Raw genomic sequence first — 144179 nt, 5'->3', positions numbered from 1 at the left:
ATACCATATTCTTGTATTTGAACATTTGCCTTAAACATTTAAAGTAACATCATCAGAATAATCATACAAATTTCATAGAAAAGCAGCATTCAAAATATGACATGCAGATACAAGTATACTAAGAACCATTATGAACCCCCCACCCCCCCCCCCCAAAAAAAAAAGAGAGAAGAAACTGCCATAATTTAATACTTGTGATTTCAAATAGACAAAGTAAGAAATACATGATAGTATGTAGTTTGTTAACTCTGGTCTGTCCACTCTGTAATAATTGAGTATTGTACAAGTCTGCATTTGTGTTCTGATAATCACTCAAATCAAAGGCATTTTCAAGTAAGGGTGTGTTCAATGTAAGTTTCCAAATTTAAATGGCAACATGAATCATGATTGAAAACATTTAAAAATGCAGATAAAATGAGAAACAAAGGGTATGTTCAATGTCTTCTTTTCCTGGTCATATAAGTAAACCCCTTTCAAATCATGATTCAGAGAAAAATTCAAACGTTGAAAAAAATGCATTTGTACATGCAATTAGTTTAGATTTAACGACCTTCAGCATCACAAATGCGACACTGAACACGATTGAGTTTTGAAACGTCTTTAAAATTGTTCTCGCACTGGGATCCCACACAAGCAGATGCCAGAATTGACCTTTCTAGTGATGGGTCAAACTGCGCACGAAAGCTGCGCTAACGAAAGCTGGAAATTTAAAGACAACAATTAATCAGCTTTGTATTTTCAACAGTGAACAGTGCACCACTGATCATGCACATATTGAACACACCCTAATGTAATGCATTGCACGTGCCATTTACCTCTCTTAACCCTCACCATATCAGGCTATTTTGGTAGATCATACATAATTACTATAGATCAATATGGACGGGAGCCTGAGGGAGGGGGGGCTTAGCAATCTTGGCAGGAGATTGTGTAAGATTCACTAAGAAAAAAAAATCAGCAATGTTGCTCTTAGCATAATATCACTTTAAGGCAAAACTTGACTTGGGCAGATTGAAATGTGTTCGTCTTTTCAACAACAACAAAATTAATCATTTGATTTTATTGATAATACTAATTTATACATAAAATTTATCTACCCCTGGTGGAAATATCCTGATAGCATTCAAAAGTGAATGAGAAATCAGTTTGTCAAATGGGAATGGTAAAAATTATCTAAATCACATATGATGCATCAAATGTGAAAAGAATCATACAATTCATATGATTACTAGTAATTTTCTTTATTTTTGTCTTCGATTACTAGTAAATAAAAAAAAAAACCTCTGTATTTATCATCAAGTGGCCTCTTTATTATAAAATATAAATGTAGACCTATGGAATTATATCTCTCTAGTAATAAGACTACCTTAAACCTGTTATCAACAAACTACAATAAGTGTAGTTCAATGTCGAGCAAGCAATTTACAAGTTGTCAAGAGCAATGACTGTATTAAAATAACAATTTTAATAAATTGTTGTTTGCTTTGACACAGTTCTGTGGTAATATGATATTCAACATGGTCTGTGTACAGAGTGACAAAGGGACACATAAAACCTGGAATATGACTTGCTAATACTTGACAAAAGGATGTAATCATGGAAGAAATTTAACCACATACAGGATATATTTTCATTTTCCCATTGACTTCCTTGCTTTGTGTGAATATGGCAATTTTGCATAGTGATCATATGACATTAGAAACATATTTCTGAGAATTTTTATTTACTGAAAATGTTTCTCGTAAGATGAGGCATTAAAATGATTATCGGAGAGTCCCCAAACTACCATTAATTTAGGCTAAAATCAGGGAACCCTTCATAGATGTAGCATACCTTACACAGAAGCTTCATTGGTCACTAACAATCAGCCAGTCACAGGTAGATAAATAGTACTGTAATCTTCATTGTGTCTTCAACCACAAACATCACTACATCAGAAACAAATAGCACTCCATAGTATCACAGTCTCCCGCTTCATGAAATTGCACCTTACATGTTGTACATGATCCATTCATTATAATGCTTTGTGCCAAGTAGAATGTTGCTTTACTCATCCATTTTACATGTCATGCTGTATACATAAATTGAGTGAGTTAATCATACCCGACAAACTTGCTTCTTACGCAGAAAAGGCAAAACCCTTGATCTGTTATAGATACTTTCAAAAGAAGTTGAACATTCAATTTTCAGTTCATTTTTTCTTGTAATACTTGGCAACAAAGCTCATTGTCAACATGATCACATTATGCATCTTCCTAAATAAGAGAAACAACAAAATCATTGAAAATATACCATGATTTGAATATTATTTATCAATGACTATGGCTTGATATTGAAGATGGAAGCAATGTCCAAACACCTTCCTTTATTTCAAAACTAAATGTAATTGTTACAAATTAAGTTTCTTTGCAAAACTAAAAAAAATCTATATAGTAATACCATTTGTGGTTCATTATTAGCATTCAACCTTGAATGTGCATTGTTTTCCATAATCCCCAAATGGGCACACTTTGGTATTCAAATGACAAGTCTACCTTTCAAATATCTTTAAAAATTTGCTGTGATTTTTGTTCCAAGTTTTGTATAAAAAGTACATATCCCCATCTTAATATATAAATATATATATGAACTTGTTTGAAATACATACAGTATATACAAATGTAGGCCTATTGTGAGATTTTTAATGTCTCCATTTGAGAAGACAAAGCCATATACCTTGGAAATGGTATAAAAAAAACATGTACATTAAAACCAAGAGGAAAAATGAATTTTTTTTCTTCTTTCAATTCCATTAGATTATCATTGCTGTAAAAAAATATATGAAAACAGCAAACACACATTGCAAGAATTAAATGATGCCCGACAATCGATAGCAGATAAAGTATTTTGATGTTCGTAGCTCTTATTGACCTAAATGCACTATTTTTTTGTGCAGATTTCATCCTTGATAACACATATTTCAGCTTATATATATAGAGAGAGAAAAGAGTATAACAATGATTGTTCCCTCCTGCATACAGGGCAATAAACTAATGCTTGATACAGAATTGTAACTGTATTAATTAGCCAACTCTTTATATAGAACAGTTAACTCGTTAATATGTAACTTTAGTAAGAATTTTCCATCTTGTAGATGTACAGTGCCTAATAACAGGCAGTATGATGTTGGAGCTCTGAATTATGAGTAGGATATTTATTGACTTGGAAGGACAATTTTCACTCTTCACTTACATCATCCATCTTGTTGAGCTACATACATGTAGAGCTAGCTATCCTTGACTGGAGCTGTACAATAAATTTGACTGCTCTGTCATCTTTTGACACCTTACTTCATGTCTATTTTAATGTTTTTGCGCTTTCTTTTCAAATGAAGTTACTCATAAAAAATGCATCCTTTCACCACCACCACCACCACATTTTATTTCATCTTTTCCTTTTGATACACATTATCACACTCTATATTGAGTTGCTGTATAGTTATGTTACTATTTCAAGTTTAATGTTTTCAATCAGTTTTGTACATTCTGAATATCTTTTGTACGCCTGTAAATTGTGGATGATTTAGCCTGTTGGCTGCAAAGTCAAATAATAATGAAATCTTTTTTCATCAATCTTAAGAAGAGCCAATTTTGCATGCTGCTATAAAAGCACATATTCCCTTGGTTTTTGGATGTTCTCTCTATATTCATGCTGAATTGAGCATAATCAATGCAAGAAATCTCCACAAACAAAACCACAGATATAATAGCACCTCTGCGCATTCCGGCCATTAAATTTGGAACACCAGTGAATCTGAATAAATACCTTATAACTTTCCTTGATTGCACTAAGGGCTTCAATTCCAAAATAAATAAGGGGTTAATTTAATCAAATTTCCTTTTGACATTAAAAGATAAATCATGTGATGTGCTCTTGAAGAATAGCAAATCATGTTTACATATCCACAAAGTGAAATCTGGAATGAAAAGTAGGAAACATGTCATTGGATCAGATGCATGAAAAGTAGCTATTGCTTTTGCTAGTCTTTTGCTTGACTTTTGATTGATTCTGTACACATAAAAATTAGTAATCGCCTGCGAGCATTTAGCAAACATTTTTCTTCAACGTTTAAACATTTGCTTCAGTTTATCCAAGCTCCTTCACAGCAGCTTGAGTGTTTGCTTGATCAAGAAGATAACATATTATAATAATGTTTATGCATGCGAGAAGGTCACATGACATTTGCTCCAGCGACAATTGCTCTGGGCTTTATTTTGTCAAAGATATAGGGTTAGGATAGGGTACAGTGTTAAATCGAAGTTGAAGTCTGGTCATTCCATTCATGTGTGGAATTTACAGCAGAGCAATTGTCGCCAGAGCAAACTTCATGGAAAAAGTGAGAGAACCCCAAGGTGTAGGTCTAGGCCTACATGTTTTTTTTCCTCTAAGTGCAAACCGAATGCCGACCATAAAAATTACTAAAAAGGGAACCCCAAGCTGAAAACAATGTGGTTTGAACAGATGAAGAAACAAGCGGAATGCAGTCTTGCCTGCATAACATAATTCAATATAGCAGCAGTGCTGACTCTGAAAACAAATATTGAATAATTATTCCTAAAAAACACCATTCATATAATAATATAATACAATGTTTATTGACCCTAAATGACCTTTATCCCTGATCATGTGACCTAAGAATCGTGCGAGACAATCAGTGAGACCTGATTACCCTAATATCCACATTTCATGAAAGAGATCCCTAAACTTTTAAAGTTATGATGGCAATTCAATTTTAGTCTACTAATCATACACAATTATTTTCAGCCCAGAGTACCACTTTAATTATAAAATATTTAAAAATAAAATTATAGCATTGCTGGACATCATGTCTAAGAGAAAAAATGTTACATGAGAGAAACTGTATATTTTTGCACTGGCATGTCAGGAAACCCTTTGGAAAGGAGCCCCACCTTTGTTATGTGAGTTGTGTTTGAACCAGCATGATGTCACTATTGTTCAAATCGCTAGTAATTGCTTTCGAAACACAAGAAGAGGTTTAAAGCCTTTTTATGCATCTGATCCAGTCCTTTCATCTTATGATGTCATTCCCACAGGTGAATGACATAGTTATACTTGATCATGTATCTTTCCCAGGTGTAATATGAATGCCATAGCTACTGTATGTGACTGCTTTGAAGTACTTGAAAATCTGTGAAAATACAGAAATGAGAAAAATGATTACTGGTAGACTGGTAATTAGCTAAAATGTAATGGAAATATGACTTCTCTTGATAACAGTTGAGACTTGTTACCTAATTATGTTCTTAATGCCATCATTTACTGTGATTTTTGTTTTCTGTTTACATCCCTTGTAAGATCCTGCAAAATTGGAAGACCATTGTAGAGAGCAGTAGAATGATGTAAATGATCACCTTTAATATCTGAACTGAAGCAAAATAACCTAACAGGGGGCCGCAGAACGGTTTTCGATGTGGGGGGGGGAAGGCTGACCATGCAAAAAATCACAATTATATGGCAATTTTTATGTTTTTGTACATGGGTTTGGACCCTCCCCCCCTACCGCGGCCCCTGTCTAAAACCTTGTAACTTTAAAAAATTTGGAACAAATCAAAGCAACATTTTCCAGTGTTCAAAACATAGTAAGACACAAAAAAATCACACTACTTATGCTTGTGAACCTGTGCATTATTTGCTTGAAGTCTAAAAAAAAGAGACATAAAGTCTTAATTTGCATATAAAACTAATAATCTGTTTGTTTGGGCAGGGGTAGATTTCAATACCAGAGCCCTGATTTGCAACTCCAACATGGCATGTTGTTATCATGATGCCTTATATCCAGGGTTCCTAGCCTTTCAAGAAAACAAATTTCCCTGATTTTTCCCTGATGAAGTTTACAAATTCCCTGATAATTATTTAAACCCAATCCCAGTTTCACATGTAAATTACATGTAAACTTACATGTAAAAAAAAAACACTAAAAAAACCACCATGACCACTCATTCAATGGATGTTGCTTTGATATGCAACAAAATATAACAAGAGTCTGACTTATACAACATGCTTTCGACTTTTGGGCCAACCGAAATTCCCTGATTTTTCTCTCATTTGTGGCATTTTTCCTTGATTTGAGGTATTTTTATCAAATTCCCTGATTTTTCCCTGACTGGAAAAGAATAAAATAATTTTCCCTGATGGGCTGGGAACCCTGATATCCCTCTGACTCATGAACAAAATGTTGCTAAGCTTTATCTCACGTTATTAGAATACTGACTGACCTTAATATCTTTATCTTCCGATCCTGTAAAGAGTAGACCATTACGTAGAGCAATAGCATTGATACTACCCTGATGACGGGACAGAACCTGTAAACTCAGGAAATTCTCCAAATTGAAGATCTAGTAGAAAAACAACACATTGCAAAACCATTCATTAGTTATCATGCATGGAAAACTTCTCATACCTTAAGTATAATTTAAAATTAGCATGCCACAAAACATTTAAATTGGTTTGAAAAAAAAACACATTCAACATGCAAAACAATCATCTTTAAAAGAAAAAAAAAACACAGAAGTGACTGAATTACAGTTTACTATATGGACTGCTGATATGCGCACATTTATTTTTTTTCTTTTTTTAAGTTGATGAATAGAATACATTATTCATTTCATAAAACCGATACTCATTTTCTGAAATACTGGAATAGTATAACTATATTTTGTATTTGCTGCGATTTACACTCCCATTCTAATTGTGTAGTGATTCTTCTTAGTTTTTTTTTTCTAGACCAATAAAAAAACATCAAATGGCATAAATTTCATACATCACATGTAGCTTGTGAACATAAATTTATTTTTTAATCACTTGAAGGAACTGATAATGTACCATGGCTGTGTTGTCATATGATCCTGAGATAAGAAACTGTCCACCAGGGCTAGTCACCATGCAATTGATGATACCAATTTGTCCTGCCAGAGCCCTGATATATGCATACGTCTCAACATCATATATCTGCACATTCTGACTGTGGGTACCTGTTTTGAGGAGGGAGTGTGCTCAGTGAACCAACTTTCCACTATAAGTATACATTCAACATATAGCCATTAGTACCTTGTATTTCTTCCCTCCCTGTGTTAATGAATTGCCTGATACATGTAGTTATTTGGCAAAGCACGAGAATTTCTACAATATCTGACTGCAATTCAAACAATTTTATTAAAATACATTCATCTGTTAATGAGAAAAGCCAGCTTTAATTTATTATCATTCTTTTAATCAGTGGTCTTAATCATCATGGGGATTGTGGAAGAAACACAAGTTACCATAGCAACCACACATAGATGAAGACTGTTTGAAAAGTAGCAAATGAAGGACAAAGAACCAATTGAATAATGTGTTAGTACCACAATGACGTGCCAATATAATATTTTGAGTACAATGGTATAGATGGTATAAATCATATATTCAGATGGGAGAAAAGTAGGTTCAATTTCACAAGTTACAGATTGTAACATTTTTTTGGCATACATATAATGTTGTTAGAGAATTGAAGCTTGAGAAGCTAATAAATGAAAGAATTCTGCAACCAATAGCATACAGTTTTGAATATAATAATAACTTAGAGTTCAACTTCTGGATTGCCTTTTTTCCCTGGTTTATTGCAATGTCTTTGGTGCTAGTTTTGTATATAATGTCCACTCTGTGCTCATAGTGATCATCTTGGTTTCAGTGAGGTTTGAGAGGATAATACACCATCAAAGAAAAAAAGGTAGCAGTGAAAAATGAAATTGTGTCTCAAGCTAAATAATTGTGCTTATAGTGCTTTATACATTGCGAAAATGTCTCTTAACATTAATTTGCTTTGTTTTGTTTTATCATTGGATTCTTTGTCATCAGATTCTTGCTTGCATGCATATTGATGAATAAATTCATACTATCAAAATAGTAAATGCTGAATTAAAAAAACATATTTTTATTTTCCAGTACTGGTAGACTGAAATGGAAATATGGTTCTGGACATATTTTGGTCAGTTTTGTACTCCATTCCTTCCTCTATTCTTTTTTTTTTAAGTACATCATTTTGAGTGGCTCTTAATATCTGCTCAAATGCTCTTTTCATACAGTCTTCTCTATCCTAACTGGATTCTTTACCCTTGTCTTTCCATCATAGCAGCTTGTTATAGCAAATCCGCCATCTGGACTGGACTGTATGGCACTAACGGTCCCTATATGACCACTCAATGATGACTTGAGAGTGAATGTACCAACTTCAATAACCTTAACATTTTGGTTGTAAGTACCTGTGTTGTAACATGATGGATGGATATTGAAATCATGATTATTGGAATGAAATACATGAAGAAAAAAGAAGCTAGAAAACAGAAGTGGTAGTTACAGTTTGTAGTGATGCATCATTGATATGATTTAAAGAAAGACAACTATTCAACATTAATATGCTAATTAGTTATCCTGCATCTTAGTTAGTAGCACAATCCAAAATCACATTTTCAAGGTTGCAAATCTGCCAACAACTAGCCATTGGACATTATCATGACCATTCAAGACATAGAGGGTACAGCAAGAGAAAAGTTTATTATAAATAGTTGACCTAAAAGCATGCACCTTATGTATACATGTATATACAAGAGACAAACAAATGCATTAAAAAAATCATTTGGGATGAAAGAATAATAAGAAAATAAATTATTGAGTATACTTTATGTAGAAGCTAGTTACCACAATACATGAAAAGACATGTGAGTCAACCGATAAATGCTTTTTAGATGTGTTAAATGTGAATAAAACTTGTTCATGATTTGCGATACATTCATGGAAAGTAATGAAGTGCAGTAGATTACAGTGATAACAAATGTATACAGAAAACATTAATTCAAATAAACAAATATTATACAGATAGTGCCTACCAAGAGATTGAATATAACATTTCATTTCCATGACAGAGTTATATTTTAATTTGGTGTATATAACAATGGAGTGCAAAATTAAATAAAATCAAATCATAGAGCTTTCCATTCCTATTTTTAAGTGAATATATACACAAGTGCCTTTGATGGGAACATGTGATGCTGCCAATTTCATGGGAAAACTGAAATGTGATGTGTTGACAATAGATAATTGGGAATATTTCCTTTTTCATTTATCATAAAACATGGATATTAAATACATGACAAAATAAATATCATATCAAAGCCCTACTGCATCATGAAATTGAACAAAATATTGTATGATAACAATTTAATACAAAATGTAAAAACTTCTGAATTTTACGTATTTTGAATGAATATTTTACATAACTTTATTTTGTTATAATATAATTATTTCTGATATTATGTGTCACGGTTGTGGCCACATGCAGCCGGTTAAGTACTAGTAATTTCAAATCATATTTCCAGAAATATTGCAATAATCACTCTTGCTTTCCCCTATTAAAGTAAATATGTGTCTGCCCACAATTTCTAACCAGAGGCAGAGAATATAATTATCATTACAAAAACAAATTTAATTATTCAGGGTTCCTAGCTTTTCAAGAAAACAAAATTCCCTGATTTTTCCCTGATGAAGTTTAAAAATTCCCTGATAATCGTTTAAACCCACTCCCACTTTTGCATGTTTTTCTAAGTTGTTGCAGTGGATTACATGTATTTTCATTACAAAAACAATAATGCAAAACTAATTAGTACTATTACACAGGCATGTAATGGCCTCCCTTCTCCCCATACAGCCATCCACCACACCCCATAACCACCATAACCTGTCATTTCATGGATGCTCTTTTGATATGCAACAAAATACAACCGTCTAACTGACTACTGTGTGCGCTTCTGACTGTTGGGCTGATCAAAATTCCCAGATTTTTCCCTCATTGGAAGCATTTTTCCCTGATTTGAGGTAGTTCTTTTTTTAATTCTCTGATTTTTTCCCTGACTGGAAAAAAGGAAAATAATTTTCCCTGGTTTCCCTGATGTGATGGGAACCCTGTAATATTGTAACTGGCCAGTAAGTCTGCATTTAGGCTGAAATCTTTGGTCTAGAATCTGCAAGAATAATTCAATAAATATATGCCTGACATCCCTGCAGCATCAAACATGGATTGAAAATACATGATTTAGATGCTACTCCATCCTTTTTACCTCCATGATTTGACCTAGAATTAATTTGTCCTACATATAAAACCAAAATGAGAAACCCAATTTCTAATTGATTGACAACATTTGGATTAAAACAGAATATCAAAAAGAATCCAGACCAGAAAAATGAATACTTGAGAGTAGAACTGTTTGATCCCTTTGCCATGTAGCCTTAGGGGAGTGAAACCTTTGGAACAAATAGGCTTGTGTAGAAACAGAAAAATCAAAGAATAAGAATAAAGAAAGTTTGAGAAAAATCTGACAAATAATGAGAAAGTTATGAGCATTTGAATATTGCAATCACTAATGCTATGGAGATCCTCCCATTGGCAATGCGACAAGGATGTGTGATGTCACTGATGAACAACTTTCCCTTTGGTGGACTACCGTATAAAATACCCTGAAAATGTCTCTTTTTGCTTTTTCTTATGATGATACAAACTCTTTATCCATGATGTATTCTTAAAAAAATATGTATTACACGCCCTCATGTAGTAAGAACACATGATCTATGGATAGATGTGATAAAAGAGGCAATTCAAGTGAAATATATACTAAAGTAATGGGGAGAGTTGTTCACGAGTGACATCACACATCTTTGTCGCATTGCCAATTTGCTATCTCCATAGCATTAGTGATCGCAATATTCAAATGCTCATTATTTGTCTGATTTTTCTCAAACTTTTTTGATCTGTTTCTTTGATTTTTCAGTTTTCACACAAGCTATCTTGTTCCAAAGGTTTCATTCTCCTTTAAGGTATGACTTACCAAGGAGGATGTACTGATGTGTGATTGCTATGGAGTATATGGATCCATAGGTATGATCTAACTTTCTCTTCAAAGCAAATGGTGGCTTGGTGTCCCAGACACTCAAAGAATTGTGCGACCCACTATATAGTCTCTCCTGTAAAAAAAATAGAAATTCATGTAAAATTTATTTCATCTCAACTAAACAACCTCAAAGCAAATTGTTACATAGTAAACTAGATGACCAACTAAGAAGTTCAACTGTACAAAACAATATAATAATATAATTAGAAGTGCTTTAATGATATTCCAGATGTTGAACACTGATAAATGATAATTCTTATTTCTTAAGCATTGAACATTTTGTTCATGTTTATTTTCTTCAAAATTTTACAGAAAATTGTCCACTACAAAGGTTTCACTCCAAATGCATTGGCCAATAAACTTTTAAGTCGAGTTCCACCTAAATCAAATGGATTGCTGCGTTTCCAGATTTGTCCTAGGCAGAGTTACCTGTACATTCTATCAACATTTTTTTCCTACTACTCATTGATTTCAGTACCTCCCAATTGTATGTCTCATATTCTGTAATTGGGTCAATTCAAACCTTGGTCTAAAGTTGTGCATTAACAAAGGATAACCAATTGTCACACAAATATGTAGTAGCACAAGATAAGTTCATCAGCTCAATCAACATACACCAGCCTTTAAACAATGCTGTGTGTATGTTCTGATATATCAAATGCCTACTGACTGAAAAAAAGACTAATTGCGAAAGGCCGGGTGAATGCGAGAATTGAGATCTCTTTCACTTGGCCTTTAGAACCTGATTTGGATTTCTTATGTTAATCCTTGTTCCCAACTTGTGATCACTAGTGGCCACTCAGCAAGCATATCGTTCAAATGAGCCTGAGGCTGCCTAATAGTCATAATCTAACAGTTAGTGAATGCAAAGCTGTATCTGGCATTTTGGGTATGATAATGCCTTCGTGTCAAGATATTATCAAGTTAGGCATACATATCTATGTTGTCCAGGGTTATTGATGGGTCTGCATTACATTTTGGAATTTTCATGCATCCGGTAAATAAATCATGCGTCCGGTAAAAAAAAACATGCGTCCGATAAATTTTTTCATGTGTCCGGTAAATTGAATTTACCGTACGCATGAAATTATCATGCATCCGGTAAATCATTAAATTTTGTGATTTATTCAATAAATTTTTTCCATTCTATAAAACGGATGATGCATGGGTTTCTTTCGTGGGTCAGTGGAACTGTGTGCATGCGGTAACTTTGGCATTCTGGTCTAAACCATGCCAAAGTTACCTTGTGCACACAGTTCCTACTGACCCACTCTAACCCATGCATCATTTGTATACTGGACGAGCAATATAGCCAAGTCAAAAGACTAAATTGACACTCAAAACATTCATAACTTCTTGGGGATAATAACTAAGAAATAACATAAAATTTTCTTCAGTAAATGCACAAGAAAAGAGCATAACAAACATAAGAAACATACGATGTACTGGGAAACAAGCTGTTTTTTTATTTTTTCTGCTATTTACACTGTTAGCAGAGTTAGACCATGGCCCATGAATTCAAATTCCTTACCATTTTAGAATCGACAGCCAGTGCTCTAACCCAATGATGTAGTCCTGAGATGGTATGAATTAGATCCAAAGACTCAGATGTCCATACCTAATAAACATGAACAAATGTTAAGACCATTACAATGGGTATAGAATGAAAGACAAAGAGAGGATGATGGATGAAGTACCCAATACTATCTAATATGTTTTAGAAGCAATCTTTGTATGAATAAATATTTTATCTTGACCATGCCAATTAATAGAGCCCCCCCCCCCCTCCACTAATCCCTTTACTGATGAAATATTCATGTTATAAAATCAAGGTGTGCAGACTTTCAAACCCATGTAACTGGATAATAGGGATGACTTTGCTGAAAAGAGGGGGAAATTATGTAAGATATCAAGAAAAAATAGGAAAATCAGGTCAGAATGGTTAAAATAGTCATATTCTTTTCTCTAAATTCAGAATGGTTGAGATGCCGGAGTATCTTGTTAAAGAAATCAATCCACACAGAGTCAAACCATGAATGCCAAGGTTGCTAGATGATTCATGATGACAAGCAACACTGTTCAATTGCTGAGGTTTAGAGATTTTAACCAAATATGGCACCACATGACAGACTGTCAAGGCTGCCCTAACCATAGTTCTACATGTATGCATTATACACATACAGATCATAAGTGCAAAGTATGGTAGCACTGCCAATTGCTTTTATCATTAATAAGTAGTTTAAACCTTTTTTTTCAATGAGCCATCTCTTTATCCAAGTCAAATGTATTCCTCTATTTCATCACTTGTTATTCTTTAATACTTTGAAGTCATACAAGTTAAGTTGAAGTCTAAGTCATGTCATTAGTTATAGCAGATTTGCATTTGATTCAAGCAAGTTGGACTATACTCTCATCACTCCATACTAATTTCTAAGATTATTGCAACACACTTTCAAACAATTGCAGTCAAATTTAGCTACAACATCAACCAAAGGTCCATATCTATTGCAAGATTACTTTTGCAATATCAAATATGATTTATTTGCTATGCTTGAAAGCGTTCTTTCATTTGCAAATGTCCAACTGATATTTGCAGTCGAATACAAATAGGTTTCTTGCAATATGCCTTAAGAGTAACATTACATTTAAGTTTTTTCTAAATATGATATCCCATTCTGTGGACTAAAAGTGGTTTCATGTTACATCTACATTGTAGTTTTAAGATGTTTGTTTGTATTGTTTGATTCAATTCTATCCTGTGTTCTCCCCAAAATACACAACGCAACAATTACAAAGTATATTACATATCAAAAACAGTTAAAATGCTTGAAAGTATCTGAAATAAACTTTCAATTTTATTTCATAAAAATCTAATTATGTATAATTGATCAAATTCATGTTTTTGATTACCGTAAAACTTGAATGGGGAATATTGAAAACACTGTAAATTTATCAATAAATGCAGAAATTTCTGCCCCTAGAGAAATCATGACCAACATATTTACCTTGATAGATGAATGTGAAGATGTGAAGATATGAACTCCAACCTTTATCATAGCACTAATAGACTTGGCATGAGCATCCTGGAAAAGTATTAATGAAGAAAGATAGCATAGACAGTTAGAATTGTGGTACATTAAAAAGCATTTACCCATCCACCCCCCCCCCCCCCCCAAAAAAAAAAACATTACTAAAATAAAATGCAAATAAATCAATAATTAAATAAATGAATAAAACTAAAAATTGAATATGAAAAATAACTAAATAAACAAGGTACAAATTCCAATAATGAAATACAAATAAACAAAAACATAAGGGAAGAATTATTTCATTGTAAAATATATCTTACTCCACAACTTCTTGTGTTTTTATCATACATAGAGCTGATAAAAGTTATCCTGTTTCAAGATTTATATCACTAACCGACTAGCAGCAGAATAGTAAAGATTAGAAATAGAACAAAATATTAAAATAAGGAACAATAAATTTCAAATCATAATAATCTACATCGTTTTGGGAGAAACAGCTGTCAGTGTCAACAGATTCACTCTTAATATACATCGTGCCATCAGCATTTCATTCCTATAAAGCACCCGAATGCATTGACAATATCTAAACTGCCATTTATGTATAAGCATTTCCTATTTCCATTCCTAGTACAAACAAGAGACATACACTTCGACATTTGTATTCTGTGCCTGCTGTGTCGTATCTCCACATCCGAATAGATCTATCATCTCCAGCACTATAGAGGAAGTCAGAAGAAGCTACCAATACTTGTACCTTAGAAAGAGACATTATATTCACATTACTAATGGTCTTCAGAATTCAATTGACATTAAGGTATACTTGGCTAACATAATGTAAGTTTTATAGCTAAATAGAAATAACTGTAAAAGCAGCAGCCTTATGGAGCTGTTGGTAAATTATGAATGACTTGAAGGTTAAGCCCACCCCATCAATAAGTTTATTTGAATAACGTAAAGAGATAAAAATCAAACAGGCATAACAATGAATATTTAAAATGAGAAATTTCACAAAACAATTATATTCACATCCTGGTCGGTATGCAAGTCGAAGAGGACTGATGACATCATCCACTTACTATATCTTCTGTATTTTATTATTTGAATATATAAAATATTTAAGTTTGTCATCATTGTCATGTGAAAAAAAATTATTCCACCCTGAACACATGTAATAACCATTGTTTAAACATTTAGTGGTTTAATCAAGGTCTTTATTATCATAATCAAATCTCTAAAAATTGAAATATTACATGATTCAATCAACAAAAAAACAAAAGAAATAGTGATATAAGTGACTTTCTCATTTGCATGTCACTGAGTTGTGCATAACTGTTTTGTGAAAAATAGGAGAAAGTTTAAATGGTCACTGCTTTCTTATTAAATCCAATATTGATGAAATTTTCAGAGTTATGATTGTTTGATTTTCTCTAATATATTGATTCAAATCAACTTTTTCCTTGGATGGACTTGACCTTTAAGCATGACTGGTCATCTGTTCTTAGGTGATGAATTAGATTCAGTTCAATTCCCATTAGCTTACACTGAAATCCACTCTTTTATATAAAAAAATTCCTGTTGTTATAACAAGCATTTGAATGCAGTTCTATCATTTGTCAAAATTTGATTAGAGTAAATTATGAATTTCACACCCACTTAATTAGCCAGTAAAGATTTGGTTATCACATTAAACATAATAACACTTCACTAATCATGCCTTAAGTCATATCCCGGGGGGGCCAGTTACATTGACGAGTGGATACCATGCGCGACCAAAAAAACACGTAAAAAGGATGTCCTTTTCACGATAGGGCACGTTACGTACGTAACGTGATAAGGGTGTCAAAAACACCAAAATAATGAAAAAAGGGTATCTATTTCGCTAGGAAAATTACGTGTTTAGGGTCGAATTTGCGGGGATGATAAAACAAAATTAAAATGTTTTATAAAGGATGTCCTTTTTGCCCCAACACTAAGTGTTTAGAGTCCTATTTGCGCGAGGGGTAGACGGTTGGGTCGTACTAAACCAAATAAGGCAAAGCCGACTACCGAAGGACCCGTAACAATAAAACATTCCTGTACTTGTTTAGGGGTTCATTTCAGGGAATATTTGCCAAGAGTATCGTTTTGTTTCCAATACTTATTAAGGGTAAAGGTTTTCACACGCCAATACTTGTTAAGGGGTGCATTTTCATTATGGAAATTACGTGTTTAGGGTGCTTTTCGAGACCCCATGGTCGCGCATGGTATCCACTCGTGAATGGAAGTGGCCCCCCGGGAGTCATATTTAACTGAGTATGAACAAATTTACAAAACTCTGTCTGGCCCTGTATGAGTCTAGCACCGTGCTCAACTCATAATTGAATTGTGTCATCATTTGTTGCTTGGAGCAGTACCTAATTGGTTTCATATGCCTATAGCAACGGGGTGAAATACGCATGATTAATGTCTGAAACAAGATTTATTCTCATATTAACATGTTTGGGGCTATCTTCTATTTGAGTGCAACTTGATTTATATTTCCCATTGAAAATATAATTCTCTCATAGCTGTGATCAGCCACTTCCCAAGACAAATGTAAAGTAAAGTATATTACATACTGTGTCTGTATGTCCCTGCATTGTTTGGATGCATCCTTTGCTAAGCTTTTCAATATTCCACACTTTAATGTGAAAGTCACCTCCACTACTGTACACCTTATGACCATGGATTGCAATGCAGTTTATAGCATTACTATGGCCCCTGAAAAATAAAATGAAATGGAAACAAATAATTAAACAGTTAAGAAAGGTATCCCTGTCCCATCACAAATAGATAACTTCATAGATAGATCTAGGTAAATTATGAATTCTCTTGACTATTTTAATCACAAACAATTTCAATACCATGCTGCACCTTTATCAAATCCCCACTCCCTCGCCTCATCATTATTTTGTGCAATATCAAAGAAAAGTAACTCCAAGCATAATTTGACTACAAGAAATGTTATGTTTGGACTGACCAAGTTTGAAAAAAAAAAATCTTCATTATATTCAATATGTAAAACATTTCCAAATAGTAGAGAAATTGCTGAAAGACACTATAAATTAGATAAACACCAGAAGAAATTCGCCAAAAATGGGATGTAACCATTTTTGTGGTCCCAAATTATGGAATAGTTTACCAATTCCCCTTCGATCATGTACTTCTGTTGAATCATATAAAGACATTTGAAAACATACTAATTTTTGTTGTAGTGTAATTGTAATATTGGAGAGCAATTTGTATAAAGCACATAGAGAAATTTTAATTGATTATGCGCTATATAAGTACCAATTTATTATCATTATTATTAAGTATTCCCTGAAATACAGTCCCCAGTTATGTCTGTGCACACCCTATCTGCGCATACTTTACGCCATACACATTGACATCACAAAATGTGAACAGGTGAGTTATCAGCTACAGGTATCAGCTGATTTTTCCAAGCACCTGCACTCAATAACAACAAATCTTGATGTGTTCTTTTATGAAGATTTTAGCTGAAAATATACATGGACCAACTTTTTAGTTGCCTCTACCTCTTCAGGATACTTTACTCTGCAGTCCTGCAAAATATGACCTTGAGTTTGATTAGATGGGATAGTGGTGTAGAATTTTTCCTTATGAAGGTGCAAGCCTTTTGACATGTTTTTAGTGTTTTTGAAAGCACATTTGTTCCAACAAAAGTGCTGATATTTTGAAAACAAAACACATGAACCCCCAATTTTTAATGTGTACACCTCTTTAGTATACCTTTCTCCACAACCATGCAAAATTTTGTGAAAATGACATGGGTTTTAAATAAAGTGCAGCATTTATTGTACTTTTCAAATTTTTTATATTTAATTCAATTATTTTCAGATATGTTTTTATCGCCTTTGACACCTTATTTAAAGAGCAAACAAATAGCAATATGAGTAGATTCTTTATCAAGTATATAATTCTGAACTATTATGTACAATTTTGTGAAATTTAGATGGACTTTGACTGATTAATATAGGTTTACACTCAAATTGTGGTCTTTGTGGGGTTTAAAAATGCTAAATTATTTTTATTGCGTATTTCTCGAGACCTTGCAAATGGTTGAACTTCAAAGCTCAATACCAAGAAATCAAGCACATGAACCCATTAATTTTGGCATATTTGGAATAGTTAGGTGCTAAAGATTTCTGTGCAAAATTTGGTGAAAATGACATGGACATCATTTTAACTGTGGAACGTCCTTAATTTGGCCCCCTTAACAAGTATAGCGATATTTTAATTATGTCTCGGATGTTGGCTTTACTTACATTGGGTTTAGTACCACCCCGACTCCCACATCTCGCTAAAATCAGACTCTAAACATGTACGCTCGAATTCACCAAGGTGGTTTTTAAAAACCATTGGTTGAACCCATTGTTCATGCAGATTTTCTGTATAAATTATGCTTATGTACCACATATATTGAAAAATGTCCAAAGCTGAAGCGCGCTGTTTTCACAGTGCACCGAATTGACACCTGTTGTCAAGGTTAAGTACGCTATTTCATTAATGAGTCAACCGTTTTGAATTATTAATCCACTCTTCAAATTAGGATTAGTCTGTTGTGCAAACCCTTTACTGGAGAAAAGTGGTCTGAATATGCAGCCAAAGGCCCCTGCCAATGACATGTTAACAGAAGGTGGACCGCTCTCGTTGAACAGGAAGTATTTGTACTAGTCTTGTGCAAAGACCCACTTGTGGATCATAGTTTCAGTAAGGGTCTGTGACCCAAGACTAAATGTAGGGGGCAATGTTCTAATAACAGATTTTGCAGAAGTCAGTTCTAACATGTAAAACCCTTGACAAATAATTGATATGCATCATTCTGTACATTATGTCCCATCATGAGTGCACTTTAATACAGAAAAGAACACATACTGTATGTTGTGTAAAACACAGTTTGATGAATATTTTATACCCTGGGTAATATAAAGAATGAAGATTAGTTTTATACCAATGGAAAGTATAATATTTGAGGATATCAATAGAACTTTGTTTCTAAAAACACATTTAATAAGTTTTTGTGAAAAAATGAAAATTCCTGAAAGAGTTTGCTGCCCTACCCCCAACCTCTTTCCACAGGGACAAACATCATAATTGAAACATTATATTCCTTATTCTACTACAATGACTTTCTGTAAACACAAGAAGGACATATAAACACACCTTACATATAAAATATAAACAAAAAATGATTAGTAAAGAAGGTATTATAGTAGAACAAATATATGACTGAAATGCAGATACAACTATGTAAGAATTTGATCAACTCAGCAAGAAGGGAAAATTAGGACTTACATTAGAGTTCCGATACATTTGAACTCAAATGGAATCTGCCAAGAGTCTGACCGAGCACTAGGGGGGAATATAAGTTCCATAGAGTTTCGAAGACCTTGAAAGAGAACAAGATGTCAATAAGTAAATTAATGTTTCGAAAAATTGATCTGAATAATCACTTAAAATGATTCTATGGAAAAATAAGAAACTTATGGGGGCAAATTTCATTAAAATATGAACAAGTAAGAACTAAGAACAGATATCTTTTAATGATAAGCGAACAATAATGCATTTCATATCTGTTGGGCTTGCATAAAAACACAATATCATGAAATTCAAGAATTAAAATTCTAACAACTTATTTCATCTTTGATGGATTTTCCTTAAGCCTTCACTAATATTTTTATCATTTTTCACGCTACTTTTACAATTAGTTTTTGTCAGTGTGAACTTCCCCTTTTAAGCCCAAGAGGGGCTCAAACCAGTGCCCCATCTTACAAAGAGTTGCGATTGATCCAATCAACCACAACTATGGATGGCCAGCAACATCAACATCTGAAAATGCAAGTTTGTTCAAATTTTTTCTAGATATATGCATAAATTCATCATCCTCTTGGGAAGTAAGTGTGATTCTCTTTATTTACTAAGGAGATTGTGCAAATTCCTGTAAAAAAATATGGTATGGATAGATTTCCATACAGTTAAGACTGATTGGATCATTTGTAACTCTTTGTAAAGAAATCCAAAAGTCTAGTGACATATCCAAGAGACCATTATAATATCTCTTGTATTTCCATCAACTTACTTGATATGCTTCCAGTACTGCCACTCCTACTAACTCTTAATGTTTTCTGAGATGGAGTCCTGGATGGAGGGAAACTATCATACCCAAATGGTTGAGAGGATTTCAAACCATTGCTATCATTCAGCTTCTCATTTACTGATTGCATCTGACTGACAAATAGAATTAAAAAAGACAAATAGAATTTGGTATCAAAATACAAATGTGCATGAATCATGGCTATTTTTTATATGAATATAAAAACAGACATAACAATGAAGATGTAATACACAGGATTATGACTCGAAGTTCACCCTCTAAAATTCCATCAATAATGCATTTATTTACAATTTTAAATGAATCAACACTTCTGCTACGTATTCATAAGTCAGTATTAGATTAGAAAGTTCAAGTTTCAACTTTTTTTTTCATCTCAAGATCATTTAATATCTAGACTATCTTAACAAGAGTGTTGGGTGTGATAAAATCTCTTCAAAATGTGACATTTACCTGCCTATTCATTTAATCAAGTCAGACTTCTTATGGCTGTCTACAGTGGGAGGGGCAAATGGGCAGCTTCCAACACCCCCCCCCCCCCACCTCATTTTTTTCACCCATTTTTTACATAGCACATTAAATAAAAAATGCTTGAAAACTATGCACCATATCCTCATTTTCAACTCTAAAATACAAAAGCAGGCTAAATCCTTGTTGTCCCCCCCCCACCCCCCCAAAAAAAAACTGCATGCAGCCATTACCCAATATATTTTTAAACTCTGATATTCTCTCTTTCTGTTTTGATGATGATTATATTTTGATTTCTTAAATCCATGATTCACTCACATTTCAAGTTTCTTTATATGGGTCAAGAGGCTCTCGTGTGACTGTTCTACGACTGCAAGCTTATGGTTTAAAGCCTCTACTTGTGTCTTCAGCTCAATATTCTCCTTTTGTAACTCTAAAACCTACATAAGAGAGTGGGGAGAGAAAATGAGAGGGAGAGTGTAGGGTCAGAGGCCACGATACACAAGCATCAGGTTTGAACTATGAAGCCGCCTTGGACGACGGCCATAAGGTTTAGGCCCGTTTTGAAAGTCCATTTTTGATGCACGTGTACACGGCGTGTTTTTCGGTCGTGTACACGTTGTAAACACTGTGAGAGCGAGTTCTGTTTTCATGTCGACACGGACCCGCATCAATATGTCATAAAAAGGGGTCTATATAGCCTAAGTCACGGTTTTAAAGCTTACCTGAGAAGTTTGAAGTATCAATCCTTAAAAATTGGTGCAAATTAAAAGTTTACTCGGCTTAGCAGCGCATTAACTTAATAAAGAATGCAAAAGAAAATCAGTGCAGGGCCCTAGCTATCGCCGACGCTCGGTGGATGCGCATTTTGTATACTGTACCGTACATGCATGCACAGATCGCTGCAGAATAAATGTAACTGAAGTTATCGATTAATTTTCATTATTATGTTGCCAATTTGAAGAGCGTTTGTTTGTAGGCTTGTGTGCGAGCGTATAACACGTAAGTTGTAGCGATGATCGCTATCGCAATTGGTGATTCTCAAATTGACTCTGAGTGTGATTGAGCAACGCTTTCGAGCTTTTGAAACCGGAGCAGACCCATTTCGTGGTACAAAAACGTGAGTCTCCAGAAAGAATGTGGATTAAATTGGCGATTTTGGAAGTGAACTCTCTCTGGATTAATTGAAATATGTTGACATATTAGTAATTAAAACATGTGCAGTGTCTGAGAACTAAGATTTAATGTGAGGCTGTGAGCTTGTTTATGCAGATGCTACCGTGTACACGGTGATGGAATTTAGTACACGTGCACTGACTTGACCGTGCGTGTACACGTGTACCCGAAACGGGCCTAGTAAGGTTGCACTTTGGTGCATATACACATACACCAAAAGTAGACTGAAACTGCTTTGAGATTCTTTATCCATGACGATTATTCAAGTGACACGTGTCTGTCTTTTCACATCAATATTTTCTATTGTTTGTTCTAAAGCAATAACTACATGTATTGTTCACTATTATACCTATTTCTTCTTCAGTGGTCAAGCCTTTTTTAGGTGTACTCAGCCCTGTCCAGCAATAAATAAAAAATGAGCACACATACGTTGAGTTGCCTTCGGGCCGGCGTCAGTCCATTTTTCGATGTATGTGTATCTTGGCCCATAGATTCAAAGTAGACTAATACGAAGACAATGAGAGTTGCCTGTAGTGAATTCATTATCTCAGGTAGAGTAGTCACATTCTCAACAAAACTTGACATTTTTGTTAGCTGATTTTTTTTAATTTCTTTCTTAATAAATCAATTTAAAGAGGAAAAAAGAAAAATTATGATGATGTACATGCATGTGCATGAAATGAATTTATCATATATTATTTGACTCTGCTAAAAAAAATGACTGAGAAGATCTGCATACTTTTTCTGAGATACACTGTACCAATTATATCCTATACTAGTATGTGATAGCTGGCCATAAACATAAGGTAGACTTGGAGAGAATTTAAAAAAAAATAAATTTAATGACTTTACATAAAAATTTATTTTGATTGGGCACCTTGAAAGTGATTCTCACTCATGTACATGTAATTGGATGAAGATTTCTGAATTTAACCTTTGTTTGAGCTTTTTCATTCCCAATGAATAGAATTTGCAACATTTCTGCTAAAATGCCCTTTATAAAGGAAAGTAAAACATTACCTACAAATAGTAAATCTGTTCACAAAGGATTAATGGCTGAAAAGGAATTTAACAGCCACTACACTTTTGTAATATAGGTAAGTTTGATGATACCAGAGTATGAATCATATTTACCAAAGCTTCAGTAATTAATGCCTGTTATTTAAAACTTATTACATTTTAGTCTATATAGGAGAATATGCTAAGCACAAACTTTTTCATTCAATGACAGACACAAACATCATGAGAAAAGAAAATACCATACAAGAAAAATCAGCCACATGGACCCTTAGCCTCAAGAAAAAATCTTTGGCCCCTTGGATCTGCCTCTAAATTTCTATTTAAAAAAATGTATTCTCTAATCTCTTTCAGAATGTTCTGACATTTACATTCCATTGCTATTCCTTTTCAATCTGATGCTTCAAAACAGTTTATATACCAGGGTAAGAATTTTTAATAGTACTATACTTACAATAGATGGAATGCTTTCACTTGTCAACCGACAGGTGCATGATATAATATGATCTTGAACTGCCTCTTTAGTTCCTTTGAATGTACATCCTGTATCAAACATGAAAATGTATTTAATGTTCAAACTAAACATATTCTCATAATTCCTTTAATTACCTAAGTATCTAAAACAAACCTACAAAAAACTAACTTTGGACTTACCACCTTTTCACACAATCACACGGTAAAAAAAAATCACAATTTGAATGATTCCAGTAAAAAAAAGTCTAATGATGAATATTCAGCATGTGTGAAACCAAACTAGAACATGATTAGAATCACGAACGCTAATCACAGTGAGGATTATTTAGCAATGATCATTACAATTATGATTCAAGATTCATATGTTGAAAGGCCCATGATTAGGTGAAGGAACAAAAAATATCATTGATAGTAAGAACTTATATAACTAACAAATCATGCAATAAAGGATCTACTTCAATCTCATGATAAAGAATTACTTTCGAGCCAAAATGAAACAACATCCATGGTTGATGGAACAGGGCCTGCATGGTAATCTGCACTTTTTCCAAAATAAAATTTACCTCTTTCTTGGAAATCACAAGAGAAGTTTGGACACTCTTGGAGGTGAGCCTGGAGCTCCTTCCTAGGAATTTTTCCACAGAGAGTGCTGTTTGGACAGACCACTTTGACAAAGATACATTCCTCTTCATGGCTGGTTTGAGATGCTAGGGGAATGATTTCAGGGCATCCTGTCTCATCTTCTATCACATCATTCCTGGAATTCAATCTCTTTATGCCACATTTGCAGAAGATCTGGAGTTCATCAATTTGGGATTCAATGGATCTTAAATGAATGGGATAAAAGTACAATACTGATTTTAATGAATGGAATAAATCATTTGATCTAACAGTAGACCTAATATAATGTCATAAAAATCAGATCTTAAGATTATTTCCATGAACTATACACATTCATATTTTGCTTTAAGTAAATTAATGAGCTGCTACTATCATAAACTCGCTTCTCTGATTTTCCAAATTCATAATGTGAAAATCAAAATTATTTTCCTTTTTATTCATACTCAATTAATTTATTGAAATACAAAGTAACAACTTACGTACAAGGCCAATATGATGATGAAATATTGAAATGTACCTGGGGCATTACAAAAACTAAAAATGCTAATTTGTATGAATAATCACTAATCATTACCAAAGCCATAACCACAGACCAACATGATTCAAGACTGAATTTATCTACTAACATGTGTGTCTCTTTGTGGAATGAAATAAGCATGCAATTATCAATGCTATAAAATAGCTATTGAATACAGTTAACACCAAGAGTTAAGAATGAAATGAGGCCAAAAAAAAACAACAACAACAAACAGGGCAGAGTACTTATCCACTAAAAATGGGTCTCACATATTCCTGACCACATACCAGTACATAGGGGAGACCGGGATTAGTTGGAAACGCAGGGTAACTTGAAACATTGTAAATTTCTTTAAAACCTGTGAAATAAATTTATGCAATACTACCCTCAATTTATTAACACAGCAATAAATTGAGCGCAGTATTACAAATATTTTTTTTACAGGTGTTAAAAAAAATTTACAATGTTTCAACTTACCCCGAGTTCCAACTAAACCTCATCTCCCCTATTATGCACATTTGAGTAACACTAACATGGCTTTATATATTTTTAATATTAAGTAGACCTAGGGCTATGTTATAACATAGCACTAGGTGCATTGCTGGGACAATGATCAGGTATGAAGAATTACTAATTATATACTTAGAATAAACTGACTGACTCAAATGGGGAATAAGTCGTCATCATGAAACCACATTCAACTTCCAAGGGAGCTATTCTGATATTTTTCCCAACTTCTAGATTACATGTTCTTGTAACTCAGCAAGGTGGTAACTTTTTAATGAATTCTTGTTTAAAAATCAAATCAATATCGTAGAAATGTCGGAAATGAAGTTGTATCCCATTTACATGATTTAGGGCTAGATCTTTAAGAAGGAAAGTAGAAATCTTGGGGGTGAAAGTTTTGATTTTTTTTGCAGGCACACAATCCCTGGCTCCCTGGAGAGTAAGCATACGTTAGTAAATTAATTTTATTCTCTAGGAGCTTCCTGGCTACTTAGACAGTGAAGTTACTAACATTACAATACAAGAAAAGTTACATAGAGCACAGGGCCAGGCCTAGTCCTACTCCTAGGCACTCATTCATTGAACAAGGTTATGATCATGATGATATGATCCTACATGTAGGCTAGATAAAATAATTTTTTAAATACAAATTTCAATGTAACTGTGAAAGTATGATAGTATGAAAACACATGATTATTTTTCTTAAGACAATTTTGAAGAATATGGCCCCAGGTACATCAAGCATCCACACTGCGGTCATATGTCAACAGCAACAGCAATTCTCCCAGCCAAGCATACATTATTACATACAAAGCCACAAATTAACCTACTTATTTGGCACTGAGCGGGTTCCTTTCAGCGGTTTCGAGTCCACGGGACACTCCCCGAGACTTGCGATTCCTTCCCCGTTGTCTTTAATCTGAAGGCAAGCTTTGCAAAACGTATGACCACATTCCACACTAATCATCGGCTCCATAAACAGATTCTTACAAACTGGGCACAACAGGTGCGAGGAGGGTTCCTCTACAAATACAACACTGCTTGTCATTTTATCAGAATAATTTGATGTTTATCGCAATTCCTATTTAATTTAATTACTATTTAAAATTGATCTTATTTCCAGATCGAGTGGTCGCGACACTTCCTGGTATACACGGGCCGGGGCTGACATATATATGTGACGTACTAGTACGTATAGCGTATCCGAAATCCGGGGTTTCCCCTACAACAGAAGAGAGAGAGAGAGAGAGGGGGGGGTAGAGCTGAATCCGGGCACCTGACGGACTTCATGGCCCGAATTCACATGTTCACATTCAAATCTCTATTCACCTTCAGTTCATCCCATTTCTGTACTTCTGTAAACTTATCTAGTTATCTTGCTTGACTTTGATGCCAGGCGACTTTCTTTCTCAGTCTATGCAACCCGTAATAAATTTCTGTATTTTGATGAACTAGAGTATAGCAGACGAATAAAAATGGCATATTTTATAAACAAAATAACAGAATAAACACATATATCTATTAGAATTTTCAGGTAATAATAAAAATATATCCTTCCACTTCATAGTTCTTAATGATACTAAACAAAAACGATTAATACAAAATTACCAAAGAGGTTTAACATTTTTCCAACATGTTTTTTATTAAGGATTTTATTTAAATAAAGTCAATATAAATACAAACAAAATTAACAAATCCTTATTTCAAATATTTAACCAAAAAATGAAGCAAGTAATGATGTACTTTTTTTCATTGTACGTACACAAGCTTAATTTAAGCTTCTACATACAATTAAAAAAAGTACAGTGACATATACACCCATTAACCCATGCCCACACATCCTCACACCATGGGCGGAAATTCGAGGGGGGGGGACGCGTCCCCTACCCCAAAACAGTAGGGGGACACAATATCAAATACCCCCTACCAGTGGCGTAACTACGGGGGGGCACGTGCCCCCCCCCCATCGGCTGGCAAAAAAACGGGGAAAAGTAGAAAAGAGGGATAAAGGAATAGAAATGTAGTGGGAAAGAAGAAATTATTGTTCATTATAATGCTATATCATATCGTAATTATGTTCTGTTATATTACATAAGAAATTACATAAGAAATAATTGATATAAAACAATGCAATTCTATACAAATGTCCAAAAAACGACTTAAATTATTTCTCCTGAATTATTACTAAATATTTAATTCATCAATTTCAAATTAAGCCTTCAGCGTTAAGTGGGAAACCTTTAATAATTTGTATACACTGTGAATGATTCATATATATAATTCTTTTTTTATATGATGCATATGATTTGTATAATAATGTATATATTACATAATGTAAATATTGTTACGTTTTTGGTTTGTTTGTTTTGTTTCGTTTTTTACAAAAAAAGGCAATTCAGTTGCTATAAAAAAAGTAATTAAAACAAAAAGGGGGCCTACATTTTACAAGCTCTGCTTTTCAGTTGACCCTCCCTCCCTTTCAAATATTTATATATCTCGATCTGATGATTGTCTATTGTAATTTTAGAATGTAATTTATTTTTTGTATGTACTTCAAATGTGATTATAATATGTTACGATGTCAATTGAATCATAATTGTAAATATGAAATTGAAAGTGGAAAATAAATAATTGAATTGAATAATTGAATTGAATTGAAATATTTTTCATAACTTTATGAAACAATATTTGCTCAGGGACTATGTCTTCATTGTTCCTGGTGCTCGCATTGTCTGTTTAACGAGATATATAATCCTGTTGTAACCTCCCATTTTCAAGTCAATATACACCAAATATATTTCCTCGCTCTTCGAGTTATTATTGTTATATATGGCGTGACATATATGCTTCTTTTTCATGACTTCTGAAAGTGATTGCCCCAATTTAAGGTCTTAATATAAAACATTTCCTGTCCGTGCTTACGTTAGCATTAGTGGATTTGTGAGATATGTCTGCTCTTCATGAATTCCTAAAATCAGTCTTTAAAATGTCCCTCAAAAGTTTTCTGATCTGAATATAAAAACAATTGAGCTCGCGCTTCGCGCTCGCATCAGTTGGTCAGTGACCTACGCATGGTCTTAGTGCATTCCTACAAACAGCCATAGAATGCCCTCTTCACGTCTGAATTTCCTACATTTTCAGCTCGCAATATTTGATTAGTGAGATGCGTATGATAATCATGATTACAAGCACTGCAAAAAGTGCTTCGTATATATTTAGATGTATAGGCCTAATTCTAACAAAATCAGCAAGTGCTTAATTGGCACTCGCATTATATGACCATGGTGAGATATGTATAATCTTAATGGATTTCTTGAAAAATAGTCCTTAAAATCCCTGTTTGGAGTCAATATATACAAAATTTCAGGTCGCGCTTCGCGCTCGCATCACTTGAGTAGTGAAATACGTATGATAATCGTGAGTTCTTGCAAATAAGCCTTAAATGTCCCTCTTCAGGTCTGAAATTCCTAAATTTTCAGCTCGCGCTTCGCACTCGCAATATTTGATTAGTGAGATGATTACAAAGACTACAATTGCATCATGTGTTTAGATGTAATACTAGCAAAATCGGCAAGCACTTGGCAGTCGCATTGGATGACTATTGATTTGATTTATCGTTTCACATTCCACAAAAACATACATCTTGAACACAATTATGAAAACATGATGACAAAAAATACATATATAGTTGTAGTATTTAACAAGGAAATACAATTACGTGAAATATGAGGAACCTATTAAAAAGCAAAGCTTGTAGACATATAGGTTCCCAGAAGAAAATAATCAAGGATTAAAAACTCCTAACGCAATGAAGCGAGATAAATCAAATGAAAAATAATCTCTTTATAATAACACATTATAAAGTGTTCTACATGATAGTCACTCGAGCAAGGCGCTTATCCTCTAGCGTACGATTGTACAAGAAATATTTTCAGCCTACATTTAAAAGAATATAGAGAGGGCACCTGAATTATATGGGTGTCTAAATTATTCCCAAAGGAAAGGCCGGAATTAAGGCCCTGTAAAAGCAAATGATTTAAGGGCAAGAACAGTGCGCATTGGGGAAATGTGGAAATTGTGTACTTGTCAAGTTGGTTGAGAATGGATTTCTTGATTTTGAACAAGCAAATCAGAGAATACACTTGGTAATTCCTGTTTTTTTAGTTGATACATAAATATACCAACAAAATAATGATATAAATCGGTTACTTTCAATAACTTGTTTGAATAAATAGCGGATTAGTATGAGCCAGAAAGTCAGAAGAAGAAGTTATCCTCACGGCTCTTTTTTTAATTTTAAGTATGGATTCAAGTTTTGTCTTAGAGGCATTTCCCCAGGCTAAAATTCCATTAAACAGACATGGTAACAATAAAGTGGAATAAAATAATTTCAAAATGTGATGCGGAAAATGAGGTTAAAGTTTATTAATGACTCCAACATTTCTTGAGAGCAATTTACAAAGGTGATCAATGTGAACTTTCCATGATAATTTACAATCAATAAAGATACCAAGAAATTTTGTTGATTCAATTTGTTCTAAAACATTACCATTCATATAAACAAGACCTGGCAATGTGTGTAATGAGTTGCTAAAAACAATATAATGTGTCTTTTTAAAATTATTTAGGGATAACTTATTAGCTTGTATCCTATCACACACAGAGCATAATTCAACACTTTGGTTTTTCAAGAACGATTTGAGGATTGCTGTGTGTAAAAAATAAGCTCGTGTCATCTGCGAAAAGAAGAAATGATAATAAAAAGGATGAGTTTTGGAAATCATTGATGTATATAAAATAAATAGCAATGGACCCAAAAGGGAACCCTGAGGCACGCCACATGAAATTTGCTGTATTTCAGAATCGGAGTTATTAATGACTACAAATTGAGCTCTTTTTATAAGGTAACTTCTGAACCACTCCAAGGCCTTTCCACGAATGCCATAATGAGAAAGCTTAAAAGTATTTCATGGTTGATCGTGTCAAAGGCCTTGGAGAAGTCCAGAAAAATACCAGCAACATGAGATTTGTTATCAATTGCCTTGGTAACTTTATCGATTAATAACATTATTGCATGAACTGTTGAATGCTTTTTACGAAAGCCAAATTGTGAATTAATAAAAGTATTACAATTCGTAAGAAATTTTATTGTACGAGAATATACTGTTTTTTTTCTAAAATCTTGGAGAAAGTAGTCAGTATAGTGAAATAGGGCGATAGTTACCCAATTCATCCTCTGAACCTTGTTTTATGGATAGGTATAACTTTAACAACCTTCATTTTATTAGGGACAATACCACACTGTACAGAAAGATATCACAATTTCATCAATAATTTTAATAATCATAAGAAGTACCATCATAACCAGAACTTTTTTCGCCGGTAGATTTTTACAACTATTTCTTTAATTTCGTGCTCGGAAACGGGTGAAAAGAATATGGTACGAGGATTACGGTTTGGCAAAAAAGAATGAAAGGGTTTGTTACTATTAGGTATAGCATTAGCCAAATTTGGGCCAATGTTTACAAAGAAGGAATTGAATGCTTCGGCAATGTCTGCATCATCTGTAATTTCCTTGTTTTGTTCGATGATCCTATTATTATTCTTTTTTATCCTTCCTTCTTAAAAACTTGATTTACCACTTTCCAGGTTGGCCTTGTATCTTTTTTTATGAGTTTCAAATAAAGAGAAAAAATAGGGTTTTTTGGCTTGTCTCAGCACTGATGTTAGGGTATTTCTATAAATTGAATATTTAAATTTAGCGTCATCTGTGCCTGTAGATTTATATCTATAGTATAGTTTATTTTTCTTGTTTATTGATTTAAGTAGAGTCCCGTGTAATCCAGGGAAAGCGTGGTACTTTTTTATAATTTGATTTGGATAATATTCTTACTGGAAAATATTGGTCAAATAAAGGTAGAATAATATTTAGAAATTCATCATAAGCTTGGTTAGCATCAGTTTTATTTTGTACCGTGCGTGGACCAGTCAACCTGAGACAAGCATTCTATGAAACGTCTATATAGTATTTTGTTCTGACATTCTTCTTGAACCTCTAAATGTTGAATAGTTTTGTTTAGTATTAAAAATGTGGGGAGAAGAAACAAATACAGGGAAGTGAACTGTTCGATCAGATACTATTACCCATGTCTAAATAACCGTGGATATTTGTGAAAACATTACCAATGAGCGTCGTAGTAACACCAAAAATGCGAGTTGGCTTACTGATGCAAGGAGTAAAAGAATTTGAGATTATACCAGTAGTCTAAAAAAATCCTGGCAAGCTGGGTTTTCGTGGTAGTGAAGCAGATCGATATTAAAATCACCCATAAAGCAAAGTTTGTTCTGAAAATAGGGTGAATCAGAAAAAGAATGCAATACGTCTGTAAAATCAGTTATGTTATTTATGTTATACCGTTAGGCGGTCTATAAATTTCACCAACAAGTACATTTTTTCCTGATGCAATATCAATTTCAATGAAAATGCTTTCAATTGTTTCCGTCATGCATGTAAAATCATTAATTACTTTAGATTGGAGATTATTTCTAACATATAAGCTACGCCGCCACCGTGTTTATATATTTACGATTGCATATCATCCAAATGAACAAGAGAAGTAAGTGGATCGGATAACCAGGTTTCGCATAAACCTACGACAGATATTTCTTCATTCAGTGAGTTGAGAAACAATTGAAAATGGTCAAACTCTTTACACAAGCTTCTTATCTTATAATGTGGAGCTGAAAATTTTGAAGATTCTAATTTTTTACATTTTAAATCCTGAGGCAATATATAATAAGAAGACGTGTTTTTTTATTGATAAGTTATTTGTATCATAAGTAAGATTTAGATCAGGCATCCTTTCATTATAAACATGATAAATATCCCTAACAGTTGCATTTGTGTGTTCAGGACTTACATGAAGATGGGGAAGAACAGTAGGCTCGTCATGGATACTACTCACTAAAGAGAGCAGATGTCACAGGAAGAGAAAAATCGCCTCTGAAGGCAAACAGTAATTGACATATCGTGGTGATAGTAGAAAATTCAAATCGAAATTCAATATCAAATAGAACAACAGCAGTTGGGAACGCATTGCCCGAGTGACCATTATCATGTCGATAGGATCAGACCAAACAACCAATGTGATAATGGCAACAGGAGTTACGTAACTTGTAAAAGAGTTTGTCTGCATAACTAATGAAAAGCATATTATTTTTTCTGTAAATGTCATAACTTTTTTGTAGAACGTAACAGGTTGGAATGTATGTATGTGGATCATTAAAAATGTGAAAACAAATAGCAAGATATATCGAGCCTTTTGGCTAATACCACTTAACAAAAAGAGACAGAGTATCATCCGGTTACATACTTGCACCGCAAGATAAAAAACTGTAATTTACATAAAGCTTCCACAAAAAAAACATCCTATAGCAACTTGCTTAATTCTTCTGATGCACAGTGGTAAAAAAAAAGAAAAACGGGAATACAATGAGTCGCTTACCAACCAAGTGTTTGGATAAACTATCGATACATAAAAAAAAGACATGTACATTCTATCTCAGAAGAAATGGCAGTGTTTATTTCCAGATATCACAATGTTCTAGCTTAATCTAGAAATACCACAAAGCATGCAGAAAAATAAATGAATTCTTTAGAAGCTTGGATATAACTGTACATACAAATTATATGCTGCTGAGGTTTTTTCCCACGCAATGGTTGTAGACTTTGCTCGTCGCAAATTGCAATAAAAACATAACAAGTGAATCCTTTTTGTTCTTGCTTAAAAGTTTCTCATGAACTGTCAAAACCCTGAACAGAAACTGTAATTTTGGCTTCCAATATATAATTTACATGTTGACTCTGTCAGTTAATCTATTCTTATTTACTACAAAATGACTAGCCATGACAATAGAATTTTGTACATGTAGTTTGTCTGCTAAGAATATTAATACAAGCAAATATTCTTATCAAAAACACTCATGGTTTACACTACATAATTCTATTTTGCCCTTATTTTAATAGAAATATGCAGTAAATATACTTGAAAATTCAGTGAAGAAAAACTGAGGTACTCAGTGAAATATAAAGAAAAAAATAATTCGTTTCTGTGTCAGTATCATTGACCACATAGGGTTATACTTTGGTTCTCAATTTTATATGTTTCAATTCAACTAGGCCCTATAGCTTTTCAGGGCAAGCAAAAATGAATTTCCATATGAATTGAATGTAAAAACATGATTTCAAAAAAAATAAAATAATTTTGGCTTATTTTCAAAATCCTGAACTGTCAAAAACCCTGAACAGAAACTGTAATTTTGGCTTCCAATGCGTGATTTTCATGTTGACTCTGTCAATTAATTTATTCTTATTTACTAAAAAGTGACTATCCATGGCAAAAGAATTATGTACTCTGTCTGCTAAGAATATTAAAACAAGCAAATATAAACACATGCACATGATTTGTTGCACTACTTGACTATATTTTGCCCTTATTAAATACAAATATGCTGTAAATATACATAAATGAAGAAGAACTGAGGTACTCAGTGAATATAAAGAAAAAAATAATTCGTTTCTGTGTCAGTATCATTGACCACACATGGTTATACTTTGGTTCTCAATTTTATATGTTTCAATTCAACTAGCTTTTCTTGGAAAGGAAAAAATGAATTTCCATATGAATTGAATTTGAAAACATGATTTTAGAAAAAATTAATGATGTTGGCTTATTGTCAAAATCCTGAACTGTCAAATATATGTATACTCTTAATGGATTCCTGAAATATGGTCCTTAAAATGTCCCTGTTTGGGGTCAATATATACAAAAATTTCAGCTCGCATTGTTTGTTTAGCGAGACAGGTACGTATCATGATTACGAAAATTTGCTTATAGTGTCTGTTTTTTGGTCTGAATATAAAAAAAATTCAGCTCGCGCTTTGCGTTCGCATTATTTGATTAGTGAGATACATATTCGTTTAATGGCACTGTCCTTAAAATGTTTCTATTAGGTACATGCAGTATAATACCTGGCAACAGCGCGCTTCGCTTGCTCATTAAGTAACTCAAAATTTTTGCTGGTGTCCCCCCCCCCCATGCCGTGACCCACGGTACGCCACTGCCCCCTACTATTTTTGGTCATTTTTATGACGGAAAGAGTGCATCATTCAAAATCGAAATAAAACATGTATTTTGGACGAGATGACCTTACTTTTGGGGTGATAACCTCTTTTTTTTTTTTTGCTTGTCAAATTTTCCAGCCTGGGGATATATTTCCGCACTTGCCTCACACACGCACATACCCACACACCCACACACATACATAAACAAACGTAATTCATATACAAATATGTTCATGAACATTTAATTTTGACATAAAGGGTTTTAAAAATCTGCAAATCAGATTGACACAAAGGGGAATTGAAAAAAACTAGTACAAAATCATCAACACTCACACCACTGACACTCGCACCACGCAAGACATATCCTACCACATTCGATTCTCTATTCACCTTCAGCATTTCTGTAAATGTAAACTAAACTTGCCTGACTTCGTTGCCAGGCGACTTTCTTCCTTATACATCCCGTAATATATTTTTGTATTTTAATGGGCCTTTAGCTCTGGAATTAAAAATTGAATATTAATTTAAGAGGATTCAAAAGTTTTGGATGAGTTCTGAATACCGAAAAGCTGCAAAACGAGCAGAAATAATAGCCATGAAGGATCAATACAGACCATGATTCTTTTGTCTGTGCCAATAGAGATGAAAATCTTTTTAAATCAAGCCCCTGCTCCTTCAATTTTTATGTTTTGCTGTGGTGTAGTCATGGTAGTGATGGTTCTGTGAGATAAAATGGTTTGAGTCGTGGTTTGAAATACTCATGCATGTTTGTTTGTTATGTGTTTGTGCAGAGGCGTGTTTGATTCCATGTTAAAGTTGATGTTAAGGACAAGGTGCATGAAAACAAAAGAAACCGCTGAGAAACTTACTCATCACCGCGGAAAAAAAAGAACAATGATTTCAATATTGTGTCATTTTGCAACTTTTGAATTTTGACCTTGCCCCACATTTCAAGGCACTGCACCTCCATGTGAAACCTGATCATATCATGTAGGGTATTTTAATACAATTAAAGATCTATTTATTAATATTAATTACATATTGATATTTTTACTAAAACTGAGGAGAGATTATCGATCAAAATCAGATTTCCAAACTTTTTTTTTGAGGAGTTTATTTCTATACAGAGCAGAAACAAATATGGGGTGAGGGGATCCCCCTGTCTTACTCCTCGCTTTATATTAAATTAATCAGAAGAAATTACACCCCACCCCTATTCATAACACAACTACTGCAGTAAAATCTGATTATAAAACACGGACCCAAGAACAGAATGATTGACCAAATCCAAATCGTAACAAGGTGCGAGTGTAATTTTTGGTGTGACTGTTGACTGATTTTGTATTATTTCTTTTCAATTTCCCCTTCTCTTGTGTCAATCTGATTTGTAGATTTCTTGTTTTTTCTTCTGTACCCTATATAAAAATTAAATGTTCATGAACACGTTTTGTATATTTTTGTTTATGTATATGTGTGTGAATGTGTTGGATGTGTGGGTGGGTGGGTGTGTGTGTGGGGTGCCAGGTAAAAATGGCAGAGGTAATAATGGCAGAGGCAAAAATGACAGAGGTAAAAATGGCAGAGGTAAAAATGGCAGAGGCAAAAATGACAGAGGTAAAAATGGCAAAGGTAAAAATGGCAGAGGCAAAAATGACAGAGGTAAAAATGGCAGAGGTAAAAATGGCAGAGGTAAAAATGGCAGAGGCAAAAATGACAGAGGTAAAAATGGCAGAGGCAAAAATGGCAAAGGTAAAAATGGCAGAGGCAAAAATGGCAAAGGTAAAAATGGCAGAGGTAAAAATGGCAGAGGTAATAATGGCAGAGGTAAAAATGGCAGAGGTAAAAATGGCAGAGGTAAAACTGGCAGAGGTAAAAATGGCAGAGGTAATAATGGCAGAGGTAAAAATGGCAGAGGTAAAGATCATTACATGCTACATCAACAAGGAAAAGACAGAGCCTTTTCAGTTAATATCAGTCATAATCACTGGTCTTCAATGGAATCCTATCGACGGAATGAGCATTATGAACTGGAAATATATTATTCAGATTTTTCATTCATTTTAGGTCAGCTATATACTTTATCGATGATATTATTAAACTCAAACATTTTCATTCCAAAATGATTTCAATTAGTGATTGATGAAAGGATTTAACGTGGCCATTTCGTAGAGTAAAACAGCACTTAATCAAATACATACCAAAACGATTTTTAATGTAAACACCAAATGTGCAAGTTCGGGATTTCTTCGAACCACTTGCATTACTTTGATAACAGAAACATGACAAAACTTTCTGTAATAAAAGTAATTTTTTTCATATTTCAACATCATAATGGATCCGAATAGACTTTGATATGATACGTAAATGATATAATAGCAATTAGTGTTTAATTTTTCAGAGCAATACCTCATTGCAGCTAGTCCAGTGGATGGCAGGTTCCTAAACTAGTTTCTATGGTAACGGTTACCGCATGAATTTGGAAATGTATAGCGAATCAAGGATTCTATTTCAAATTTATAGGCTTTTCTTAGGTACCATTCTATCGACCTGTTTTGAAGGGGAAATTCACCTTGACAAATGGTTTACTGTAAAAATGAGCAGAAAAAATATTGGTGAAGGTTTATGGAAAACCCTTCAAAGATTAAAAAAGTTATTAGAAGTTTGAGTTATTGATCTGTGACGTTATATACGAGAAGCTGCCTCGTATTACTTTTCAAATTTTTAATCAGTGGATCATGATTGCTAAAAAAAAAGTCTTTCAGGAGCGGATGTGAAATGATTTCTATGTTGATATACTACAATAATTATTTAGAGGGGTCCACACAATACAAGCACTGCTTTTTAAAGGATCCCTTCATTTTCTCAGAATTTTATTTAATAACGATATTTTGCTAATATATAATACTTCGCTTTGTTTCACTTATGGAAAAATACCATATATTGTACATGCCTGAACTTATATTGTCTGTATAAGTTCATTGTAATTATTTCGACCACTTTACTTTGTTCTGTTGAAAATGAAATAAATTGAAATTGAAATAAAAATTAAAAACAATAGAAAACATTTTCATTTCTTTTTAATGACATTTCATTGATTTTCTTTTAATACCAGATTTAAAAAAAAACTGCTCGCAAATCATGTTACCATTAAAATATAAAATTCTAATAGCTTTTTAAATCTTTGATGGATTCCCTTAAACCCGGCTAACCAATATCATTTGAATTATTTTCTGCTATTTTTACAATAACTTTATGTCAGGATGATTTTCCCCTTTAATGAACTAAGTACAATACTTGGGATCCAAAGTGTGCTTCAAATTTAAAAATTAGAAGAGCGATTTGACATGAGTAGGCTGTGCATGTATTAAAGTACAGGAATAAATTAAGAAAAACCAACTGCAGAAAATCTACAGTATGATTTAAAAAATGTTACCCAGTCCATTAGTCAAACATTATTATAATTCTAATATTCTTCTCAGAAACTTTCTTATTTACTCTACTGTTCATGGAGGTATTTTTTGGCATGAGGTTTAATACTGCCCATTTATACCTCTGTCATTTTTACCTCTGCCATTATTACCTCTGGCATTTTTACCTCTGCCATTTTTACCTTTGCCATTTTTACCTCTGCCATTTTTACCACTGCCAATTTTACCTCTGCCATTTTTACACCGAGCCGTGTGTGTGTGGGGGGGGGGGTGTGAAAAAAACAGATTTGAATAATAGGTAGGATGTGTCTAGTGTGGTGCGAATGTCGATTTTTGGTTTGAGTGTTGATGATTGAGCGAGTGTTGGTGATTTTTTACTAGTCATTTTCATTTCCCCTTCTCTTGTGTCAATCCGATGTGAGATTTTTTTTTTTTTTTTTTGGTTTGTAATGTCAAAATTATATATGTTTGTTTATGTATGCGTGTATGTGTGGGTGCATATATGTCAATGTACGGGGTTTTTTTCATTGTAAGTAGAAGTTTAATGCATAGGCGGATCCAGGGGGCCGAGGGCCCCCGCCCCGCCTCCCCCCCCCTTATTGGCGGAGCAAAAACAAAAGGGGAAAAGAAAAAAATATAAGAAGAAGGGAATAGAGAGGAAAAAATGAAGGGGGAACATAAAAGGAGGAAGGCGAGTGAATAAAATATAATGAGGGGAAGACTTGGAAAATCATTTCTAAAATCTATCATGTCACTATATACAACTTTTACTTGCGCTTCGCGCTCGCATTGCATTTTAGGTGATTTACGTACCTTTCTCAATATGATGCTTAAAATATCAAATTCTTAGGTAAACATGCAAAACACATTTCAGCTCGGAAATCGAACATTCATTATTGTGTTTGATATACAAATTGATTTTTAAAAAGTGCTCTGTAAAAATGTGTTTTATGGTCTAACTGTCAACGTTTTCTGCTCGCGCTGCGCGCTCGCAAAATCTGATTTGTCAGGTACCTTTTATTTTCCCGTATTCCACACAGATCTCAAAATATCTCTATTCAGGTCAGATATAGCTGGCCCCTGTATTTTACCGAACCAACTGTACCACATGCTTATGTATAATTCAATTATCAGTCTTTTCTGTATTTAATATTTACAATGTATCTCTTCAATTGCCACATTTAAATTGTATTCATTTTTATGTTCGGTATTATGTGAACATGTTAATTTATCATTGATTTAGGAATAAAATGCAGACACTCCTGCAAAAACAAAATCGTCTAGAGCTGCACGTTCGCATTTTGATTGGTGAGTTACATATATCCGATGTCTCAATATTAATTTTATAACAAACTACTTAAAATTCCAATTTCAAGACAGTTTACCAAAAATTTCGGCTCGCGATTTAAGCTCGCATTGATTGCAAAAATGTATTAACTCCTGCATCCTAATCATAACTAACAAGTGCTTTAAATGCCAGGCTCTAATACCCGGGGGCCACTTCCATTGACGAGTGGATACCATGCGCGACCACGGGGTCTTGAAAATCACCCTAAACACGTATTTTCCATATTCTGAAAATGCACCCCTTAACAAGTATTGGCGTGTGAAACCCTATACCTCAACACGTATTCGAAACAAATACTAATAGGTATTCACATAACTGAGCCCCTAAACAAGTACAGCGATGTACTTTCCATATTCTGAAAATGCACCCCTTAACAAGTATTGGAAACAAAACGATACTCTTCAGGCGCGGATCCAGGAGGGGGCCGAGCCGGCCCCGCCCCCCCCCCCCCCCCTATTTTTTGACAACCTGCAGAAAAATGTGTACTCTTTACCTTGATAGAAACTACGAAAAACAGAAAGAAAAGTAAGAAAGAGGTATTTTACCCATGATGTCTAATTTACAGCCTCGTAACGACCGGCCCGACCCCGAAAGGAAACAAAAAAAGGTGAGGGGAAGAATTGGAAAATAGACTTTATATAATTTTTTTCGCTCGCGCTTCGCGCTCGCATTGCCTGTGTAATGAATCTCATTCAAGAGGATTAAATCACACTAATATATAACCAATATATGCAACATATCCAGTTCTGATATCAATTTGCACACAATTTTTTAGCTCGCACATCAAGCTTTCATTACTTTGTTTGATTTACACAAATTGTTAATGTGTATCAAAATGTTCAGCTCGCGCTGCGCGCTCGCATTGTTTGATATGTGAGAAACCTATGCTCTTTGGAAATTCTTACCAAAGCTTGTCAAAATGCTCCTCTATCATGTCAGTATATAAAAAAAATAAGCTCATGCTTCGCGCTCGCATTTAATTGTTTGAGACAAACAGCTTGTTTATTTAAATAAAAACGCGCTTAGTCTGTTCATTTTTTTCAGGTCGGAATATCAGAAATTTTGAACTCGCGCTTCGCACTCTCATTATTTAATTGGTGATACTTGTATCCTCTTCATTAATCACTAAAAACAGTCCTAATTGAGTCACTGTTCACGTTACTATATGACAAAATTTCGGCTCGCGCTTCGCGCTCGCATTGTTTAGTGGATACTTATCTTTGTTCATGATTATAAAAACTCCTCTGAATCTTCAGTTCTAACGACATAAAATATCAAAGATTTTTAGCTCGTGCTTTGCGCTCGCATTATATATTAAGACCACATGAGATACCTTATATTGTTTATAGCAATAAAAACTAACATATACTTAAAACTTCAGTCTTTAGTTAGGACTACCCCCTGAAAAACCAACAACAAAAATAAGCCAGATTGTAGCGGCCAATCGAGAAAAATGTTGATCACAATATTTTTCGGCCCCCCTATTGGCGAAAGCTAGATCCGCCCCTGCTCTTAGCAATTATTCCCTGAAATAAACCCCTAAACAAGTACAGAGATATTTTATGTTATGTCACGCGTCCCTAGGTCGTCGGTTTTACCTTAAGACACCATTATTTTGGTTTAGTACGGCCCCACATTCCACACCTCGCGCAAATCGGACTCTAAACTCGTAGCGTCGGGGCAAAAAGGACATCCTTTATAAAACATTTTTATTGTATTTTATCATCCCCGCATATTTGACCCTAAACACGTATATTTTTCCGAGCGAAATAGATACCCTTTATCACGTTACGTCCGTAACGTGCCCTATCTTGAAAAAGACATCCCTTTTACGTGTTTTTTTGGTCGCGCATGGTATCCACTCGTTAATGTAAGTGCCCCCCCCCCCCGGCTCTAATATTAACAGATTTCGCGCTCTCATTAGACATGTTATAGACTAATAAAAAAAATACCAATCTAGTAATCAAATTGTCCCTTTTCAGAATGGAATAACGACAAACTTCATCTTACGCTTAGAAAGAGTGAGTATCAAAAAAAAGTTTACACTTTGAAAAAATCCTGTAAAATTATACATTTGTAAAATCCTGAAGATTTTTACAACACATTTTAACATTGGTACAGATCCATTTAAATATATGAAGATATAACTATCGAAAAATATTTCAGCTTGAGTGAGCACCACTTACTTTTGAAAAGTTAGTGAAAGATGATTTGCGCAGAACTTTGAAATAGTTATGCGAATAAAAGTAGACCTTAATCATGAAGAACACGTGGAATTTAGCTATAGTAAAATTGATTTGAAGATATCTTTTACCTTTTTAACTTGTTTCCTTGCCCAAAACACTTCGAAGAGTGCATTGTGCCCCACCCCACTCCCCACAAACCGAGACCATCAAGACGATATTAGCTTTACACTGAGCTGTGATTTACATGAAATGGCTTAGGCTTGATTTTCATTTTGTTAATCATTGTCAAACTTGGGAAAAGTGTTAAGAAACAAGTATTATACGGAAAATGAAATGTAAACCCACTTTAAATGATAAAAACTTAGTGAAAAATCCTGGAGATTTCTGGGTGGTGTTTCATCAATATTTTCGTCCGACAAGTTGTCAGATCTGTCAACTTTCCTGTATTCTGATTGGTTGAGAAGCATTGTTACCATAGTAACTGTCGGATAAAACAGGACTTGTCGGATAAAACGTCCAACAAGTCCTTACGCTCCCCGGATGTCAACTTTTGTTCAGATGCAGTTATGTCCTCAGATCCAGTTGGCACATAAAGGGTAAAGGTTGTACTTACTAAGTGTTGAAATTTCAATTTGGGTGGCAAAATTGTTACAAAATGCTTGAACGTATCCGTTTTATTTAAATTGACTAAAACTGCAAGGGAAATGAATGAAAAATGTTTCGCAGGGTAAGTTTGATTTCGCCCGTTCCCCTTTACACAGCGTGAAAACGAATTTCTGCGAGCTTTACAAAAATGGACAGTGCTCACTCAAGTGTAACATTCTGTAAAAACTTTTACTTTCATTTTATAGATGAGACCCAAACCCAAGATTATATGTGAAAAAAATTACCCACATGTTGTATATATTTTAATTCCCAAGGCTTTGTCAAAGAGTAAACTTTTTTTGATACGCACTGTATAGTCATCATTTTCATTATGATGACATAATATTTTTATACCAACCTCACAATTTACATACATAGTGCTAGAAATACAGAGCTTAAATTGACCCTTTTTCAGATCTGAATATCAAATATTTCAAGCTCGCGCTTCGCACTCGCTATATTTATTTTCATAACTAAAAAGGTATTTAGAATGCCCAGATTCTAGGTCGAAATCTGAAACACACGCGCATGTTTATTCAGATCAGTGGCGTAGCTAGGATTTTTTTCCGGGGGGCACTGGGCCGGGGTCCTTGCTTTTTCAGGGGGGCACCATTTTTCCGGTGTGTGTGTGTGTATGTGTCACAAGGGCGAATCCGACTTTCGCCAATAGGGGACGGGGCCCGAAATTTTCCCCGATCAGTCACTTCTTAGTTTTATTCTTACAAAACAACATAAACATAAAATAATTTCTTGAGCCTTATAAAATGTGCGAGCGCGAAGCTCGAGCAATTTTTTTTTTACTTTCGTGTATTTTGTCCTAAAAATTTGATATTCTGGGCAATGTTATGTGTGATCCTGAACAAGATGGTATGTAACTAGATGGTTACTGCGAACGCCAAGCGCGAGCAGAAATTTTTATTAACAGTTCTAGCATTATCGAAAAGGGACCTGTTAAGGACTGCTTACAGTTACCCACGAAGACGGTATATATTTCAATAATGAGAGCGCGAAGCGCGAGCAATTTTTTTTTACATTCCGACCTAAAAAAATGGTCATTCTAAACACTCTTTGTATCAATAAATTGGATAGGTATGTAACTAAACAATTGATGCGAGCGCGAAGCGCGAGAGGAAGAAAATTGAGATTTTTAGACCTAAAAGCGGGACACTCTATTCATATTTTGTAAATTATAAATAAGATATAGTTAATTGAGTATCATTAATAATGCGATCGTGAAGCGTGAGCAGACAATTGATATTCTGATGTGAAACTGGATAATTTAAGTACATTTTCAATAAAGAACATGCAGGCTATCGCGCATGTTTTAGATTTAGACCTAGAATCTAGGCTTTCTGAATACATTTGTTTAATGGAACATTATGGAATACACGTAGACAATAGTAACTTTGCTAATCAAACAATGTGACCACGCAGCGTGAGCTTAAAATGTTGATTTGTAGACCATAAAACGGACATTTTACAGAGCACTTAAATTTGCAAATGAAAATAATAAAGCTCGATGTTTGAGCTAAAATATGTTTTGTATATTGACTTCAAAACTTGTTCCATATCAGCCTATTGAGCAAGATATGTATCTCATCGAACAGGCAATTCTGGCGCGAAGCGCAAGCAAAAACTTTAAATAGTAACATAACATGAAAGATCTATTTTTGTGTGCAAGTCTTCCCCTCACACTATTTTATTCACTCGTGTTCCTCCTCTTATTTTTTCTTCTGTCTTTCTTCTTCTTTTTCTCTTTCTCCTTTTTTTTGCTCTGCCCTTTTTTCAGGGGGGCACCGGGGGGGGGGGGGGGCACACCAAATCTCAGGGGGCACGTGCCCCCCAGCCCCCCCCCCGTAGCTACGCCTCTGATTCAGATACGCAGCTTGTATTCTATTTAAATCATTATCCAGTTTCGGATCACAATATCAAAAATCTCTGTTCGCGCTTTGTGCTCGTATTATTACTGTAGGAATATTTATTACTCATCCTTTTCATGATTTACAAAACATGAATAGAGTGTCCCAGTTTAAGGTGTAAATCTTGAATTTTCCAGCTCGCGCTTCGCGCTCGCGTCATTTTTTTTTAGTTATATACATATTTTTCACAATTACAAAAAAAGTGTTAAGAATTTCCATTCTATAGTTAGAAATGTCAAAAATTTCAGTTCGCAATGCGCGCTCGCGTTATTTGATTGTTCAAATATGTAGCGTCTCCATGACTAAAATGCAAGCAGCCGTTAACAGATCGTTTTTTGATCAGATCAAAAGGTATATTAAAAATATCTGCTCACGCTTCGTGTTCGTATTAAGTATTTAGTATGATACACATCTCGTTTAGGATAAAAAACATCGCCCAGAATGTTTATATTTTAGGACAAAATACATGAAATAAAAAAAAAGATAACTCGCGCTTCTCGCTCACACTATCTTGATAAGGTTTATGATATTATATTTTTTAGGTTGATTTACAATAATAAGGCTAACTAAGATTAGTGACTATTAGGACTACCCCTTCACATAAACAAACAAAAATGCACTTTTTGGCCGATCGGGGAAAATGTGCCTGAAATTGTGTTTCGCCCCCCCCCCCCCTATTGGCGGAGGCTGGATCCGCCCCTATTCATGAAACATAGGGGTGAAACAACAATATATTGATTTTTTCCCCCTGAAAATCTTTCATTATTAATTATATGTATTATTAGGTCACATAGAAGGTTGGGCTGTATACCGATATTTATATTTAAAGGTATTACATTTCATCATTATTTGCTTTAGTTTTTCAGGGTAAATATTTTGTACTTTGTTATTGATATGAAATGAAGATTTCTCAATTTTGTTTGTATTTATCTTGAGTTTATTTGAATGAAATCCTTAAGATAACATGTTTGAAAAAAAAAATGTGTGTGTGTGAGGGTGAGCGTGTGTGTACTATTTCTTTTCAATCCCCCCCCCCCCCGGAATTTCCCCTTCTCTTGTGTCAATCTGATTTGCAGATTTTTTTCCTGTACCCTTTATGTCAAAATTAAATGTTCATGAACATATTTGTATATAATTATGTTTATTAATGTTTGTGTATGTGTCTGGATGTTTTGGCTATGTGTGTGTGGGTGTGTGCGTATGGGTCTATACGTCAAATGTACGTGTTTCTTATGTGTAGTGGAAGCTTGATATAAAATGGATTGGGGAACAGTGATTATATTTGATATTTTTTTCCTGCAAATCACTTAATGTTAATTTCATGTATCATTACGTTACATAGAGGGCCGGGGCTATAAGCTCAAGTTTTTTACGTACAAAAATTTACTTTTAAAGAAATTTCATGCATCCTTATTTGCTTCAGGTTTTTTTCTAAATATTTTTGTTTTTTGTTGTTGATGTAAAATGAAGATTTGTCAATTTTGTTGTATTTATCTTGAATTTATTTGAATGAAATCCTTAAAAAAAACAAAAGTGTGAGTGGGGGGGGGGGCTGTACACTCCAGTCCCCTCTCCGAAAAGTGGGGAATATATCCCTCCATATTACGCCCGTGGAAGACTCGGATATAGAGGACCACACCAGTTATTTTACACCGGTGTTAAATTGGTGGTGTTAGTTTTACACCTACAGATGTTATTACAACACCTATGGTTGTTACATTTACACTCTTTGGTGTTATGTTCAATCTCTAGGGTGTTATATTAACACCTCAGGGTGTGGTCATCTATTAACACCAATTGGTGTCAGTTTTAACACCACAGTTTTTACAGTGTTGAAAACTGAATATTTGTTTAAGTCCCAAGTTATTATTTCTATCAAATTATTATCTCAAGGCATTGCCTTGAGACAACGAGCGTGAGCGATGAGCGATTTTTTTTTTCAGTAGGCCTATATAATAACCCGAATTTTTTAAAATAGCTTTTCGATCTTAACATTTTTCTCCACATTTTTTCTTTCCTTTTTTTTTTTGGGGGGGGGGCGATTGATGGGGGAGGGAGGGGTGGGGGAGCTTCAGCCCCTAGCCAGTGAATACTACATGCATAATGCATTTGCTCCAGAGTCTTGCTCGTCTTTGTTTCCCGCCTCTTATTTTGTTAAACTACAGGTAAATTTTGGATTCAACAAGTCCTCGTCACAGCCCTGCCTGAGAGAGGTATTTTCTATACAAAGCCTTTGCCGCGATTTCTATCGAACAGCTGATTCCCTCTTCCGGTGTAGGTCAGCCAATCGCTGATCTGAACGTTCATAAGCCCCGCCTCCACAGAATTTACCTCCTTTTCCGTCTCTAGGTTTGTTAGTCTCTTTTCACCTGTTTCAGTTCGATTTGAATCCGTGATTCATTCATTTTTCCAGTAATCAATTCATAAATTGATATAAATGGATTTGTCCATATTTTTATTTATTATTTTGATTTCATCTGTTTTTAATTAAAAACTAAATCATTTTTATAAGGCAAATACTTCTGTAAATCATTAAGCTTAGGGCTGAAGATAGAACAAGACTTCTTAGTTAGCGTAATTGAAAGAGCCAGAGTTCGATAAAAAAATAGTCTAAATAAACTAATTTTCCTTCGATTCAGAGTAAAAAAATCGCAAATCACTTTGAAGCTTGAGATACTAATGTAGCTACTTTCAATTAACGAAGATATCCATTTGTTTTATTTCTTATTTTACGCGTTCCTGTGTGAAACATCAGATATCGTTTGGATATTCGCGGTCAGACTAAACTCCCGCCAGTGAGTATTCGGTCAATGCACAGATCACTTCTTACGCGCCGCCGCCGACTGTTTGGTATACGCTCCCGCTATACAGATCAGCTTTCGCGGGGAATAAGTTTTGCTGAAGAGCTGGAGTGCTGATATAAAAGGTTCGTATTTTAAGTTAAATTTCTCCTAGATTCTGTTAGAAAATGATATTTCATATTGCAGAATAAACTATTTATTTCATTTACAGGAGGTAGTCTGAGATTGAATATTTTTAAATGTGAAACAGGGCCAATATTCGACAAAAATTTGATCTCTTTATCGGCGGGAGAGGAAAACAAAGTGGATTTGCTGATATGTGAAGCCAAGCCCAAGAAGTGCCGGGTCGGGGGCCGGCTTCTTGTTGACTTGAGAGTTGCCAGTTGGAAGTGTCTTATGTCTTGATATCTGTGTAATTTACTTTAGGTGATCTGTCAATTGACAGATCTTTTGTGTTTCTACGAAATTTATTTATAACTTAATGTTAGTGTTACTTAGATCTAGATTTTTAATTACTAAATTAAGCCCTTTTTTCTTGTTCTCCCTTTTAATTGTGTTGTGAACTTAATTAAGTCAGTACTGACAGTAGACGTTAGGCCCTAACTAAGTACTTCAGATGATTTAAAATGTAGTCTCGACTTTTTCACGAAATCTAACTTGTTGATGATAATAACATTTCACTTTTTTCAAAATTTTATCAGTTACTCAGAGTTAGACCCTACTCTTAGTCTTATGGCAAGTTCCCCCAAGTCTGAGCAGTCCTCCTTGTCTGCTCATTCGCATATCTGCACAATTCTAGTAAAAGAAGATACGCAATGAACACAGACCTCACACATTCAATACATAGACTAACCCAGAGAGCTCAGCTCCGGCCCAATTTACGGGCCGGAGCCTAGGACTAGTCCGTGTAATGATAGTCAATCATACCGTGGTCGCAATAGCACTCCAAATAAAAGGGGAAAAAATAAATTATGCACTTACCTCAATTATATGGATGAGGGTCTATCATGAGAACAGAATTCCTGACATTTAAGGCACGAACTGGACCCTCAAAAAAAGGAAAAGTTAGACGTCTATGTCGCGTTCGTTTTGGTATCGATTGGCCATTTTGTTTTCAATTTTGACGGAAGAAGAACGAATGAGACAGAACTTTTCCTTTTTTTTTAAGAGTCCAGTTTGCAGTTGATTTACAATTACCGGAAAATCTACATCACAGATGCAACCTAACAAACAACTAAACGAACTGACAACTGGAGTGATGAGTTACTTTGTAATAAACTTTGTATTTGATTTGATTCCATGAAGATGAATGAATGAAATATCAAATTAATCACTTCCAGAGATTTCATGACTTATGAACACTTGCAGGTAAAAATTCAAATCGTGTACATATGTTGCGTCGCAGGCCAGTGCGGCTGGACATACGTCTGCTTTACCTTTGGCTTTCTACATTGGCTTTTAGTACCAACCCACCTCCCACACCTTGCTCAAATCAGACCCTGCACATGTAGTGTCGCAGCAAAAAGTACATATACATACTTTATATACCATTTTCTTATACCCTCGCAAATTGGACCGTAAACACTTAGCTTTCCTAGGGAAATATATTTTGCTCTCTGGTATCAATTGTGTTGTTGATGGTAATGGTGATGATTCTTCAGTACTGCAATTTATTATTTCATCTCATCACTTTATTTCCTCATTGCATTACATGTACATTACTCTCTCAATCCTTAATTTTAAGTTGTACTTTTAAAGTTGTAGTCTTATCTATTATTGAAACGTCTGTTATAACAATACTGATTCTTGAAATCAGTTTCAATTTTTATCAATGTAAATGTAATTCAGCTATCAGGCTGCCATATGTAGTTGTGATAAATACCATTTTACTAATAGTAATACTACATGTAATTACCATAATTTCCTCAATTCACTTCACCTCTTTATTTTAATTTTTCATTGAATAATTTAATTTTATTACCTCATTTCATTATATGTGCCATAATTGCGTCAAAATAATCAACTTTATCATGGTCATCACTAAAATCATAATCGCCATGATCAGAAAATTGATTTCCGTTTTTCGCATCATTACTTGTTTAAATGTTGCATTATACATTGTACATAGTATGTAGATGATGATGGTCAATAAAAATTGACAACAGCCACAGGCCACCTAATAAGACCTTTTTCACAGAACCCTATTTAATGTCTTTCAAGAGTTTTCAACATGTTCTTTCCGTATTTCCACAAGAAAAGTTCAGTTTTCACCTTGATCTTATTGGTCTGCATGAAGCCATGAACATGATATGGCGATCATATTAATCACAGATAGATCACCTACATGTACTTCATCCCCATGACAAATTAAATTTCAAGTTAAAATTGGATAGTTGATTAAGCATGAATTATATCGTAATAACATTTCCCCAAATCTTCATTTTATATTGTTTCATACATTGTATATTCTGAAGAAAACATATTCCTCAAATCTCTTTAAAAAATAAATGAAAATGAATCCAGAGCTCAGCCTGTCAGTGTCAGACTCAATAACAGTGTCATTTCAACATATTTTTTTTTGTGCCTGTCTCCTCTGTTTAACTTAACTGAAAACAGTATTGTTCATTTGTTCCAACTTCCAGACAGATTTCACCTCCAATACAAAAGCAAACTAAGAAAGCTGTGAACGGGTAGAGGATCTAGATACTGCACTGAAATATGTCTCGGAGAAGGTATGTTTTAAGTTTTGATGTCTTAGATTAACAGAGTAACACTAGTAACTGAACTATAAGATGTGGAATTATTATCATTTATTTATTTCATTTATTCACTTCCCCCCTTTTTTAAGGGGGGGGAGGGGAGATGCTTTTTTTTTACACTTCTTTATGTACAAGAAAAGTTAACCCTTTTTTATTTTGTTAAGTAATATTTCCTTTTCCCTTGGCTTTGCATTACAAAAGTTTTGCTCATTTATTTTCCTCCTTTTTGCAGGATTTTTTTATATTGGATTCAAAATTGTAAACCTATAAAAAAGATAAATTCCCTATCCAGGACTTGAAATCACACAACACTCGCCAATGCCCTTGGCTCGTGTCAATAGAAGTTTTTTTGGAATGCATGTACATGTAGTTTAAAACATTAGATGTTCAGATGTTGTGCCTTCTTGAATATACCACCCATACACTCTTTGTGACTTTGCACATTCCTTCTTTTTTTTCACTTTAATTCTTTAAATCACCTCCCTCACTTTTGATTTTATTTTGCAAGTGGGCGTTTGCAAGCGAGACAAGACAACCAGGCTTTATCCGAGTGCAATACAGATGAAAATATTTCAATGTGTACAAGAAAGAGGAAAACCAGGGAGCAGGACAAGGTAAGTATCTGTATTGCCATTCTACTTTAAAATAATTATTCATGTTTTTAAGATGGCATTGATCTGCATACTTTCATTATCAAAAAGAACTTAATTATCTGTAGGCAAATGTGTGTCTTCCTCCCCCCCCAAAAAAAAAGTCTGGATCTGTTTCTTCATATTCCAACTCAAAAACTAAAGCTCATTTGCTTACTATATATGTGGGTGTGTCGTGGTCTAATGGTTCTGACTTTCACCTTTGAAACAGAGGGTCGTGTGTTTGAATCGTAGCCATGGTGTATTTTCCTTCAAGAAATTTATCCACACTGTGCTGCACTCGACCCAGGTGAGGTGAATGGGTACCTGGCAGGAGTAATTCCTTGAATGCACTGAGCACCGGTGATGGTAGCTCGAGCTTAAGCCGGGGTAATAATCATAGGCGGCGGAAGCGGGGGGACGTGTCTGTCCCCCCCCTAAATTTTAGGTTGATGCCTTTTTTTTTTTTTTTTTTTTTTTTTGCTTGTCAAAAAATTTTGGTGGCGCTTGTCCAATTTCTTACCTGTGTCCATCCCAAAATTTCAGGTGGACACCCCCTAAATTTTTTGGCTTCCGCCGCCAATGGTAATAATAGCAGTGCTTTGTATCCTCTGGCAAAAAGCGCTTTGTAAATCTAGCTATTATTACTACATGGTTTATATGGCAAAACAATCTTCCAGTGTCAAAAAATTGTCAAAACTCTTCTGCAATTCATGTTTGTTTTTAACTTGAATAATAAATATCCCATCAACCATCAGCATAATTTATATGATTTTGACTACATTTTTTATGTATTTTATCACTCCAGAGTAGTATATCAAGAGCTGAAGGTGTTCAAAGGAGAAGGCAACAGTTTAGGATAGAGGTAAGAGGATACAAAGTTAAGGGATTGGTTCTTACTGTGCAGTTTGCAGCTATAATTGCGCAGGAGACTTGCAAATTTTATTTGGCCTTACTCAAATTAAAAAAATAGATATTATATTGTCATGAAAAAAGTTAAAGTTTCGATGATAGTATTAATGATTAGGTATTCAGAAAACTACAGATTTGGGGAAGGGATCAATCCTTATGTTAGAATAAATTAAATGGAAAATGTAGATGGAAAGAAAGAGATTGGAAGTCCAATTCTATTTCAAAATTCCATGCATGAAATTTAATTGTTGAAAATTTGGTATCATAAGAAAGGTTAATTTCCTACAACCTTTGTCATCCTTTCACTCCTGCAACTTGTATGTACTACATATCTGTAAGATTCTGTATAGACTAGTATCAGTTATTGTTGTGAGCTTATATATACAAGTACTGACATTAGAAAATCAAGCAAGCTACATGATTGGTAGAATTTGAGAACATACAAACTCCTTGGTATCAAAGATTATCATCTATTGGAAATTGTTATAGTTTTGTAGCTGCAATCTTAGAATCGTCTTATTATGGTCAATTTTTTTCTAAATCCTCATTCCTAATAACCTTGATAACTATGCCCCTAGATTTTTACTTGCAGCAACAATAGTTGTCTGAATGTAATTCTCTACTATCTTATATATCCAGTGCCTAGATAATGATTATAGGTTAATGAACTTGTTATGTTGTATTGATCCCCTCCCTTGGAGCTTTTATTGTGACTTGGCACTGCAAACACTTTCCATTCATTACAAGACAATAGACAATTCCAACTTGAATGAACAAGAGACTGGTTTTATTTACTGATGCCTAAAACACACCTGATACATTGATGCAAGCTCAGTATTGTTAGTGTGTAAGAGAGAGAGAGAGAGACAGCTTTCCTTGGGTCAAGCACATCCAAGTCACTTGCTCCTGCCTTAGAGGGGTGAATGGGTGAGTGAATGATGGGATTACCTCACTGCACTGTGGTAACATGTCTGTCTATATACTAGCAAAGTCAGGCATTTAGTAACAGCCTCATGTATGAGTATTCAACACAAGTCTATACATTTGATATCATTAAGATTCCTCATTTAAGTGTACTTTGATAATCTTGCAGAACCGATGGGTACCAATCTCTGAGTCGTCATCAATAGAAACATCTCTTTTAGTTCCCATGCATAAGGAACCATCAACTCCTTCAGAAGAACTTATGGACACTGGTAAATATATAATTTATCTGAAACAAAATTATTATTTGTAATGTAATGTTTTGTCTTGCCTGAACGAATTTTGACTGAGACCCAGTAATCACTTTTTCTGTCTGTTGGTCTGTTCAAAAATGTTTTTGTTCAACTTGATCTTGTTTCTTTATTTTTGCATCAATTATGTTCATACTTGGTACATATGATCCTTGGGTAATACCAGTTGTGACCTTATGGCAATGATGGGTCAAAGGTCATCTAGGGTGAACTGAAAAGGTCAAATGATATGAGTTAATAATAATCCTTTTTGTCTCGCCCACCAGAGGTGAAGGCGAGACTTAGGGATCCAAATGTCGTCCACCGTCCGTCCGTCACAAACCTGTAACGACACATAACTCCACAACAGTAAGTCGCTTTTCAACCAAACTTGGATGGTAGATGGACTTGGGGGACCTGCATGTTATGCTGCAGTCGGAGGTCACATGATAAGGTCAAAGGTCATTTTCAGGTCAACGTTTCAGTTTACATGCAAGACTCTTATGACACTTAACTCTGCAACCGTAAGTCGCTTTTCAACCAAACTTGGATGGTAGATGTACTTGGGGGACCTGCATGTTATGCTGCAGTCGGAGGTCACATGGTAAGGTCAAAGGTCATTTTGAGGTCAACGTTAAAGTTTACATGCAAGACTCTTATCACACCTAACTCCGCAACCGTAAGTTACTTTTCAACAAAATTTGGATGGTAGATGTACTTTGGCGACCTGCATGTTACATGTATGCTGCAGTCGGAGGTCACATGGAAAGGTCAAAGGTCATTTTCAGGTCAACATTAAAGATTACGTGCAAGGCTCTTATGACAAGTGTTATTCCATCCCTGTCATTTCACAATGAAGTTTCAATATAATTCTCTTCCGTGCCCTCGCAAATCACGATATTTCTGGTTATTTTTCATAAATGGGCGAGACACAAAATTGCTTTTACCTTGTTTGAATTTTTTGTTCAATTTGCTCTCATTTCTTTATTTCTGCGTCACACTTAGTAAATATGATCCTTGAGTAATACCACATGTGTGGCCATGGAGATAAAGGTTATCTAGGGGTCATAAGGTCAAATGATGTGAGTTCATGTCCATCCTTCTTTGTAGTTTTTGTTCCCATTTCCTTATTTCTGTATTAATTTTTATCACACTTGCTTCAAATGATCATTGGGTAATGCCACATGTGTGTTGTTGAGGATGATTGGGTCAAATGTTATCTTAGGGTTAAAAGGTCAAGTTTTTGTTCAAACTTCGAATTGCTCTCTTTTCTTTATTTCTACATCAATTGTGTGTACACTTGTACAAATGATTCTTGGTTAATACCACATGTGTGTTCATGAGGATAATGGGGTGAAAGGCCATCGAGGGGTCAAAAGGCCAAATGATATGAGGTTATGTCCATCCTTTTTACCAATTTTTGTTAAATTTGCCCTCATTTCTTTATATCTACTTGTGTTCAGACTCAGTACAAATGATCTTTGGGTAATACCACACATGTGTTCTTGAGGATATTAACGTCAATGGTCAAAAGGTCATATTGCATATTTCACATTAGGCGGGACTCGTGGTTCGTGAACCACCTTGTTATTTCAGTTTGTTTCTCATATTTCTTGAAGCTGAACTTTAAAAACAAACGAATCAACAGTGCATTTGCCTTGATCTATTTGCAGCCAATTGGATGACCTTCCGTAATCTGTTTCCTGCGCATGTATCAGACCGTGCTTCACCTATTCCTCTTCTACACTGGGATGATCTACCTGAGGTATGGAGTATAATGACAAGAAAGGAAGCTATGTGTCCAAGGAAACAGGATTGTCTAAAGAGCCATCCATCATTGGGGGAGAGAATGAGAGCTATTCTTCTAGATTGGCTTATTGAAGTGAGTTTTTGCTGTCAATTTATTTTTTACATCTTTCCTATCTCAATTTGATGATAAAGCTATACATGAATTGAAAAGCATTCTTGAGAGTTATGAGATTAGATGATTTTTCAGTGCACTTTGTTTCTTTTTACCTAGATTTCAAGGTTAAATGGATGAATAACACTGAGGAATATATCCGACTTTTCTGTACTATTTGTCATGTTTTTTGGATTGACCGTGCCTTAAAGGAGAATGAAACCTTTGGAACAAGATAGCTTGTGTGAAAACAGAAAAATCAAAGAAACAGATCAATGAAAGTTTGAGAAAAATCGGACTAATAATGAGAAAGTTATGAGCATTTCAATATTGCGATCACTAATGCTATGGACATCCTCCAGTTGGCAATGCGACAAAGATGTGTGATGTCACTTGTGAACAACTCTCCCCATTACTTTAGCATACATTTCACTTAGATTTTCTCTTTTATCACATCTATCAGCAGATCATGTGTTCTTTCTCTAGGAGGGCATGTAATACAGATTTTTAAAGAATACTTAATGGATAAAGAGTTTGTATCACCACAAGAAAAAAGCAGAAAGAAACATTTGAGGGTATTTTATATTCCATAAAAGGGAAAGTTGTTCACATGTGACATCACACATCCTTGTCGCATTGCCAAGGGGAGGATCTCCATAGCATTAGTGATTGCAATATTCAAATGCTCATAACTTTCTCATTATTTGTCTGATTTTTCTCAAACTTTCTTTGTTCATTTTCTTTGATTTTTTCTGTTTCGACACAAGCCTACTTACTCCAAAGGTTTCATTCCCCTGATTGTAAAGATGAAAAATACTGTGTGTGCTAACATGAAGGAACATTCTGTCTAAAATAAGTCTACAAGGTTGAATGCACTATAAGGTCTTCTTTGGCTTATTGTTACCATTAGTCCTCATTGTGTGAAAGTCATGGCTTATTTTAAGTAGGGTGGTGATCAATAGAATAAACTTCACAAATGATTGTATTTCTGTCCAATTTTGTGTTTGTCATAGCTGCTCCTATTCAATCAATAAGATTAGCCTTTGGCTGAACCTTTCTTACATGCTTCTCAGATCAATACACAATGGTGCCCCTCTCACCATTGATAGCACTGTAAAGTTCAAATGTTTAGAATCATGGATTACAATCAAACAATCTATAATTTTTTTTTTTTTTTCTACATTATTTTTCACATTTATTCCCTCATCTTTAAAAACCATTCAAGAGCAGATTTTTTTTTTGTCAGTCTGGTATGTTCTACATTGTTTTTTACAATATTTTTTCCCTTGTTTTTTTCTTTATTCTTTCTAGGTGTGTGAAGTTTATAGGTTACATAGAGAGACATTTTATCTAGCAGTAGACTTTGTAGATAGGTATCTAGCAGCCAAAGAAAATATTCCAAAAACAAAACTCCAGCTCATCGGTATCACATCATTATTTGTAGCTGCAAAACTAGAAGTGAGTATTTTCATTGTCATTTATTTCACTTGCCTTGTGCATTTTTGGTTTTTTACTCCTTATTCTTTTAATTATTCCAAGTATCCCAATACATGAAATATTCTAGATATTCTATTTTTTCCATAGATGTCACATATCTGTCTTTTGCCCAAAATACTCCTAACTTTTATGGAGACTAATGTACTTTCTCCTATGAAAAAAAAGAAGCTATTGACTACAAATATCTAGCAAAGAAAAAAACATTTTTCTCACTCTTCTACTGTAATGTCTGCTCATTCTGGCATACATGGTTTTAGATAAATAGTAAAATAATAAAAATGTTAGATCCAATGGTATTGGTAATATAGAGTGAGAGGCTTGCAGTCATAAAGCTCCTTTACGCTTTTATTTATTTCATTAGGAAATCTACCCACCTAAGCTCCATGAGTTTGCGTATGTGACAGATGGAGCCTGTACGGATGATCAGATCCTAGAACAAGAACTCATCATGTTGATGGTAAATATAACAAGCAAGGGTGTGTTTTACAATGACTGAAATGTCTGACAGACAATCTTAGGTGCCAGTGAATGTACCTCATTAGACGAGGGCACACTTTAAAACTTGCAATTAACTATTCGTAAATCAGTAACTTGGATGTCTAATTTAATCTGCCCATAAATGTAAAATTTAACAAAGCACCTTGAAAATGGTAAACCAAAATTAATTCTCACATGTTTGTAGGTAGTTGTGATGATTGATGATTTCATTTCTAAGTAAATAATCACAGTTGGTGAAGGTGATGGGGGAGAACTATCACTTTCAAGGCAAGATGGATGTAGCTAGCGAAGCTGAAGAAAGATAGCGAGTACATCCAGCTTGCTGAGAAAGCGATAGTTAGCCTTGTCATTCTAATTCAAGTGGTGATTATGTACTTTATATTCCAAATTAAGAACCACCATAAAAGGAGAAACCAATGTTCTTACTTCTCTACAATAAGGAATTTTGATTAAAAAAAAATCCCAAGTTTCCTTTTTATAAAAAGAATCACTTTACTGCTATGTAAATTACCCACAAGCATCTAGATCTTGCCCGAGAAAGAGAGGAATTTAAACCTCACAACAAATCAACTGATTGGCAATGACATCTTATGTCACACATACTCAAATTATTTTATAACATGTTATAACCCTATGGACTGAAGTGATAGCGAAGCTTACAAATTTCCATCACTGTGAGTGATGATTGATGGCCAAACTACCTACCAAATGCACTATCTTTAGTGTGCAGGATATGAAATATGATTGTAGCCAAAGTGTCATGTGCAATGTTTTCTAAATAAAAAAAATTAGACTAGCTTTCATTTTTTTATGGGGGCACCGTCTAGTGGTTATGACTCATGTCTTAAATATGAGGGAAAGTTGGTTCGATTCCAAGCCATGGCATATTTTCCTCCATCAAAAAATTTACCCCACAATTTTACCCACATTGTGCTGCACTTAACCCAAATGAGGTGAATGGGTACCTGGTACGAATTCCTTCAAACACAATGCGCATAACAGCTGCTCTGCTAAAGCCATGGTAATTATGGTGCATTACTGTAGAGCACTTAGAGACTTCTGATAAAATAAGTGTTAAGCACTAGATAAGCAAGTATATCTAGGCCAGGTTCTGGGGACTGTTCCATGAAAGCTGTCTGCACTGGTGAGCTGGCATTATATGACAGTTACCATAGTAATAGACAAACACCTGTGCTTCTCAGTAAATTGTAAGAAACATTGTCACATCCGACAACTTATCAGAAGACAAATGTTGATGTAAAACCTCTTTGATATTTTGATAAAGCAAACCAAAATAGGGACTCTCATTTTTTCTTTCCATAATTCATGCTGTTTGTACTTATTTGACCTCTGAAAAGCTTTATGGGATCATTAAATCAATCACATGAGAAATATATATTATAGTGCTGTTGGAGGTCATGTGATAAACAAATATCTGAAATTATGATGGATATTTCACAATACCTGTGGATACATGGTAACAGAGATTGTGACATTTCTACTTCTTTTTGCAGGTAGACGAGGCACAATCTAGCTAATGCCTTGTAAATTCATCTCTAATGTTATCAATTACTTTTCTAGACTCTGAACTGGGACTTGACACCAATCACAGTCAACACCTGGCTGAATGCATTCATGCAGATCTGTAATGCCGAGGAGATAGCCCATAGAAAGACCAACTTTCACTACCCAGCATACTCGTCTACAGACTTTGTTCAAGTAGCACAGGTAAGCAAGCATGCTCTTCAATAATGGCATTAGTTGAAATGATATTTGCTGTGAATTGAGAGAAGTCAGATGTGTATGATCACAAATACAAACCAGAGAGATCTTTATGCCACCCAGTGTTTTCTGAGGTAATATTTCACATTTAGTTGAAATTCTGGATTAATTGTAATTTTCATAAATGGGCCAAATGTTAAGTGCCTCATGAGATCAGTCATTGAAAGAAGTTGGGGCTTAACCCTAAAAAGACTTGAGGGGGGGGGGCTGATTCAGCCCCCCCCCCTCAACATTTTTAGTGATAAATCCCCCATGTGAAATTTTTTGAACGTGTCGCTTACTGACTTTTTACATTCAAGTCTCGCGCAACTTTTGAGACCAAATTTGTGACCCCCGGGTACGCGGTTCCGAAATTACGTAACATTTCGTAAGTGCATGCAGACCCAAAATTGCACAAAAATGTGAATTTGTGTACAAATCCAATGCAAAAAGATTTTTTAGCCAAAATTCATAAATTTATAATTTTTCCTTTTACTGATTAAAATCAATTAATTCCATCACATTTATGGTCCAAATAAGTCCCTAACAATTTCCATTGGAAAACAATAAAAAACAGAAAGTCCAAAAACAAAGAAATACATGAGAAAGTTAGAAAACAATAAAATACATAAGAAAAGAAATGTGATTTTGAAATATTTTTTTTAAGTACATTTGATCAGATTCATATAAAGTGTCTGTGTACCAAAAATTAGCATGTTAAGGGCATTATATAGTTAAAGCAAAATTTTGATTTTATGCATAAATTAGCATAATTGATTAGCAATGACATTTTTTGCAGAATTTGATCTTGTAGTTTTGTAGATTATGCCATGGGTAAAGCGCGTGCCAAGTTTCGTCGCGATCGACGGCTGAGATCATAAGCCCCCCCCCCCATCTTCTTAGGCATCGAAATAGCCCAGTCTATTTAGGGTTAAGAGGGAGTTAAAAGTCTGAATTCACAAAGAGGTTAAAACCAGGTAAGGATGTAAAACCATGAACTATGTAGATTTTATGTATGATTGCACTTAGTTCTTCATGCATGAAGAACCCTAAGTAAAGAATGAGCTGAATCAAGTGCAGTTATATACACAAAATCTGCAGTCTATAGTTTTGAACCCCCTCATGGTATAAAGGAATTAAGAAGGAAAATTGTAAATCTCCATAAGTTTGTTATGTAAGCAAAGCCTACATCATTTATACCCTGTTCACATATATTCATTCACAATAATCTTTTGGCTTCTAGATATCCTCAATTTGAATGAGTCAAAATAGCCTGAATATGAATATAATGAGTAAGATATTTGATCACAAAAACATCAGCTAGTAACCAAAGGACAGGGAAAGTTTGTTAAAACTCAAGTTAATAGGCCTATTGTTTTGAGAATTCTTTTCAAATTATTTAGATATGAAGCCTGTTTTATTATATTTTTGGCATTACATTATATGATATTGCTTTGTTATTCTTTCTTTGAATAAAGTCAAAGTGTACAAACTTAAAGCACAAAATATATGCTTTGCTGTTGGGGAGTATTTAGATGGATTTGTATCATGCTTGTACATAGAAACCCAATACCATAACATGACGTCACATGAACAGACCCATTCTTTGTGAGTGAAATTGTGTTTCCAGATTTTTATGGAGATTATTGGCTTGTTTTTTTTTCATTTTGTTTTATTAACTGGATAGAGTTAGATGTTATTTTAGGGGTTGAAATCTTTCTATTAATGTGATTGTCTTCTTTTGTCTACTTTAAACTTCTGTATGGGCCAAAGAGTTGAATATTGGTAAACAGTAGCATCACCCATTCAACACTACACTTTGGACTGGTGTATGTGTGTATATGTTAGTGTGTGAGTCTGTCTTCTCTTATCATGAAGTACATAGAGATGTACTGGAGTATATATTTTAAATTATTAATTCTCATTGTTTTCCTTCAGCTTCTAGATGTATGTACCTTAGATATTGGTTCTATGGACTTTGACTACAGTATCTTGGCAGCATCAGCTCTCTATCATGTCACAAACGAAGAGGTTACTTTGAATGTAACTGGTGAGTTTTCACACTCAAATATCCTTTTTCTGTCCTTTTATTCTTCATACAAACGTCCCAATTTATGCCCTCCTATATATATATATATATATATATTATAAAGCGCTGTGATACAATCATTGTGAAGAGCACTATATAAATACTTATATTGTATAAATGAACAAGCAAATTTATACAATGAATGAATGGATTCATTTGTTCATTTCACTTTCTGAAGATTGTTATTCTTCGATTACATTGTTGGTTTATATATATTGTAATTTTCACACTTGTATAAAAATTATTTTTCATTTTAATTACTTACCATTCGCACACAACATTTTTTTTTGCTCATATTGAATGGTGGGTAATTAAGGCCACTGCACACCTTGCGACCCAACTGGTCTACGACTGAGTGAGGCGAGATGTGACGTCATCGTCATAGCTCTTGTCAGATTGAGAGTTGCAGGCCGGTCAGAGGCAAGTCGCAAGGAAAATCGTAAGGATTTGACATGTCAAATCCATATGACTGAATCGCAAGCTTAATTTAACTTCCAGCCAATCTGACAGAAGAATTGCACGACGCGTATAATATACAACGCGCATACGCTGTAGTAAGCGCCATTTTCTCAGTTGCTATGGCAAAAAGCGCATGCATGAGTCGCAGGCAGCATGGTAGTCAGATTGCAAGGTGTGCAGTGTGGAGGCTTATGACTACCTTGCGATTAATCTTTACTCACTCAGTCGCAGACCAGTTGTAGACCAGTCGGGTCTTAAGGTTTGGGGTGGCCTTAAGTCAAGATAAATTTAGCTCAAGTTATTCTCAGAGGCTCTCCAGAAACATTGAAGATAAATGAAAGTAGTTGCAGTAAACCCTGATTTCACAAGAAAGTCAGTCAAACTAGGCATAATTGTCACTATATCATCGACGATCTAGATCTGGTACAGTTACATAAACTGAACGTTGTGAAATCTTGAAATCTATGTTGAAAAATGTTCACACTGAAGATCACCAACACAGATAAGTGCACGTCGAACAGTGTATTATCGCTTTGAATGTCGGCCGACGCTTCATTGACCCAAATCCCGTGCTTCTTTGCTAATTTCTAAGCAATTACACAATTTCTTCCAGAATCCTTTTGCACATGTTTTTTATCTATACAATCAGACACTTTGGTGGTCATTTCATTGGATTCTGTACGAACTCATTTTGAAATCGTCACCACAACTGGCATTTATCTTTAAATGAATATACCCCAAAGTTAATGGTCAGCAGCATTGTTTGGACCAATGACTGTGTGATTTTACTTTTTACTCCATTCTTGGGGGTATGAGAAAAAAATACAATAAATATAGGAAAATTCAGTTTGTAAATGTTCTGACTGCTATATATTCCAAGTATTTTTTTTTACTTACATTTTGTTGTTGTTGATGTTGTTAGGCATGAAATGGGATGACATAGCAGCTTGCGTCCAGTGGATGACAGCCTTTGCCATGACGATCCGTGAAGTGGGCGTGGCTCAGCTCAAGAACTTCAAAAACATTTATGCTGGAGATGCACACAACATTCAAACCCATTGCTCAGGTCTAGAACTATTGGTGAGTATATTTTACCACGATGCCCAAGGATCTGGCTAAAGCTATTTAAATTATCTAAGTGTTTCAACAATTAGGGAATAACTATCCTGTAACTGTAATAAATTTTTTACAAACAACTTTTCATTCAGTTGTTCAGAAATTAATAAAAAAAAATAATTAATCTACATAGATGGTATTTCAGATTTACCTTATTGGAATCAAAAGGATTGAGAATCAACATTTTTGTCCAACAAGTTTTCAGATCTGACAACTTTCCTTGATTCTGATTGGCTGAGAGGTACTGTTGCTATGGTAATTGTCAGATTAAACAGGACTTGTCGGATAAAATCCATTCATGAAACGTTCCCTGATCTAGCACCCTAGATCATGTTCTACTGATTTATAAAGTCATCAAACAACTAAATCAAACACACCCTGGAATAAGATTCCAATTATTTTATTGATAAACTTATGTTGAAACTCCCCAGATCTTATATTTATGCCACAATTTTTGACCTTTTTTCTTTGTACAGGATAAATCCCATGAGAAATTAAAGCAGCTAAGAGAGTCATCATGCTACAGTCCTGTTCAAGTGCCTGGTGTCCTAACCCCTCCTCAGAGTGATAAAAAGACAAAAAAGGGAGTTCTATGATAGAGAAAGGTTATGCCATCCGTCTTGGCCAGTTGTATTAATGTATTAGCAGTAGGTAGTTTCTATTTAACAAAGAGAGTTCCTTTCCATTATTCTCTTATCTGAGCATTTCAAAAGGGCTTTTCCTCTTTCAAGTAGATGTTTAAGTTATTAGTGTAGTAATATGCTTTTTTATGGATTAGGTTGACATCTCTAAATCTGAAAATATGTGACATCACCCTGTCAACAGATTCAGGCATGTCTTTACTCATTATGGGCAAATTCTCAATTTCCTTGGGAACTTTCCAGCAAGAGGTTTCAATCTTAAATGAGCTAAGCATGTTATATTTACTTTCACATCTTTCCAAGTAGTTGGGTATCCATTTAAGCCCTGGTTGGGATAATGTTCAAGTTTAGTTAGGATTGTGATAATGGTGTTCAGTAATATGCTTGTGTGAAAATTAATGTCTCATTTATAAACATTTCTAAGAAAAAAAAATTTGGCTTTGATTGGGATACACAAAAGTATTTACAAGCAATCAGAAAATTAGTGTACTAGACAACTAGTTGCACAATATTTTTTTGTTTTCACAGAAATTCAATTATCTCTAAGTGTTCTGTGACATGGTATTGGGCATCCAAAATATTTACATATTTGGCAAGACGAGGATTTTAATTGTGATATATAGATCAGTTTGTAGATAAATAGTCTGCTTGCATGAAAATCCATGTGAGGTAGACATTTTACAAGCCCATCGTGTCAAGAAGAGGTTATACTTCTTCCACGATGCCACAGTGAAAGGATCTGCAGCAAAGATAATTTTGATATAACAGCTAGTTGTAAATTCAGCTCTATGTGCTCAATAGCATGGTTATTTATTGTAGATATGCCATGAATATTCTCTAACAAATATTTAATTTACACCCCCTAAGTTACACCAACATGAAATGTAAAGAGGCTAGATATACTAAAACCCTTACCCTTCTTCAACGATCACAGACAAATGGGCAATTTCCATCTTGTTTTTATGCTGTATTATTCTCAGTGACATAGAAAAACTTTGGATATTAAATTTTGTACACAAGTTTCCTTGAACAAGTAGCATGACTGATATCTTTCTTAAAAAAAAAAAGAATAAGAATTGAAAAAAAAATTCTGTTCTGCATTAAGAGACCAAAGTAATGTTTATGCAATTTCAAATAATGCATGGATTTTATTTGGCTTTTTTGGTGTCAGGATTTGATGGTAGCTTAGATAATTTGTTTCTTGTACTGTTACAGGGCACCATTTCATGAAGGTCATCACCATTAAATTTGCTCTGATAATGTCAGTGATATCCTTGATTTTGAATGGCTCAGAAACCCAGTCACATATCGTTACCATGGTAACTGGTGGAAAGAAAACTTAAGTTTTTATAGTTGACAAGCTTCATGAAACAGTGCCTTCGCATTTTAGAGTTGTAAAACAGGATTTATTGTAAATATAGTCTAGTTAGGAATATTGTTTTACACTGAAATATGTACATTAATAAATATAATTTTATTAATCTGATTTGTATTTTTAGATTTATAAATGCCCTTTTTTGCTCTGAATTTTAAGCCGTTTTCTGTTGCTTGTTCAAAATTGATGTAATTTGTGTGTCACAAAACCCTTCAATTGAATACCTTTTTTCTTAGATTCTGCAAATATATATAAGTTTAGTATCGTGGTATTTATTGATATTTAATAGTTTCAATTTCACTTACATGAATTTGAATATTTAAATAGATTTAGGAGGAAAAGCCCTTTTGAAGTGTTGTATGATGCCACATTATTCTTGTATCTCTTTTATTTCTGTACATTAGAAATGATTTGGTTGCTTAATTGTATATATCTTGTGGAGACATGCAAGATTTCACAATTGTTCTGTACAGATAATATATTTTATAGTTATGAGTAACCATATATTTTTGTTTGAATTGCCTGTATGATGTATTCATGCAAATGTACTCAAATATGAATGTTATTTCCAAATGCAATTATTGTGCCTTAGAGATATTTTGTTAATTGTGTGGTTTTTCTCTCTTTGAATCTGTATTATTCTTTCAGAGTTTGAATATATTGATGGTGCTTTGATGTTAATCACAAGGGACTCGTGAACCTTTGTAAGTTAATGGCAAATGACATTTTGCTGTTATCTTGCAAAATTCTATTCATTTCCAAGAGCCAATAACCTCTATAGCCCCCATTTATGGTGTCCTAGGGCTGAATATATTCAGTTTTAAATAAACAAAACAGTCATGTGTGCTTATGTGTATTATTCTCATTTGGGGATTCCTGTTTCAATTCCTCAGAATTCAAATGTAATTTTCCAAACTTGCTGCAGTATGATACTGATGACTTGATATAATTGGGAAGAAAGCTGTGTGCATTGTTACTCATTATCAGGATATACATTAGCGGTGATAAGCAAAGTTTTTATTTTTACTGAATGATGTATGTACTATAATCTCACAGTGTGGAATGGTATTATCCTCCCCCAATTTTATATTATGAAAATCTCAAGTCCATTGTTTCTGTATAGCTATGTTACTGTAGGAATTATCAGCAAATGTTTAAATATCTGTTCATATGTTAACTTGTTACATTCCTATGATATACAAAACGATACTCATGATATCACAATTAATCAGTACTATGATGACATATTGGTTGTGGTTCAATATATTTATGTATCTGAATGTAAATTTGTTCTCATAACATCTTGTATTTCCATGTATATTCTAGCAAAGTTCAAAATGGTTCTTTAATTGTAATTAAGGGGCTACTGTTTGTATACATTAAACCTTTCCTGTTTAAAGTTTTGATATCTAAACAGTGGAAGTGTAAGCAGTAACATTATGCTGGAATCTTCCAGAATCAATGTATACTGTAGCTGGAAGAAGGAATCTGTGCCATATGATGAGTAAGAATGATAGAGTGACATCTAATAAGATTAGTGCTTGACTCTGAATTAACAACTAGGGAGGGTTCATTTTGAAGCCTGCATGAAATTCACAACTGCTGGAGATAATTTACACAGTATATTTGATAGTGAGTTTGAGATTGCTTATCTCGAGTAAATCAAATATAATTTTCATTCCAAAAATGTAAATCTGCCTCTTTTGTGTCTGAATTAGTAAGGATATTTGCTAGTTGTTCACTGATCAGTATTTTGCTGCACTCCTATAGACAATATAAGCTGAAAATTGACAGTTCTTGGCTTCTGGATATCTAGCTGTAAATTGTAATTCCACCTGTTTTTTCGCTGTCATGAATATGAATGTTTATTTGTTATTGTTTTTTTTTCTTTTCGTTTTGTGTGTGTTTGTCTTGTATTGTTGCATTTGATATCATTTCTACATGTAATTTCAACAAAAACTCAGGGCACAATGAGTCAAATGTTGTGATTAATTTCTCCATACGAACCAAACCCTCAATAAAAATATGATTTCAAAAATTTGTAGTTAAGGAAAACAGTCTAATTGGCACCCTTCAAGTAGCAAATGATTTGTCATTTTATATTTTTTCTCCCTTTATTTTTATTTGTTTATTTATTTTGGGGGATCATTTTGTTGATTTTTCTGTCGTAACAGTTGATTTTGGAAGTCATTTCTCTTGTAGGTTTCTTTTTGGTGATGTAATCTAATAGCACATGAGATGATTTGTAGTGCATTTATCTATCCTGTTATTACCTTTAATCTGTATATTGTATGAATTAGCATTTCAGTGTTTTTAAATAAATGATGTTTTAAATAATGAAAACTTGATTCCAATGAAATTTAAATTGATCCTATTCAAATGAGACCAATCAAATTATATCCAGTATTTATATCTTGTTAAAGTTCAGATATGTAATTCAAGCACTATTATGATCCATGTTGACTTGTCGAAAAATTGTATTTTTGATCTCTTTGCATTTTAATGTATATGATATTGATTTTTCTGTGTTAAATTTGCTCTGATTTGTTCTTCCTCGGTCTGAAATTTTTATATTGAATAAAGTGACTGATAGAATTTTCAATGATTGATGTTCTTGTTTTATCAGTTTGGTCATAAAGTTGTTAAAAAATATTGATATGTGTATGGTAATCAGATCATAAATATGTGTGTGTGATGATGGAGGAGTTGCATAGTTGTAGATAACAAGCAAATAAAATCAATTTGAACAAAAATGCTTAAAGGTCAAGTCCACCTCAGAAAAATGTTGATTTGAATCAATAGAGAAAAATCAGACAAGCACAATGCTGAAAATTTCATCAAAATCGGATGTAAAATAAGAAAGTTATGACATTTCAAAGTTTCGCTTATTTTCAACAAAATAGTTATATGAACGAGCCAGTTACATCTAAATGAGAGAGTCGATGATGTCACTCACTATTTCTTTTGTTTTTTATTGCTTGAATTATACAATATTTCAATTTTTACGAATTTGACGATTAGGACCTCCTTGCCTAAAGCACAAAATGTTAAAATAATGGAATTCCACGTGTTTAGGGAGGAATGAAACTTCATTTTACATGACAATGACGAGAAAATCAAAATATTTCATATAATAAAATACAAAAGAAATCGTGAGTGAGTGATGTCATCAACTCTCTCATTTGGTTGTAACTGGCTCGTTCATATAACTATTTTGCTGAAAATAAGCGAAACTTTAAAATGCCATAACTTTCTTATTTTCAATCCGATTTTGATGAAATTTTCGGTGTTGTGCTTGTTGAATTTTTCTCTTTTTATTCAAATCAAGTTTTTGTTGGGGTGGACTTGTCCTTTAAGTCACATCCATTTTAGACAAATGGAACATGTTGGAAGACCAGTATAAGGTCTTAATTTGATTGAAAAAAACTTTAAATGTTGGAACTTAGAGGTAATTCAGAAAGATGTGTATTTGTTTTTCCCCTCTTCAATATGGGGGTGTTGAATATGCCTTTCCTCAGATTTAATGTAACATTAACATTTTAAAAACATTCCTAAGTTATGACAATAACATGTCATGAAAGTCATGAAACATGTTTTCAAAATATTTCAACAAAACTTTTTTTAAAATGTGTTGTTTTCCAATAATATTGGTAAAACTTTATGATAATTGCATTAAAGGTTCTAGAAAAGTTATGAAATTATGTTCTCAGAATATTTTGGCTAAATGTTCTTGAAATTTTTTCCCAAAAAAACGTTTATAACAACTTATTATAAACAGTATCATATTAATATTTTTTTCAGAAAGAAAACATTTTAAAAATGTTATTAGAATATTACTTTGATAACATTAAACATTCTAGAAAGGTCAAGAGAAAGTATTCAAAAGGTATTATATTGAACACTTTTAAATATTTTTTTTACGTTTTTCAAAACCCTGTAAATAAGAATTCATGTTGAAAAAAACTGGATTGGGCGGTAAATACCGGTAGCGGTAATTACCGGTAGTAAACACCGTCCGGTAAATAAGATGGGCGTCCAGTAAATATGTAAAGAACAGGAAATATGATTTATAATTCGTTTTTTTTTTCAATAATTTTAGTTTTTTTTAACCTCAACAAATGAAAATAGTGTTCTGAAATTATTAGAATCACAAAACTCGTACTTAGAAACACACAAACAGATAAAATCCATACTGCATGTACATACCCAAACACACATAGGATCTACACATTCGTACACGAACTCAAATTATGTTCCTGGAAATTGAATAATCATATTAAAACATAAACAAATATTCCTCCTGGGGTTTAACTTTTTACATGCCATTGTATCTCATTACAAAATAATTTTTGTTTTTAAGTGTGAATAAAGCTCAGTGTTCTTCTGTATGTAATGAGATTTAGTGTGTACACGTGGTTGTTGGTTTTGAATTTTGATAACAAAACAGTATTTAGAAACTCCAGAAAAGGTGAATAAATCTATTTTTGGAGCACTCTTGAATTTTATTTTTTCCATTCACTTTGTACACATATTTGATATTCATTTCCCATTGACATTGTGAACAAATGTCCATGCATATCATATTGTCCTGTACCTAACATTTTTTTAAATCAACTTTATATTAAAAAGTAAATTATATTTTTGAAACTTTTTGTGGTATTACATTAACATACTCAATAAATTAGAACTTCCTAGAGATGAAACAATACAGGTATTGTATTTTGGGAAATAACTAAAGAAAATGACCTCAAAATGTTACATATGGGACATTTCATCCTTTGACAAGGCCTATAATTTGCATATTAAATTAGATGCCACCAATTTTTTCCCCAAAAATAATAAAGTGTTAGGGGATCCATGTCCCACCTATGAATAAATCTCACAAGTTTTGTTTTGATTTTCTATGCTGTTATATAATTGTCCCATATGTAACGCTCAGATTTAATACCAATAATGCAAATTTGGTGCCCCATATTAGCATAAATTTGCATATCAACCAATTTGTCTTAATGAAATTTTAAAATTCAATATTTGGGCTTTCTTATCCCACCAAAGATTACGTCATAAAATGAAGATGAAATTTTTGTATTCTAGGGGGACCTTTTCTTGGATTTTCCCATAATGCAAAGTTTTCATATATTTAACAACCCAATACATGTCCATGATTTCCATCCTGTAATACTATACATGTATATATTATTTTCAAATAAGTACATTATCTACATTGGTCAGTCAAAATATTTTCATTTAGGCCTATGAGCTTTTCTTTACCTGACTTGCTTTAGTGCACTTTCCAATCACGTGTCCTGAGATTTGGTGTGCTCCTTGCTGAAACAGAATCACTAGTCTAGTAGGCTACTGTATGGATCTATTAAGAGCACATTATTAATTTGTTCATGGCGTTGGGCGTTGTGGCGTGCGCCTGTAATCCAAGCTGTGAGGAAGTTACAAATTGATGCAGAGGTTCGAGCCCCGGTCACGTCTTTCGGATGGTGACGTTAAAGGTCGGTCCAGACGTAAATAATCATTTCTGATTGATACACGTCTGACAAAACTCAAACACACACTCACACACATATGCTAATACAAATTTATGCTCATCAATACATGTACATGTAGGTATTCATGAATAATGGTAATTATTGACTGACTTAATGAAGATTCTTCTTCTTTCCTTGGTTGGCAACCAGTCAGGATTGACTATTTTTGCCACAGCTTTTGTTCATTTTCAGTAGCTTATTATATATTTTTTTCCATTCCTTTTTTCCTTCTCTCTCTAATTCTTTTAGGTGAATTAGGTGTATATTTGGGATCTTTTTAGTATTTTATTGTATATGTTTTCCAGCATTTCATGATAACAGACATAGATAACACCCAAACACAAAATAAACACACACACAACAGACAAACAAACAAGCACACACACCCTCTCACACAAATGGTACACACCAGAGCAACCATAATCACCACCTTTGTTTTTATATTCAAAATTTGACAATCCCTATAGAAAATTGAGTGGAAAATTATATTTCCCGGTGAAAAGTGGTAAATACCGGAAAAAGCGGTAAATACCGCTTATTTCCCGGCGTCCGGGAAATGACCCGAAGCGGGAAATACGCCAACCCTGGAACAAAACCATTTTTCACATTTTCACGATGACTTTTTTACAGAACTAAAAGAAACATCTTAAGAACATATTTGCAATATATTCGCTTTCAATGTTATCAAAATGTAATGACAGCAACATCACACGTCATAAAAGCCACCAAAAAAATTAGAATATTTCTACTATGCTTTTATCTTAACAACTTGCTTAACGTTTTCAAACATGCCTATAAAAATCTATTAGAAGGATAATTCTTTTGACATATAGCGACATCTTTCAAGAAAATATACTTTTATTTCATTTTGAAAATATTGATAAGATGATGAAAACAAAATGTTTTGAAAAAAATTAAGTTATTTAAAATGCTCCCTCTATTTTGAAATGTTCAAACTCTTGTTTTTTTCATCACTATCATAGTTCTTTTTTATTCATTGTTTACATTAGTCAGCTGTGAGCTTTGAAACACTCGTCTAAAGTGCCCTGTTATTATCACTGTTATATGATTCACTCTGACATCAAACGTTCTAGAAAGGTCATAATAAAATATTTTGACAATATAATAATCGGATATTTTCATTGTTTTTTAAAAAAGGTTGGAAATTTATGTCTAGGAAATCCATTTTTAAAATGTTTTTATGACATTATGATAACGTTCTTTGTTAACCATTATTTTTATTTGTATATGATCCAACCTGCAAAATCTGGTTGCAATACAGTGCGGATCAAAAAAAAACGGGACAGATTTGAAAAGTCTATAAAATTTTTGTTTCAAATTATGATCTCTATATTTTGATGTCAATATAGGTGCTCTGAAGTCTTATCCTTCAAATGTCACTAAAATAATTTAGTTTCATTCATGCTTGAGCGAACACGGAATGTTTTTGTCTTGGGTAAAAAAGTACGCTTGCGCCAAAATGGCATAAAATGATAAATATGATGGTCGGACTTCTTGCTAATCAGCAGACTTCCTCTTAACCTTTTCATTATCTTTGCCATAGTTTTCGAATATTCCGGTCAAAATTCATTTCCAAATCTACATATTTGCTTGAATATCTCTGTTGCTGTTTTTGTTTAATATGTTCTCTTTTAGCTTTGAATATTCCTTCTTTAGGCAAGAACAATTTTTTTTAAACCGAAGTATGGGAGAACGTTTTTTTCCAAATCCTTTCATTGTGTGCTACAAAGGTTATGGTGCCTTTGAACATTGGCATACTGATGGGTGGGGGCTCGGGGTGCTCCACCCCACCAATTATGACCAAGAATAAAAAGTACAAAGAAAAATAACAGAAAACATAGAAACGAAATATGATATCATTTTCTAAATATTATGTCAAAATCACAAATTTTGATATTTTAATAAAAAAGTAGAAATTTTTGCTTGCTCGCTTCACAACTTTTTAATACATTTTACCCGATCTGCCATATCTTTATTACTTTGTATTATGCTTTGAAAGTAAATGAAATAAAAGAATTGAATTGAATTGAATCTTCAAGATGGACTCAATACACCATTGCCATTGAAAGACATGAGTTATTTCCTGTTTGCTCTGTCAAGAACATAATTAAACTTGGCGAAGATTTCAATAACCCCTTGAAAATGGATTCATGTCTTTTAAAGGTATATCGTATCATAATTTGTTTCACATAATAAAAGGATTTGAATAATTACAAGTTCTCCCAATTAATAGTGTAAATCTTCTTACTTGGGTTGACAAAAAGTCTTCTTATCTTACTTATGAAAGAAAATTCAAGGTAAAAGAAGTTTACATGAAAAACTAAATAATTCAGGTAAATGAATAAGTTAGTAAATGAAATTTGACGGCATAATTTGAAAATTGTGGCAAAGATAATAAAAAGATTAAGAGGAAGTCTGCTGATTAGCCAAAAGTCTAATCATCAAATTTCTCATTTCTGCCATTTTGGCGCAAGCCTCTTTTTGAACCCCCGACAAAAACGTCCCGTGTTTGCTCAAGCATGAACATTTTTTTAATTGTGTTTGAAAGAAAAGATCTAAGAGCATTTATTAACATCAAAATATAGATATAATACTTTGAAACAATTTTTTCATAGACTTTTCAAAACTGTCCCTTTTTTTTCATACGCACTGTATAGTGACTTGAATAGTGAAAACAGTAATTATGACGGTGGTAAAACATTGGAATCTAATTTGTTCCTGGGTTGTTCGAAAAAAAAACCAAATTACGTTATGCCAACGTCTGGGAAAACGTTGGGCACATACCCACTATGCATTGCCCCCCCCCCGGGCGTTGGGCCACCTGTACATGATTCATGAATATTCATTTGAATGCAGTGAATGACAAAAATTTAAGCCTACACGTATAGATGAAATAATTAACGTGATCAACTTAACCTACTTGTTCCACCATGCATGAGAAGTTTTAAAAAAAGTATTGATTACCATATCACATATGATAAAATAAAAAAATTATTGGTGGAATTTTCAAGGTCAAACATGAAATTGTATCAACCGTAACCAGTGGCGGACCGTGACCCTGAGGAGACAATTTTATTGATTGGAGGGGATAGGATAATACACTCTAAAAACAAATCAGTCAAAAATGACTGGTTAATAGGGTCAGTTGGGAGTAACTGTTATTCTAGTCATATTTGACTATTTTCTAGTCATATTTTACTAGAGCAGAGTTATTTCTGACTAGAATATAATTATGTCAGAAATGTGAATATCAGTAATTGCCATATCAGTTGCTCCCAGGCTGACTACTGGTCTAGTCAATTTGACTGATTTGTTTCAAGAGAGTATAGGATAACATAATGTTGTAAAGATGAAGTTCACCTTGAAACAAAATAATGTTTTGAAAACATTTTTAAAGCATTCACTTGAAACATCAGTAAGATACCACTTGCGACATTTTAAAAACATTATCAAAACAACAATTTTTTTAACATTAAACGTAAACAACATTATAATGCTTTAAACAATGTTTAATTATATCAAAATGTATGGTTTCAGAAATGATTTAAAAACGCTTTCAGAACATGCATTAATTAAAAACATCAGGAAGATATGATTGCAACATTTTATCAATATTATCAAAATACATTAGAAAACATGTTTAAAATGTTTATTTTTAATTCTTTTTATGCTGCAGTTTAGGGGGAAACGTTTTATATAGTTATGAGAAAAACATATATTTTCATATGATTTTAACATTTCCCTAAAACACGGATGTTTGACCAAACTTTTTTTAAATGATATTTGTTAATGTTTTTGTGTTAGCTGGGTTTAAGTCGACCTAAAATGTTGTTCAAGTACAGGCCTACAAAATTTGAATTTGACTCTGAAATTCATAGATCAATTTCACTGATAACTTTACTAATGCTATATTTATGCAATATTGGGTTGAAACTTTTATGTAGTATAGGGATAAATTTGTTCAAGATTTTTTTTTATTTGCTCTATATTGTTATTCCCTGAAATTATAGAGATAGGGGCCTAATCAGGGGCTGCGGCACCATTTGGAAAGTGTGGGGGTGGCCATGCAAAAAACAAACTTTTTGGGGGGAAAGTGTGCCCCTCACGGGGCCCCTCCTCCACGGGTCCCCCGCCAGTGTCACTGCCCCAGATAATCATTGCTAACAAATAATTAAAGTATTGTTTGAACATATGTTTTTGGGTGTAAAGAAAGAACAACTAAGAGGTGGTGATTTTGGTTGGAAGGGGGGGTGATAATGATGGTGATGAGAAGGGGCGTGGTTAATCGTGGGAATACACTCCACCATGATCCCATGACGCTGGAATGCTGTCCGCGATCTTTGGCATATCGCATGCAAGGCGCGCGAGGCGGCCGGTGCGGCTGGCCGGCCCAGCAGGCTCCGGTGCCGGTGCACTGCGGCCGACTCACCCGGGCGAGATCATGCCTGATGTTTCAGTTTGTTCGAGCTGGGAGTCGAGTGAGGGGCTGAGAACTCAGACAGGAGACACAGATTGTAAGATTTCGACTTTCCAAAACTAATTTTCTTTAACTTAATCTAGGCGTAGATCTAATGAGTTGTGTATTGTCCAGTGTGAAAATTTGAATGTTAATTATTAAAGAAAAAAAATCAGACTCTTTGCTTTAATTCAATTTCAAATATGACTTTTATTTTTTAACGTTAATGGCCCGAAATCACAACAAAGGTGGTTTTGATTTATGTAGATTTTCTGTATAGAATATGCTTATTTACTGTGTAGATCCCTTATTAAAATATGTTCCATGGGCATTATCGTGATCCAAGTCCCCGGTGACTCGGATCCACGGACAATTTTTCACAACGTAAAACATGTCCTACCTGTTTCTACCAACCTCCATCGTAGGTGTGTGGTGTATGACTTGTCTCTTTTCAGTCTCCACCAAAGATCGTAGAGCGCCGCGTACGCGAGCTCTACAATCTTTGGTCTATCTTCACTTTATTGGCGTTATGAATTAGATCGAATTGCATCTATATACTTCTTTTCAATCTCTATTGCTTTAGTTAGTAAATTAGTACTTTTCATATAAATAAATCATGATTATATTCATCTTTTTATGTTTCCCACACTATGAAATTTGCTTTATTTCGTTTACATTTTTACTAAATAAATCGGCCCCAAGTATATCCCTCGAACAGTCTTATTGCTTTATTTCGTTGATTCCTAATTTACTAAATAAATCAGGATTGAATCATCTTTTCAATCTCCATTGCTTTATTTCGTAAATTAGTACTTTTCATATACATAAATCAAGATTATATTCATCTTCTTATGTTTCCCACACTATGAAATTTGCTTTATTTCGTTTACATTTTTACTAAATAAATCGGCCCCGAGTATATCCCTCTTCTGCAGACATTGCTTTATTTCGTTTATCCCTAATTTACTAAATAAATCAAAATTGCATCTACTTCTTTTCAGTATATATAGGCTTTATTTCGTTGTACTTTTTAATTATGCTATGAATAAATCTCATGATATGTTTGTCATGATTATGCTTTATTTCGTCTATCACGTTTTTACTAAATAAATCAAAATGCATATCTCTCTCTTAACTGTCTCCATTGCTTTATTTCGTAAGGTACGTAAAATAATATAATTACTCCTCGTGATTCAAGTCCCCCTTCATCCGAATTAAACCACTGTGTTACTTGTTTCCTATTTTCGATGATGAATTATTAAGATCAATAGAATTGAATTAAAACAGTATACTACTCCTCGTGATCCAAGTCCCCTCTCCTAAAAATACAAAACGGCAATTAACCCGTTGATATTCATCTACCCCTCATTTCCCTCCTTTTCAAAACCACTCTGCCACTTTTAGACAGTTTCCTAGAGATGATTAATAAATATTTTCGATAATAAGAATCATTAAAATCAATGAAAATCACATTAAAGACACTATTTAACTGTCTAAAGAAGTTTAATTAAAATAGTATACTATACTCCTCGTGATCCAAGTCCCCTCTCCTCAAAATACAAAACGGCAATTAACCCGTTGATATTCATCTACCCCTCATTTCCCTCCTCTTCAAAACCACTCTGCCACTTTTAGACAGTTTCCTAGAGATGATTAATAAATATTTTCAATAATAAGAATCATTAAAATCAATGAAAATCACATTAAGACACTATTTAACTGTCTAAAGAAGTTTGAATTAAAACAGTATATACTACTCCTCGTGATCCAAGTCCCCTCTCCTAAAAATACAAAACGGCAATTAACCCGTTGATATTCATCTACCCCTCATTTCCCTCCTCTTCAAAACCACTCTGCCACTTTTAGACAGTTTCCTAGAGATGATTAATAAATATTTTCGATAATAAGAATCATTAAAATCAATGAAAATCACATTAAAGACACTATTTAACTGTCTAAAAAGTTTGAATTAAAACAGTATATACTACTCCTCGTGATCCAAGTCCCCTCTCCTAAAAATACAAAACGGCAATTAACCCGTTGATATTCATCTACCCCTCATTTCCCTCCTCTTCAAAACCACTCTGCCACTTTTAGACAGTTTCCTAGAGATGATTAATAAATATTTTCAATAATAAGAATCATTAAAATCAATGAAAATCACATTAAGACACTATTTAACTGTCTAAAGAAGTTTGAATTAAAACAGTTTATACTACTCCTCGTGATCCAAGTCCCCTCTCCTAAAAATACAAAACGGCAATTAACCCGTTGATATTCATCTACCCCTCATTTCCCTCCTCTTCAAAACCACTCTGCCACTTTTAGACAGTTTCCTAGAGATGATTAATAAATATTTTCGATAATAAGAATCATTAAAATCAATGAAAATCACATTAAAGACACTATTTAACTGTCTAAAAAGTTTGAATTAAAACAGTATATACTACTCCTCGTGATCCAAGTCGATCCCCTCTCCTAAAAATACAAAACGGCAATTAACCCGTTGATATTCATCTACCCCTCATTTCCCTCCTCTTCAAAACCACTCTGCCACTTTTAGACAGTTTCCTAGAGATGATTAATAAATATTTTCAATAATAAGAATCATTAAAATCAATGAAAATCACATTAAAGACACTAACTGTCTAAAGAAGTTTGAATTAAAACAGTATATACTACTCCTCGTGATCCAAGTCCCCTCTCCTAAAAATACAAAACGGCAATTAACCCGTTGATATTCATCTACCCCTCATTTCCCTCTTCAAAACCACTCTGCCACTTTTAGACAGTTTAATAGACATGATAAATGAATATTTTCGATAAAAAGAATCATTAAAATCAATGAAAATCACATTAAAAACACTATTTAACTGTCTAAATACTCCTCGTGATCCGAGTCCCCTTCCCGTGTTAAGTTCGTTCAATTTCCCATAGGAGGGGACTTGGATAACGAGGAGTACTATTACTCGTGATCCAAGTCCCCTCTCCTAAAAATACAAAACGGCAATTAACCCGTTGATATTCATCTACCCCTCATTTCCCTCCTCTTCAAAACCACTCTGCCACTTTTAGACAGTTTAATAGACATGATTAATGAATATTTTCGATAATAAGAATCATTAAAATCAATGAAAATCACATTAAAAACACTATTTAACTGTCTAAATACTCCTCGTGATCCGAGTCCCCTTCCCGTGTTAAGTTCGTCCAATTTCCCATAGGAGGGGACTTGGATAACGAGAAGTACTATTACTCGTGATCCAAGTCCCCTCTCCTAAAATACAAAACGGCAATTAATACCCGTTGATATTCATCTACCCCTCATTTCCCTCCTCTTCAAAACCACTCTGCCACTTTTAGACAGTTTAATAGACATGATTAATGAATATTTTCGATAATAAGAATCATTAAAATCAATGAAAATCACATTAAAAACACTATTTAACTGTCTAAATACTCCTCGTGATCCGAGTCCCCTTCCCGTATTAAGTTCGTCCAATTTCCCATAGGAGGGGACTTGGATAACGAGAAGTACTATTACTCGTGATCCAAGTCCCCTCTCCTAAAAATACAAAACGGCAATTAACCCGTTGATATTCATCTACCCCTCATTTCCCTCCTCTTCAAAACCACTCTGCCACACTTTTAGACAGTTTAATAGACATGGTTAATGAATATTTTCGATAATACGAATCATTAAAATCAATGAAAATCACATTAAAAACACTATTTAACTGTCTAAATACTCCTCGTGATCGGAGTCCCCTTCCCGTGTTGAGTTCGTCTAATTTCCCATAGGAGGGGACTTGGATAACGAGGATTAGTATTAGTCGTTATCCAAGTCCCCTCCTATGGGAGATTGGACGAACTTGACACGGGAAGGGGACTCGGATCACGAGGAGTATTTAGACAGTTAAATAGTGTTTTTGTGTGATTAATTTTGTCTTATTAATTGTTTTGATCATTGCTTCATCAACTAGGAAGAATATACCGCCACAGGAGAGAAAAGAAAAAGACTATTTTTGTCGTTTGAAAAAGTGTCCGAGTCAGTTGTTTTTGTGTCAATGGGAAAACGTGTGGTGGAAGGAAGTCCCCGCTCAGTGAGAAGCTTCGCACAGTTTCGCATCGCGAACAATGAATTTCTTTTGAAAATCTTCCAACCGTGGATTCTATTGAAAGATTGCTGATATTTGAGGTGTGTCTCAAGTTTGTCCCCAGTGACTTGGATGACGATAAGGCCGTTCCATGTATGGTTAAGAATTAGTTAAGACTAGACAGCGCTCTGGCAGCCGTCTGTTTCGAGGAGTTTTTAAACATTTCATTTATTTTTTTTTTTTTTAAATTTCTCCTCGTACACACAGACGGCTCGCTATCGTGCAGCCACCATTAGGGGACTTACAATGCAAAATCCCCCCATCGGGGCTCTTCAATTTTTGTCTTTAATGAATCAAAGGTTTGAAAATTAACACGACCGAAATGCAATTTGATATTCCCTCTTGGCATTTATTGCCAAAAAACAGGGAAAATCAAGTTAAAAGGAACAAAAACAGTGACTTACCTCGTTTGTCGTGCAACTTCACTTCCTGTTTTGTCCGAACTTATAGTACATGAACATATGGCCATTGAGTCCCCTGTACAGATCGCGCTAGAACTTTGGTCTCTGTATTTGGTGAGTGAAGCCAACGGAGTTCAGCTGAACAACCAACAAAACAGAGACCGAAGCTTTTGGTCTAAGTTAAGACTAGACCAAAAGCTTTGGTCTCTAATGTTGGTAGACCAAAAGATTTGGTCTCTTAGTGTAATATGTTGGTTGTTCTGCTGAACTCTGTTGGCTCCACTCGCCAAATGCAGAGGAGGAGAAATAATTTTTTTGTAGAAATGTTAAAAGACTCTCCAAAACAGACGAATGCCAGCTGTCTATGTTATTGGTTGTTCTGCTGAACTCCATTGTGACAATAATTTTGATTGTGGCTCCACTCACCAATAACAGAGACCGAACACAATGGCGTAACGTTTATGTATTATGTTCGGATAACAGCCAAATAAGTCACTGTTTTTTCCCCGTTTTGGTGCATTTCAGGCTAAGACAGAATAATTAATAATCTTGATTTTGGTCCAGTTCTCGTAAAATATTGTGAAATAAAGACAAAACATCGATGAGCCCCGTCGAGGGGATTTTACATTGTTAACCCCGTAATGGCGGCTGCAAGAGCCGTCTGTGTATGAGGAGAAATAAAAAAGAATTAAAACTGTTTAAAAACTCCTCGAAACATGCGGCTGCCAGCTGTCTAGGTTAAGACCAGGTTAGACTAGTCTAGAGTAGAATCGAGATCTACGTACCGTATGTTATTTTATTCACAAGTCCACGGCACGTTCAGGCATGCACTCTTCAAAACGGTGGACTCGTGAATGAATAGCATACTAAATTATGGCAAAAGGTGTTAAGTTGGTGCACTGTTACAACATTGTACAAAAGCGTGCATAAGCAGTGGATATTTCTTTAATATACGACTCACAAGGTAAAGAAGCGTAGGCCCTACAGGAAATCTGCATAAATCATGGTTTCAAGTAGACCGATAGATAGGTCTATTTCTGTCAGGGATATGCTTTGCTCACTTCATCTAGCTCCGCGGCATCCCCTCCGTCATGTGTGATGTGTAACGTTAGGAGGACAAAAAAATCAGAAAATGTTGTAAAACTACGGAGGAACGGCGGATTTATTTGTCTGGGGTTCAGTTTAACTGATGGTTTTCTAAACCACCTCTGGTCAGGGTATATGCTCTGCTGAGACATCATCTGGCTTGTCAGAACTGAGAAAAATCAGCAAATGTAAAAAAAAAAACTTGGTGAAACAACAGATTTTTCAGTCTAGGGCTGCCACCAGATGAAATTTATGTTATGCACCGATGATGGTGGATGCTTTCCTTGGCTTCAGTTCAGGTCATGAAGTGTGTCTTAATAATATCTTCTTTGGGTCAGTTTCATCAGTCAAAGTTTGACCTATCATTTGTATAAATAATCTGATGACAACCCCCCCCCCGGAGGGAGAGGGCACTTCCATTGATGAGTGGATACCAGGTGCGACCATGGGGGGTGTTGAAAATTACCCTAAATAAGTATTTTGCATATTCTGTTAAGTTCATTTATACATTGAAACAAAGATCTGATAAATTGTCTGAATATGTTATGAGAGACTTTTCAACTTTAAATTATCTTTCATTTTTTAATTTAGTTCAAAACTTGTGGGGAGCTGGCTGTGCTGGATGCAGGATGAGTTGGTTTCAAAAGTTATTTGGATACAACCATGGAGTTGTGATTGGAATGTTGCATGTACCAGCTTTACCAGGTGGGTATTTCATAAAGCTGTTTGTAAGTTTAGAGAAATTTTAAGAACGACCGGTGATCATTTCTTGTGGTAAATAGTATATACCAAAATGTTCATTAGCAATGGTTCAGCGCTTAAGAAAGGATCACCAGTCGTTCTTAAAGTCGCTCTTAACTTACGAACAGCTTTATGAAACGGCTCCTAGGTATCTTTATTTTCAATCAGGTTCTTTGTCTCACCTACATAGTAGAAGTGAAATGCAGATAGGCATCACTTTTCCATTTGCGAGAGCAATGGTGTCGTTAACTTCAAAATATTACCAAAGCCAGGTAATATGTTTGTTAAATGGCATCATAAACTTTAACAGCATTTCTGTAAGGCCCTATTTCAAACTTGAAGGTCAAGTCCACCCCAAAATATGTTGATTTGAATCAATAAAAAAAAATCAAACATTACACTGAAAATTTGTATCACCTACAAAATTCTTCTTCTTGCTTTCAAGTCATAGGCCTATCATATGGTCTAGCTCCTTCATACCTTTCTGAACTCCTTCCTCGATATCAGCCAGTTCTAGTTCTACATTCTGCTTCTCAATCTCTTCTTTCTCTATCTCATACTTCTTACGAACAATACAGTCAGCGTTCTTTCTATTATGCAGCTTCATTTCTGTGGAACAATCTCCCCCTACAAATTCACAATGCCAACAGTGTTAAAACATTAAAGTCGACTCATCTTTTTAAATCTTAAATTGATCATATCATATGTTTATTGGCCCATTTGATGGTATTTCTTTATTCATGATCTGGTGAGAAAGTTGTAAATTGTAATATTAGTTTTGATACATTTTGTTGTGCAAAGTATTTCTATTTCCTTTAAACTTCATTTTCCTTTCTCTTAACAGCTTAGAGGCAATTTTTGCGATTTTGCGGTATATAAAATTGTTATTATTATTGTTATTAATTCAGTCAAAATCGGATGTAAAATTAGAAAGTTATGACATCTAAAGTTTTTGTCTCACCTGCGAAGCAAAGTGAGACTATAGGCGCCGCTTTTCCGACGGCGGCGGCGTCAACATCAAATCTTAACCTGAGGTTAAGTTTTTGAAATGACGTCAACTTAGAAAGTATATGGACCTAGTTAATAAAACTTGGCCATAAGGTTAATCAAGTATTACTGAACATCCTATTAGAGTTTCATGTCACATGACCAAGGTCAAAGGTCATTTAGGGTCAATGAACTTAGACCATGTTGGAGGAATCAACATTGAAATCTTAACCTGAGGTTAAGTTTTTGAAATGTCATCATAACTTAGAAAATATATGGACCTAGTTCATGAAACTTGGACATTAGGTTAATCAAGTATCACTGAACATCCTACATGAGTTTCACGTCACATGACCAAGGTCAAAGGTCATTTAGGGTCAATGAACTTTGGCCGAATTGGGGATATCTGTTGAATTCCCATCATAACTTTGAAAGTTTATGGATCTGATTCATGAAACTTGGACACAATAGTAATCAAGCATCACTGAAAATTTTGTGCAAGTTTCAGGTCTCATGATTAAGGTCAAAGGTCATTTAGGGTCAATGAACTTTGGCCGAATCGGGGGTATCTGTTGAATTACCATCATAACTTTGAAAGTTTATTGGTCTAGTGCATTAAACTTGGACATTAGAGTAATCAAGTATCACTGAACATCCTGTGCGCGTTTCAGGTCACATGACTAAGGTCAAAGGTCAATGAACTTTGGCCGAATTGGGTGTATCTGTTGAATTACCATCATAACTTTGAAAGTTTATGGATCTGATTCATGAAACTTGTACATAAGAGTAATCAAGTATCACTGAACATCCTGTTCGAGTTTCAGGTCACATGATCAAGGTCAAAGGTCATGTAAGGTCAATGAACTTTGGCCATGTTGGGTTTTTTTGTTGAATAACCATCATATCTCTGTAAGTTTATTGGTCTAGTTCATAAAAAGTGGACATAAGAGTAACCATGTATCACTGAACATCTTGTGCGAGTTAGAGTAGTATTCAAAGTCAGCACTTCTGCTATATTGAAACACGTGATGCAGGTGAGACGGCCAGAGGCATTCCACTTGTTTTTTCTCAAAACAGTTTATATGCGCAACTTGGTAATATGAAATGAGAGTTAATATTCAATATTTCAATTTTTATAGATTTGATAATAATGACCAATGTGATTGAACCACAAATTGTTAAAACAATGATAATTCCACATGTTCAGATAGGAATAAAACTTTGTTTCACATAGCAATGAGGAGAAAATAAAATATCTTTTATTTCATAATGAAAAAATATAGGAGAGTGGGGTAAATATGGCCACCTGGTAGTCTTTAGCTTACTGCTCAAGAATGTTATGGTCAAATGGAATACTGTGTAGTATATGTACGTAGGTGGTTTCAAACCGCCTCGATCACAAGAATCCCCGTTAAATTACGAGAACTTTTTTAGGCTAAAAATACCCATTAATTATTCCTGCATTCACACCGCCCCGAAACATACCCTTCAGAATAAGTTCCTGAAGTTACGAGCATGTGCAGTATATGGTCTGATAAGCAGGCAAGGTGCGAGATTCAAAATCACTAGCCCAGCAGCCACCCACGGCTTCCGCGCCCAACAACACGCTGGGCTAAAAGTTCCCGTAAATTGCTTTCACATCGCCAAAATACCTGCGACCTTGGAAAAATCCCTGCGAAAGTTCTCGTAATTTCGCCAAGTACCTACTATATAGCGGGTATTTTCTTTAAGAAAAATTACGCGTAGTTTGCTTTCACATTACCAAAATACCTGGTATTTTCTGATCGGGGTAAATTTCCCGATCAGAGAATTCCTGGAACTGATGAACTTCGAGGCGGTCTGAAACCACCTTTTGAGACAGTTCCTTAGCACAGATTTTGAGCAAAGAGAACGTCTCACAGGTCAGTGCACATGGCCAGGAGGAGCACAAATCCGACAAAAAATTTTATGGCTCATTGATATGCAAATTAGGCTGATTAGTTCTAGCATTTCTAATGGATGATGTTGGTCTACTCTAGATCTAGTAGTAGTAGTAGTAGTAGACATCTAATCGTGTTTCTACTGCTTTACATTACATTAAAAAAGATATAATAGGAATTATAGAAAAGGTGGCCTTATTTACCTCACTTTTCCCTAGTGAGTTGATGATGTCATCAGTCCCCTCATATTAAAACTGATAAGAATGTGCATATATCTGTTTTTAAAATTAAGCAAACATGTCATTCTCTTATTTTACATCTGATTTTGAAATCTTGAAATTATTTAATCAAGTTTGATTAAATGGAAACAGTGTATAAAAGCAAAAAAAAAGTGTAGCCAACGCTTATTTAAGGTCTATGAACTTTGATTAATTTAGCATGTGTGGTTAGCAATTTTCAGAATAGTCAAGGTCTCAAAAGTTTCAGTTATAGTATATATTCTGACAGAACTAGGGTAGTCATGATCATCTGGTATCTGTTTTTGTCTCACCTGCATAGCAGAGAGAGACTACAGGCGCTGCTTTTCCGACGGTTGTGGCGTCAAGATCAAATCTTAACCGAAGGTTAAGTTTTTGAAATGACAGCTTAACTTAAAAAGCAAATTGACCTACTTCATTAAAATTAGACATAAGGTTAATCAAGTATTACTGAACATCCTGCCTGAGTTTCAGGTCACATGATCAAGGTCCAAGGTCAAAGGTCATTTAGGGTCAGTGAACTTTGACCATGTTGGGGAATCAACATCAAAATCTTAACCTAAGGATAAGTTTTTGAAAGTTTGTCATAACTTTGATAGTATATGGACATAGTTCATAAAATTGGACATAAGAGTAATCAATGATTTTTGGCCATGTTGGATATTTGTTGAATAACCATCGTAACTCTGAAAGTGTATGGATCTAGTTCATACAACTTGGACATAAGAGTAATCAAGTATAACTGAACATCTCATGCGAGTTTCAATGTCAAAGGTCATTTAAGGGCAATGAACTTTTGCCATGTTTGAGGTATAACTTTCAAAGTTTATGGATATAATTTGTGAAATGTGGACATAGGGGTAGTCAAGTATCACTGACAAGACTTAGGTCACATGATCAAGGACAAATATCATTTAGGTTCAATGAATGTAGTATTGTATCATTATGCAAATGTTGTTTTTTGAGAATAATTATTTTTTAGTAGTTTTCAAAGTCAGCACTTCTGCTGTATTGAATTGCATAATGCAGGTGAGACTGCCAGAGGTGCTCTACTTGTTCATTATTTAAAAGCCTTTCAATGATTATGGATTTTGTTTTCTTAAAAGAAAAGAAGTTCTTTCATATATATAGTGTATTTTGAAATACTACAAAATCACACAACCCCGGCATGTAGCCGGGCAGAGTGGTGGGGGTCCCCCATGTATTCAACAACAAAAAAAGAGAAGAAGAATAAAAAGCGAAGGAGAAAGTGGGAGAAGGTAGCGTTGTGGTTTTCCTTTCCATTTTTTTTCTCAAAAGAATAAAAACCTGAAAAAAACCTGACTCTTTGCTCTGCTCTCTTTGTAATCAAGTTTTTTATAATCTAAGAAAAATCAAATGCATATCAAGGTCAGGTGAAGGTTGCACTTCAGAAAATTTTGTGAGTGTGGGAAACTCCCCTCTCCCTGCACCCATCCTCTAAGGAGCATGCTTGTGCTCTCTGTAAGTGTTGGCATGCCTTGCATGCACATACCGCCCCTCCAAGTTCTGACTCCACAGTTGACATGACTATGATGTAATTTTTTTAATTAACTTGTATAATGCCAGGCTTGTGTCCATCCTGTCTTAGAAACACAATAAAATAATAATTAGCCTAGTTTATTTCTAGGTACTCCATGTCATAATATGACATTGCAAGCAATTATCAAGAAGGTATGCAGTGAAGCCAGAGGATATGTACAAGCTGGAATTGTAAGTATTGTTCAGAATTCAAAATCAATGTACAATCAACAGTGTTTTTCATATTTATTCAATTATAATAGACAGGGGAATACTAAATTATTTGTTATTTATATTAATGTTAATATACAGTGTGTATCAAAAAAAGTTTACACTTTGAAAAAGCTCTGGAAATTTAAAAATATACATGTGGGTAATTTTTTCACATATAATCTTGGGTTTGGGTCTCATCTATCCAATGAAAGTAAATGTTTTGACAGAATGTTACATATGAGTGAGCACTGTCCATTTTTGTAAAGCTCACAGAAATCTGTTTGCGCAGAAATGCTCTTTTTCACACAGTGTCGAGGGGAAAGGGTGAAATCAAACTTACCCTGCAATACATTTTTCCTACATTTCCCTTGCACTTTTAGTCAATTAAGATAAAACAGATACATTAATTCAAGCATTTTTAAACAAATTTGCCACCCAAATTGAAATTTCAACACTTAGTAAGCACAACTTTTACCCTTTTTGTGCCAGCTGGATCTGAGGACATAACTGAATCTGAACAAAAGTTTACATCAGACATCTCCAGCACTTTTTCACTAAGTTTTTATTATTGAAAGTGGGTTGATATTTAATTTTTCATTTAATACTTGTTTCTCCACACTTTTCCCAAGCTTGACAATGATTAACAAAATGAAAATCAAGCCTAATTCATTTTATGCAAATCACAGCTCAGTGTAAATAAAATATCATCTTGATGGCCTTTGTGAGTGGGGAGTGGGGCGGGGCACAATGCACTCTTCGAAGTGTATTGGGCAAGGAAACAAGTTAAAAGAGGTCCAAGATATCTTCAAATCAATTTTACTTGCTAAATTCTACGTGTTCTTCATGATAAAGGTTTACTTTTATTCGCATAGCTATTTCAGAGTTCTGCGCAAATCGTTTTTCACTAACTTTTCAAAAGTAAGTGGTGCTCACTCAGGCGGAAATATTTTTCGATAGTTATATCGTCATTTGCTGAAATTGATCTGTACCAATGTTAAAATGTGGAAAAATCTTCTGGATATTACAAATCTATAATTTTACAGGATTTTTTCAAAGTGTAAACTTTTTTTGATACGCACTGTATATGGGAAAGACTGTATATAATGCTCTTGTATCAATAACACCAAATATCACCAAACAATTAAAGTGACTTTCCCTATATTTTGATTGACATATGATTACAAGGTACCATTATCATACAAATAGAATAACTTGAATCAATGCAAAATGAAGTAATACATCCACATTCATCATTGCAAAAACTGTTGATGTGAATGGGGATTGAATTAAATTTTAGAAAAAAGATGGGGATGGGTGCAGAAAGAATAAATGTAAGAGCAAATGTCTTATATAGCACAAGAAAAATGAGTTGTTGATTGAGCTTTTGATCAGAAAAGAATAATTGCAAAATGTGCTACACAAAACAAAATATCAAATAATCCAATATTTGAGTTGGGAAAATTTTTTGAGTTCATTGTATTACTATTTGGATCCCTAGAATAGGTAACTTTTACTTTAAGGCGATAGAGTAGGCATGTTTTCTATATTATTTGGTATATACTGATGTAAATTTTTATTATTCATCCAGTCATGATCAGTATATGAAATTTGATTAAAAAAACCCTCAATGTTGCGACGTTTTGCAAATTATCAATTGGCTTCTTCGAGCGAATGACAATCCCGATGAAGGGGAGGCCCTTATGTTGTTTGAGATTGTGCAGATTCAGTGTGCATTGAACTTTGTCCAGCGCACGAAAGATGACTTGGAAGCTTTTGAATTGCCCGGTCCCAAACTTGTGACAAGTTAAAGTGGGGGCCTCCTTTCTTGTTGATGGATGAGCTTTTCCATATGGCTTCCTTGATTCCACGTACAAACCACCTGGATTCCTTATCCAAAATAATAACTTTCTTCATGTCAAATTATTGTTTGCTTGAACTGATGTGGGTGTAGACTGCAGAATCTTGGATGCTTTCAGAGCTGCAGGGTCTTCGATGTTGGTTCATGCGAGCCTGCAGAGATTCACCCACATAGAAGTCATCACAATCTCTTGGCAATATCTGATGCCATATACTAAGTTCCTCTGTCTCTCTTTGGGAACTCTGGAGACTGGAGATCGCCATTGCACATCCATGTTGTTGGATGTAGTGTTTATCATTGAAGGAGAAATACATGTATGTAGTGTTCAAACATACTGATAGTGCCTCAATGATCTGATCTAGACAGAGTTCTCAAAGAGAAACAGGGGAACTTAGTATATGGCATCAGATGTGCTCAACAGAATTATGATAACTTCTATGTGGGTCAAACTCAGCTATCTCTGCGGGCTCGCATGAACCAATATCGGAGACCCAGCAGCTCTGAAAGCATCCCAGATTCTGCGGTCTACACCCACATCAGTTCTAGCAAACACTCATTTGGCACAAAGGAGGTTATTACTTTGGACAAGGAATCCAGGTTGTTTGAATGTGGAATCAAGGAAGCCATATGGGAAAGCTCATCCATCAACAAGACAGGAGGCCTCTGCTTCAATTTGTCACATGCGTGGGACTAGGCAATACAAAAGATTTCAAGTTGTCTTTCGAACACTGGACAAAGTTCAGTATGCACTGTTTCTGTACAATCTCAAACATTACAAGGGCCTCCCCTTCATCAAGATTGTCATTCGCCCGAAGTAGCCAATTGATAATTGGCAAAACGTCGCAACAGTGAGATGATTTCCACTTTTAATTAAATTTCTTATATTATTTTGTATGTCTTTCCAACATTTTCATCCAACAAAGGAGACATAAACTCCAAGAACAACATTCTTACAAAATACAGAATATGATATGCATATATATTTTTTTTTTTCAGACCGGACTGATGTTGGAAAACATGCATGATGTACCATACATACAACCTGATGACATAGGACCTGAGATTACAACTTCAATGACTGCAGTATCCTGCGCTGTTCGTCAGGAGTATCCCAATATACCTATAGGTGTCCAAGTTCTCTCTGCTGCTAATAAACAAGCTCTTGCTGTTGCATTGGCAGCAGGTAAGAATGGATTCAGGGAAAAGACTTGACAAAGAAGCAATAAACATCCTTGGTATCAAAGGGCAATCCAATATTATGAAAGCAAAAGTGTAAAACTAAAAGAGAATGTAATGAAGAAATAAGAAAAGGAAAAAAATGGAGATATGTTAAAGTTTGAATTACAAATTTCTGTTGTTGCTAGGCTTGTGTTTTTTGCCGATCATTGAGTTTTCAATGCAGTAAGCTTGAACTCATAACCTGCTGCTCTTGATTTGAAACTTGTCTTTCATTTTCAAACATGTCTTTATTAGAAGTATGTAAATCTATCGGTCTTATGTGTTTGATAATGGAGAACTCTGAATCAGATGCAATTCTATACACACCTATGATCAGAAATATAAACCCCAGTCATGTTTGGCTTTTCCAAGTATGTGATGTAGAAAGTTGTAGCAATTCACTTGAAACTGCCAGTAACAAGCACAATGTTGCATAATATGTAAAAGTTGTTTCTACATAGGGAGCATTGAATTCATTATTTGGGTTACCGGGGAAACTTTTTATAATACAAAAAAAGTATTCTGGGCTTGCATTTGGTAAATAAGGATTTGATGCTTGATCTGTTATTGAATGTCAGAAACAAAGTCATCTTAGAGCAAGCAGAACATGCCAAAGGTCTGTTGTCACCCATTATTGTACTGTCATTATGACTACAAAACATGGCTTCATTGGTCAGCTATTAACAACAGTTTATTCTTGGCGTTGCTGAAGATGGTTTTAACATTCATTGTGACAGTAAAACTTTAAGAGTAAATAATAGGTTGAATGACATTGATATTTCTGTGTGTTTTTTTTCAGGACTAGACTTCATTCGAGCTGAGGGCTTTGTATTCAGCCACATTGGAGATGAAGGACTTCAGAATGCTTGTGCAGGAGAGTTGCTGAGATATCGAAGACAAATTGGAGCAGATCATATCAAAGTCCTTACAGATATCAAGAAAAAGCACAGGTAATTCACTATCTGTATTATCAGATGACCCCCCCCCCCCCGCATGCAAACACATACCCTCACACACACACACACACACATTTGAGATTTGAATCAGTGGAGTATCCACGAAAGCTGTTTGGTAGTGATTTTCACAAAATGTTGTTATATTAGCTACCAACACTCTTGCTCCTGTTTGGCAGAGAGAAGATTAACAGTGAAAATTACAAACCAGGGGGTGTTTCATGAAAGTTGTCAACACTGACTAAATTTTAGGCAGGGCTCGACACTAGCGGCGGTCCGACGGTCCCAGACCGGTAAAAATCGCTGTCGGGCCGGTAGATTTTCAGAAATAGGAAGATTTACTGGTCCGACATGACCAGTAAAAAATATCATTGTCGGGCCAGTAATTTTTCCAAAAATAGCAAGATTTTAAGGGTCCGACATGACCAGTAATAAAAACCATTGTTGGGCCAATAACTTTTCCAGAAATGGTCAAATTCACTGCAAACCATTCCCCCCGATAAATTCTGTCATTCACACACAGAATACACACAAAATGAATCGCACGTAATTGCTACTAGAGCAGATACAGTGTACATTATGTAGCTAGCTAGCCAGCCACACAACTCACGTGGTAAATTCTTTACTAGCTGAGCGAACGAAGCTTGGCTGAACTCTGGCAGAAATCTCTCACAGAACTGTCAAAATTCACGGTTCATACTCATGAAAGGCTCTTATAATGTCCATATTTCCTAAAAATTGGAGTAACTCTGTCATTTGTAAGCAGTAAAAGGATAAATTTTCACTTTTGTTTGGTTCAAACAGATCGGGTTTCGGGTGATATCGTCTGAATACAAGTTAGCCCCACATATGCATTTATGTGTGTGTTGATACACTTGGTTTCTGACTTTCTTTCGTAGCTACTTTAATTGAGCCAAAAAGATACTGATAAAATATTAATGATGATGGTTTTACATGGAGCTTTCTTCCTCTGTTTTCTTCCTATCTTTCTTTCCTTCTTTCTTTTCAATCTTTCTTTGTTTCTTCCCTAATTTTTTTTGTTACTGTCTTTCTTTTTTATTTTCCCTTTTTTCTTTAATTCGTTCTTTCATTCTTTCTATCCTTTTAAAAAATATTTTTCTCTATTCCTTTTTTTCTCTATTTCTTTTTTTCTCTCTTTCTTTCATTCTTCCTTCCTTCCTTTCTTTCTTTCTTTTTGATATTTTTCTTTCTTTAATTCTTGAGTCCATCCATATATTCATCTCTTCCTTTCTTTCCTTCCTTTTACCCTTTTCTTTCCTTACTTCTTCGTTACTTTCTTTGTTTCCTACTTCCTTCCACCCATCATTTATTTACCCTTTTTTTATTTCTTTTCTGTGTCTCTCAGTCTTTTTTTTCTTCCTTTCATCTATTCTTTTACCTTTTCTTTTTTATATTGCTTGCGTCTTCCTTCCTTTATTTCTTTCCTTCTATCTATCATTTTACCTTTCCTTTATTTCTTCCTTAATTCCTTTCTTCCTTCTTTCAATCCTTCCTCTCTTTCTTTCTTTTGTCCTTCTTTCCATCTCTCCTTTAACCCTTTCTTTTTTTATTGCTTCTTTCTTTCCTTTACTACTTTCTGGATTTGTTCTTTCTTTCTGTATTGCTTGCTTCATTTCTTTCCTTCATTTCTTTTTTCTTTTCTTCCTTTCTTTCTTTCTTTCTTTCTTTCTTTCTCTTATTTTTGTTCCTTCTTTATTCCTTCATTCCTTTCCTTCTTTAGTTCTTTCTTTTTTCCTTCCTTTACATCTATCCTTTCTTTACCTTTTCTTTTTTTTACTTCCTTCATTCCTTCCTTTATTATTCTTTCTTTCTTTTCCTCCCTTTCCTTCCTTCCTTCCTTCCTTTCTCTTATTCTTTCTTTCTTTTCCTTCCTTCCTTCCTTCCTTCCTTCCTTTCTTTCTTTCCTTCTTCGTTTCAGTCTTGCTTTCTTTTTGTCCTTCATTCCTTCATTTCATGGGGGGGGGTAACGAAAGGCTAGACAAATAAACTTGCGCCTTTTTTAATGTTTTATTTATTTTTGGGGACCAGTAGATTTTAGGTTCGGACCAGTAAAAATTTGAAAAACTGGGTATCTACTGGTCCGACATGAATAGGTTGGACCAGTAGAAAAAATGGGTTAGTGTGGAGCCCTGTTTTAGGTGCTGACAATTTCAATAAAATCCTTGGTTTTGATCGACTGTGAGGCACTTGCCTCTGACTGTTACTATGGTAACTGTCACAGAACGCCAACTTGTCAGCTCTGACAACTTTCATGAAACGCTCCCTGATGCTTCATGAGATGTTCTCAATGGAATGTCATATTTGTAAACTCAATAATGTGCCAAATTTAAGGCAATCAACTTTTGATTTATTATTTGGGTAGGCTAAGCATATTCCTTCCGTTTTCTTTACTGATCTACATTGCACTGTGTTATGTTGGTTCAGTATTGAATAATTTGTTTTTAGGTACATAATGTTATATATTTCACCCCTTTAGCTCTCATGCCATAACATCTGATGTAAGTATATCAGAGACAGCCAAGTCAGCAGAATTCTTCTTGAGTGATGGGTTGATAGTCACAGGAACCAGTACAGGTGTTCCAGCTAGTCCTCAAGATATTCAAGGTATAATTCTCATTGCTGCGATGATAATGATACTAGAAAAGGTCAGAATTCATTAAAGGGATGGTCCAGGCTGGAGATATTTATATCATAATAAATAGAGTAAAACTCACAGAGCAAAATGCTGAAAAATTTGATCAAAATAGGATAACAAATTATTGAATTTTAAAGATTTGCATTATTCCGGTGAAACAGTTCTAGGCATGTCTTTATAAATATTCATTAGGTGAGCTGGTGATGTCATATCCCCACTTGTTCTTTTTTTATTTTATTATATGAAATCGGGTTTATTCAAAATTCTTCTACCTAGAACTAAAAAAATTGGATTGACAACTGATTAAGTGCATTAGATATTTCTTGCTGCAACTTATTTCATCATAATGGAGACTCATCATTTATAGATGCATGAAAAAAAATGAAACAATCATGATTTCATGTAATACCATAAGAAAAAGGAAAGCAGGGATATGATATTATCAGCCCACCTAATGAATATTCATGATGATGTGCATATTAAACATGGAATTTAAGATAAGTTACTAGCATTTTAATGCTATTTGTACGTTTTAAAACAATTTTCATTGTACTTTAAAGATATTTAATCCATACTTGTCTTTGTGATTCAAGTAAGCATACCTTCACTCACTCAATATATGCAGGATATTTCATAAATAAGTGAAAAAGTTTAACTAGTTTAGATCTATTGCTTTTTTAATAGTTCCACTCAATATATTGTAAATAAAAAAACAAACAAATGGAACACCTCTGGCAGTCTCGCCTGCATTACACGATTCAATATAGCAGCAGTCCTGACCTTGAAAACAACTAAAAAATATTGTTCATAAAAGGCACTGTTCATATACTAATATAATACTAAGTTCATTGACCCTAAATGACATTTGACCTTGATCATATGACCTAAGACTTCTGCAAGATGATCAGTGATACTTTATTTCTCCTATGTCAAAGATATGATGGAAATTCAACAATTACCCCCAATATGGCCAATATTCATTGACCTTAAATGACCTTTGACTTTGGTCATGTGACTTGCATGGGATGTTCAGTGATACTTGATTACTCTTATGTCCAAGTTTTATGAACTAGATCCATAGATTTTAAAAATTAAGATGGTAATTCAACAAATACACCCAACATGGCCAAAGTTCATTGACCCTAATGACCTTTGACCTTGGTCATGTGACCTGAAATTCATGCAGGGTGTTTAGTAATACCCCATTACCCCTATGTCCAAGTTTCATGAACAAGGTTCTTACACTTTCTAAGTTGTGATGACATTTCAAACACTTATCCTCAGGTTGAGAATTAGATGTTGGATCCCCCAACATGGTCTAGGTTCATTGACCTTAAACGACATTCGACCTTGGTCATGTGACTGAAAACTCACACGGGATGATTAGTGATACTTGATTTCTCTTATATCTAAGTTTTATGAATCAGATCCATAAACTTTTAAAGTTATGGTAATTCAAAATATCCCCTCAATATGATCCAAGTTTATTGACCCTAAATTACCTATAACCTTGGCCATGTGATCATCAATAATACCTTATATCCAATTTTTATGAACTAGGTCCATACACTTTTTAAGTTATGATGACCTTTAAAAAACTTAAACCTAGGTTAAGATTTCAATGTTGATGCTGCCGTCGTTGGAAAAGCGGCACCTATAGTCTCGCTTTTGCTATGCAGGCGAGACAAAAAACTAGTGAAATTTTAGGTCTTTTACTTACCAGTTCAGATTTCTTGATTATTTTTATCAGTGCTCAGGATCTTCTTGGAGCAACGTTGTTGGGACCCGATTGTAACCCATCACCAGTTCTTGTAATACTATTATATTACTTGATTTGTTTACAGAAGTGAGAGAGGTTGTGAATCTTCCAGTAGTGATTGGTTCAGGGGTCACTGTGGACAACCTTCATGAAAGCAGAGCCATGCTGCATGCTAATGGATGCATTGTAGGGTCACACTTCAAACATGGTGGACATTGGCAAAACGATGTGGACCTAAGACGAGTCAAACACTTCATGGACGAAGCAAAAACATTGCAGACATGAACTCTGACAGAGATGTTACACTTGAAATGAACAAGATGAATGTGAGCGTGAGAAATCTTCCAAATGATTGTTCCTGGCAACCCATGGGCTGTTATTTTCTGCAGGTGATTAAATCTAATCTCTTTACTAGGATTGTAGATTCCTGATCAATCTTATGAAAGCCCCAAAATGGGACATGCTGATTATCTGCAAAAAGAAAACAAGGAATATACATGTTTCTGTATCAAGATCATCAATGTCAAAATATTGACATCCATCAAGTTCAAGTGATGACCTATAGAAGTTTAACTTTCATTTTGGTTAGCCTGTATCAACCCCAATCTCTAGCAACCCATCTGAAAAAATCCACTGCAGCTAACAAAGGTAACGCACATTGGAATGAGTGTAAGTATCAGGACATTAATTGGTTTATACAACAGTTGCATGTTGAATATACATGTAGTTACAATGCCTTCATTTTTTCTGCAGTTTGAACTACATGTAGGTTCTTTTAATATGCCAGGGTAATCTTAAAAGGCATTGGTTAATAATTTTCCTGAACTTTGATGTGTGTTGTATGTGATTTAGTATTGATCATATGGATTAAAATATAACCAGAAAAAAAGGTCAAATTCATGGAGACTACATAAATGTAGAAAATGGAATGAAATTTGAATGATGTTCTCTGCCGGGGGGGGGGGGGGCACTCACATGTACTGGTGGTACAGGGATGTGTCGCTTTGATGACCCCCTTTTTCAGACCTAATTTTCAGTTCTCTAGATACTCCAAATGAGATATGTTAAAGACCCTCATTACCATTTATACTCTATATTATACTGTTTTTTTGTCTGTTTTACGAAGTAAGAATGCCCTTCAGTAAAATGTACTTGATTTGTATTGCTTTGTATTCCTTTGTATTATGTTTTGAATGGAAATGAAATAAAAGAATTGAATTGAATTTAATTGACCCCATACTTTTAGTCAGTTCCTTAGACCCCTATTTTAGAGTTTCATGAGGCACACCCCTATCAAAAAATAATTTGAGTGTCATCCCCCCCTCCCGAGTTCTCAGCTATTTGTATTTTTTTCACTTTTTGAAGCCACAGACAGTCGGACACAAATAACAACTCGGACTTTACAGTACAGATTGTTAATCAATGCCTTTGATTTTTGTCTCGCCTGCATAGCTGAGCGAGATATAGACGCCGCTTTTCCGACTGTGGAGGTGTCGTCAACATTGAAATCTTAACCGAGGTTAAGTTTTTGAAATGTCATCATAACTTAAAAAGTTTATGGATCTAGTTCATGAAACTTGGACATAAGAGTAACCATGTATCCCTGAATATCCTGTGTGTGTTTCAGGTCACATGACCAAGATCAAAGGTCATTTAAGGTCAATAAACTTGGGCCGAATTGGGAGTATTTGTTGAATTGGCATCATAACTTTGAAAGTTTATGGATCTACACATGTGGTTCATTAAGCATAGAGATAAGGGTTATCAAGTATATTTTGCACACGTCTGATAGCAGCTATTAAATAATTATTCACAAAAGAAAACAATCATACGATAATGAAATACTATGTCCATTTACCCAACATGACCTTTGACCATGATCATGTGACCTCAGACATGTGCAAAATAATCATCCATACTTGATTACCCTTATGTGTATGACCCTAAATGACCTTTGACTTTGGTCATGTGACCTGAAACTCAGGCAGGATGTTCAGTAATACTTGATTACTCCCAAGTTTCATAAACTAGGTCCATATACTAGTACTTTCTAAGTTATGATGACATTTAAAAGACTTAACCTTGGTTCAGATTTCAATTGACAAAAAGTGGCGCCTATAGTCTCGTTCTGCTATGCAGGTGAGACAAATATTATACTGCAAATTGTGACTTTATAAAAATTGACATACAAACAAACAGTATATTTATTAAATCTTGCATATCATGAAAATGAAATTCAACTAAAATTTAGATTGAATAAAAAAATATAGCTTAGAACACTTCATTTTTATTTTGTCTGCATAGCAGAGCGAGACTATAGGCGCCACTTTTCCGATGGCAACGGCGGTGGCGTCACCAACATCAAATCTTAACCTAAGGTTTGTTTTTGAATCAAAATTTAGAAAGTATGGGGATCTAGTTCATGAAACTTGGCCTGAATTTTTCAGTCACATAACCAAGATCAAAGGTTATTTAGGGTCAACGAAATTCGATTATGTTGGGGGAATCAAAACAATATACCAAGTTTTTGAAATGTCATAACTTTGAAAGTACCCGTATATGGATCTAGTTTATGAAACTTGGACATAAGTGTAATCAAGCATCAGTAAACATCCTGCATGAGTTTCAGGTCACATGACCAAGGTCAATGAACTTTAGCCATATTGGGGGTATTTGTTGAATTGCCATCATAATTGTAAAAGTTAATGGATCAAGTTAATGAAATGTGGACATAGGGGTAATCAAGTATCACTTATCGTCTTGTACAAGCCTTCGGTCTCGCAATTAAGATCAAATGTTATTTAGGGTCAATGAACATAATACTTCATTATCATGTGAATGGTGTTTTTTAGGTGGTCTGTCATGAATATGACAGATCACCTATTGTATTCGTCAGAATTTTCTTTATTTTTATTGCCAAAGCTAGTAACCACTTTATCTCAATATCGGGCATATCAATTTTCTTGATTTTCATGTCATGTATGGCAATCATTATGGACATGCGAAACGAAACTTTTCAAGGTTATCAAATCATGATGACGTCATCTAGGCGCCATTTTGTAAAATTAAATGATTGATCATATCATCGCAACTAATCATCAAAAATCATCCATATTTGCATCATATCAAGTTCAGGTAACAAGTCATCAGGACATGTCAACAGAGGTCATGCAAAGGTCACGACGCGCACGTACGCGCGCGTCAAAATTTAAAAATTTTCCAAATCAACCGTGGTCAAGTTTGGGTACGTTTCAGGCCATTTTGAGCATGTCAAGAATTTGCGCGCGCACAGGTATGCGTGCGCGTTCTTGCTCCTACCATCGCTATGCCTCTTCGAGTTGTCATTTATTTTGTGTCTGTCCATTGTCCATGATCTTCTGATTAATTTGATACCTCATTAAGCCTCTTACGACCAATAATACCGGAATGCGCGTCCATTCAAATTTGCATTGCACGCGCGTGCAAACTTGCAAAATAAGTCATAAGTGGGAAAAAATATGCCTATATAAAATTCACTGTAGCTCTTCAGGGAGTCCGTTGACCCCCAATTTTTTTTTCCTATTCGAATAGAGTATGAATTGGAGATATGATTTTATGCCACATTTGACCCTTAAAAACATCGTGACGTCATCAAAATGGCGTCGGAACTAAAAATTAACGTTTTCTGGTTCATGATGTCACCACACTCATGTAAATTGATTCTAATTCAGTAAATACTAGTCCTTATTCGCCAAATTTTCAATATATTTTAGCCTAAAATGTACCCTTTAGACAATAGTTCCCTTGTTTTATTTTAAAGCTTGTACTACTCTCAAAACTGGAATTTGTAGAGGTTTGTCATCATGCCAATTTTCAACTTGGAAGAATTTACATTGACAATAAGTTTCCTGTTTTGCACATGCAGTTTGTCGAAAACAATTGTGGTCGATTGGATAACGCACCTGACTGTTAATGCAGGGGTCGGTGGTTCAAACCTCGCTTGACTCTTTTTTTTTTTTTTTTTTTAACCCTTTTTAGGTGGTCTGTCATGAATATGACAGATCACCTATTGTATTCGTCAGAATTTTCTTTATTTTTATTGCCAAAGCTAGTAACCACTTTATCTCAATATCGGGCATATCAATTTTCTTGATTTTCATGTCATGTATGGCAATCATTATGGACATGCGAAACGAAACTTTTCAAGGTTATCAAATCATGATGACGTCATCTAGGCGCCATTTTGTAAAATTAAATGATTGATCATATCATCGCAACTAATCATCAAAAATCATCCATATTTGCATCATATCAAGTTCAGGTAACAAGTCATCAGGACATGTCAACAGAGGTCATGCAAAGGTCACGACGCGCACGTACGCGCGCGTCAAAATTTAAAAATTTTCCAAATCAACCGTGGTCAAGTTTGGGTACGTTTCAGGCCATTTTGAGCATGTCAAGAATTTGCGCGCGCACAGGTATGCGTGCGCGTTCTTGCTCCTACCATCGCTATGCCTCTTCGAGTTGTCATTTATTTTGTGTCTGTCCATTGTCCATGATCTTCTGATTAATTTGATACCTCATTAAGCCTCTTACGACCAATAATACCGGAATGCGCGTCCATTCAAATTTGCATTGCACGCGCGTGCAAACTTGCAAAATAAGTCATAAGTGGGAAAAAATATGCCTATATAAAATTCACTGTAGCTCTTCAGGGAGTCCGTTGACCCCCAATTTTTCCTCACTCATCGATATAGTCAATATATCATTTGGAAATTGCATAAATACCACAAAATTGCGTAAAAAATAAAAATAACACATTTTCGCAACATACGTCAACGTATTTATGCATATTTGACCGTATCTTCATTATTAGTGGTCAATTTTCTCTCAAATTTTGATATGATGTAGTCGAAAAAATTCTCTACAAATAACGTGTGAATAATTTTTACTTTTGACCACAGCATCAATGTGTTGTGACCTGTTTAAGTTTTTTCCAAATTTTTTGGGGCCTATTTTTGAGAATTTTCTTAAGAAAATATTTTATTAATCAATTTTACTGTCTTCCTATAAATTTCAAGCCTACTGGTTTTGCGGTTTTTCACGTAGGACATTTTTGTAATTTTTCCGGAACTTTTTAAGAGGTAATTTTAACATTGTAAAACATCATTTATGTATTTTCTTAGTAAACGCTACAATGCTGTTGTGTTGAAAAATTTCATTCCAGACATTTTGTGGAAATTTCCGGATTTTTGTTTTATTCGCTTTTCACTAAATATAACATATAACAAATTTTCATATACCTTCTGTAAAATTAAAAATTATGCAATTTACTTAAATACATATTTTCCCGAAATTTTGCGGGAAAATTGCCTGTATTTGAATCTTTCACCTGAATTTTTTCTAGTAAAATCATCAAGAAAGAATTTTCAATTAAAAGTTAAAGTCATACACAATTAATAAATGGATATTGAAAATTATTGACCGAAAATATAATGTGAAATGTAACATTCCCCCCCCAAAAAAAAATATATTCCTTTCATCTTATACATCACTGATGAGTTTTGAAGTGAATGCTTTGAAATTGTAGCACTGTGAAATTTCTCATGAAAAATAATTCAAATTTAGCAAAAGTTTTGAATAAAAATATTTAAGATATTTTAGTTTTCAAAAAGTATCATGAATTTTCACGCATTCTGTGAAACTGATACCCACTGACATTGTGAAATTTCTTGCTTGTAATCTTAAAAGAAAAGTTGCTTACTGAGTAAAGAATTTTTAAAAAGATTTTGCAAAAAAAACCATCAAACTGTCGATTAAAAATTAGCTGCTCTGAAAATGAAAGCTCCTTTCATAGCGCAATTTTGGAAAGCCAATTTCTGAGTTGTTTTTAATGCATTTTACGTGCTCCAAACTTCATTTCGTATTGCATTATCACCAACATATTTATAACCATCACATTTGTCATCACCACATTACAGAGTATTTAGCACCGGGATTTAGCAATGGTCAAAATTTACTCCCATGATGTCTATGATCAAGATTGTCTGATTTAGTTCATACATTAGCCGACACTTAATGAAATTTCATGACAGACCACCTAATTCGTCCTAATGACGAATTAAAATCTAGTTGTAAATAATTACTTTATAGTTTTTAAAGTCAGCACTGCTGTTTTATTGAAGGGCATAATGCAGGTGAGACTGCTAGAGGTGCTCTATTTATTTTTAAATGTTATTTTATAATTTCTATTTATTTATTCATTTATTTAGCTTTTCACATTATACATTCATCCATTGTTTGATTTATTTCAATTATGTTTTAATGCCTTGTTTTTATTTATTTATTCATTTGATATTTTTCATTATGTTCATTTTTACTTATTGATTTTTTTGTCTACCTAGCATTATTGTTTTATTCATCTTTATTTAATTATTACTTACCTTTCTTTAAATTATTTTTTTGGGGGAGGAGGGGGGGGTTCATATTTTTTACACCATGCATGTTACGTACCAAATAAACTGATGAACATCATGAAGATTGTACACTTGCCAAGAGTTTGTGAATTTGGAAAAGTTGCTCTAGTAACAATGTAATCAATCATTCTCACATTGAATCTTTGACTGGTTTTAAACACACCACACACTGTGCAATCAAACTATGACCTAACTTTTCAAATAAATTGCATTTTGCATCAGATATGAAACGTTCAAAGGGATAAAATCATCACATGAATTTCGGAGCAATTGCAGGAATTTTTTTTTATCTGCTTTTCTGCAAGTATTGCAGTTGGAGTAAAGTCTAAATTGAAATTGGCTTCAAATTGTTATGACGTCTCTACAATCTGGTGTTAGATTTGATTCCGATATTGAGCCTTGCAATAGCCTGGAATTTCAGTTGCAATAATTCATACCACTATTCAGAATTATGATTGCTTAGATTTTATAGGTTAGAAATATCCATATCAAAATGCTACTACAGTTTATTTTGGAAAACTCTGACCGCAATTGGATTGCATAATCTGCGCCATACAGGCTTTACCCAGATTTATGTCCATAAATATCCAGGATGCAGGCCTGAGTGCTTATTATGCAATCACAAATTTATCTCATTTAAAGGTCAAGTCCACCCAGAAAAATATTGATTTGAATCAATACAGAAAGATCAAACTAGCAAATCAAATGCTGAAAATTTCATCAAAATCGGATGTAAAATAAGAAAGTTATATGACATTTTAAAATTTTGATTATTTTTCACAACACACTGATATGGACAACTCAGTGACATGTAAATGAGAGAGTCGATGATGTCCTTCACTCACTGTTTCTTTTGGGTTTCATTGTTTGAATTATACAATTTTTTTTCAGATTTGACAATAAGGACCAACTTGACTGAAACATATAGTATTAAACAATGCCAATTCCACATGCTCAGGGAGGAGTTAATCGTTGTTTCACTTGTTAATGAGAAAATGAGAATATTTCATATAATGAAATACAAAAGAAATAGTGAGTGGATGACATCATCAGTTTCCTAATTTGCATACAGACCAGGATGTGCATGTAAATGTTTGGTGAAATTAAGCGAAACTTTAAAATGTCATAACTTTCTTATTTTACATCTGATTTTGATGAAATTTTCAGTGTTATGCTTGGTAGATTTTTCTCTTTTTATTCAAATAAAGTTTTTGTTGGGGTGGACTTGTCCTTTAAGTTTGCCACAAGAATGTGAAGCAGCAGGCCGATACAACTTACAAATGTATGGGTCATGACTACCTGAAATAAAAACCAGTTAAAATGCATTGAATATCCCTTCAAACTTTATTTCTTTCAGTCCAATAGCTAGAAAGTTATACCATGTACACAATATATTAAATCTGTTAACTAACTAAACTTTACATATATTAGCATATATCTACATAGATTCTAAAAAAAGAAATCACAATACACAAACCTAACATGCACGAAATACATTTTCAGAGTCAATTTTGTGGAAGAATGTTTCAGACTTGTTATTATGGCAAGTGATGAAGTACATATGAAAAATTGTCATTTCTAGACTTTTTATAGGCCTGTTTGAGTATGACAGATCAATGATGATTTGAAGAAAATGCAATTTAAAATATTTTACCTTGTTAAACCTCTATTTCTATGAGTAATATGTAAATTTCAACCATAAATCACAAACTAAACTGACCATCCGTTTATATGCATACTATGTCAAACATGTCAAAACATCCCTCAGAAAAAATAGTTCCACAAAGTTATTATTTTCTAGTCTAAACTGAACCATTCAACACACCATACTTATATTTATTTGTCATTTGTTATACCCTGCATATCTTACACAGATACAATAGCTCTTACTACATATGTAAAAGCAATTGTGGTAATACAGAAGTTTGCTCACATTAAATGATGGCGAGTGATGTCAAATGAATGAATTTTAAGAACATACACAGGTTTAAGAATTGATTGGGTGATTAAGTGAAATACATGTGAATTAATGATTACCAATGCAAGATAAATCTGATTAAAATCATAATGATTACAAATGCAAGAATAAACTGATTAAAATCATTTTTAACTGGTGTCATTCGTTTAATAATCTGAGGCAGGTTTATACAGCACATGTGATTTCCTAATTTAAATAAAAAAATCAACAATAATGCCAAAGAGGTTACTATTGCATTCACTTAATACAAATATCATTTACAGCACGTTTAATAATTTTAAGGTAATCTAAATATTTTCCTCTTCAAAGGCAGTTGAATTGTATGACGTGAAAATGCATAAGGATTCTTACATTATTAATATGCTAATATCTCAATCTATCATAATATCTGAAGTATATTTTTTTCCAGAAGCTGTACAATATCATGAGCGACACATTTGAAAATGTAGAAAGACCATGAAAGTCCTGATTTTGAATTAGCACCTTTGTCCAAGTGAGTTTCACATTACAAGGCATGTGTTCAGCTTGTTCCCGTGACTTGGGGAAATATGCATCTAGTCATCAAGATGTTTATATCTAATGAAACTTTGATACTGGTAATACTGAAATAAGTTTTATTCACATTCCATAAACTACAGATGAAAATAGACCATCTTTCACCAAAAATTATACCATCACTTGCAAAAGTTTAAGACCACCTAAAAAATTGTATGTATAGCACATGCAATATAATTGTAATAATGTACTGAAATAGTGTAATAAAAAGTGGCCTATATATTATTTTTGGTGTTGATTCTGTGTTTGGTTTGAATGGTATAAGGGAATTTAGTTTAAGGAATTCTTCAATAGCTTGACTAATACGAAAACTTAGACAAATGATGATATAAAAACTATGAAAATATATAACATACAAGTAAAAGTAGTAAAAATAAATGTTACCTAGTGCAAGCTCTGATTTTAAGTCATTTAGTTGATGAAAAAGCTAAAAAGAAACTTTTGGAGGATTGAATTGCTAATGTTTAATATTTATTCTAACAGCCCTCAGTACCTGCTACACTGAAATGTTGTTAGCGCTAACAGAACGTAAACAGTACTAGGCCCAATACCATCTTTCGGATTGTGATGTCAAACGTTCCAAGATATAAATAACATGTTGTTGTCACAGCAAGTGATGCCTAATATAAATTAGACATCATTTGCTGCTACCTTTACAGTTGTAACGGGGCATCTGTTGGCGCATTGTTAGTGCTAGATTTTCTGTGTGGCCGGTACAGGAGGGCAAGGCATTTTGTTCTAAAAAATAACCCAAGAACAAACATCAGTAAAAAAACAAAGGGGGAGGGGAATTTCAAGGGTAAGCGTATCAAAGGCCATTGCCTTGCATTAACACAAGCTCTGTGTTACACAATGGCCTTACCTCTTATCAACTGTAGGCAGTGATCTGAACCATGGTTTTAACCGTGGTCTTAATTTTCAGTTTCCTATGGACTGCCATATGTGACATTAAGTCACAAATCTCTTTAATTTGACAGGGATGTGGGCATTATTATTATTGATTACTGTCTAATATTGGTTCCAGTGCAGTAGTTTTCCATACCATCAAAGCACAATATATTGAAATTGAGAACATACAGCAAAAACAAAGTTTGACATTTTTGGCTTACTGGTACCCATTTAACTGTGGTTAGACAGACTTAGACTGCACAAATTTAAATTCCTGTTTAAATCAAGTCAGAATGTACGAACACATAGGTGAAAGAGAATGACTTCAGCCTACAAAATTTTCCAATGGATGTACTTAAAAAGCGTTTTATCAGGTGGCCCTTTCCATGAATGTTCTATTATTGAAGGTTTTTATGCAATAAAAATGTGTAACATTACACATTTTAAAATTTCTTGCCCCTAAGTAGTAGCTAACAGTAATGATTTAAAACTAAATTGCAGACTTTACAATTAGGCCTGTTGGGTACCATTGTGCTTATCATCTCATACATGTACCATTATAGGGTCATGTGTTTCACAAATTTCACCACTTTCTTTCACTTGAGGCCTGTTACATAAAACATAGGTTGTTTTTTTAATTCCCCAAATTATTCAAATTCCTCTATTATATCGATTGAGGTCATTATCCTGAGTTTCCTTCACACATATGCAACATGTCAAAGGTCCTACTGTTGTTTAGAGGAAAATTACTTAGTAGTTATCTATGCAAAGTCCAACAATGAAGGTATTATGCTCCTTGTTAAAAACATGTTTCAGTGCAATGTCATGCATAAAAAAGGCTTCATTTTCCAGCTCCTTGTTACAATCACTTCAACATTAGCACAACACACACATACAGCAGCTGATATATGTAATTGTCAATCTACATACACACAGAATACAGAAGTATAGTTATGTAACAACATACAACTTGAATAAATAGAGAAAAGGATATCCTTGCATTATGATGGTGCTGAAACATATGTATGCACCTTGTTTACATTATACAATGCATAGGATAATTATGTACTAAAACAAACGCTAACACCATTTTCAACTGCTATTACATTTCTTACCGATAATGCAAGAGAAAAAAACAGAAATCCAATAAACTATCAAGACAGTATTCATGACAGCTAAAGCAGGGGCAATATTATCCAAGTCCTTTGAAAGCACATAGAGATGTCATGATATGCGCTTTACAAGAAGTCAGTATTATTATTTGTTCAACAGTCTGACCATTAAAAGCAGTTCAAACCCAGTTATCATTATTTTTTGAGAGGTTAGGTTATAATTCTTTTCATTATTAATACACAACTCCTGCCATACAGACATTGTAACATGCCTGCATGAATAAATCTTTGTAGAAAGCTGTCCTTGCATTTTATTCTGCACAAGAAATAGGTTACCACGCCACACCAAACACAAATTTGTTGTCAAATTGATGAATTTTTATTTTTTTATTGATTCATTTGCATATCCCCATTTCCAAAAGTATTTTCCTCCTGGTAAAGTTAATGGGTATTCACAATAGCAGCAAAGTATGTAATAATCAAATAATATGAAATGTCATCAGTCAGTCATCCAGGTTTTCTCCTTGACCATGAAGGTGGCAAGATTCACCTTGCACCCACATGTGTACATTTCAATTTAATCACTTCTCTGTTCGAACAATATAAAGTACCTTCTATGTGAAAGTAATCAATTTTGAAGATCAATATCTTTGATGACCTATTTCTACCCTGATCCCAAAAGATTTTGGATGAAAAGGTATACAGAAAAAAAGAATATAATCCCACCTCACAAGAAAAATCTTACAATATGAAGAACTTCTGCTTCTCACCATCAAACTCCATATGGTCTATCACACTAAAGCAAATAAATATACACAAACAGAAAAACATCAATGAACAAGGAGGCAAAGCTATGAATTCCAACCAGCTATTCCAACTACATTAACAGACAATTTACAGTACACTACATGTATATCAAATATATTTCATATTTGGCTTTGAAAAAATAGTGTGACATTCTTGTAGCAGCTGTACAATATTTGGCTTTTATAACAATGCCTTAGAGAGATTGACACTTAATGAGTTATTAAAGAAAGACTTATGACTTCCCTGTTCATATTTTTAATACTGTGTATTACATAACGTGTATGGTAGGTAATACCAATCATTGTATTGCTTTGATTCTTACAATTGATGGCTTAAAGTGTGTATTGTAGGCTCTTCTTCCTGTATGGTTTTAAAATATATTGGCATTCATTCAGAAACAGTTAAAACCTGAAAAACCAAAGATATTAACACATATTCGCATACAAAATGATATAGCCGTTCACAATGCAGGAAGGTATATTCACAAAGGGTAGTCAAACTATACACAAATCACACTTGTGCCAAAGTAAACCCATTTTTATTTTCTTTTTAATGTATTTTTCTTTCTTTTTAATAATTATATTTTGTGATTTATTTGATTAGCTAATAATTACGTTATCATAAGAATGATATTTCTAATAACAAAATCACTTTCCATATACAAATAATACTTATATAATTTCATGAATATCTATACTTGTAAAATAAATAACACAAAAAATATTGTAGTGAATAAAGTGGTAACGGTGAATATTACTATCTAATATATATTAGTGCTCTGGAACCCATATAACTCCTCATTAACGTGGTTGCTTATAGATGGCACCGGAGTGTCGTCCACTTATGGAAGAATTATGCTTATAGTGCCTTCGGGACGAGGCACTTTGATGATGATACACCTTGTTGTGTCGTTCTATTTTGCCGGGACTGTTCTGACGTTGCTGGTGCCTCTTTGCTTCTCTTTGCTCCTCTAACCCAACTTGGTGGGACGACTGTTCGATTCCCACACGAGCTGCAATAGCTGCAGCTCTACGGGGTGGCTTGGCATTGCGCACCCGGAGGTTGTGGGTACGTTTCGCTACAGTCCTGTTTGGTTTTTGCCTAGGATGGTGCTGCCTTGGATGAGCCATGGGCCCTCCTCGTTGACTAGAATGATGATAAACAGACATACTTGGATGTTCTATTAGTAAATCTTCTAAGGGACTAGTGGCTAGTTGATGGGGAGAATGACCCCCAGCAGTAAAACATGGAGGTGGAGTAATAAACCAGCTTTCTTCCATTCGTTGATGTTTCTCTGGAACTGCTTTAGGTTGAGATTGGCAGCCATCTTTGGTTGGGGATCTCCTTGGAGATCTCCGAGGACTCGAGGCACCAGAATCATCTATGTAAAAGTAATATCAGGATGATTGTCATTGATCATCTCGGGTAATACATAAAATGCCTTCTTTAAAGTACACTTGTGTATTCAGTCCATTTAGTTTAATTGAATGAAGAGAGTAAATCAACAATAAGTGAAATTGAATTTAAATAAGAAAAAAATGATTTTGTTTCAATATTTTCCAGTTTCAAAAAAAAAAAAAATTGTTACATATCATAATAAGTGAGTCAATTACAGCATAAAATTCTTCCTCTTAAAGCATTGCACATGTAGGCCTTTAAATCTTGAATATTTATTTTGTCTCCATCCATTTTGCTTGAAGAATGCAGAACACGCATGGTTTGACTCCATAATGCATACCACTGATTCATGACACTATGTCGAATCTCAAATTTTCTCAATTTATTTTTTATATATTTACATGTATATGAAATTCAAATTTTGCTTAAAGGGATGCTGTGGCCTGAAGATATTTATATCTCAATAAATATCAAAATAAATAAAGTAAAATTCACAGAGCACAATGCTGAAAATTTGATCAAAATTGGATAACAAATAAAGTTATGGAATCTTAAATGGTTTTAGGCATGTCTTCATAAATATTCATTAGGTAGGATGATGATGTCATATCCCCCACTTGTTCTTTTGTGTTTTATTATATGAAATTAGGTTTCTTCAAAATGTTTCTACAAAGAACTAAAACGATTGGATTGACAACTGATCAAGTGCATTAGTTATTTCTTGCTGCAACTTATTTCATCAAAATGGGGACACATCATTTACACATTTATGAAAAAAAGTGATACAATTATGATTTTGTGTAATAATACACGTATAAGAAAAAGGAAGTGGGGACATGACATCAGCCCACCTAATGGATATTCATGAGACATGCCTAGATCTTTTCACCGGAATATTGCAAATCTTTAAAATTCATTAACTTCGTCATTTGTTATCTTATTTTGATAAAATTTTCAGCATTTTGCTCTGTCAATTTTACTCTATTTATTTTGATAAATATCTTAAGCCCGGAGTATCCCCTTAAACCTGCCCTTCCCCTTCCCCAAGTAATTCTAAGCTTTGTAATGTTATAATTCATTGGAAAATTACAGTACTACAAAAGTAAATAATAATTTGCTTGGCCAATACATTCAATCAGTCCTTCCCATATTTTTCCAGAGCCCTTTAAAAACAATACAAAAAACACTCCAGCTCCCTGGATCTGCAGCACAATAATAAAGAAGAGGAGAGAATGAAAGAAAAGTTAGAAAATATGGGAAACCTTTTATTTCCACTAGTTCCAATCAACAGATAAGATAAACTTACTGGTAACATCAACCAGCACCCAGTCATCATCCATCTCAACCTCCTTGATGGGATCAGCGGGCTGGGTATCATCCGTTGCCATGGCAGCATCACCAGCTTGATTACTGGAGCTACCAAACAGATACTCGCTAAGTCCACTAAACATCTTCACGAATTATTGAAGCGTTTCAGCTATTGAAATATCTCAAAATAGTACTGTGATGAAAAGAGATAGAAAAAATAGTTTATTATCATGTTCAATATTGATTATAAAATAAAAAAATAAACAGGATATTTTAGTAAGCCTACTGACCAAATCATTTTGATCTTGCATGTTCAGAAAGCAGATTTAATTTGCTCTTGCACAAATTACTAACTGTGACCACAATAAAATAACAATTTAATTCTTCAGGATTCATAATGTATACAGAATCTGACATCATTTAGCCAGTTTCATAAGTACTTATATTGCATTTGCAACACACAATTTAATTTTTAGCTCATCCGGCCCGAAGGGCAAGATGAGCTTATGCCGTGGCGTGGCGTCCGTCGTCTGTCCACAATTTCAAAATGCTACTACTTCGCCAATTCAAGTCCGATTTCAATTCTGTTTGCTTTATATGATAGCACTAGTTGGGGCATGCAAAACTTCTACACAGAATTTCGAAATTCATTAAATATGCTAATTTATGCGCATTTTTCAAAATTCACAAAAAATGCTACTTCTTCTTTATTTGTTGACCGATTTTGATTTTTTTGCTTCCATCTGGTAGAGCTTCATGAGGTTCACCAATCTTCTACACAGAATTTTGAAATTTTGACCAGAACAATTTTTATGCTAATTTATGCGAAATTTATGCATATTTTTAAAAATTCACATAAAATGCTTCTTCTTTATTTGTTGACCAATTTTGAATTTTTTGCTTCCATCTGGTAGAGCTTCATGAGGTTCACCAATCTTCTACACAGAATTTTGAAATTTTGACCAGAACAATTTTTATACTAATTTATGCGAAATTAATTTATGCATATTTTTAAAAATTCACATAAAATGCTTCTTCTTCTTTATTTGTTGACTGATTTTGAATTTTTTGCTTCCATCTGGTAGAGCTTCATGAGGTTCACCAATCTTCTACACAGAATTTTGAAATTTTGACCAGAACAATTTTTATGCTAATTTATGCGAAATTAATTTATGCATATTTTTAAAAATTCACATAAAATGCTTCTTCTTTATTTGTTGACCGATTTTGAATTTTTTTCTTCCATCTGGTAGAGCTTCATGAGGTTCACCAATCTTGTTCGCAGAATTTTGAAATTTTGACTAGAACAATTTTTATGCTAATTTATTCGAAATGAATTTATTCATATTTTTAAAATTTCACATGAAATGCTTTTTCTTCTTTAATTGTTGACAGATGTTTACTTTTTTTCTTCTTCCATCTTGTAGAACTTTATGAGGTTCACCAAACTTCGACACAGATTTTTGAAATTTTCAGTAGAAAATTATGTTAATTTTATGTGAAATTTATTCAGAAATCACAGAAAATGCCTCTTCTTCTTTATTTGTTGACAGATTTTGATATTTTTTCTTCCATCCGGTAGAACTTCATGAGGCCCACCAAACTTCTACACAGAATTTTGAAAATTTTCAGTAGAAAATTATTTATGCTAATGTATGCAAAATGCATTCATAAATCACAGAAAATTCCTCTTTTTCTCAATTTGTTGACAGATTTTGATTTTTTTTTCTTCCATCTGGTAGAGCTGCATGAGGTTCACCAAACTTGTACACAAAATTTTGAAATTTTGTCTGGAAAATTATTTATTCTAATTTATGCAAAATTTATTCATAAATCACACACAAAAAAAATCTTCATTTGTTGATCAATTTCAGTTTTGTTTGCTTTATATGATAGCTCGAGGTGGTGATACAACGTTTAAACAGAGAATTTTGAAACTCATTGAATCTGCTATTTATTCATATATTTTCAAAACTCACAAAAATTGCTTACTTATTTGTTGATTTATTTGGGTTATTTTTGTTCTATCTGAGAGCTACATTAGGTTCACCAAGGTTCTACACAGAGTTAAGAAACTTTGACTAGATAATAATTAATACTTAATTCATATGAAATTTATTCATACATCACAAAAAATGCTTCTATGTCATTTCTTCATCAATTTCAATTCTATATCCTCAATTTATGTCACCAATATAATTCACTACAGTGTCAACTGGGCTGAAATTAAAATTGTGTTGCGAGATGCCGGATGAGCTCCACATCATTGATGTGCTAGTTATTTTTTAATGTGTATATATATATATATATATATATATATATATTCAAAATTCACAATGGGAGCTTTATGAATTGGTATTATTGTTTAACTATAGGCCAATCTAAAAATGAATTTCAAGCGCAGTGAGCTGTCACGCAGTCTATGTAGTCTGTGTATACAGTCCCTGATTGACACTTTTAATCAGGAAGAAGTTTTGAATGAAGTCTAGCAAAAATTATTTGACAAAATGATTAAAAAGTATCACTTTAAAAGTAAAAGAAAAGAGATAAGGGGGGAGGGGGAGTATGAGAAAGAAATAGGATTCAAATTATATGTGTTAAAACATTGTAGCTTACATCAAGTTTGATTGATTTTTTCCAAAAATACAAGGAATTATAAGTAAAAGAAGAAACAGTTCCTGATAGGGTTAAAATTGTGGTCACTTTTTGATTTTGACATGCATGTACAAAAATAAGAATTTGAGTCTCCTTACCTTTAAGATTACACAGTCAAATGTTTTTCAGAAAATACACTGAGGTGATGACTATTCTTGTTCAGTAACAGAGTTGATATGGCAGCATGGAAATAGATTGATGAGCTTTCAAGATAATTACAGACACCTGGTGGTCATCTGTAATATTCTCAACTTCTGTGAATTTGAAGGTGGAAAATACACAAGTTAGAAAAGGTACTGCCTCTATACAAAATGTGAAAGCTTTAGTAGTTGCGCTTATATTCAAAGCAGTCACTCGGGTAAAGCCTGCTACATTACAAACATAATTCCAATAGTGTTGACTTATTGTGCAATGCCTTTTATACTGGCTGTGGAATAAATTAAAATATTAAAGCATTCTGATTTTTTAGCTTACCGGTACATGAAAACACATTTTTTGGGTATCATGGAAATAAGGCTTTTGTAAATAATCTGGTCAGTGAAAATAAAAATCAAAATTTACCCAGTGAGCCCTGTATCTAAGATAAATTAGGCTGGGGTACATGTATATGAAAAATGTGAACTATTGAATCATATCAGGGGCCTGTTGCATAAAACTTTTTACCTGAGAAAACTCTGGTAAAAACTGAAAACTAAGGTTAGTCTGATTTCTGCCATTGACTTTAACACAGGGCAAAAGCTCTGGTAAAAACAACCTGATTTTTCTCAGGTAAAAAAGTTTTATGCAACGGGCCCCAGGGGTACACCACCACTCTGCATGAAACCAAGTTTATTTTAATGTTAAGAGTAAATCAGTCTTTCTTTTTTTAAATCATCAAATAAAATGACAAAGATATCGCATCAAAGTTTGCAAAACAATGAGCAATGTTAGTAATGGGATGTGCCTGAGGCCGACATGCAGAATCATTATTCAAATCACTTATATTTATTCATCCTTTTTCCAATGTTATTCTGCAGAAGCTTTTTTTAAATAGTGTAGCTCCTTCTTTTTCTGTTCTATGTTTGTGATTTGAAACATGTTTACATTTACTTATGACTACAAAATGCACCCGTGATTCTGAAGGAAATTACTTTAAATGTATTTCAAATCATGATTCTGTGGTAAAGTGGCGCAGACCATTTTAGATTAATACATCCTGATACCGGCTGCATGAACTGTACTTCAGAAGCCTATTCTATTCTGTTTGTTATTGCTGTAAAATGTCACAATTACATAAGGCAGATTCCAGGTCAGCTGCCATTAATAGGTCACAGGACTGACGGGAGGTACCCAATCAAATGTCACATGATCAAGGTCCTTGAAACAGTAAACAGATATGGTAGTAAGCCTACTGAGTTCTGGATATATGGCAGATTTACTCATTTGATTAGGAGGGGGAAGGGTCCAGGTCTGTCTGACAAAAGGATCAAAATTTCCTGAATACAGGAGCCCATAAAGGGACCCAGAACAATAAAAGTCAAACATTAAGCTGGAATTGGTCACATTTTAATCAAAATAAATCAGACAACCCCCCCATCACAATTCTAAGGGCAGGGGCTTCCCTTCTCTTTCCCCATTACTACTATTAATAATGTCATTTATTTGATACCTAGTTAATACCCTCTTCAACTCAAAATAACGAGAAATGTTTTCATTTTTCAAAGAGAAAATGCAAACTCTATTTTCATTGCTGAGCTTTATAATATATATGTCCAAAAGCGGATCTAGAGGGGGGGTTCGGGGGTTGCAACCCCCCCCGAAAAAAAAATCTGGGGACCATTTTTTAAAATCTTTTTTTTTTTTAAATTTGTAATTTTATTTCATTCTATTTCTATGTATTTATTTCATTTATTAGATGCAAGAAAACGCCATTTTCACACACAGATTTTCAAAAATTTCCCTCCTGTGGGAGGGGGGACACCCCCCTCCCACACCCTCCCCCTCGCTCGCTTGGACTCGGTTGCTACGCTCCCTCGCACACCACCCCAAGCCCCCCTTCATAAAAAGCTGGATCCGCCCCTGATGTCAAAGAATCAATTATCATTATTTTTATTATGATCTCAATCATTGCTATTGTGTAGCTTTCATTATTTATTACAATGATTTCGTCTTTTATTATTATTATTGTTTATTAACATATGCATTTATCTCGTATAAACATTTATTACTTTTGTAACAATACCTTTGTTTTAAATCCTAACTTACCCTGCCCCCTCCCCCACACGACTTGGAATATTCCTTTATGATCAAATCGACTGCACACAACCTGTATGATGTCAGCTCGAATTCTAAAAAAATAATGTTGACAGACAATATTTTATTCACCTGCATTTTTGTCAATTTTTATGACTTTCCTGCTTTGATATAAATCAATGTCAATAATTTAGATCTTAATAAAAATGATGATAAATTAATTCTTTGACACAAGATATAAATCTATATGTGAACAAAATAAATGAAGGCCAATGTATTGCAAGATAAAAAACAGTGTAATCTTATGAATCAAAATCTGAGAGCATTTGTTTTAAAATCTGAAGACCGTGTTTGGGCCTCCTGAGTCTACACATTACATAATATATGACATTCATATATCCTGATGATTTAATTGGCGCAATGTTCATGAGACACTTTGGAAAACCTATCATATACTTGTAGTTGACACAAATAAATCTCCCTTTCTCCTCAAGTCCACCACAGAAAAATGTTGATTTGAATCAATAGAGAAAAATCAAACGAGTATAACGCTGAAAATGTTACAAACATCGGATATAAAATAAGAAAGTTATGACATTTTAAAAAGAAATAGTGGATGACGGCAGGCCTCATTTGCATACTGACCAAAATACCTGTTTTGTGAAAATAAGCAAACCTTCATAAAAATATCATAACTTTCTTATTTAACATTCAATTTTAATGAAATTTTCAGTGTTGTGCTTGTTGAAATTTTTCTCTTTTCATTTTTTTTTGGAGGGGGGTGTGGACTTGTCTTTTAAAAAAGTAAAACAGATTCTTCCTTTCATAAGTGGACAGTCCGAAAGTGGTAAACAGGTAATGGTCTTGCAAAAGACATTGATTAGAATGACATCATTCAGATCGATTTCATGAATATTTTGCCTATATTTAGAAATGCCACATCCTACTTGTAGTTTATGCCCTTGACTTTGTACAGAAAGTGATACATTTAGCTTAGTCTATATTGCAGTCTCAGTGATATCAAACATATGCAGTACATGTCAGCTACGGTACATGTAGTGTAAAGGCTGAGGAAGACAAAAGCTTTGACATCTCAACAAAGAATTAAAACACACACACAAAAAAGACTTTCAGATCTGCAGTAGTAAAAGTCCCTGGAAGTATAATTGGGAGATTTCCTTCCAATTAAAAACACACCTGAAAGACAAAGGGTGTACTGATTTCATATTTTCTATTGCTATGATTGATTCTATGAATCTAGCAAACTGAAAACATGTTCTAATTTAATTATCAAGTTCTGATTTAATCATTAATTTCTAATTTGTCTATAGGCCTACTATTAGAAATAAAACCATATAAGTTAAAAAAAAAAGGTTCACATACCAGAACATTAGTTTTCGGTTACTGCAGTCTCTGAAATTATAGTTTGAGACTACAATACACATGTAAGTGATAATTAATCTTGTAGAAACTAAATTAAGTCATCTAATCCAGGAAGATTACATTAAACCAGAGGATTAGTCACTTTCGCTTGAATCACACATGTTCGCTTTTACAGTGGCAAAAATATTATAGATTATAATAATAATAATTAGACTTATATTGCGCCAAATCCACTCTGTAGAGTGCTCAAGGCGCTTTTTAGGAAATTATAAAAGAAATTAAGATGAATTGAAGAGAAATGAGGTAATGTTTGAAAGTTTCAGAGGTCAAGCACTGTTTGATGTTTTCAGGGAGGCTATTCCATAACTTAGAGGATGAGTAAACAAATGATCTTTCACCCCAGGTTTTGGAAACTTTGGGGGTAACAAGAGAATTGGAAAAGGAGGAACGTAAGGATTATAAAATCATATGATTTAATGACTGGATTTAAGAACAACCCTTGGCTTGTCAAATTGGTGGCTTTGTTGGCAGCTTAGTATTTCAAAGACTGTTATACATTGAAAAGTTTACAGATCTGTATTTGAAAAGGTATCATCAGGGGGGGGGGGTGGGGGTAATCATCAAAATGTACGATACACATGTGCCATGGTCGAGACCCCATTTTCAATCTAAATTTCTGTTCCACAGCATCACCAATTAAGCAAGTCAAAGAAATTCCTATTTTTCCCATTCCAAAGACCCTCATTTTTTTTCTCAGTGACTTGCAGCAGTGGCAAATTGCCATTGACTGCATATTCTGTTTGGAGAGGGGCGGGGGAATCCCTTAAAGGTCAAGTTCACGCCGAAAAATGTTGACTTGAATCAATAGAGAAAATGAAAAAAGCATAATACTGAAAATTTCATAAAAATCAGATGTAAAATAAGAAAGTTATGACATTTTTACGTTTCAGTTATCATCAAAATGTATGATACGACCCCATTTTCAATCTAAATTTCTGTTCGACAGCATCTTCAATTAAGCAAGTCAAAGAAATGCCTATTTTTCCCATTCCAAAGACCCTCAATTTTGTTTATATTTTCTCATTCCAGTGCCCACTTGCAACACAGTGGCAAATTGCCATTGACTGCATATTCAATGGACAGACAAAGCTCTGCATAGTGATTCGGGGGCCGTTGATTGATTCATCGTGCAGAAACATAATGACCAATTTCATGCATATTCATGACAATGACAACACACAAATTTTGTGCTGTTCCAGATCATCATATTTTAAAGGACAAGTCCACCCCAACAAAAAGCTGATTTGAATAGAAAGAGAAAAATCAAACAAGCATAACACTGAAAATTTCATCAAAATCGGATGTAAAATAAGAAAGCTATAACATTTTAAAATTTTGCCTAATTCCTCAAAACAGTATTATGCACATCCTGTTTGGTATGCAAATGAGAGGACCGACGCGATGACATCACCCACTCACTATTTCTTTTTTATTTCATTGTAGGAAATATGAAATATTTTGATTTTCTTGTCATGGTCATGTGAAACATAGTTTTATTTCTCCCTGAACACGTGGAATTCCATTACTTAAACATTTTGTGGTTAAAGCAAGGGGATCCTAATTGTCAAATTGTAAAAATTCATTTTTTTTTCATTCAAGCAATAAAAAACAAAAGAAATAGTGACATCATCAACTCTCTCATTTGCATATCACTGAGTTGGGCAGAACTGTTTTGTGAAAAATAAGCGATATACTTTAAAATGTCATAACTTCCTTATTTTACATCCAATTTTGATGGAGTTTTCAGCGATATTTTATGTTTGATTTTCTCAATTTATCTAAATAAACTTTTTTCTGGGGTGGACTGACCTTTAACAATCGTTGATCCTAGAACAGTTTCGGAGGTATATTTCCAATTCGTTAATGCCAGTTTGTCCAATTGCCAACTCGTTTTTTATCAGTTGGTCCACTCACTACATGGTCTACTTTCATTTAGTCTAATGCCATTCTATCTAATTGAAATTGAAATTGAAAAGGTTTTATTCAAAATCATTGCACGTTGCAGCCAAAAGGCTGAATTGTGTACAATTTACAGGTATATACATGTATAAATAGATGATTTAAAAACATCAAAACTTGAAATGATTAAGAGAATATAATGCAACTTAACAAAAGAACAAATAGAAGACTGAAAGGTGGTGGTGGTGGAAGAATGCTCATTGACAAACATCGCCACTCAAATTAAAAAAATAAAAACATAGACTTAAGAAAGTAACGAAAGATCTAAAGACAGGAGGGTGTCTGGGGACGAGCGAGTAGTCAAGTTCAATGCACAGCTCCAGCCAGGAATCCCTCAACAACACCATTCAACCTGGGCAATGGAATTGGTTATTCAAATCCATCGCTCAGGCGGAACTTAGGGTCAGCAACCCCACTGGAGCTATGCATAATAGGGCTGACAAACAATCTCTAAACCAGTTGGTCCAATAGCCATTTAGTCCATAATTGGACCAAGTGTTAAATTGTGCAAAATGAATGAAAATGAAATGGATAATAGATCAACTGCATGGTTATGAGACGAAATGGTCATAGACGAAATGGTGATCAGACAAAGTGATGATTGGACCAAATGATTCGACGAAATGTTGATGGATGCTATGGAATGGCATTAGACTAAATGAAATGGCACGTACATGTAAATATCATAATTCTAATACCCCCCCCCCCCCATAAAAAGTATAGAAGATGGTGAATATACAGGCACATTTGCATATGCCATAACTTTGGACGGTAACATCAATAGATGTTATAACTTTATGAATATGTAAAAAAAATTATATTTATCATAATTTATGGAGGTATAAAAAGAGAGGATCATTTATATCACCTGAGTATTATAAAGCAAATGGCATTTCCAAGATGTCTATAATATATAGTGCAAAATAAAATGTCTATCCAAAATCAAAAGAAACTGGGAAATATTGCAAAACCCGTGTCTTATAGACCAATTTCATCAACTGTTAATCCACATGACCATCATTCCAATTTATTGTTGTTGTTCACAAAGTATAGATCGATACATTAATCGTCTCATTCCGCTTTTACCAACAAAAGAAGGACAGCTGACATCACGAAACTCGAACTACCCTGTTTTTTAATGGAACCGGCCAAATGCAAATTACAATAGTTGTGATTCCAGACCACTGCACACTGAACCAAACACAACAGAGCTCCAAACACTATACACACACACGGAAGGCCTATGTTGGGAGGGCGGAAGGTCACCTTGTGTATGGCTTCTGCGTGAAAAGCAGGCAGGGCCAGGGAAGCTCGTCCTTTTCAAAAGAGAGCTATTTATAATATTCAATGAAGCCAAGAGTCTGTTCAGTGTTATCACGCATTGCATCATGTGCCTGACATGCCCAGGATCCGGAGAGAGTTAGTCTCTCTCATGGAGACCGCATGAACCAGTTTCTCCAGTCATGTTTGGACATGCTCATAAATAAACTTTTCAGTTTTGTGTTCTTGTGAGTATGCTTTTAAAATAGTTGTACTTAACTACTGCAGAGGTGATTTATGATCCCATTCTGATACAAATGTATTAAAATCATTTTGGCATGACATTTATTTATAATACAAGCTGAATTCGTACACTACGGAATACAGCCTGAACTCGTACACTACGGAATACAGGCTGAATTTGTACACTACGGTTTGGCTTAACGTCAGTCAGCTGGACTGTTGTTTTGATCGAATGGAAAACACAGGATCACCCGGCGTATTTCTACATTACATGTAATACAGTCTCCGTGTATATCTTCGGACACACCCACCTTCCTCACTTGCAGCTCAGCTCGGGTTGAAAGGGGAAATTACCATTTAAAACATTTTTTTATGATTAAACCCTTATCAATATCATATGCATTAGGGCTAAAATCATTATGAAAAATAAAAAGTTAATGTATTCATGAACTAAGTAAATTGAGTGGTTAAATGAGCAAGTTATGTCTAGTGTCAAAGAAAATTAAGAACATCTGATCAAAAAGGGATTTTTTTTTAAATGTCATCATTACTTTGCAAGTATATGGGTGTAGTTCATAAAACTTAGACACAGGAGTAAACAAGTATCACTGAACATCCTGCCTGAGTTTCAGGTAATATGACCAAGGTCAATGGCCATTTAGGGTCAATGAACTTTGACCATTTTGGGGGTATTTTTTGAAATGCCATAACTTTGAAAGTTTATGGATCTTGTATTCTAGTTCATGAAACTTGGACAAATAAGGGCCTGTTGCTAAAGAAAAACTGGCAATTTAGCGCCAGTTTATCAATGTGCTATTGTCAATGTCATAATTTTCTTTGCCTGTGTTTTGGTTTACTTGCCAGAGGTTTTTATATGGCAAAAGTTTTTGCAACAGTCCCAAGGGTAATCAAGTATCATTGGTCATCTTTTATGCACATGAGCAAGGTCAAAGGTCATCTATTTCAGGGTAAATTAATCTAGTATTTTAATATCATGAATGTTGTTTTTCATATGAACAGTATTTTAATTATCCATCTTAATTGCTTTCAAAGTTATCACTGCTGGTATATTAAATCATGTAATGCAGGCAAGGCTGCCACATGCATTCCACTTGTAAGTAAAGTGTGATTATTCAGAGTTTATAAGCAGTGCACTTGCTCTTCTAATCATTTTCAAAATCTATACTTGCTGAAAATATTATTCATCTATAATTTAATAGAATGATGATGATGATGAACAACATTTGTATAGCTATTTATTAAAAGGCACCAGGCTCCCAACTATGTAACACATTATGATTATTAACACAGTTGCTGGAAACGATGGTATATTATTTCAGATCATAAAGATGATTATGAAGAAAGATTTAAAAATGACATTTGAAAAAAAAAGATATCAAACCACTCCTTCACACACAGGTTCAACTGATCAGATCAGTATTCAAATATTTCGAATATAGCTACTGAACTCAACTATTTCCTCATTATTTCCCATGTCCAGGGTTACATGCCCCTTTATGCTATTTAAAAGATTCTTGTTATTAGATATAAAATGAACTATAAATACCCACATTGCATTAAATATTTACTTCAAGACAAATATAATTGTCATAGTCATACAGAGGAAATATGGTTTCCCGACGGACCCTTGCAAAATGGATTAACATACTTTTTAATGATTATTATTTATTTTATATTGGATTGAACATATCATATATTCACTGGCTGGGCAGATGATTTACTATTTTTTTGCTCAGCTCATCTATATAAATAATTGTACTGTTTCATAAAGAAAAAAAATCAGACATTGCCTCCACGGTATATAGAAAGACCTGTATATATATATATATATATATATATATATATATATATATATATATATATACATATATATATATATATATATCCAACTAAATAGAGAGAGGGTCCAGGGGAGATATATGTACATCTTTCCGAGATATTAAATGCATAAATAATGCCATTAACTGTTATCCTATGCTGATGGAATCATTTTGAGAAAAAAATGAAAATAACCATTCCGCCCAGTGCAGATAGCTTTGCCTTTGACTGAGCTTTGCCACTGACCTCGAATCGTTCGACTCGATCTCGGCCGCATCATCAACATACAGATATGTACACGATACATCGACGTCACAGTACTACACACAATCTCTGTTCCGTGTTCGCATACATAATATAATAATAACTTGTCTCATCTGTCCATCACACAACGTACGAAATCGTTTCAGAATTACTATACTAAATTAAGAGATATAAAATAATGTTTTGTAAGTGTCTTACTGTTGAACGTTGTCTTTGTTGCCTGAAAATGTTCTTTCTTGTTATCCGTATCGTCAGTCACTTTTTGACCGTTGCGTTGTTCTCTCTTCTCCCGGCAAAATGATTACCGTTTGTTGACAAATGTCACTCGGCCGCGCAGAAGCCAGCTGATTCAATGACGTCATAATACGACTGGCAGGTTTATAAACAGAACGTCCTATTATTGTATAGGGGCGATCGTATCTTTTCACAAGCTTTCAATTTCGACAAAGTTGGAAATCATCTCCAATTTAAATCATATCTAGCAATTCAATATTTTATTGATTTTAATACATGTTTTCTACTTATTCAATTACTTATTCATGTCACCATGCTGTTAATTACCGTTTTTGGCTCGAAACCGAAACATGTGTCATATCCATGCTCATGAATAATTCATTAATTACACTAACGGCAGATGATGTTCGGGCCATAAATCGCCGTATTTGTCAGATCTAAGTTATTCTAATATTTCTTACGATTTGCAAAATCATCTTTCTTTCTTATATTGCGAAATTTATGAAATATATCCTTTGTAATTTACTTGCGTTTTGATATCTAACGCCAGAGTTTGCTCTGTTTTGTCCCGATGTTTTGTGTTATGTTTGTACTATGTTTGTATGTTATGACCCGGAACTAATTTCAACTAAACGCGGATATCAAAGCTTGAAGGTCGGTACTCCACGTCAACAAAACTAGCCATGTCAGCGTACCGAGCGCTAGCTAAGCTAGCTAGGCCATAGGCGCCGCGTCGCAGTAGTACGAACAGGCCCGATATTTGCAGCTGCGCTGACAACAAATTTCTAGCCAGGGATTTCGGCCGCGCGCCGGGATCGGAGCTTACGCATACGTGGCTCGCGCTCGATCGTGTCGTATAGTTTGATCCTCACAATCCAGCACCATTATTTGACGGCGGCGTGACGTTACAACTTTAAAACCCGTTAATTTGTGCCTTTTTTATCGCCCTCATCATAGTTGACAATTGGCACAATTGAATTGATCAACTTCAGAGAAGTTGCCACCATTAATTGGCATTGTCGACTATCCTAACGTAGATCTTCAGGACAGTAGATGCAGTAGATCCACACTGCACACATGACACACGCTCACCAGGTGCGTATCTATCAGTTTTTAAAGGCTCTGGCCTCTGCAGCAAAGCAGAAGCCCGGGTCCAGAACTTAAGATGAAGTTAAACTTGGAAGCATGTTGTTGATTGTTATGACTAACAGTAACACTAAACCTGCTAAACAAGTTAGGTATTACTACTATGAGTGAGGAGGGGTGACGATGAAGGGGGCAAGACTTCCGTAGGCATATCCCCTCCATTAAAATTTGAAGAAAAAAAATATGGAGGTTTATCAAGAATTATCTAACAACATCCAAGAGATTTAAGAAGGAAAAGTTGGATACATACCAAAATATGGTTTTATTCCATCAAAATTTGACGTTCTGATGTTCCAGGGGCCACCGGTAAATTGCAAGATGATTTGACTGAGCTTGAGGCCTGGGCTGAGAAGTGGCAACTACGTTTTCACCCAGATAAATGTACTGTTTTGAAGATTGGAAGAAGTAGTTCTGACTCTGAGTTTCATATGACCAAAGGTTCACAATCGTTTGTTCTATGTGAATGTGAGAGTGAGAGAGATTTAGGAGTTCACTTCAGGTAGACTCGCGTCTTTCTTTCAAGGAGCACATTTCTAAAGTGGTGTCAAAGTCTAATAGACTGCTTGGTATTATAAGAAGAACTTTTGTACATTTGGATAAGACCTCTATTAAGCTTTTGCTTAAGGGTATTATTCGCCCTATCTTATGGCCAGGCTGCGTGGTCACCGTATAAGCTGGGTGAGGAGAGGCGGTTAGATAGTGTCCAACGTAGAGCTACTAAATTGATCCCAGTTATTAAGCACCTATCATACTCTGAATGTCTTCGCCTCCTGAAATTGCCATCACTCAGTCACCGACGTAAAAGAGGTGACATGATTGACGTGTACAAATATCTGCATGGTTACTATGATTCAAGTTCTGAGCTTTTCTATCTGAGACGTGGTGGTAAAACACGTGGTCATTCCTTAAAGCTAGAGAAGAGATATTCGCGTCTTGATGCACGTAAGTTTTTCTTTGCTAACCGAGTGATAGATGTGTGGAACAGTCTCCCAGAAGATGTAGTTACTCCTTGTTCAGTGATTGCTTTTATAGACTGGATAAGCATCGGGAGAAGATTGCCTATGACTTTGAGTAATTTTCGTTTCTTGTGTGTTTTCATGGAATTTTTCACTGTCTACGATACCCCTGCCACCCCTCCATGCCAACATAAGTAGCACATCTAATTTTGTCTGAAGGAGAGCAGCAATAGACATTTCTACTTTGATCGATGAACAGGCTTCGTCCTACAACATCGTTGGAGTAAACTAATTTAATTTATTTATTTATTCATTCATTGCAACCATGACAGTTGGATTATTGACAATTCAAAGAAGTACAATTAAATTCACAATTACATATCAAATAAATATTTAAAAACCAGTGAGAAATTTGTAACAATATACACTGTACATTAATACCAAAAACAAACAGGAAATAATCAGTATAAGAAGGAAAATGGAATATGAAGAATAAGCAGGGAATGAAAACAAGAATATCAATTCAAAGCTGACAAAATATTCACATGAAAGAGGGTGTGTGTGTGTGGGGGGGGTTAACAACCTGAACTGCAATTCCTAATAATGGTCAAACCAGATCATTCAGAATAAATTAGGATAGTTAATAGATAATTCGGATGGGAAGGAGAAAGAATTGGGGGAAAAGTAATGAGGAATAAGAGGAAGGAAATAAAAAGGAAGAAAATGAAGAAGAAAAACATGGTGAATATGAAGAGAAGCAGAAGAAAGAAAAAAAATGCAAAGAGGAGGAGGGAGTACGAAAAGGGGTAAGGGGTCAAAAAGGAGAAGGAATGAGGAAAGGAATAAAAAAAAATAAATAAAAATAGATGAGAGAGAGAGAAGAGGAGGAAATGGAAACATAGAGAATGAACCTGGGAGATATTGTACATTGCATCACTTTCAAGTATACAGACTCAACACTATAGCGAATCCAACGCAATATTTAGATATAAAAATGTATTAAATGTATGACATCGAGAGAGTGCTTGATCCTTTCAACAGAGTATTAAACAAACTCATTTTCTAAAGCGCGAGAGACTATTCTTGCTATTGAAGATTGTACAGACACCAGGGGATAAAACTCTGTTTGTACCTCTTTGTTTTACACATTGGCAAGGGAAATTGTTTTTTGTTCCTAAAATCATACTTATACTCTTTCTTTGATGGAAGGAGGTTATTCAAGATATGATCTGAATTTTGTGATTGGAGGAATAGCTTTTCACACATGATTTTCCTACGGTCAGATAACAATTCTAAGTTTAATTCTTTGAGTGCCTCAGTGTACGATAATTGTGGGTTGATTATACGTATTGCTCGTTTTTGTACAGATTCCAGTAATTGCGACTGTTCGTTTGTTAACCCCCCATGAAATACTTGGCAGGCATACTCGAGAACAGAACGTATACAGGCTTTGTAATACATACATAATTCATTACTAGAAAGGCCGGCTCTGCGTAACTGAACCAGGAGGAATAGTCGTCTTGCAGCTTTGGAATAAATTGCATCAGTATGGGTATCCCACTTCAACCGATCATTTATCCATAATCCTAACAACTTTGTTTCACTTACACGATCTAGCATTACGCCATCAATGGTTAATGCGTGTGTCAAATCCATCTTAGTAAAGTTAATCACCATTTCTTTAGTTTTCTTTGAGTTTATATGCATGTCATTCTTATTCGACCATAATACCAATTCATCTAACGCACTCTTTTGTGTGTCTTGGTTCCTAACGTTACACACATCATAGATAGTAGTATCATCTACATATTTGACTAGGGGAAAATTCAGATTCAAATCAGACAACATAATAATAAAGAGGAGGGGGCCAAGTTTTGTCCCCTGGGGTATACCTCCATGACAGCATGACCAATCAGATGTAATCTGACCTATATTTACTCTTTGTTTTCTTTGACACAAAAATGAACGAATCCAATTGACAATTTTGTGACTTATACCAAAGTTAACAAGTTTATCGATAAGATAAACTAAAATTTTGTGACTTATACCAAAGTTAACAAGTTTATTGATAAGATAAAACTAAAATTTCGAGTGTGTGTCAAGTGTGTGTAAACTGTAATTCCCAATGGCATCAGTTTATTTAGTCAGAAAAATAAATACCCAATACTCTTGGAGAGTAGACTAGTCCCAATATCTGTCGATATAATATTTTCCCCTTTCTTACCCTTTGCTAATTATCCAAGTTCTTTAATTTGGTGATTTGTCAGGGGAGGACAGAAAAGAGATAAGGATTAAGAGAGAAGTTTCGTTGTTTATTTGTTGGTTTGTTTAGTTTTGTTTTTGTTTGTTTTTTGCACTTTCATCCCATACTTTAGTTTGTGGTGTCCCGAAACCTGAAGTTTTATTAGGCCAAATCCAGTTTACTTTTGTTTTCTCTGTTGCAGCTTACTGTAGCAGAAGAAAATCACACGTGCTGCAAGAAACAGAACGCATACAAAAGAAAAAAAAAGAGAAATAAAAAGAAAAAAAGAGAAAAGAATAGAAAAAGAAAAAATAAGAGGGAAAAAGAAGAAAAGAAAAATAACAAGAAAAGAAAAGGAAAAAGAAGGGAAAAAAAGAAAAAGAAAAGGAAGGAAAAAGAAAAAGGGAGAGAAGAAAAAAAAGGAATGGAAATGAAAAAAAAAAATAATCTATTGAAAATGAACAAAAGCTGTGACAAAAATAGTCAATCCTGACTGGTTGCCAACCAAGGAAAGAAGAAGAAGATAATTGTTATCCTGCTAGCTCAGTGAGTAAGGCCGCCTATGGTGACAGACTGGAGATTCATCGTTCTGCAGCAAGAGGTTCAAGAAAATGAGGAAAGATAAAATATATAGTGGGTTACACCTTCAATAAAATTTAGAAGCTGCAAAAGTTTCAAAAATTTAGAAGCTGCAAAAGTTTCAAAAGGAAAAGCACAAACTACTTCAGAGAGAAATCAATCTATTGTTAATTATGACCTCATGGTTTCAATTTTGACAGTGTAGACTGACAGTGATGACTGTGATGTGTCCAATTCTTCAGATTATTCTGGTAGCATAACAGATAGCCAGTACACCTTTTATGCAATTTTGATTGCTGAAAACTTGTTTGTAGCAATAAAGCCCTCATCTGATGTCAATTACTCTTTTTTCTTAATGTTACATCATGATCAAACTGTGTCTATGAATCAGTAGATGACACAATTTGGCTGGCACAGGTGTTCAGAGAATATTTTTCCCAATTATCAAAAAACTACTTGAAAACGACACTGACCTAACACTAAAACAGAGGCAATTGTAATAATGATAATACTAATACACAGTTCTTTATTGCGCATATCACAATTATGATGCCTCTATGCACTTCCAAAGGACTTTGATATTATTACCCCAGCTGTAGCTTGGCAGGTACCCATTCACCTGGGTTGAGTGCAGCACAATGTGGATAAATTTCTTGCCGAAGGAAATTACGCCATGGCTGGGATTCAAACCCACGACCCTCTGTTTCAAAGTCCAGAGACTAATTCACTGGGCCACAACGCTCCACATTATTGTACCCATAGAATGTTTTTTGTATTGGCATTGACATTCAACCCAGTACCAAGAGACCATGTCCTGCAGAATGTTGAGCAAGAGGGTATATTTAAAGATATTATAATGCCAGTTGTGGTAATGATCTCAAAATTACTTTTTACAGAATCCAAGATAATGACCACCCAAGTGTCTGTATGAATAAAAAAATATGTGCCATGTTCATGAAACTTGCCCAAAGGATTCTGGAAGAAATTGTGTAATTGCTGAGAAATAAGCAGAGATTTGGGCACTTCCGTCAGGTCTTTATTCCAGCAATAATGATATACACTGTCCGACGTGTGCCTATCTGTGTTGGCGATCTTAAGTGTGATCGTTTTAGTCTCACCTGCATAGCAGAGTGAGACTATAGGCGCCACTTTTCCGACAGCGGCAGCGGCGTCAACATCAAATCTTAACCTAAGGTTAAGTTTTTGAAATGACATAACTTAGAAAGTATATGGACCTAGTTCATGAAACTTGGCCATAAGGTTAATCAAGTATTACTGAACATCCAGTAGAGTTTCATGTCACATGACCAAGGTCAAAGGTCATTTAGGGTCAATGAACTTAGACCATGTTGGGGGAATCAACATCAAAATCTTAACCTGAGGTTAAGTTTTTGAAATTTCATCATAACTTAGAAAATATATGGACCTAGTTCATTTAACTTGGACATAAGGTCAATCAAGTATCCCCAAACATCTTGCATGAGTTTCACGTCACATGACTAAGGTCAAAGGTCATTTAGGGTCAATGAACTTTGGCCGATTTTGGGGTATCTGTTGAATTACAATCAAAACTTTAAACTTTTTGGATCTGATTCATGAAACTTGGACATAATAGTAATCAAGTATCACTGAACATCCTGTGCAAGTTTCAGGTCACATGACCAAGGTCAAAGGTCAATAAATTTTTGCCATAATCATGGTATCTGTTGAATCACCATCATAACTTTGCAAGTTTATTGATCTGTCTTTTGAAACTTGGACATAAGAGTAATCAAGTATCACTGAATATCCTGTGCAAGTTTCAGGTCACATGATCAAGGTCAAAGGTCATGTGAGGTCAATGGACTTTGGCCACATTGGGGGTATTTGTTGAATTACCATCCTGTCTCTGTAAGTGTATTGGTCTAGTTCATAAAACGTGGAAATAAGAGTAACCAAGTATCACTGAACATTTTGTGCGAGTTGTAGTAGTTTTCAAAGTCAGCAATGCTGCTATGTTGAATCGCGTGATGCAGGTGAGACGGCCAGAGGCATTCCACTTGTTGTTGAATTACCATCGCAAAAGTTTATGGATCTAGTTCACCAAACTTGGACATAAGAGTAATCAAGTATCACTGAACATCCTGTGCGAGTGACCAAGTTCGAAGGTCATTTAAGGTTGATGAACTTTGGCCATGTTGTAGGTAATTTTTGAATTGCCATCATAACTTTGAAAGTTTATGGATATAAGGTTGAGTTAATGAAATGTTGAAATAGGAGTAATCCTGTATCTAGTATCATTGCTCATCTTGCACAAGTCGTAGGTCACTTGATCAAGATCAAAATATCATTTAGGGTCAATGAATGTAGTAGGCATATTATAGGAATGGTGTTTTTTGTGAATAATTATTTCATAGTCATTTTCAAAGTCAGCACTGCTGCTATATTGAATCGAGGAATGCAGGTGAGACTGCCAGAGGCACCTTACTTGTCTTTTTGCCTTTTTCTTTCTTTATTTACTTTATCTTTTGTAATCTTTTTATTTGTATTTCTTCCCTTTTCTTTATCTTTTTTTTTCTTTCATTCAGTCTTGGAAAGAACATATTAATAGTGTGTCTTGTAAAGTAGCAAAAACACTAGGTGTCATGAACAGACTATTACCTTTGAATATTCTTCTTAATCTGTATTATACAATGATTTTACCTCATTTTAACTATTGCAATATTGTGTGGGGAAATTGTTCTGATTGCCATCTGAGTAGATTAAGAATGCTTCAAAAATGTGCAATAAGAATTATCACAAACTCTATCCCTCGTACACATACAGCTCCATTTTTCACCAAATATAAAATACTCACTATAGGTCAAATTAATATTCAACAAACTGCTGTATTCTTATTACAATGATCTCTTGCCAAACTTTCTTAATAAATGTTTTGTACAGAATAAATCACTTACCGGTCGTCTAATCAGATAAACTATTGATCTCTTTATTCCAAATTTCAAATACACATTTTCAAGATGTACACTACTTTGGAATTCTTTATCAAATAAACTCAAACATTTCCCCACACTCCTGTCTGTCAAAGGTAAATATGAATTTTTTCTTATCACTCCTTAAGGTAGTTAGGTATTTGCCTCTCACTCCCCTTTATTCTTCTACTACAGTCTTTTGCTTTGGGTTTTTGAGGTCAAGTATATTTTTCTCATATGTAATTTATGTATTCCATTTTTTTTAATTGGGATAGAGATTGATAGATCAATGAGGCCTTTGTCAATCCCCTCCACATTTTGATTTTCTATGTCTTTTTTATTTAATGATATTGTAACTATACTTGTTTTGTAATTATCTACATGTATGTGTATGTTTTTTTTTACTTAATATGTGGAAAATGAATAAAATTCTTTTATCTTTATTTTTATTTTTCCTTTTCTTTTTCTTCAATTTCTTTTTCCCTTTTTTCTTTCTTCCTTCCCTTAATTTCTAAATCTTTTTTATTTCTTCTTTTTCTTTGTTTTCTATCTTTTATTCATTTTTTTCCTTTTTATTTTCTTATTTTGTTCTTTCTTTCTCTTTCCGTTCGTTCGTTCTTTCATTCTTTTTTTAAATTCCCGCTTTCTGACATTTTTATGCCCTCTTATTAACTTTGTTGTTTTAAAAAATTTTTCTTTTGTTCATTCTTTATTTCGTTCTTTCTTTATTTACTCTCTTTCGTTAATAGTGCTGTTGTCGGGAACAAAAATCCATGTCGACATGTCGCTTAAAAATTAATCCCGACATCGATAGTGTCGACATGAAAAAGGGATCGTGATTTAGCCTAGACTCCGTCACATCATTCGATCGTGGCACATAACACTCAATCATATGTATTCACCTTTACTTTCTTTATTTTTTTGCATGTGTCAAGAAATGAAAAAAATCAGTCATTGCGTATTAAAAGTGCCTATTTCACTGTCATGCAATGTGCAATAAACTAGTGTTATGCAGTGCCCATGATAATCTCTTGACATAAGGAACACTTCTATTGGTTAAACTGCCAATATAAAGGGCATTTTGATTGGTAATATCTACTACCCCTTTCATAAACCCAATTAAAATGAATTAGGCGGCTAATAGCAGCATAATTTGGTCGTAAAATTGGAGGAGGACAAGAGTTATCCGCATTACTCTGATGCTGCTATTATCCGCATAATAGCGGCATCGGGATAAGATTTTGAGTTTATGAACGCATTTCCAAATAATGCGGATAATTGCCATGGTGCGGTCACAAGGTTACCCTTTTCCAACACAACCGCATCGGAGGGGGCGTGTCCAGTTGTCATGGCGATTATCCGCCTTTTTCAGGACGGGCGCTCGTAAAAATAATGCGGCGTATTTTCGGAGTTTATGAACGCAATTTTTATTGAATTATCCGCATTACTCTTAGGCGGCTAATTGGAGGATAGGCTTATGAAAAGGGTATACAATAAAGGCGTGTTGAAGATAAGAAAAGGGCAGTCCTTACAAAGATAAGAACGCTGTCATATCAGGGAGGGGAGCTTAATACCCTTTTCATAAACCCATCCTCCAATTAGCCGCCTAAGAATAATGCGGATAATTCAATAAAAATTGAGTTCACAAACTCTGAAAATAAGCCGCATTATTTTTACGAGTGCCCGTCCTGAAAAAGGCGGATAATCGTCATGACAACTGGACACGCCCCCTCCGATGCGGTTGTGTTGGAAAAGGGTGACCGCACCATGGCAATTATCCGCATTATTTGGAAATGCGTTCATAAACTCAAAATCTTGTCCCGATGCTGCTATTATGCGGATAATAGCAGCATCAAAATAATGCGGATAACTCTGGTCCTCCTCCAATTTTACGACCAAATTATGCTGCTATTAGCCGCATAATTGGGTTTATGTAAGGGGTATAAGAGAACACCCTTCCTGGTACGACTATCACAACAACTTCATCAACAATACAAAACAGAAAAGAGACGAAAATAGAGACAAAATTTACTATCACAACAACTTCATCAACAATACAAAACAGAAAAGAGACAAAAATAGAGACAAAATTTGTAAAGTTACCTTAACACTTCTTTTTAATACGCAAAAGCGCCCCCATGCGCTGACAAATATGGCACATGTACATGACAACGCATTAAGAAGATTTTCAGAATACTGATTTGCAATGATTTTAGCGTCCTATCTCATTGTCAATGAGGTAATATAATAGATATCGTTTTCAGAATACCTCCCCTGGCTTAATAAATTTTTCTGTCTCTGATTTGTTGTTCTTTTGACAGTCTGTAATGTTATCAAAGGACCATGACTTGGTCAGTGTATGACGCATACATTCGTAATTCCGAAGCTTCGTAATTCCGAAGCTTCGTATTTCCGAAGGTTCGTAATTCCGAAGGTTCGTCAATCCGAAAACGAAATAAGGTTCGTAATTCCGAAGATTCGTCAATCCGAAAACGAAATAAGGTTCGTTAATCCGAAAACGAAATAAGGTTCGTAATTCCGAAGGTTCGTTAATCCGAAAACAAAATGAGGTTCGTAATTCCGAAGGTTCGTCAATCCGAAAACGAAATAAGGTTCGTTAATCCGAAAACGAAATAAGGTTCGTTAATCCGAAAACGAAATAAGGTTCGTTAATCCGAAAACGAAATAAGGTTCGTATTTCCGAAAATGAAAAATTATTCATTTTGGTAACAAAAACGGTGTTGTCATTACAAGATTACACGATATTATGCAATGACGATCGATGATACATGCATGTGTTGTGGCCAAAAGCATGTATTTCATTAAGAATAGGCGCCCTGATCAAGCATAGGCTAATTTCGATTTTATCTGAGCAATTGCTGCCTAAGCAAATGGTTTAAAGATGCAGGGGATCAAGTGTGTTGGTCGCGTGCGAGTAACCTCTAGATAATAGGATTTGTATTGGAGGGGATGTCATTTTTAATAACAGCTTCTGCTGGTAATAAAAAATAATACTATAATAATGATCCTTGTGAGATGTTGAAAGCGCGAATCGCAAGCTCAAACTAATAGACATTTCATGTAACAAGACGTGAACTTAAACATTCTGAGCAGTTTTTTTTTAATCGTGAGAAAGATGTGTATCTTTCTAAAGAATTAACTCGAGGGCGAGCTGTAATTTGTTTATATAGTGACCTAAGTAATCTTTTAAGGACTGCATTTAGTGACTCATGAATAGAATATTTATCTCACGAGAGCGCGAACCGCAAGCTTAAAATTTGTGATATTCCACCTGAAAACTGGACATTTTATATTTTTTTGTAACCAGGAATAGAATGAGTTCCTCAATAAACAATACTTGATGCGAGCGAGAAACGTGAGCCAAAATTTTCCGATTTCCAACCTGAAAACTGGACATTCTAAGCATTCTTGTTAAAAAAATAATAGCTGGGAGAACAGTTTTCAGAACTGAAGTGGCTTCCCTATATCTATATCATTATTATCATTCTAGGCCTACATGAAATTTCCAAAAGTTTGAGCACGTGATTCGCTCGCAACATCTCACAAGGATGCCCTTGTAATTGACCAAAAAGGCGAATTTTACATCTTCAGATTTGATTTCTTCCCCCCCCCAAAAAAAACCCCCGCTTGCTCGCTACACAGAAATGAAACGTAAATATATAATTTATCAATCAGTGATCACTTAATTTTTTTTGCTCAATTCAATTACTACAAAACACACAACCTCTTTACACAGATGATGATCTCATGGTGAAAATATACGTTTGCACCAAATTGCCCCTATTGGTCCCCTTATTTTGGATTTGCCCCCCCCCAAGGAAAATATATTCCGCCGCCACTGGTTGAAACACGCATCGTCTTCATGGCTAACTGCAAAATATTCTTTAAATGTCCCCTTTAGATCAGGTCAGAGCTTATATATTTAAAATTTCTGTTTGCGACCTTGCTCGCAGTTATTATCTAAAGTTAGTTACATAGGCATTTCGTTTTGAAGATCACAAACATATTGCCCATCATATTAAAAAAAATATATAGCTCGCGCTCGCATTATTAAAAAAGGGTTTATCATGTTATTACATATTTATTTTGTTTATAAGTATAAAGCTAATTATTGACTGTTAGGACTACCCTTTCAAAGAAACAAACAAAAATCATCTTTAAGCTGCCGATCGAGGAAAATGTGGTTGAAAAAAATATTGCCCCCCCCCCTATTTGACGAAAGTTGGATCCGCCGGGAGGGAGGCAGGGGGCACTTGCACCCCCAAAATGAAATAAAAAAACTGGGAAATGAATATTTTCCAAAATGGGAAAGTTCCTTTTTCAAAAATAAATATGCGGTTTTTCGTGTTTTTTCGAAATAAAATACTCTTTTTAAAGTATACAAGTTAAGTTTTCAGGCTGGAATATTGCAAATTTTCAGCTTGCGCTTCGCACTCTCATTCGATTGGTGAAATATGCATCCTAAAGAGGTCACTAAATGCTTTCTTTAACAGGTTCCTTTTCTGGTCAGTATGTTTAAGCTGCGTTTTGCACTCGTGTTAATTTTTTAGTTAGATGCACATCTTTTTAATGACAGCAGAAATCTGCTCGGATTTTTAAAAACTTATTTTCATTTTTTATTGAAATACCCTAAAGTTTTAGCTTGTGATTCACGCTCGCAAAACCTCGCAATTATGCCATTTTAAGAATAATTGACCCCCCAAAACGTTTTACAACTTCACCTTTGAATTTATTTTACCAAGCCGCTCGCTCATTACACTCTCTCCCGAAAAATAAAGCCTAAATATACGTTTTGCCATAATAAGAAATCACTTCAAAAAAGGTTTTTCTCTACTTAATCACTATCAAACACAATGACTTCAAGCAGATGATAATCTTAAGGGGAAAATATCACCAAAGTGTCCATTTTGACGTATGAGTTTCATTTTTTGGCTTTACCCCCAAACGAAAATTCGTTCGGCCGCCCTTGCCTTCCCATCCTCAACAATTGAACGGCAACAGTGTCCCCCGCCCCCTCCCCTTGCCTCTGCTTTCCCGGTTTTCATTTTTCGGATTAACGAACCTTATTTTGTTTTCGGATTAACGAACCTTATTTCGTTTTCGGATTAACGAACCTTCGGAAAAACGAACCTTATTTTGTTTTCGGATTAACGAACCTTCGGAACAACGAACCTTATTTCGTTTTCGGATTAACGAACCTTCGGAACAACGAACCTTATTTCGTTTTCGGATTATCGAACCTTCGGAACAACGAACCTTATTTCGTTTTCGGATTATCGAACCTTCGGAATAACGAACCGTCGGAATAACGCCACAAATGTTCGGATTAACGAACCCTTTTTCGTTTTCGGATTAACGAACATCGAGGTATAGGCAATTTACGTGTTTCGGAAATACGAACCTTCGGAATAAAGAACCTTCGGAATTACGAAGCTTCGGAATTACGAAGTGTAACCGTGTATGATGTGAAGTAAGACTTAAGAAAAATGGGGGTCGGATACACAAAAAGGTTGATCATTTTATGGAATGCCCCAGAATAGAAATTAACTTGTTAATGGTATGGAAATATGAAGTGATGTAGACAGCTGAAATCTGTCTGTTTGGAGGAGTTTTATTTCAAACTTTAGTTTTAAAAGAACTTTTTTTTATTTTTGAAGGAGAGTCTAGGACTAGGTTTTAGGTATAGACCAGCGAAACAACCGATAAAACAGAGACTGAAGCCGGTGAAGCTTTCGATTTAGCTGACATGGGGATCTGCTTACCAGTGACATTATGAAATTATGATTTTGAAAATCAATATTTAACTGTAACAGATTTTCACAAATATTTATTTGCAGTAGGTTTCTCTCATTTTCTTAAAAAAAAAACTAAAATTGCAACTTGATGTTTGGCTGAACTATCCCTTCCTGTGAATTTGAATGTTGTAACACATTCTTTTATGTCATCCCTTTCCACTATTTTAATGTCTTCATCTAGGATCTTGAGGTTGCAAGGATTCATTTAGACTGATCAGATTGCAAGCATTTTATCCTCTTGGAAAACACAATGCCGATTTCAGCAGAAGAACTTGTCAGACTTTTGGCAATTTTAGCTGAGGAAGAAAATATGAAGGTAATTCATACAAGCCAATAAAATAGGTTTATACTAATGAAAACACTAGTAATTACTCAGCATTTCCTTCTCTCTCTCTCTCTCTCTTGGTTTCTAGACTCTATTTCTCTGTCCATTTTTCTACTTTTCCCTTTTCCTATCTTTTCCCTGCACGGCTTTATTTTCCTCTTCCTACTTCCACCCATCCCTTTCCTTTTTGTTCTTCTTTTGGCGGATTTGAGTTTACATGAGGTTTTGATAGATTTATTTAAGAAATAGTATTTTTACAAAAGCCTGCACTCAGTTGGTAGCCATTCTTCGGCAAGGATGTGACAGCAAAAAAAAAAATAAATAAAATAATATAAATTACAATATCAAATACAAAGACATATTTTGTTACTATTTATAAGAAACAAAACGTTTACATCAATTAAATTTTGAGTCATTAAGAAAAGAATAAAATAATAGAATGATGGTAATGAACAATAGTTCAAAAAAGTTCAAAAGATATGCAATGTGATGGAACGGAAATGCATAATCTGAAAAGCACAACATGAACATGACTCCATGGTCTTGAGCCCTGTCAAATGCATGGGAAAGCCTTTTTTGAAGCCCTATAATTGGAGCTATTCAGAAGAAAACTTAACTGGTAAGTGGTGAAAATGCATAAAGCTTGCATTGCTGTGTTTAGTAGTTTATAAGCTTTCAATTGGTCTATGATTGTCAATTTAACTTTAAAGGGACGCTCCGGGCTGAAAAAAATATATTTAAACAGATTGAGAAAAATCAGACAAACAAAACACTGAAAACACTGAAAATTTGATCAAATTCGGATGAGGGATAACAAAGTTATGGCATTTTCAAATTTGCATTATTCCGGTGAAACAATTCTAGGCATGTCATCATGAATATTCAATGAGCAAATTGATGATTTCATATCCCCACTTGTTCTTTTGTATTTTATGATATGAAATCATGTTTATTCACATTTTATCTACCAAGAACATAAAAAATTTAATGGACAACTGATTTAGTGCATTAGATATTCGTTGACTGCAACTTATTTCATTATAAAGGCGACACATTATTCACACACATACATGTATGAAAAAATGAAACAATTATGATTTCATGTAATAACATCAGAAAAAGTTAAGTGGGGATGTGACATCAGCCCACCAAATGAATATTCATGATGACGTGCATGTAACTATTTTCACAATATATTGCTAAACTGAAAAATTCAATAGGCGCGATAGCTCAGTCGGTAGAGCGGGGGATTTGTATTCCGGTCACCCGAGTTCGAGTCCCATTTGGTGCGCTAGTGCCCTTTGGTAAGGTATTAATCCTCTGTACCAGGTCTTTCGGAGAGGACCTTAAGCCGTCGGTCCTCTGGTTGCTTGCTTACAAGCATTCATGCTTTCTTAGCAATCAGGTAAAAAATCACTATCACAATATAATTTCACTATTTGTTATCCGATTTTGATGAAACTTTCAGCATTTTGCTCTGTGAATTTTACTCTATTTATTTAGATATAAACATTTTTTCAGCCCGGAGTATCCCTTTAACTCTTGGGTCTGGTCTGGGTCTTTAATATGCTTTTCACACTGCACAAATTTCTCTTAACTCCGGGAAATAGGTGGGGCTAAAGAAGGGGGTGGTAGCCCCACTACTTTCCCGGGGTTAAGCTTAGCCCAATTCAGTTTCACACTATGTTTTATGAAAGGGGGTTAGTACGTTACTATCTGGCCCTGCTGAAAAACAGGGTTAGCCAGCATATTGCGGTGCCAAGAGCTGCAGTATGAAACCAAACCAGGCCACAGAAAAGTGGGCTAAGCATTTCAATGTTAAAGGAAAGTAATTGCAGCAAACAATTTTATGAATATTACAGAGAAAGCCTTTAAAATTAAGGTTAATTACCACCATATTATCATAGATCCAGATCCAGTACATTGAAATCAACTCATCATTGTGAAGTCATGAAATCTTAGCTGAAAACTGATAATGCTGATGATCACAAACACAAAAAGGCATATGTGGGACAGTGTATTAATATTGTTTGGAAAAATGCCCAACATTTTATGGATTTCTATTCTTATTTTGCTAATTTCTCAGCAATTACGCCCTTTTTTTCAAGATTTTTTATTCATACATACAAATACTTGGGTGGTCATTTTATTGGATTCTCTTCGAACTCATTTTGAGATCGTTACCAGAACTGGTATTAATTTTTAACCAATCACAGAACAGGTGGTGGGAAGTCATGAATAGTAGCTTCTTCTTCTAGGTTTAGTTTGGCTGGCAACCAAAATGACTATTTTTGCCAGCACTGATTTTTGCTTTCTTTTGGAAGAACTTTTTGAAAGAATTAAAGCTCCTTCCATATGATTATGTGGCGCACTAGTTCATGACTTAGTAACGATGCAAAGGTGATTGTCAGAAATCAATAACATAAAAAAGTAGTTGATAAATACTAAAATGTATGAAAATTATAATTCACAAATGTATTACTTTTCATCAGCCATATTTTTGTCAGTCTATGAAAATTAACGCAGTAAAAAATTGGTAATCAAATATATTGGGAAAAATATTTGGTTAAGTTATCAATGTTCATAACTTTTGCAAGAAAATCTTCAAACCGGCTAAGCAAATAGTATGGGGTTAAGAAAGACAATGTGAAACCAAAAATTATATGAAAATGTTGTTGCAGCAAGCCATTAGGTCATGAGAAGTCTTTAAGATCAAGGTAATTTTCACTTTATACATTTAATCATAAATCTAGATCTGGTAGATTAATGTAAATTTATCTTTGTGAAATCAATATCATGAAATCTTATCACAAAACCGATAATTCTGACAAACACAGAAAAGCATATGTGGGACAGTGTGTTAATATTGCTTGGAAAAATACTTGACATTTGATGGAATTCCATGCTTATTTTTCTCATTACTCAGCAATTACAAATTTTCTTCCATAGCCATTTGGCACATATTTTTTTTTATTATTTCAGCAGCTTGTATTCAAATGATTCTTTTATCAAATGATTGATCTGGAATTATTCTTCAAATAATTGATGTCCAATTATTGTTTGTACTACTAGGTGACAGTGAAAGAGACATTGAAGGGAGGAGCTATGGCAGGTGCTGGTGCTGTTATAGGTGGAATGTGTGGAGGACCTATGGGACTAGCAGTTGGTAGGTTCATACAATATTTTGTTTAAAGGGGTACTCCTGGCTGAATATGATATGATTTGAACAGATAAAGAAAAATCAGACATACAAAACACTGAATTTTTTTAACAAAAGCAGACGAGGAATAACGATTTAATAACATTTAAAGATTTGCATTATTTTGGTGAAACAATGCTGTACATGTCTTCAGAAATATTCTATGAGCAAACATTTTTTTAAATCTTTCTATTGTATATTTTTAATGCAAATTTCAATCATGTTAATTTATGGATATTTAAAAGGGCTACAAAAGTTTACATCTCAGATAACAAAGAAGTCCAATAGGATGAATCATTTAGGTCTGTGGTAGAATATAAAATATCATTTGGGATAAGAAAGATGCTTATTAAAAAATGCTGAAATAAAGTTAATTCTCAAATTTATGATTTGAATCCTAATACTTAATGGCCCCACCCCCTTCACATTTAATTTTGCATGATAACACATTTTGTTTACCGCGTTGCTTACTGACTTTTTACTTTCAAGTCTCGGGCAACTTATTTTAGACCAAATTTGTGATGACCAGGTATGTGGATATGAAAACATGCAACATTATGTAAGTTGCATGTTGTACATCGTAAGTGTATGTCTGACTCAAAATCACTCAAACAGGATGTGATTTAATGTCCAAAATCAATACAAATGTGTTTTCGGCTAAAATTCATGAAGTGTGTATTTTTATTCATATTGACAACAGTCATTAACCCTATAGCATCTACAGATTATACCCATAAAGGCAATCTCTAGAGGAAACAATAAAACTGGTAATTAGTAGGCATTGTTCCAAACAAATTGAAACAGTTTTTTAGGAATTTACTTTTGTTCATTACAAGTTATATTTATTTTGTAGCGTAGTACCTGTTGAATAAAATGGTACATGGCAAAGTTCAATCAGATGTATGAATATTGACCTTTGAGAAATAAAAGCAAAAGTTTAGGTTTCAGCCGCCCAAGTCCCATGCCTTCAAAAAAATATAAGTATTACTGAGAGAATGAAAATAAAACTAAAATTTTCGCCAAATCTGGGATAAAAAATGTCAAAAATTAATTCCAGCTAAAATCTGAATCGTCCATCGATTTCGATGTCACTCTGTGTGATATCCAATGTTTTGATGAACTCTTCATCAAAACTCTTCGACAGAGTAAGTGGTTTTCCGAGATGTGGACGCACCCATCATTGCTGAGATCGACTGCGCAACAGTCTGGAACTTGCTACACACCCATGCATGTCAGTCGGTTTTTCTCTATTATACTCAATAGGAGCATACACTTTTCTACGCAGATCTATATACATGTATATAGCAGCCAACCTATACAGTATGCACACGTAATATTAGCATGGTAAATCATTTACAATAGCGCATATAAAACGTACGGGTGGATAAGGGCGGTTCAGTGTGTAACAGGAAGGGCGGTCTCGGGCGGTTCAGGGGCTATTTGGTTAAATTTGATGTTATACATGGCTGAAGTAAAGTCAGTAACAATTTTTTTTAATTTGTTTAAATTTGCCTTCCAGTACATGTAGTTTTCTTTTATTGTCATGAATATGCTTCTTTTATCCTTTTTCCTTCCTGCTCCATGTAATTTTTCTCTTATGTCCTTTCACAGTGCCTTGAGCACATAAACAATAGAAATACTCTTTATTATTATTATTTTTTATTATAAAACCATAAAATGCATGAGAAATTGATTTCATGAATAAATTAGCATAATTTTCGTGGCATTTTTGCATTACAAATTTGTAATTTTGCTTTGCTTCTCAAAAGGGGGGGGGGGATCCGCGCCTGTGTGAAGAGCATGGTGACTGGTGAGGGTAGTCATTTATTGTATAGTTTATAAATGGTGATTTGCCATGGATACACTAAGATATAATTATATGAACAGATAAACAAGATAAAACTAACATAAAATTGCCACTGATGAACTAAATGGTTACCAGCAAGACAGCAACTGAATTTTAAAAAAGCTAAATGTGTATTAGTAGAATGGAAATGATAATCAGAAGTTAATGATGAAACTTTTGAAATATTTTATGTGTAGTGCTTTTCTTTTTCTTCTAAAATCTGTTTATATATTGGTTGATGTCATTCAAACCCTAATAGGAGAGATGTGAATTGTGAAGTCATAAGACCTTACTGCATGAGCAAGTGTTCAATGTCAGAATGTCAATTTGTTTAATAACCATTTATTTCCCTTCTTTTTCTTTTAATTTAGTCTGCAGTTTGTTTTTCAGTGGATACATTCATATTATTTGCTAGATGTCAAGTGCTATAAATGTCTGTTTCTGTGCCCTTTTTATTATTTGCAGACCCATCTTTCCCCTCCCCTTTATCTCCCGTTTTGAAATATTGGACTTTCAGTTTCATTATTTAATTACGTTATTTTTTATTGTGAAATCTTACATTTTTAACACTGTTCCTCCTGTAATCACTCTTTCTTCTGTTCATTTGCTTGTCATACATTTGACTTTGAAGTACTGATTTGTTATTCTTTTGTGTTCTGTGTAGTATCCCAATTACTAAACCTGTCATTCATGCATGATATAATACCATTTGTATTTTCATTTCTACTAACCCTAAACCTGTCTGTCCATTGCTCGCAGGTGGTGCTGTTGGAGGTGCATTTGGAGCATGGATGACAAAGGGAAAGTTCAAATCAGTCCCTGAGATCCTTCTCACTTTCAACCAGGATCAGCGTGATTCACTTTACAATCATTTCCGTGCCTCTTTTGAGGGCATGGAAGCACAGGATTTTGATAAACTGAGCAGGCTTGTGACAGAGAGTGCCTCTATGAGAGGGCTGGTGATGGACAGTCTCAGAGGATTCTTTAATGAGCAGATGAGGATGCAGGTCGTGGATTGATGTTAAAACCAAATCGCCCATCTGTCAAAAAGTCTTCTCACATTCTCATTGGCAATACTGCTTTCAGGATAGTTTTGATGCTACCAGAGATATAACCATGGTTAGCTGTTTCCTGCAGTTATTCTCAAACTTGATACTTTGTCTTGTGGAAGAGGCTGTCTTTAAGTTCATCGTCTTTATCTATTCTGAATCTGCTGCTTCAGTGATGTTCATTTCTTAACACTGTAATACATCTGTTCAAAAGATACTGCTGACTTCACCATAATATTGTTTCTCCTGAATTTGTAAATCCAACTCAAGCTAACACATAGGATAAGCAGGTCACCATTAGTGAGGAAACATCTCATTCTTGTCATATACTGTGTGTACACATATGTGACATCTGGCTAAGTTTTCACAGAACACTGCAGTCATGTGGATGAACGTAAAAAGGAATCAGATATATTGTCCCCAAAAGAGTGTCTAGGATTTTGGTCACTTTAATAATGCACTTTATTATTAAAGGTGCTTATTTGTGCCTACATGTAACTCGTTAGACCTGTTTGAAATGTACCTCATTAGATATGAATTCGAAATTGAAGTAAAACTGGTGCTCTTTTTCCATCTGTAGGGGGTGCCCTTGGTGGTGCATATGCAAGATGGCGGTATAAGGGTAAGCATGAGGTAGTTGCAGATGTTTTGAGAGGTCTGGATGAGAAGCAGCATGAAGAGCTGAATGGACAGTTCAAGGATATCCTTGAAGATTACCCTGAAGATGATTTCATGAAGATGACCAGAAGGTTAAATGAAGATGGTGAGCTGAGGGAGAAGATGAGGTTGAAGCTTAAATCTTTTATCACAGACACATTAAAGCGACAACTCATAGAGGAGTATAAACAGAGAGGAAAGGCTGATTAATATTCCTTCTGAGCTACAAAAAATATTGTATTGTTTCCTTGTGCTAAGAAATGAAGTGTTACCTTGTTCAGGTATGGCATGGTAGGGTATTCTTTGAATGTTTAAATGATAGGTAAAGGCTTACAACAAATTGCTTTTACATATTTACTGAGCTCTTTGATTGTTTAAGATATCAAATCAAATGACAATATAGTGTGTAAAGTTATCCACTAGACAGGTGGTCAAGGCATTCAATTATTACCCAATTTTACTTATCTCATCATTTAAGGAACTTCTTGCTGCCATCACCAAACACCTGTTGGAGAGTGGCTAGTGTAGATATCTTGCCAAATTGGTGTTTTCAAAATACCAAAATGCCAGTTTTCTTGTGTCATAACTGTTCCACCATAGAATGTTCACCAAACTTATGAAGTGGTATAATTATTGTTATCACTGTAATGAGCAGTATAATGCAAGTATCATTGAAGTTATATGAGGGGCAGCTGAAAAGTTTGATCCTAACATTAACAAAGAGAGAATTAAGATAGGTAGACCAAATTTAATCCATAAAAGCGTGACATCTCTTAACCCTACTTATAAAATTTCTTGTTCAAAGCAATATTTAGTCTTGCTTTACAGATGCCTAAAATTTCTGCATCAGGGTCTCATGAAAAACGGACAAAGTTGAGTATCAAGCTTTCATCAGGTATCAGCAGCTGAAAGGCATTGCACCAGCTGAGATACATATGGCTGAAAGGGACACATTAAGTGAATATACCCCTTTGTATGCCATAGTGAAACGATGGGTAAATGAGTTCAAATGTGACAAAGACGGTGTTGAAGATGAACCAACGTCAAGGAGGCTGTCAACAGACACAACTCCAGAGAAGAATGATCTCTGTCTTGACATGGTCACAATTTGCCAGAGGTTGGACATCTCAGAGGAGAGAGCAGGAGCCAGTTGCAGAGAGAGTTGCAATAAATCGCAACTCTAAAAATCATACGTAACTTGATTTTCAACCAATCAACAGTGCGCATTTGGGACTTGCGATTGATTTTTTTACTTGTGTTTAAACGCGACTCTTTCTGCAACGGGCCCCAGATCATGTAAACAGAGATAATGTCAAAGGTAATGCAAGATTGGTACATCTTTTGACTCTTGAACAGAAGCATGCACGTGAGATGCAGAATGGCATGAAAGGACTCTTTTGGACTAACCCATCCAGTTTCTTGGAACGTATTGGCCTGAATTCATAAAGGTGATTTCTAAAACCCTCGGTTGAACCCATGGTTTATATGCAGATTTCCTGTATAAATTACGCTTATTTACTTATTTACCGCATATATTAAAAAATGTCCAATGCTGATGTGCGCTCTTTTAACAGTGCCCCAAATTGATGCCTGTTGTCATGGTTAAGTAATAGTATGCTATTTTATTCATGAGTCCACTGTTAGAAGAGTGGACTCATGAATAAAATAGCGTACTTAACCATGGCAACAGACGTTAATTTTGGGCACTGTTAAAAGAGCGCGCATCAGCATTGGACATTGTTTAATATATGTGGTAAATAAGCCTAATTTATACAGGAAATCTGCATAAACCATGAGTTCAATTGATGGTTTAATAAAAAACACCTTTGTGTATTCAGACCAATGTGTCTATCGATGAGACTTAGATTCATCACTATCAGCCTGATGCCTAAGAGCAGTTTAAACAGTGAAAGCATCCCTGGTTACCAACCAATTTTTCATGAGACATTTGATCTATGAACCTGTAAAATAAGACTAAATAATGCTATGACCAAGAAATTTGGTAGGTAGGATTAAGATATGTGACAGATATAATGGACCAAATTTGGTCTTCACACAGACTCAAAACTTTTCATTCGCACTTTGTATAATACCATTATTTCATTTTATTTCATTATCATACATGGCTGAGCAACTTCTTTCTCGTACATACACATCACTCATATAAAAGTGTATTAATCATGTTTAGGCTTTTCTATGTAGTTACAAACATAATCCTTTTTGTCTCGCCTGCAAAGCAGAGCAAGACTACAGGCGCCGCTTTCCTGACCGCAGCGGCACCGGTGTCAACATTAAAATCTTAAGGTTAAGTTTTTGAAATGACATCATAACTTAGATATATGGACCTAGTTCATGAAACATGGATATAATGGTAATAGTATTACTGCACATATTGCCCAAGTTTTAGGTCACATGACCAAGGTCAAAGGTCATTTAGGGTCAATGAACTTTGGCCATATTTTGTTGAATAACCATCATAACTTTGAAAGTTTATGGATATAATGAATGAAATGTTGATTTTAGGGTAATCAAGTATCATTGCTCATCTTGCACAAGTCTGGGTCACTTGATCAAGTTCAAATGTCATTTAGGGTCAATGAACATAGTATTGTATTATTATGTGCATGGTGCTTTTTCTGAATAAATATGTTATAGTCGTTATCAGAGTCAGCACTGCTGCTATTTTTAATTGCGTAATGCAGGCGAGACTGCCAGAGGTGCTCCACTTGTAATATACTGAAGGGTCATTCTAGTATCTAAAAAAATATTCACAAATTATGAAAGTCCTGCCTCAACCATGCTTTGGCCCACACCCATGAAAGAATGAACACAGATATACAGTCTGCATACTGTCCCCATGCTCATTTGACACTAACTACCCAATCAGAATAGAAAAATATATTACAAAATTTTTTATTGATGTTAACATGTTTAGAGCATCACTGCCATTCACTTTCCAACAAGTACATTTGCAGTGCGATGGTAATAATCCAATCACCATGTTTTTTTCTGAACCAAAAAATCACATATTCTGTTCAAGATTGCAAGGCAGCAGACAAAAAGGAAGTGGTTAGGAATTAGGACAAAGAATAAAGTACCAAATTCTCCAAATAATAAACATCTTGAGATATTTGATGTGTATTTCAAGCTTGGTATAGTGGCACCTTAACTGAGCAGAGTTAGAATTTTGGGACGAACATAATTATACAAATCAAAGTGTTTGAAATAGCCCAAGTGCTCATACATCTTATATCATTCTTATAACATTTTGGTGCTGTGAACTTGGCTATGTTTGAACCATATTGATAATTGCTCAGTATTAGTCATTTTCACAATTTGCTTCATATTTCTTTTTTGATTCCTGTTGCTTGTATTTGTCATAAATATTCCTCACCCAAGAGACCCACTTTACATGGACAAAGAATTGATATTAACAAAATGCATTTTCTGAAAATGATTGAGAATCTGTCCTATTCCTGATAGTTTGTAAAGTGTGAGGTACTTGTAAACATTTAAACAAATGACAGAAAGGCATGAAACCATAGAATATTAAATCTGTACCATACTGCAACAGTGTAATAAAAAATGATAAATGCAACATTGCCACTGTAACCTATATCTGGACAGACTGTTTAATCTTATAAATATTTGAGAATACTTTCGATATATTTTGCTGTCACAGTGGTATTCTTTTTCGTACTTAAAATATTGCTATAAATTTGTTCTTGTTTGTTTCTTCATTAATAGTTTGAAATTCTCATTTTTTTTTGTGTATGCCTTGC

General features: G+C 34.4%; 5 protein-coding genes across 11 annotated transcripts; 3 read left to right on the top strand and 2 right to left on the bottom strand.

The window, feature by feature from the left end:
- Positions 1 to 4626: 4626 nt before the first annotated feature.
- On the bottom strand, positions 4627 to 26106 carry LOC121408085 (E3 ubiquitin-protein ligase TRAF7-like). 3 transcript variants are annotated; one of them, XM_041599423.1, is made up of 14 exons: positions 25770 to 26106; positions 23858 to 24120; positions 23275 to 23363; positions 20946 to 21067; positions 20127 to 20275; positions 19343 to 19436; positions 16603 to 16744; positions 14652 to 14759; positions 13982 to 14059; positions 12508 to 12594; positions 10914 to 11049; positions 8149 to 8297; positions 6276 to 6395; positions 4627 to 5188 (listed from the first exon to the last, which is right to left on the bottom strand). In XM_041599423.1, exons 1-14 carry the CDS (start codon positions 25985 to 25987, stop codon positions 5117 to 5119), a joined length of 1827 nt encoding a protein of 608 aa, XP_041455357.1. In that variant the 5' UTR covers positions 25988 to 26106; the 3' UTR covers positions 4627 to 5116. The 3 variants fall into 3 exon arrangements, 2 of the variants coding, with proteins under 2 accessions (XP_041455357.1, XP_041455356.1); XM_041599422.1 differs by lacking the exon at positions 8149 to 8297 and adding an exon at positions 6883 to 7031 and having other exon boundaries at positions 4628 to 5188; XR_005968988.1 differs by lacking the exon at positions 4627 to 5188 and adding an exon at positions 6883 to 7031 and having other exon boundaries at positions 6289 to 6395.
- Positions 26107 to 46160: 20054 nt separating this feature from the next.
- LOC121408084 (G1/S-specific cyclin-E) lies at positions 46161 to 62914 on the top strand. 3 transcript variants are annotated; one of them, XM_041599420.1, is made up of 12 exons: positions 46161 to 46515; positions 49037 to 49122; positions 49658 to 49763; positions 50587 to 50643; positions 51784 to 51886; positions 53578 to 53786; positions 55116 to 55262; positions 55663 to 55758; positions 57381 to 57527; positions 59499 to 59610; positions 61031 to 61188; positions 61701 to 62914. In XM_041599420.1, exons 2-12 carry the CDS (start codon positions 49109 to 49111, stop codon positions 61818 to 61820), a joined length of 1269 nt encoding a protein of 422 aa, XP_041455354.1. In that variant the 5' UTR covers positions 46161 to 46515; positions 49037 to 49108; the 3' UTR covers positions 61821 to 62914. The 3 variants fall into 3 exon arrangements, with proteins under 3 accessions (XP_041455354.1, XP_041455352.1, XP_041455355.1); XM_041599418.1 differs by having other exon boundaries at positions 49033 to 49122; XM_041599421.1 differs by lacking the exons at positions 46161 to 46515; positions 49037 to 49122; positions 49658 to 49763; positions 50587 to 50643 and adding an exon at positions 51595 to 51617.
- Positions 62915 to 73101: 10187 nt separating this feature from the next.
- On the top strand, positions 73102 to 93613 carry LOC121408083 (uncharacterized protein F13E9.13, mitochondrial-like). 2 transcript variants are annotated; one of them, XM_041599416.1, is made up of 7 exons: positions 73102 to 73315; positions 79493 to 79606; positions 84454 to 84536; positions 87412 to 87598; positions 88433 to 88583; positions 91084 to 91211; positions 93087 to 93613. In XM_041599416.1, the coding sequence occupies exons 1-7, from the start codon at positions 73126 to 73128 to the stop codon at positions 93284 to 93286; spliced, it is 1053 nt and encodes a 350-aa protein (XP_041455350.1). In that variant the 5' UTR covers positions 73102 to 73125; the 3' UTR covers positions 93287 to 93613. The 2 variants fall into 2 exon arrangements, with proteins under 2 accessions (XP_041455350.1, XP_041455351.1); XM_041599417.1 differs by having other exon boundaries at positions 73103 to 73305.
- A 7168-nt stretch (positions 93614 to 100781) lies between these two features.
- LOC121408080 (tumor protein p53-inducible nuclear protein 2-like) lies at positions 100782 to 119718 on the bottom strand. The gene is made up of 4 exons (XM_041599413.1): positions 119596 to 119718; positions 110256 to 110411; positions 107501 to 107695; positions 100782 to 106177 (listed from the first exon to the last, which is right to left on the bottom strand). The coding sequence occupies exons 3-4, from the start codon at positions 107643 to 107645 to the stop codon at positions 105597 to 105599; spliced, it is 726 nt and encodes a 241-aa protein (XP_041455347.1). The 5' UTR covers positions 107646 to 107695; positions 110256 to 110411; positions 119596 to 119718; the 3' UTR covers positions 100782 to 105596.
- A 483-nt stretch (positions 119719 to 120201) lies between these two features.
- On the top strand, positions 120202 to 140919 carry LOC121408081 (protein C19orf12 homolog). 2 transcript variants are annotated; one of them, XM_041599415.1, is made up of 4 exons: positions 120202 to 120726; positions 133503 to 133637; positions 136719 to 136812; positions 139451 to 140314. In XM_041599415.1, the coding sequence occupies exons 2-4, from the start codon at positions 133572 to 133574 to the stop codon at positions 139708 to 139710; spliced, it is 420 nt and encodes a 139-aa protein (XP_041455349.1). In that variant the 5' UTR covers positions 120202 to 120726; positions 133503 to 133571; the 3' UTR covers positions 139711 to 140314. The 2 variants fall into 2 exon arrangements, with proteins under 2 accessions (XP_041455349.1, XP_041455348.1); XM_041599414.1 differs by lacking the exon at positions 139451 to 140314 and adding an exon at positions 140321 to 140919 and having other exon boundaries at positions 120253 to 120726.
- The last annotated feature ends 3260 nt before the right edge of the window (positions 140920 to 144179 follow it).

Source organism: Lytechinus variegatus, chromosome 2, assembly GCF_018143015.1.
Source record: "Lytechinus variegatus isolate NC3 chromosome 2, Lvar_3.0, whole genome shotgun sequence".
NCBI lineage: Eukaryota > Metazoa > Echinodermata > Echinoidea > Temnopleuroida > Toxopneustidae > Lytechinus > Lytechinus variegatus.
The sequence above is the reverse complement of the archived record's forward strand: the minus strand, read 5'-3'. Positions and strand labels throughout refer to the sequence as shown.

Coding starts and splice junctions, on each gene's coding strand:
- LOC121408083 (XM_041599416.1), top strand. CDS start 73,126: ATGCTGTCCGCGATCTTTGGCATATCGCATGCAAGGCGCGCGAGGCGG. Junction 73,316..79,492: donor TCAGACAGGAGACACAGATT/GTAAGATTTCGA, acceptor TTTTTAATTTAG/TTCAAAACTTGTGGGGAGCT. Junction 87,599..88,432: donor TGCTGTTGCATTGGCAGCAG/GTAAGAATGGAT, acceptor GTTTTTTTTCAG/GACTAGACTTCATTCGAGCT.
- LOC121408080 (XM_041599413.1), bottom strand. CDS start 107,645: ATGTTTAGTGGACTTAGCGAGTATCTGTTTGGTAGCTCCAGTAATCAA. Junction 106,178..107,500: donor GGTGCTGGTTGATGTTACCA/GTAAGTTTATCT, acceptor ACTTTTACATAG/ATGATTCTGGTGCCTCGAGT.
- LOC121408081 (XM_041599414.1), top strand. CDS start 133,572: ATGCCGATTTCAGCAGAAGAACTTGTCAGACTTTTGGCAATTTTAGCT. Junction 133,638..136,718: donor CTGAGGAAGAAAATATGAAG/GTAATTCATACA, acceptor TTGTACTACTAG/GTGACAGTGAAAGAGACATT. Junction 136,813..140,320: donor ACCTATGGGACTAGCAGTTG/GTAGGTTCATAC, acceptor TTCCATCTGTAG/GGGGTGCCCTTGGTGGTGCA.
- LOC121408085 (XM_041599423.1), bottom strand. CDS start 25,987: ATGACAAGCAGTGTTGTATTTGTAGAGGAACCCTCCTCGCACCTGTTG. Junction 20,276..20,945: donor CATATAAAGAAACTTGAAAT/GTGAGTGAATCA, acceptor TCTATTTGTCAG/TCAGATGCAATCAGTAAATG. Junction 12,595..13,981: donor CTTCACATTCATCTATCAAG/GTAAATATGTTG, acceptor CATGTTTATTAG/GTATGGACATCTGAGTCTTT.
- LOC121408084 (XM_041599420.1), top strand. Junction 55,263..55,662: donor TTGTAGCTGCAAAACTAGAA/GTGAGTATTTTC, acceptor TTATTTCATTAG/GAAATCTACCCACCTAAGCT. Junction 61,189..61,700: donor GCTCAGGTCTAGAACTATTG/GTGAGTATATTT, acceptor TTCTTTGTACAG/GATAAATCCCATGAGAAATT.